The sequence below is a fragment of the Fringilla coelebs genome (genome assembly GCF_963513975.1).
Source record: "Fringilla coelebs genome assembly, chromosome: 8".
NCBI classification, from domain to species: Eukaryota; Metazoa; Chordata; class Aves; order Passeriformes; family Fringillidae; genus Fringilla; species Fringilla coelebs.
The window spans coordinates 4,905,678-5,022,056 of NC_140066.1; the positions used below are offsets into that span (position 1 = coordinate 4,905,678).

Consider the following 116,379-nt stretch of genomic DNA (forward strand, 5'->3'; position numbering starts at 1 on the left):
ACAAAATTTGAGCCTCTTTCTACCTGGAGATGGTGACACCCAGGGGTTGCCCCTTAGCTAAATTGTCCTGTGAGTTTATTTTAACTGCGATTTTATTAGTAACAGCTGACTTCTCACATCTCCTGAGCTGATAAGAACTGAAGCCCAATAGCCAGCAGAGCTCCTGCAGAGTGGCATAAAAGCAGGTAGCAGAGTTTGCTCCAACACCCTGCACTCTGCTTTTGGGGATACTGGGACAGGACGTGTTCATCCCAATCCAGGATCACGAGGGAATTCTCCCCAACATCCCATCTAACCCTGCCCTCTGGCAGTGGGAAGCCATTCCCCCTTGTCCTGGCACTACATGCTCTTCTAAAAAAGTCCCTCTCTGTCTTTCTTGTAGGTTTCCTTTAGGTACTGGAAAGCTGCCAGATGGATTTAGGAGGAGAACTCACACCCTGCTACACCTCAGCTGCTCCGAGCAAGCTACACTGGTGGCAGACCTTAATATTTTGGGGGCACCCTCAGAAGGGTTCAGGGTGGCTTCTTTGAGGCCACCCCAAGGGCTGTGCCCAGTTCTGGGTCCCTAATCCGGAAAGGACCTGGAGGGGCTGGAGCGTGTCCAGAGCAGGGAACGGAGCTGGGAAGGGGCTCAGCCTGGAGCAAAGGAGGCTCAGGGGGGACCTTGTGGCTCTGCACAGCTCCTGCCAGGAGGGGACAGCCAGGGGGGGTCGGGCTGTGCTGCCAGGGAACAGGGACAGGACAAGGGGAAAGGGGCTCCAGCTGGGCCAGGGGAGGCTCAGCTTGGACAGCAGCAGGAATTTCTGCATGGAAAGGGTGCTCAGGCCTTGGCAGGGGCTGCCCAGGGAGCTTTGCAGTGCCCATCCCTGCAGGTGTCCCAGGAAGGGCTGGAGGTGGCACTCAGTGCTCTGGGCTGGGGACAAGGTGGGCACTGGGCACAGCTGGGACTCCCTGGGCTGGCAGGGATTCTCCAGCCTCAGGGACCGTGGGGTTCTGTAAAACACAGCGAGCAGCGGGCTGGTCCTGTGCATCCCAAGCTGTGCTGGGCAGAGAGTGCTGTGGATCCCTCTGGGAATGGGAACGGGGATGGGAATGGGGATGTTGAGGCGCAGCGCTCCCCGGCAGGGAGGGACAGGCACAAGATGGCGGCCGGGATGACACGGCGGTCACGTGTCGCGCGGTGCCCCCGCCCCGCCCGCGGCCGCCGCACGGGACACGGGAACGGGGTACTGGAAACGGGACACGGGGAGCGGGCTGGAGCCGCCGCACCGCCCGGGGACCCGCCCGGCGGCCGCACCCACCCGGCCCGCAGCGAGCCGCGGCTCCGCACGGTGAGTGAGCGGCGAACCAGCGGCCTCCGGCTCGGCGCAGGCCCGGGGGTGGCGGCGGGACGGGACACCGGCGGTGACAGCGGGGACGCGGCCGCCGCCGCCCCAGCGGGGACGTGCCGCGACGGGTTCCGGCTCCTCGTCCCGGCGGCGGCCCCCGCAGCCCCGGGGGATGCGAGGAGAGCTCCGGCCCCCGCAGGCTCCGGGGGGGTCTCGGGCTGCTCAGCTCGGGGGTGTGACAGAGCTCCGGCCCCGCAGCACGGGCGGATCTGGGCCCCTCGGGCCGCGGGCGCACCGCGAAGGTGCGGTCTGCTCAGCCCTGGGGAGGCTGGGAGCCCAGCCCGGGCTGCGGCCGCGGGAGCCCACGGCGGCTCTGGGTGCCCAGCTCGGGGCTGCGGCCACGGCAGCCCACGGCAGCTCGGTGCCGTGCCCGGGGGAGCTCCGCATCCCCGGTTCGGGGGGCCGCAGCCCTTCGGGGGGAGCTGCGGGTCCCCGAGCTCGTGGGGCTGCAGCGGGTCCCGGGGGAGCTCTGGGCGCCCGAGCCCGGGCGGTTGCAGGTGGTTCTGGGGGAGCTCCGGAGCCACAGCTCGAAGGGCTGCAGCTCCTCAGCCCCAGGACAGGCTCCGTTCCCTTCAGCCTGGTCAGGTCTGTCCCTCCTCCCCAGGGTGTTGGAGCGGCGGGTCTGGTGCTCCCTGCCCCGGAGGCTCTGCGGGGATATCTGGTCCCCTTAGCTCAGGGGGCAGCGTGGGGGTGAGCCCGGTCCCCTCAGCTCCGGTCCCTCTGCTTGCTGGGATGCAAAGGCAGGATGCTCCCTGCTCCAGAGGGAGCTGGAGGCATCTGCTGTGAGTGAGAGCAGCCCCATCCCATCCCATCCCATCCCATCCCATCCCATCCCATCCCATCCCATCCCATCCCATCCCATCGCGGTGACATTGGGGCTGTGCTGCCTCGCTGGGGTGGTAAGGGGGTGATGGCTTTGTCCCCCTCTTGGGGACGAACAGGCTGGGGGTGAAAAGGAGAGATCTCTCCATCACAGGCAACCTGGCAGGAGGGTGTGCTCCCTGTTTGCTCGTGGAATGGTTTGCTGACTGTCTGGCTGCAGTATTTGGATTTTTCACGGTGTATAAGGCATGGGGCTGTCTTTGTACTGTGTTCCTGCTGGAGGCCCTGTTTTGATCAAGGTTTCTAATTTATTCTGTCTTGTGTGAAAACCTTATTAAAGAGTGCCTCGGTGCCTTCAAGGCACCATAAATACACGGAGTGAGGATGGGAAGAGCGAGAAAAAGATGATTATTTGTAAAAAATGGGAGCTCTGCCATATTGACATGGTGCTGCTGAAGCTTGCTGATGCAGGCAGGCTCTCCTAGCAGAGCAGCACCGGGATGTCGATGAACGTCCTCGTGTCACTTTGGCTGATGGTGCAGCCTGGTGTGACAGCAGGATTTGTAGTGATGCCTTCAGACTCCCTTCTCCCCCAGGTCCACATGGCTGAAAGTGCATTTTTTTTTTGACTTCTGTGAAGCAGTGCAAAACACAGAACCAGTGCAAACCACCTGGCTGAAGTCAGTGGAGGTGATGCTGTGGGTCTTGGTGGGTTTGGGCTTGGCTGTGTTTTTTTGGGCAGTGGATGCTGTATTGGGGTTGCATTCTGCTTTGTTTGGTGTAGCGTTTTGTGGGTGTTAAAATTGCTCCAGCTTTGGGAAGTTGTGTGGAGTTTGGAAAGAGAGGGCAATCGCCCTGGTTGGTGGCAGACAAAAAGGTAAAGGCTGCTTTTACAATATGGGTAATAAACCCCCTCTAAATCCAGAGAGATTGCTGTGATTTTTCTGAGTTTTTGGGCATGTGGAGCAGAACTCAATTCAGCTCAGATGCCTTTAGACTGTGTTTGTGATCTGTGCAACAAATGGTGATTCCCAAATTATTACGCTTCTTTCTCCTTCCACATTATCAACCTGGGAACAGCGTCTCTCATGTTAATTAGCTTTTAATGTGACACAAATTTAATAAATCCAAGTAGGTGGATGATTTTCAGGACTTGGAGGTGTTATGGATGTTATTTGACTGCTCAGAGTTAATGGTTAAAAGGCAGTGATTTGTGGTTTTCCATGGATCTCATTGCTTGTCTCAACACTCATCAAGCTTGAATAGGTGCTACTTTTAATTAGATAATTCTTGAGTTCCCTTGAACTGGACTCATGCACTGTGGGTGATGGTGACTTAAAAGTTCTTCCTCCTTCTGGTTGCTGCCTCTGTGCATCACTCAACGTTGGTTAATTGGTGCACTAAATATGGGTGGCCTGGGACTTGCTCAGATTTAAAAGCAATTTCAGCCTGGCCGTAAGGAATGCTTGTGGAATTAAAGGCTTTTTAATTGGGGCAGCAGGACATCCTGTGAGGGGAAAAAAAAAAATTGCTCAGAAATAATCCAGACCCTTGAATAATAGATATAATAAATAGAATAAATCCATCTAGCATCATCAAAAAGTGAAGGAGTGTTGCACACAGGCCTGAAGGCTGCTTTTGTTGGCCATGGCACAAGGTCCCCGTTTCCTGGGGTGGTTTGCAGGGACTCCTGGAGGGCAGGAGGGATTTCTAAGGTTGCCCAGCCAGGTAGGTCCAGGCTGTTCTTTGCTGAAGTGGAGCAGAGCACCTGATGCTATTTCAGTCGTGATTCAAGTTCAGCACATCAAACCCAACTGTTCAGCTCTGAAGTGGAGCTGAGCTTAAAAGGAGCTCAAAACCCTTATTATTTTAGAGGTTTCCTGGATCTGGTGGTCACGAATTGAGCTCCCAGGTACTTGCAGTGCTATCCAAAGAATTTTTGGTGTCATTGGAGGCTTTTTGGGCCCAGGGCACCAGCACACAGAGAGGGGCAGGAGCCCTCTGGAATGGCTGGTGTTCTGCATGGAATCTTCAGCTTTTAATACAGCTTGAATTCCCCAAGTGTGTGGTATGACATCATTAAGTTAATTATTAAATCCTGTCCCCCTCCTTCCCCAAAATGCTGGGGGAAATGCAGAAGACTGAGGATTGTGTGAAACTTTCGAGCTTTTTGGGATGATTTCATCATCATATTTTATTATTTGATTATTACGATGATTTCATCACCATATTTTGTTATTTTGAAAATCTGCTGAGCAAGAGGCAGTGTTTGGTGCAGGTTGCCTTGCCTTTTCATGGATTGAAAGAACATCCATCCTAATAAGCTGCCAGGTGTAACTGTGTAGTGGGGCTTGGTGGAAGGTGTCCCTGCCCGTGGCAGTGGGGTGGAAAGAGAGGGTCTTTGAGGTGCCTTCCAGCCCAAACCATTCTGGGATTTAAACATCTCTAAAATATTTGTCTGTATCGTTTCTGGTCTTATCAAATATGGTGTTGTAGTTGAGGGGAGGAAAAAACCCCAAATTCTTGAAAGTAACCCATGAGCTTTGTTCTGATAGTCCTTGATCAAGAGCTGGAAAGAGAAAACCTAATTTTGGAGACTGTAACATGTTTCTTAAAGAAATGCAGCTACTGCTGTTGCTGGGCTTTACAGTTGACTCATCCAAATCAGGGGAGCAAATCTGGAGTGGGACAGTTGGAATCTCGGGTCCTGTTGTTGTTTCCTTCGTGGGCTGCTGCTGTGCAATTACACATCCATAATCAATGAAAACCACTAATAAATCCTCATTGGGAAAGCATCTTCCCTAGGTTTTGCCTGATTTGCTAATTTGCTTAGATTTAAATGCACAGCAAAATACATCTCCCTCTGCTTAGAGCCATGACTCCAACACTTTTTTTCTCTCTGACTTCCCAGCCTGGTCTGCCTTGTGTCTCCCTGATTTTGATACTGCTTGAAGGTAGCTTTTTCTGTTTAAATGGGACTAAAGCAAAGCATATTGCCAGTTGGGAAACACAAAAAAAAGGAATCTCTGAAGGGTTTTATTAGTGCAGGAAAACTGGCAGCTTCCTTAGCAAGCTGGGTGAGGCACAGGTGTGGTAGCAGAATTCCTCAGGTGGCTTTGCTGGCCTGGCTCTTTGGGGTGCTGTGGGCACTGTCACATCCTTCTCAGCTGTGTGGGACAAGGCTTGGGAAATTTATCCCTGCTCTCTGTGGCTGGGGAACAAGACACAGTGGGGCTGTGTTGTCTAAGCCTTCATCAATAAGAGTAGGAAGAAACAGAAGTAAAACCAGGTAAATCCTTTCTGAAGGACTGAAAGAGCATTAAAATTGCCCCTTTTGAGCAGGTGGATCTGGAGAAGAGAGCTTTTGCAGCCTTGGCTTAAGAAGGATTTTTCAGAGCTGCCATCTCCTCCTGTCCACTGCAGCCTACTCCTTTAATTTCCTTTACTAAAAAAGAGCATTGCAATTGGGAGTGTTTTACAATTTCCCTTGCTGGTCCATTAGTGTATTAGCTTAGCTCCGTGTGTGTTGAATGCCACTAAATGTCACTTGCAAATTTAATGTTGGGAGCACTGAGATTTGTGCTAATTGAATTTAAAGTCTTATACTTGAATTTGTTAAAATGGCAGAGGCAGACAATTGAAATGCTTTAATGGGAGAGTGGAGGAGCACTTGCAAATCTGCTCTTAAGAGTGAGTGAATCCAGCAGTGCATTTGTGCAGATGAAAGGGGAGACCCTGAGCAGACAGATCAGGGTTTGATGGGGTTTTAGTGTCCCTTTGTACATCACAGCCTGGTGACAGCTGGCAAAATCCACTATGTTGAAAGTCTTAATGCTTGATGTTTGCTCAGGGTCGTTGTTGACACCAACTTAACCTTAAATACTTCTGTAAAAATGGTAAAGATTATAGAGCCTTTCAGGGCAATTTCAATTTCTGCTTCTCCAGCCATAGTTTTAGGCACTGCTGGAGAAAGGTTAATTGTTTGGGCTGTTGGTCTTTAAACTCAGTTGTCTTTGTCTGTCTTCTGGGGTTTTTATTCAGGATATTAGCAACTTCTGCACCTGAGAGTTTGTGAAGTGGCTGGGGTGGTTTTTGTTCGGTTGATGTTTTCTGTCGTTTGTTTTTTTGTTGTTGTTGTAATTTTTTTTTTCCTCTAAAACAAAAACTGTGGCATTAAACACTTCTTTATTCTTAACTTCAGCCAAATACCCAAGGATTGGATAGGCACAGAAAAGGAGACCCTACTGCTGTGCTTTTTGTGAGGTAGAGTGTTAAAGGAATAACCCTGGATTGGAAAAGAGTCATAAAGATTGGTCCTTGCCTTTCCAAGTGTGTAAATCTGTGCCTCCCTAGATAGCACGGTGCTTTTAAGAAGTTTGTCTGGAAACACTTCCATTAAATCTCCTGATACCAGGCTTTGACCTTCTGCCATTGAGCTGGCATTTCATACAGGCTCCTGGCATGAGCTCCCCTGCCACTTTCAAGTAAAATCTTATCAGGCATTGAAAAGTTTGACTCTGCAGTTGAGCACTGTGCCAAATCTGTAAAAGCCCTATTTGTATACAAAATGGATTTTTGCTTGCTAGGAGGGCTGGGGTAGTGCTTCAGTAACTGCAGGAATGGCTTTGAATCTACATAGTAATGAAACAGCTCCATCAAAATCGAGTGTCTCCTCCTCTCTCAGCTCTGCTCTTTGTCTTCTGTGTGTCCCTGCCTGGAGTTTTACATAGCCAGGTTATATTGCTCTGGAAAAGTTTCTCAGGGCAAGTTAATTTAAAGCTATTTGAAAGGCTTAAAAATGGCTCTGCTGTTAGGATGATGAAAAAGACCTTGAAAGTGCCTTGAGAGTGATTGCTGCTGGAATACCTGCTTGGCCATGTGAGTGCTGAGCTGCTCCCAGAGGGAGCATTCCAGGGTGTCCTCCTTCAGTGCTGGCAGCCCCAAAGCCATGGCTGCCCATCCTTGGAAGTGTCCCAGGCCAGGTTGGACAGGGCTTGGAGCAGCCTGGCACAGTGGAAGGTGTCCCTGCCATGGCAGGGGTGGCACTGGGTGGGCTTTAAGGTCCCTTCCAACCCAAACCATCCTGGGATTCTGTGCTGCACTAGGGCTCCAAACCCACTTGGTTTAACTGGGAGGGAAAATCCAGCACTTGTGGGTGAGCTTTGCCCCTTGCAGGGGATGCCTGTGGGATGTTGAGTGTCTGAGGAATACATTTTTATGGAATAAGAAAGTAAACCAGACTTAAGAGGGAGAGGAACACCCATGTTCCAAAGTGCTGAACTTTGGGGTGCTCAGCAGAGGCAGTGGGGGGGAGGTGATGCCCAAAGGAGAGCTGTGTGCAAGCACATGAAGATCCCTGCTAAATGACTCGACAGAACACGTTGTTCCCTTTCCCTGGGTGCTTTTGGGATGTCAGGATCCCTGTTTAATGGAATTGTGGTTTTATGGAGGCTCTCCACCCTGGGAGATGCTGGCCTTTGCCAAAAGCAATACTCAGTAATGGGCTGGGGGTTCTTATCTACTCTCCATGAAACACTGCAAAAACCTTATTTTGCAGTAATGAGCAATTACCCACAAATTAACAAAACTCTTTGTCAGATATTGCCTTTGTTTTTGTGCCTGTGCAATCTCCTAATTCATTTTTTCTCCCTTTCAAAACATAAATAGATGGGTTATCAAAGGCCATTTTAAAAACAAAACCAGGGCCCTAAACACATTTGTCAGAAGGGGATTATTTGAGTTCTGATGGTTTGTTCAGAATTCCTTTGCTTGCAAGAAATTGAGTGTCTGTGCTGAGAAGACACAGATCCATCCAGCCACGTGTCTTGTACCCAAGAATTAAAATGTTTTTGTTCAGAATTCAGCCATGTGTTCAGGAAGTGTCAGTGGCTGGGAGGATACTTGTGGAGGTGAGAATCACAAACCACAGGCAAGTCTATATTACTTCCTCCTCTGAGCAGGCCTAACCCCAAAGAAATGTCAGGTTTTTCAGGGTCCCACTGGGGTTTAAAAATGCCCAGACAAGGAGATGGGCTGCTTTGGGGAGAGGGATTCCCAGCTGGTGTGGGGAGATACCCTGCAAGCTTGATGCAGTGCCAGGGGAGGAGAGGGAACCTGAGACCCAGCTGATATTGGATCCAGGTGCACCAGATTGATGCACTAAAGGCCATTAGCTGTTTCCTCCTCTGTGCCTGCCCAGCTGAGTTGATGTTCTTAATGAACTACTCCTTAGCTATCTTAATTTCTGACTGCTGCTCCTTAACTCATGGTCCATCAGGGCACAAGTGAATTGAGCAGCATCATTTATAACTGTCTGCAGGGAACTTTCCTTGGCCACTTTATTGAGTGGCTGCCAGTCTAAAATCCTTTTATGATTCTTCCTGTTAGACTTCTTGTACTTAATGCAAACAATCTCCTTTAACCTCATAACTTTGTAATCAACCTCACACTGTAATTGTGCTTTAATGCTGCCCATTTGTAGCTGGATATGAGCAAATATTTAAAATAATTGTCCACTCTAGAAAACGTTGTTTGACTTTATAGATTGTTTTGACTTCTGTTTATTAACTCCCTGGGGATCTTGTTTCCATGTTCAGGACATCCATTTAAGTGTAAGGTAAAAGGTTGGAAAGCAGATTAGAAATCCTAGGGAATGCTATATTCCTTCACGTGGTTCCACTGTTATGGCTGTGTGTTGAAATTCAGCCTGCAGGATGTGATGTCATGCTAATAAATTAATGACTTGTGTTTATTTGAAGATTGGATAATAACCCAGGCATGGGATAATAACCCAGGGAGAGCTTGGCCCTTCTGCTCTGAGCTTCCCAGAAATTGTGACGTGGATAAAGCTTTGCCTGCCTCTGTCTTGCTGCACTTTTCACCGTGAGTATTATGGGGTGGGAGCCTTGCATTCATGCACAGACACCCTGACACCTTGCAGAGGGGGTTTGGATGTGTGTTCCTGACACAGGCAGCTCTGGGGATGTGGAGCTCCCAACCTCTGCAAGGTGCAGGTTCCAAACTCTGGGCTCACTGTGCATGCTGAACTCTGATCAGAGGTGAGCTTGAAGTCCCTTCCAAGCCAGGATGGAGCCATTCCACGGTTCTGTGCTTGCTGGAGAGGAGCCTGCTGAATTTCCCAGCCTGGAACACTGGTGTGTGCCTCTGTGAGGGAGTGGTTGTGGTGGCAGGGTGGCTTGTGGCAGGCAGAGGCTTCCCACCCTGGCACCCAGGTGAGAAGGGCACACCTCAGAGCTGTAACCTCTGATCCCTATCACTGAACCTCTGCTTTCAGATTCAGCTTTCATTCTCAGAGAAACCCAAGGCTGGGCTACATCTGTTCCAAGTGAGCTTTCTGGGCTGAGTTCATTCATGGCTGTTAAAGAGCAGCCTTTTCTCCTCTCTCCTTGTCTTCATGTTCATTTCCAGTGGTAAAGGGTCTTCCATAAGGTTTTGGAGACAGGCTCTGTGGTTTGCCTTATCAGGAGGGAAATAACAGCACAGGGAATATCAGTAATGGGCTTCTTTTGGGTCTGGCTCATGCAAAGCTTTAATGACATTTTCTGCACCCCTAAACTGGAGTAACTTCTGCAGTGACTGTCAGCTGTGTCAACAAACTTTGTGTTTGGGACTGAGGTATTGTTGAGTTTTATTTTTATTTAAAAACAAGAGGCAGCTGAGGGTCTGCAGTAGACTGAGCTGAAGTGGGTCTTGCTTTTGGAAATAACTGGAGGACACTTGCAGGGGGTGAATAGCCAGTGCAGTGACAGGATGTGTGCAGACAGCTGGAAATGCTCAGACTTGCCTGCTTCCCAAATTTGGATAGCTGGGATAGAGCCCAGTGCAGCTTGTGGGGTATGTTCCAGTGTTACATTTGCACACCAGGCTGTTCCCTGTTCAGTCAGTGCTACTCACTGTTGGGAAGAAGAACTCAGGTGTTGTGGAGTCTCCTTGCCTGGGATTGCTGGATTTGGGGGGGCTGGAGAAATGTTTGAGTGCAGAATGGTGGTGCAGAGTTCTTGCACCCTTTTGTCTTTGTGGTGTTGATGGTCCTGAAAGAGGCCCCACAGACTTCAGCTGGAGGGGAGGAAGAGTCCATTTATTTCCACAGACACTGCAAAGTGACAGGAGAAGAATTTGGAGAGCTGAACATGCTGATGCTGCTGTCTTTATAGCCTTAAAAGTGGGCTGAGAATTAAAATAAATAAAAAGAGGAATGGTTTCTGTAGTGGCTTCTCTGGAGGCAATATTATCTTCTGGTTCTGAGGATTTGTTTCCTTTCCTGGTCTACTTTAAAAACATTTCCTTTTTCATAAAAGCAATGAATTACTCCATGGACATTTATGTGATGGAACTGCTGAGTGCTTAATAACCTACTTATTTTATTTGGGCTGGACTTTTTAAAAATGAAGTGTTCAAGTCAGGCCCTTAGAAGACAGATTGTCCTGCCTGATTGTATTGAGCAAAGTACCTTTTTGGTTTTAATTGGGGTTTTTATTGCTATGATTTACAGTGGCAGGGTGAGGGCAGCACCGTTCCTGCAGTGCCTCAGACAAGTGGGAAGAGAAGGAGAAGGAGCAGAGCTATTCCTTATCTGGACACTTTCTTAGGTGCTTACAGAGCTGTGTACTTAAATAATTCCTCCATGGAAGTATTGGTGTGCAGCAAAGCCACATGGTTTTAAGCACAACCTTTAATACAAGTATTCTCAGTGTGACTTTGCAAATATTCCCAGGTTTGGATAAACACCTCTGGTGCTGCCTGTTGGCATCGGAGTGAGGAGGGTTTGTGCAAGGTCCAGAAATGCAGATAAAATCACACACTTGGAAATCACCTCTGGGTGCAGTCCTTGGTGTCCATTCCCACCTCCACAGACCCTCTCCTTTCCTGTGATCCCCAAGTCCTGCCTTGCTTTGGGACCCCTGTGCTGCATTTGGGGTTTTTGGGGAGAGGGGAGGGGAATTTGGCATTTCAGCACCAGCTGCCTTCTCCAGCTCAGCCCCTCTGTTAGTGTGTGCTGTTCCCCGTGCTCAGAATGCAGGAATGTTGTTCAAACTTGGGTTCTCCTGTCATGTGCAGATGCAATGAATTTCCTAAAAACTTCAGGGAGGGGATGAAAGTGATGTAGGTAGTTTGTAGCAACTGGTGATTCAGTCATTGAAGCATAAACTGGATTTTTCATGTGATGAAGAAGGAAACAAAGCCTGGCTTGGTAAGGTCAGCATCAGAAATTTAGGGGCTGTGTTGATTTTTCTTTTGTATTACAATTTATGGAGGATATTTTATTTTTTCCTTAATTGAAGTGCTTTTGCAAGGTGGCTGTATTTGATGAGGGCAGAACTTTCTGCTGCTTTTGGGACTTCACCTCCCATTTTTGAGGGCTGCTTTTCCCAGCACAGTGCCTGAAGCTGGAGTCAGGAATCAGCATCCCCCCAAGGGCAGGGCAGGGAGGGAGAGCTGGCTGCAATTCCAGCTAGGGGTGGTCCCATTCCAGCAATTAGGAGGAATTAATTGCTTGGCCAGAGCCCCAAGATATTGCAGATGGCTCTTAGAGGGATGGAACAGATTCCTGATGCTGAGGTGTGTCCAGTTTTGGAGAGGTGGATCCAGAAACTGCATTTTTGCCAGATATGAGGCCAGCTGGCTCGTCACATCTGCAATAGAAAAGTTTCTTTAGCTGAGAAATGGGATATCTTGTTCTGCTGATATTTCTGAGGATGAGGGAGCTTAAATTTCTTGCTTGCATTGGGAACTGAGAGCAATCAATCCCTGGTTTGGGCTGTTCCACAGAAATGGGGACAAACAACAATTTTCAAATGGGTTTGTTTATTGTGTTGACTTTGTGGTTTTATGCAGTGCTCCTCTTGCTGTTTTGTTCCTGTTTTCCCTTTTGAACAAGGCATCTCTGCATTCCAGGGAAGGTCTTTTCTACTGATAGTGACTCCTTGCTTCTGAGCACAGATTTGTCTGCAGCCCCAGCAGCACTTTCCCATTTTATGGAAGATTTAGCTCAATTTTTCACCCTATTTTCTCTTAATTTTTAGCAAAAATATGTTACTTTGTTCAGTTCAAATTTGTGGAGCTCAGTTTTTGTCTTTCCTGCCAATGTAGTGCTTTTGCACCTTTCATAAATCATCTGATGAACTGCTGAAGCTGGAAGAGACTGTTTGGCATTTACAGAGCTAATGGAAAACTTGAGTAAAGGATGCTTTGCAGGAAATGGCCTCTCAAAAAGGGAAGTAGTGCAAAAGCCAGTTATATTTTCCTTGTTCACAAACTTGTTTGGAAGATATTATTAATCCCTCACATCTGTGCAGGTGCAGCCTTCAGACTCCCAGCTGGGTATTTTAACAGGAGCAAACCACAGCAGGGAATTCCCTCCCCCCTGTTCCAATCCAGTATTTTGGTTTCATCAGGGAACTTGTGTGTCTTTCAAAAGCCACAGTTTGGTAACTGGGTGTCAAAATTTACCACAGAAACTTTCAGGAGAAAAAGGGGAAGGGAGCTCCTGCTGAAATACCAAAACCACTGCAAAACCAAGTGTGAAAACTTTGGGGTGGGACGGTGGGAATGGGGGGATGCTGAAGGGGTCACAGTTAAATCACAGCCTGGTTCTGCTCAAAGTGAAAGTGTGTGTTCCCTAATTGCAGTAATCAGGACTGAGCTGTTGCTGATAGGGGGTGGGAGGGGGGGGAATTCCAGGAAAGCTTGGGAATTTCAGGAAAGCTGTAGAATTCCAGGAAAAGCTGTGGAATTCCAGCCAAACGCCCCTGCAGAATAGCCAGTAGGACTTTGCCAGGTGCCAGATCTCATGCTGAGAGTGCATGGCCAGGTCTGTCTGCCCCAAACAAAGGGCTTTTTCCGTGAGGAAGGCAGAGCCTCATGGAATTTCTACCTGTACACCCATCAAAGCCTGGGACATGACCATCCCTTACCACTTGTTTACCTGCACAGGAGGATAGTTGCAGCAATGCCTGAAAGAAGCAAGATTAAAAAGCAATTACTGTAGCCTGGCAGGGGTGTGTTGTCCAGAAAATACCTTTTCCAAGTTAAATTCCTTCTCCAAATTGATGACTTTGAGGCCAAGACAGAGGGTAAAAAACTTTGAGCACGTGAAACAATCTCTGCTGCAAACTATGGGAACCTCTGAAAGTTGACATAACTTCTGTAGCTGGAAGTTTCAATTTGTTTAATTTATTTTGCTTCCTTAGGGCTCAGCTGTACTTGTTTTGTTGAGTTAGTTTATTTATGGACACATTGTGCTGTTCTTCCTCAGGGATGACCTCTCAACTCCAGCAACTTGTTAATGTTGGTGTTAAGCCTGTTTAAAATCTCTTCCTGAGGTTTAGAGGTCTTTTCCATCAGTCTGGGGATGTTTGGATGGTTAGCACAGAGCAATTGCTACTCTTACAGCTGCTTTCTAGGCTAATGAAACACACAGCTGAATGTCACAGGTGTCATCTTGTAACTTTACCTGCAGCAAATGAATCAAGTGCAAACCCAGCTTGGATTCCTTGTGTGCAGGTGGCTCATTTATTCTTTTTTTGCAGTGGCCAGAAGAGTCTCTTTTCCCAGGAGACTTGAATCAGTGTCAGGAGAGAAATGTTCCTGCAGAATTTGATGTGTGGGGCAGCTGAGGGCAAACCCTTGCTGGGAATTTGAGGTTTGTCATCCCTCCCTGGGCATGATGCCCTGGCAGCAGCTTTGCTGCTCACCTGCCACAAGGGAATAAAGCACTCCCAGCACCTGGAGAGCACATCCCCTGCCTCTGGACAGGCAGGGAACAGGCTCTGTTTGTGGGATTTGGGAGAATAAAGCACTCTTAGTACATGGAGAGCACATCCCCTGCCTCTGGACAGCCAGGGAACAGGCTCTGTTTGTGGGATTTGGGAGAATAAAGCACTCTTAGTACATGGAGAGCACATCCCCTGCTTCTGGACAGACAGGGAACAGGCTCTGTTAGTGGGATTTGGGGGAATAAAACCCTCCCAGCACCTGGAGAGCACATCCCCTGCCTCTGGACAGGCAGGGAACAGGCTCTGTTTGTGGGATTTGGGAGAATAAAGCACTCCTAGAACATGGAGAGCACATCCCCTGCCTCTGGACAGGCAGGGAACAGGCTCTGTTTGTAGGATTTGGGAGAATAAAGCCCTCCCAATATGTGGAGAGCACATCCCCTGCCTCTGGAGACTCAGGGAACAGGCTCTGTTTGTGGGATTTGGGGGAATAAAGCCCTCCCAATATGTGGAGAGCACATCCCTTGCCTCTGGACAGACAGGGAACAGGCTCTGTTAGTGGGATTTGGGGGAATAAATCCCTCCCAGCACCTGGAGAGCACATCCCCTGCCTCTGGAGACTCAGGGAGCAGGCTCTGTTTGTGGGATTTAGGAGAATAAAGCCTTCCCAATATGTGGAGAGCACATCCCCTGCCTCTGGACAGCCACGGAACAGGCTCTGTTAGTGGAATTTGGGGGAATAAAGCCCTCCCAGCACCTGGAGAGCACATCCCCTGCCTCTGGACAGGCAGGGAACAGGCTCTGTTTGTGGGATTTGGGGGAATAAAGCCCTCCCAGCACCTGGAGAGCACATCCCCTGCCTCTGGACAGGCAGGGAACAGGCTCTGTTTGTGGGATTTGGGAGCAGGCTGCACCCCAGGTTGTGCAGAACCACCCTGCAGTTGGGTTCCTGTGCCTGTACCTGCTTCCAGCTCCCTCCTGCTTCCCTCTGATGCCTGTGGCACCAAGAGAAAAAGCAACATGTGAGACAATTTTAGTGTAACAGGAGAAATGCTGCCTCACTTGAGCTGCACTTAACCCCTGGCTTTAAGTGGCTGTGAGAGGGTTGTGAGACGTGCTTGATACGTTTAAGAAATAAAAAGCCTCACTGTGAGAGGGGGAAGGAAGGAGCTGCAGCAGAGCTTCAGGCTGCTGAAGGCACTTCTAGGTGTGCATCCCTTCCTTGCTGGCTGGCTGAGGTGAAAATAGGCTCTCCAGCAAGAGAGCTGCTTCAGGAGGAGGTGTGCTTGCTAATGGCCAGTTTGCTGATTTTTCCTTAGCTCTGCTTTTCCTGCTCTGTGCAGGACTTGCTGCCCAGGTCTCCCTGTGGAACTCTACTCTGATGTGGTGTGTTGGCTTTGGTTGCTGCCTTTGGTTCAGGTGTCTTGGAAAGGAGTTTCACTGACTTCTGGCTCCTCATAGCAGACATCTCCTTGCTCAGCCACCACTCAGGACTCACCTGCTCAATATTCCTCCCCCACACCTGACCCAGCTTGTTCAGTCCTGTTTTTTTCCCTGTGAAGCAAGAGACAAAAAAGCAGCATTTGCTGTAGCTCACAAGGCTCCCAGATGCATTCAGGCTGGAAAACACCTCCCAGACCATGGAGGTAAAGCTGTGCCCCATCCCCACCTTGTCACCAGCCCAGAGCACTGAGTGACCTCCCTGCCCACCCTTTCCAGGAAGAAATTCCTCCTGATGTCCAACCTGACCTTCCCCTGGCACAGCTTTTAGGATAGTGACAGGCTCTGTGCCTGCTGGGAAGTCACATGAGAAGGTGACATCCATGTGCCAGTACAAATCTTGGCTCCAGAAATACTCAGTGTGAGGTGAAGGTGTGGCTGTTTTAACAAAGCATCAAGTGGAAATGTTTTATTTTTGGTGTTTCCAAGTTTGCTGGCTGCTGTTGTGCCTGTTCCCATCCTTCCTTTCCGTCCTGCATGAAGAGTGATGACCTAAAAATACATTGTGTTGTGCAGAGGAGTGGGAAATGAGACAGCATCACTGATTTCAGGTTTTATTGCTGTGTGTGTGCCCTGTGCTGAGAGACTTTGTGCTGGTCAGGGAGCTCCAGCTGGGGCTGAGCACTGCAGGCTGTCTCCACCCAGCTCTGCTGCCTGACACCAAATTGAAAAAAACAGGATTTGGAGAAGGCAAAAAGGTTGTTAGAGTTTCCCTGAGGTGAGGATAACCCTTGTAGACCTCTGAAAGGGAAGGGGACAGATTTATTTGCCGTGCTGCCATGCTCTGCAGTGGCTTGGAAAGGTCTCAGGTGAGGTGGCCATGGACTGCTCTGTCACCACTGAAAGAAAGGGCACTGTGGTGGGGTTTGCTCTGCCTGTGCCAGACTGATCACTTCCTTGGACTGACTGGGCCAGTTGTGTCATTTCACTGGTGTTTGGAGAAGAAATGGAGTGGACAGTGAGGCCTGAAGGTCACTTTTGTATTCCAACCTCTTTGTCTGCTTTAGTGTTGACATTACATTCATGTGTCCAGGGCAGCTTTGCCTGTTGCTGTTTGTGCTTTGGCAGCAAGGACTGAAATCTCTGTTTGAGCTGGCAGCTGGCCCCAGCTCTGGTGCCTGTTGCATGATGACTTCTGTGTGCTTCAGAATTACTTTCCACAGCTTTGGAAAGTGTCTTTGGACAAAGAGGGAGGGAAATCTCCTTTATAAAGGTGATGGTGGTGCTGTGTGAGCCTTTTGGTGTGTGACAAGCCTGCCTTTCTGCCTCTCCAGTGCTCTCAGAGGTGTAAAACAGTTCTTTCCCCTCCTTTTTTCTCTTCAATTAAGCGTTGAGGATCTTGTGTGACTTGCTGATTGTGTAGTCTGTACCTCAGGAAGTGCTGCAGCTGGGTTGATGTGTTGCATTTAGGCAAACCAGCTAATTTTGGCATTTAGCATGCCTGGTGTAACTACTTTTCTCCCAGGTGTAAGGGAAAAAAAGGGAAATAAAGTCTGGTTTAAAATCACACCAGGCAAATTCCAGCTTGGAATTTGTGATGGTCTGGGTGTTTTGTTTTTTTTTTTTTTTTTCAGTTTATACTTGCTTAATTCTACTGTTGCAGCAGGAAGAGATAAGTCCATTGGGTAATTAGGCAGTTTATGGATGTAAGGAACTGGGGCAGAACCAGCTGCTGGTTGGGAATTCCCTGGCAGGAGGAAAACAACCAAACCATATCCCAAGAAAAACATGGATCTGGAGCTCTGGGATGGTGAGCCTGTAGAGATAGATAAGGATTCAGCCCAGGAAAATGCACTAATTGATAACTGCTCCAGAACCAGTGGGGGGTGGGAGATAACTGATAACTGTCCCCTGCCCTCTCCCAAAGAATTCCCCAGCCTCAGTAGCCTGGCCTTGGCAACAGCACATTTTATTTCCTCTGCTGAAACAGGGATTGTGTCTCCAGCAGCCTTCAAATGAGAAGAGCTTTGAGCTGGAAAATGAGCTGCTTTTAGGCAATAACATTCTAAATATTCCTGTCCTGCAGTCCTGCTCCCCTGGGGTAACTGGGATCAGCTCAATTTGTTGTTTGACTGTTGTGCTTTTGCCTCTGGTGACCACTGTGGTTGGTTCCTCTTGTTTTAAACAGCAGCCTTGCTGAGTGCTTGGGGCAAAGCTGTGTTTTAAGGTGGGTATGAGTGTTTGAGGGGATCTGCAGGCTGGCTGGATTTCACCCCTGTAAGGGAAATTGTGGGCCAGGCTGCAGGGAAATTCCCTTTATTTTGATAGTGGCTTTCTAGAGCTGCTTACTGGGCAAGCCCCCATAAGTTTTGGGTTTCACTGCTGCACCCTCAGATTTTCCCTACTGTTTGATCAAATATCTGCTCTGAAAAAGTGAGCAAGACAGAAATTACAGCCTTGCTTCATCCTCAACCTTGCTGTTGCAGCCCATTACTAAGGGATGACACTTTTTGTTTGTAGCTTTGCTTTAGCAAAATAGTCCTTCATAGCTGGAAAGCCTTAAGGAAAAAAAGTTTCTGGCAATATCTGTAGGAGTTGCAGTTCTTTGCTGTGCAAATGCTGAAATTTACATCTTGCTTTAATGTTTCTCAGAGCTAAAATATTTTTGGATAAACAAAGCTTTTCACATACTGTTCAAAGTGCTTACAGGCAGGCAACCTTTACCCCTGGAGTGGAATGCAGCCATGGGGAAAAGTGCAGTGGGAACAAGGACCTCTAACAGAGTTGATGGCCACGAGTGGGATGGAGTGGGGCAACATGTCATATTTAAATGTTAATTTTGATTGGCAAATCACATTCCAAGCCATTTATTGTATGAAGAATTACTGGCCTCCGTAGCCAGATTATTTTTTGTTTATGGAACAGTCTGCAGTCAGCTTTTCTCCCCTAAATTTCCACTGGATATTGCTGGGTAAGTAATTAGGAGCAGCTAGAAATGTGCTGGAAAATCCTAGTGTGGCATGGAGGAACCTATTGAGATAAAATCTGCTTTGCTTCCAGAGGAGAAGCACATTTCTGATATTTGCTGTTTTACAGTAAAGAAATTCCAAAGTCTCTCCTACATGTTATTGCAGAGGGGGGAAGAGTTTTTCCCAGCCTGGTGTCTGTGAGAGAGCAAACCCTCCCAGCTTGTTAGGCAGTAATTGAAACATAGCTGCATGGCCTGGCAGCCAGGAAAAAGGATTTCTTTGCACTCTTGTGACTGGGAAGGGTGGGATGAGGCAGGGATGGGCATCCCAAGGAGTGGCAGTGGCACCCAGACTCCTCTCTTAGGGACATGTCAGACTCCTTGCCCCAGAGAGTGTTGTGGATCCAAAGTTTCAGTGGGAGTGGAGGGAAGCTGAGCAGCTCTGGGGATGAGAAATTCCCCAAAAAGTTGCTAAATCCATGCTCAGGAAGCTCCTGGAGCTGAAAGTAGCCAAAGCCTCAAGCAGAGCCTTGTCTGGTTGGGGCAGTTCAGCTGCTCTTAAATGTTGATTTAGCTGCTATGGCTGAGCAGCTTTGAGGGTTAGGGTTTGGGTCATGGGGCTTTTTTATTTTTGCTTCTTCTCTGTGCTTTTGCTTGTTTGTGGTTTTTCTGTTGCATGAGGCAATAAAGGAAATAAAAACCCCTAAAGCTTGGGGTGACTGACTTTGAGAGTTGTAGCAGGGGAGGCAAAACCCCGACTTTGCATTGAGTCTTTGCAGCACCAAAGGGAATCTGCAAAAAGTCATCCCTGGTCTTGGGTGTGCTGACTCTTTCCTAGAGGTGCCATGGGGGCCATACTTTCCCTTTTCCCATTTTTCAGCCTTTTTTTGATGGAATTTTTCTGGGCAGGAAGGTGAATTGCAAAAGTTCACAAGGGCTAGCTGCATGCCTGGACGTTTGCTGGGCTGATATCAATACAATTATAGTGCAAATCCTCACTTTAGATGAGACCCACATATGGAATGATATTTTAAGTGCTCAAAGAAGCCTCCTTTATAAATTTTAAGTGCCAGCAGCACATTTTTTATACTCAGATCTTTTAATTGCTGCAGTAATTTGGGGAAAGTTCATTGTGAGGTATTTGCTACTTGAGCAGAATGTGTTTAAGTGTGTTTTTTCCCCACTTCAGTGGAGCTCTCAGGGTTCTTCATGGAACAGGTTGTTTTTAGCTGTCCTGAGAAGTATCCCCTGGCCTCCCTGCCCAGGAGAGCCACAGCATCCTTGTGGAATTGTGGAGTTGGCCGTGCTCCACGTGTCCTTGGAGCGAGTTGTGTGCCTGGGGAGGCTCACAAAGGAGACATTCAGGCAGTCACCAGCTCAGGATCCTGTCCCCCTGAGTCTGCACTAATGCTCTTAACCCTGCTGGGGCTGGAAGAACAGCCAGCAGGGCTGGGCTGCTGCCCTGCTCCTTTCATATTGCTCTGTTACCATATTTATGTGTCTATCTAATTATTATTATTAATATTATATATTATTATATTAATGTTATATATTATTATATTTATATTATTGTAATTTTTATATTATGCTATTTATTATATTCAGCTATAAACCTTTGTATTTACACTTTTTATTTGTACCAAAATTCAAATTTAAAGGGACTTCCTGTGAAACAAAGCACCTCACTGTAGCTGGGGCTTTCACAGACATTCTGCCCTTGCTAGGGAACAATTCCTATAAAGAGATTTTTCAGTATGAATTGCAGGAACAGGCTGGACTATGTTGTGTGAGGGAAACATAAATTCTCTAATTAGATGTGGTCTCTGCAGGCTGTAAATGTGACTCTGTCTCTCTGCCCTGCCCATCCTCCCTTTGGGATCTGCAGGGATCCTTTGGGATCTGCAGGGAAGCACCAGCAGCCATCCTGGTCTCTCTCCTCCTTCCCAGGCCATCACACCACTGCTCTGCAGGAGTCATGTTCCACTTAGTGAAGTCTCATCCTCCTAGGAATTGTTCTGGTGTTAAAATCTTGGAAATCTGATCCTTGAGGACCTCTTTTTCTGAAGGAATTACTGTGATTCCTGTCTTTGCAAGGCTGAATCTCAGCTCTTACCTGTTAAAAGGTGGGAAATGTCTGAGGTGGGGTTGTTTCAAGGCACTTGCAGAATGGCAAGAGCTAAATCCAAACTGCTGTGGCTTGTTTCTGAATCAGTGGATAACCTGACAGGCTTTTGGCTGTGAAGTCATGGGTTTAAGTACACTGGGAATTCTGATTTTATCTACAGGTCAAGGTGAACCATTTCTGTCTCCATCTCTTCAGCAAGATCACATAGACCAAGCCTCTCATGGAGTCCTCAGCTTTCATCCCATCCTCTTGCAAAGCCAGAATAGGTACCAGTCACTGGAAGATGGTTCATGAGATGGCAAACACCAGTTTGGTTGGTGAAATAAAGCTGTATAATAAGCAATGTGCAGTGGTTGCTGTTGGTGGTGGACAACAGGAAACTTCTCTGATGTTATTGCAGTGCATAACTCTGGTCATTCCCTGAATTCCTCATCCCTAACATGTCTAAATGATCAGACCCTGGATTTTTATCTTGATGGGTCTGGCTGTGAACACCCTGACAAAGCCTCAGCAGTAAGCAGCTGCAGTGTGTTTCATGTTATTAATGTTTTCTGACCTAGCCATAACTTGCTTTCTTAGAATTAACCAATCTTTGCTTTTTCACTTCAAACTATTTTTGGGTGAATCTGGGGAATTTTGAGCATCTCACCCTTTGGGGACAGTTGAAAATATCAGTGTGTAGCAAGTCACTTCTCAGTGAACAGGCATCCATGTAGGGCTGAGATTTCCATGGGGCACTTGGCTTCCTAAGGGGTGAGAAGGGTCATAGCAACACTGGGGCTAGGTTTGTGGAGAGGAATGTGCCCTGGAAGGTGTTTTTTGGAAGGATGAGCAACAATAAGTTGGGGGAGGAGGTCTGGGAACAGCAATGATTATTTTGGAAACAGGGAAAGAGTCTCCTGCTGCAGAGGTTGGGTGTATTCAGGTCACTATGATACTGCAAGAACTAAAAAAAAAAAAAATAATCCCATGAAAAAATCCTACTAATTCACATAATTATGTTATTGTTGATTGCAGTAATAATTTTTTTTTTCACTTTTTGGGACAGTAGGAATGAGTTTGCATTGTGCTGGCAGGTCTCCTAGCAGCTTTCCATGCCCAAAAGATGGAAGAGATGTTTCTGGTCTGCCTCCCTGAGTTCATCACTGCACTATTTAGTGGTTCCCTAGTGCAGATCTGTCTACTTAAACCAAATGAGGATCATTCCTTCCCTTTCACATTGCTATTAGCTGGATGATTTTATTGTCTCTGCAGGAAGAGAGCAGAGACAAGCAACTGTAGATTAGGAACAATTTGCAAAATAGTTCCCTGATTAGCACGCCTGTGGAGATGTTTTTCTGTGTAAGGGCTGCACCATCAATTTTACTGGCTCCCTACACTCAAAGAATTAACTGTGAGGAGGATTAAAATGACATCTTAGACATCAGCTAAACGTCCTCTCAAAATCCCTTACGTTGTCTCTAAATCAATTAATTTGATTTCTTCAATCCACAAGCAAACTGGCTTGGTGAACTCATGTCAGTGATCTATTTAGGCTGAATTTCTCCAGAGTATTTTAAAGAGTACTTCAGTACTGGTGAAATGGTGCAGTGAAATATGGAAATACCCTGTGCCAGGCTGCTCTAGTCATGGGGGTGCCTTCTCCAAGCAGCATTCTTCAGCCCTCACTGACATTCCTGATCCCTACTGATTAAATGGAATAAGAAAATAAGACAAGAGCCTGCTCTTGCTCTTTTTGTCATGGTGCTGCTTGTGTGGATGTGGGAAGGAGAAGGCACAGGAGAATCCTCAACTCCAAAGCTTTGCTGATGAACAGAACAAGGAATTCTGTAAAGTCTACAAAAGTGGCTCTCAGCACTCAGATGTGGCCACTTAACTCTCCCAAATCCTGGTTTGCTTGTAATTCCACATGGATAACAAGGATGGTAGCATTCACCTGGGAAAGATTTGACTATTGAGAGGAATCACATGCTCTCCTTGGGACTCCTGCAGCTCTCTCCTGGCTGTGACATTTCCAGATGCATCAGTCAGAGATGGAGCTGCCACTCTGAGCCTGCTGCAGGCTGTGCTGGGGACACTGCGCTGGAAAGTGGGGAATCTTTTGGGAATAAGGCAGCAGAGCTCTGCAGGTGTTTGGGTCCTGCTGCCTGCTGGTTCTGAGCTGTGCTGTGACACAGAGAATGAGGCTGGTGCTAACTTCACTCATTGATCTTCACAGCATCAAAACCTCCTGAATTTCTTCTCAGCTGGTGCTCCTGCATGAAGGAAATGCTGTGGCTGTCAGAGTAAGGGGTGGCACAGCCAGAGCTGAGCATGGTCATGTTAGATGCTGAAAAATTCACAGAATTCACACAATCACTGGGTTGGGAGAGACCTCCAAAATCATTGAGTCCAGCCCAGCCCCAACACCTGAACTAAACCCTGGCACCCAGTGCCACATCCAGTCTGTTTTTAAACACACCCAGGGATGGTGACTCCACCACCTCCCCTGGCAGACAATTCCAGAACTTCATCTCCCTTTCTGTAAATAGTATTGGGCAGAATGCTTTTCCAGCCTAAATAATTCTGTGATTCTGTGGCACAGCTTGTCATTTATGTGCAGATATTCCCCAGCTCAGCATCACTTAGCAACTCCAGGAGCTGCACCGTTTCCACAGGGATATTGAGTTTAGGGAAACAGGGCCCTGAACCAGCAGCATGTCCCCCAGCAGAGCAGCAGCCAGCTCTGGGTGTCCCTCAGGGGAGGGAGGAGTTTGGCATGCAGGCTCATTGATTTGGGGAAAGCAGACCTTGTGTTTTCTGGAAAGTGTGTTAGCAATGTTAGAGTTGGGCAGTGCTGTGTGTGCTGCAGAACAGACAGCACAGGGCTCTAATCAAACCTTGCCACGCAGTGCTGCTGCCAGCATAGCTGCTAGTACCCAAACTGTCACTGTCAATTGCTCCTCCTGGCCTTTCCCCAGCCCAGAAATAATTCTGGATGTGGCAGGGAACGTGTCCTTGCAGGCTCCATGGAGAGGAGAGGGAGAGGCTGCAGCTGCGAGGGAGCAGCTCGGGATTCTCCCAGCAAATGCTGCTGATTCACAGCTTGCTCATCAAAAACTTGTGTGTGTGTGTGTCTGAGCACCACTCTGGGCTCTGGGATCCATCACAGCTATCATGGCTGGGAGAGGGGCAGGCAGGGTGTGGAGCTTCCCCCTGGGGTGGCTTCTGGAGGCTCAGCAAACTCTGCTGATAAGTGAGTGTGATGAGTCTGGGAGGGCTGCTCTGGTGAGATAATGGCCAGTTACTCATGGAAACAGGGCTTTCCTGGCATGGGTGACACCTCTCATGATCCTGCAGCAGGCAGGGCAGGAGGCTGGAAAGGATTTCCCTGGACAGAGCCTCTTCCAGCCTGTGGCACAGAAGAATCTTTTGGCCTGCAGGTAGAGGTGCCTGGTGCTCCCCTCCCCGCAGCACTCACTGAAGGTGGGGCAGTGTAAAAACTCAAAAGCAAATTTCCAAGCAATCCTAAATGTAGCTAAAAAGTTGTCTCAAGAAATTAGAATTACCAGGCTTCCATCTGCTTGTTTCCTGGCAGACAGCTCCTTGGGTTTGGTGCTGCTTCAACAAGCAGAATTGGATTTATTTATCCCCCCTTCCTCCCCAACTTGTATTTGAGTGGAAATGTATGAATTGCACTAACTAATGTGAATGGAGCAGGGAGACCTCTGCTTTTCCTTTATCTAAGAGGGAAAGCTGAATTGGGAGAGCCCTGTGCAGCACAGGGCTGGTTCTGTTCCAAATCTCCACCCTGGTTTTGCCTCCCCTGGAGGCTGGAGGGATGGAATGAAGAGTGAGTTTGCTTCCCAGGATGGGATGAGTGGTTTGTGTGCTGCTGCTGGCAGGGGTGGGCCCAGGGATGGGGAGAAGCCTGGTCCCTGGGTGCTGCCACCTGAGGATTTTGGCCGTGAGCATTTTGGGTTTGCTTCTCTTTGCTTCTTCCTCTCTCTCCTAAATGATCCTGGTTATCTTGGAAACTCTCAGGAAAGGCTTCCAGCCTTCCTCCTTTGCTCCCCCTCTGAACTCTGCAGAGTTCAGAGTCAGTGTCACTTCAGCAGCTCCCTTCAGAGCAAGCATTGAGGTTAATTTCTTTACTTGGGGCTCCACGTGGCAGTGTGTACCCCATGAGTACTCTGGATTGCTCTTGGAGCTAAGAAAAGATGCTCTGGGTGTAGCAGGGTGCTCAGCAGCCTGTTTGTGGCAGTGGGAAACCCACATTGTTCTGGGGGTGGTGGTCTCCTCCTGTAGTAATTTCATATCCTCTGTGTAGAAGCTGTGGGAAACTTAGAGGAAAGAATTCAAACAATTATTATCTCTCTTTCTGGAACCATTGGTTATGGATATGGTTCTGCAGAGTGTGCTGTTCATAGTTGACCAACAATGTGAGAGAAGATTCCTTAAGGCCAATCAGGTTTTAGGTCCACCATTGTTTCTATAAGAACTATAGATTTTTAATAATGAAGTGTCTTTTCATGCCTTCTGAGGATGGAGTCTCTGTATCACTTCTGGCTGTTCCTGACCCCCCTTTGGTGATATCCTCCAAACCTCATCTAGGCTGTTTGGACACATTCACATAGGCTGTGTCCTATGGGAAATGCTGTTTTTAAAATGCAGCTTCTCTATCCCTGGCAGTGTCCAAAGCCAGGCTGGATGGAGTTTGGAGCCACCTGGGATAGTGAAATGTGTCCCTGCCATGGCAGGGGTGTGATGAGATGAGCTTTGAGGTCCCTCCCAACCCAAACCATGATTCTCTGTTAGCATGGCCTTCCCTGTATATCCCAACTCCTGTTAGACCTTGAGCTCATCTTCCCACTGTAACACCTCCTGATGCTTTAATGAAGGCTTGCTGTTAGTTCCACCTCTTAAGTGTCCTTATTTTGATTTGTTTGCTGTTTTGTTAACAGTGACTCTCATGACTACGTGAGAAGCTGCCAGCAGCAGGGCTGAGCTTCCCCTCTCCTGTTCCAAATGAGTTTCTAACCTGATGCATCGAGTGCTCTGGCTAGAAAAGCGGTTTCAGGTAGGTCAGGGCATCTTGCATTTTGCATTTTCAAGTGTGTTTTGGAGTGATGTGTTCATTCAATACCTTGTTTACTGTGACCTGAATTGGGGCAAGTTCTTATTATGGACATTTTGGATATTTCACAAACTGTGTAACTCCAGTATTATTAAATTGTAAAATCTGAGGGAAAGACAGCTGAAAGATCCCCTAGATCAGTTCCTTCTGCCTGCTTCCAGGGAAGGATGACTAAGAGCAGAACTTGAAGATGTAGATTGTGGATAAATGCTCCCAAAACTCTGCTTGTAAGGCAATTTTTGCCCTTCTGGCAATATATTGTGTAGACAGCCAGAATGGGGGCTGGAATACCTGTGCTGTGTTCCCAGCTCTGGCTTTGGCATAGATAAATGACCTGCAAAGAGAGAATAAACAGGGTGTATGCCCTTTATTGCTGCTTGTAGTTGTGTTTTTGTCTTTCAGTAATCCTTTGAAGCTGTGTGAGGATTTGCTGAAAGGCATCTCATAAGATTTGTCATGGTTTTGTTGGGTTTCATCCGTGCTGGAAAGCTCCATGACTGATTGAAGAGGTAGAGGGGAGGTGTAGAGAGAATCAGAAATTGAAAGTGGAGTTTTGGGTGTAAAGATTCTGTGTTCTAAAAGCTGTGATTTGTTTGTGTGCAGCCCCAGTGTCCAGCACCTTGAGTGAGCCAAGTCTCTCATGCCTCCCATTCCTAGTTGGGAAACCTTTTGTCTTTTTCCTGAAAATGTTCTGGAATATTAGTGAGCCTTAACTGGCTGATTGTGAGAGGCTGTGGTGGGAGACAGAGCAGAAAAGCACATTTCAGTTGTGATTCTTCCTAATCCAGCTGAATTCTCCCTGCAGAGAGAATTCAGGGAGCTGAGCACGTTTGGGTTTTTTTTTTGAAAATTTGGGTTTAGCCCCTCTCCTGTGGCTGTCCCAATTCTGCATCTCTCTGGATCTCAAAGACTGTATAATTCAGATGATCAGTGGCTTTTCCACAGCATCTTTAAGAAATACCACCAGAAATCTTGAGAAAAATGCTGTGACTAAACACCAAGGCTGCTGAAATAGAGGGAAATTATATTTTTGCATGTCACAGGTCAGGTGAATGATGAGCAGGTTTTTTGCAGTTGTTGCTCTCTGAAAGCTGCCTCTGTGTCACTGTTCTGGGCAAACTGTAATAACACCAAGGCTTGTTTACAGCACTTGTGAAAAATTCCTACTTTCCCCACCCTTCTTCAAGTTCATCAGTGCTGGGAGCAGGAGACACTTTGAGCAGACACCTGAAGCTCCTGTGACTGCATTGATTTGGTTTCTGTTTGCTCTGCATCCAATACACAGCAGTGATGAATAATGCAGGCATCTATTACTTAAAGTTTAATGCAGCTTTAATCGGGCTTGGACATCAAGAGGTGCAGGGGAGGCTGCTCTGCTCTGTGCTGGAGGGAAAAGATTCAAAGCAGGCCTGGCTGGGTCAGTGTTGTTGGGTTGGAGCTGGGGAAGGGGCTGGAGCCCCAGGAGGGGCTGAGGGAGCTGGGCAGGGGCTCAGCCTGGAGCAAAGGAGGCTCAGGGGGGACCTTGTGGCTCTGCACAGCTCCTGCCAGGAGGGGACAGCCAGGGGGGGTCGGGCTGTGCTGCCAGGGAACAGGGACAGGACAAGGGGAAAGGGGCTCCAGCTGGGCCAGGGGAGGCTCAGCTTGGACAGCAGCAGGAATTTCTGCATGGAAAGGGTGAATTTTCTATATTACAGTCTCACAAACCCTAAGTTCTACAGCACTTCACTCTAACAAACTAAAAATGGAGCTCCATCTCTCTCTCTTTACAAGGCCTTTTAAGGATAAACTGTCCAATTAAGAAATGACACCTAAATTATTTTTACTTTTAACTCAGTAACCAACCACCTGTGGCCTGCAATGCAGACTTTCTTATCCAGTTACACAAAACCACCCAAACCCATGGAGAAGAAGGTGAAGAAGAAGGACCAGCCTCTGCCCTAAAACCTCCATCTTGTTTATATATATTACTGTGTCCTAACACCTTAAACTCTTAAGTTTCCCACCCTGTGATATCACACCCTTCTATTCAAATCCCAGTTCTATCATTCCATTTTGGAATTCAATTCCAGGCCTTGGCAGGGGCTGCCCAGGGAGCTTTGCAGTGCCCATCCCTGCAGGTGTCCCAGGAAGGGCTGGAGGTGGCACTCAGTGACAAGGTGGGCACTGGGCACAGCTGGGACTCCATGGGCTGGCAGGGATTTTCCAGCCTAAAATAATTCTGTGATTCTGTGGCACAGCTCATCATTTATGTGGAGGTATTCATTTGCAGCTGCCTTGGTGTCTGTGACCTCTGGTTTTTGCTGTATTTATCTCAATCTGTGACAACACAGGTTCTGTATTCAGGGGGTCAGAGAGCTCGTGGATGACTCTGCTGTGATCCAGGGATCTCACAGTGGAATATCAAGGCACTGCTGTCTCTTCAATGGCTTTTTTTTTTCCTTCTTGGTATAAGTATTATTTTTTTAAACAAAGGAAAAACATCCCTTTCATCAATTGTTCCCTTTGCAGAAGTTGAGCCTTAAAATAATCCAGGAAGCCTTTTGTTATATAAATATACTCATCCTCCAGCTTGGCACTGAATGTGCTTGACAGAGCTGCTCGCTGAATTCTGTTTTAAACTTGAATTTCAGTGGCTATGAAGGAAAAACCCTGGGCTCAGAGAGCAAAGCTTGCTGTGTAATCACAGTGTAACAGGGACTATTTAGAGCAGTGGAAAGCAGGGGTTTGTGCCTGGAACTCAGTTTCTGTGTCTCAGTGATTTTTGTTTCAGCTTGTTACAGCCAGGTATGTTCATACCTACCAAATTTAGCTCCATGGGAAGAGAGCATATGTGCAGTCTTTTGAAAATATTCCTGCTGAAGTTGTTTGCTCAGGAATAGAATTGTGTGTGAATACAGCAAGGGCTTGGCATGGTTAACAGCAAGTTCCAGTGCAGAGCACTCAGTGGTGAGATCTCCCAGTGAAGTGGGCAACAGGTGGCTAGAGCAGATGTTTCAATAGAAAATGAACAAAACATCACCACCAAAAAAATTCCCACAAACTCAAAAATCCACCAACCGCAAAAACTCACCACTCTGTGAATTTCAAATAATCTTTGTTAGAAGTGGTGCCTGTTTCCTGGGTGTTGTCCTGTGCACATAAAAGCAACTTGGGGGGAATTTATGAATCATGTGGAGTTTTTCTGTGTCCTCTGTAGGCCACACTTTGATTGTGACATTGGCTTTTAAAGTGACACCTTTGGTTTGTTTCGCTGCAAGCCTGAGCTTGAAGCTGCTGCTGACTGAGGAGGTTGGACTCAGTGCTCTTGGAGGTCTTTTCCAACCTAAAGGCTTTGATGATTCCTGCCAACTTTTCACAGAATCACAGAATCACTGGGTTGGGAGAGACCTCCAAGATCATTGAGTCCAACCCAGCCCCAACACCTCAACTAAACTCTGGCACCCAGTGGCACATCCAGGCTTTGTTTAAACACACCCAGGGATGGTGACTCCACCACCTCCCCTGGCAGGCCATCCCAATATTTCATCACTCTTTCTGTGAAAAACTTCTTCCTAATATCCAACCTATATTTTCCCTGACACAGCTTGAGATGCATTCATCAAAACTATCCCAGAGAAGTGGGAATGTTCAGAGGATGCTGCAGGATGTGCCTGGGTGGTTTTGGTACAAACAGGGACAGCTTCCACCATCCCAGGTTGCTCCAGGTCCCATCCAGCCTGGCCTTGGACACTTCAAGGGTCACCCACAGCCTCTCCAGGCAGTTACATCTTTGCAGAACTGAAGGTTTAATGGAATTTTGGAGCAGAGATTTTATATAGCCTGTGTTCAATTTGTTGGATCAATCAAGTTGGGTTTTGGTAGATTTTTTAGCTGCTTTATTCAGTGGCTTGGCTTGATCTTGGTGCTGTGGATAATTTCCTTCTTGTCTCCTAATTTATTTGCTTTCAGACATGTAGCTGCTCCCATGTTTCCAGGAAAATGGAAAGGATGTGCCAGCAGGAAATGGCTGCAGTTAATGAAAAGAGGTTGTACTTGCTGATGATTAATCCTTCATCCAAAGAGGGAATGTTCCCTCTCCAGCTTTGTGGCCTGAATTAGCATCTGACTATTCCTTTGTCCTGGGGCTGGCTCTGAATGACTCTGGGACTGATTCATGGCTTAGAGCCCCCAGTAATAGGATTTCCTGTGAGGGTGTGTCACCAGTCCTAGCACAGGTTCAAAGGGAAAATGGGTTTTCCCTCCTGTCTTGCATCCCCTGGACTTGTGCCCCTTGGCTTTGGCTCCCTTTCCTCCCTGACTCTGGAACCCAGGAGGTTTCAGCTGGGATTTGATGCCTGCTGCCATCCCAGCTCCTTTCTAGTGTCTCATCACCCACCCAAGGCATGTGGGGACAGGGCTGTGTTCTCCTTGGGTTCAAGAGTGAGCACAAATACATTTAGTGCTTTCTGAAAGGCTTTCAAGTGCAGCACTGCTCTTTTTGCTTCCTTTGAAGGCTGAGCAGCCACCACTGAACTCGGGGCTGCAGTGCGTGACTGCTCCCTTAGCAAGCAGTTAAAACATCAGCTATTACACTGATGTGCAAATGTTATTTTGTGCTGAAGTCATGCTGGAAGTAGTTCAAAATGTCTTGTTTATTTGGATTCACGAGGGGCACGCTGCCTCGCTGAGCTCTAATCTTGTTTTGCTCTCTGCTTTCTTTGCAATCAGCAGAGCTGTATTCAAACCACGCTGAGAGATTGAAGGTGCCTCTTGCTCTGCACCCCAGGAGCCACAGGCTGGGTTTGTGCCTTTTGGGAAAGCTGGGTGTTCATCACTTGTGTTCCCTCAGTCCTTGGATGGGTGGAACAGGCTCTGCTCCTGTGCTGGATTAAACCCTCTGCCCCTGTGCTCAGGTGAGACCCCACCTGCAGAGCTGCCCCAGCACAGGAGGGACCTGGAGCTGCTGGGGAGAGCCCAGGGGAGGCACCAGGATGGGCAGAGGGATGGAGCAGCTCTGCTGGGAGAGCTGGGATTGTTCACCTGGAGAGGAGAAGCTCTGGGGTGAACAAACTGTGGCCTTCCAGTGCCTGAAGGAGCTACAGGAGAGATGGAGAGAGACTCTGTACAAGGGATGGAGGGACAAGGGGGAATGGCTTCCCAGTGCCAGAGGGCAGGGCTGGATGGGATATTGGGAATGAGGAATTGTTCCCTGGCAGGGTGGGCAGGCCCTGGCACAGGGTGCCCAGAGCAGCTGTGGCTGCCCCTGGATCCCTGGCAGTGCCCAAGGCCAGGTTGGACTTTGGGGCTTGGAGCAGCCTGGGACAGTGGAAGGTGTCCCTGCCCATAGCAGGAGTGGAATGAGATGAGCTTTAAGGTCCTTTCCAAGCCAAACCTTTCTGTGATTCTTTTAAATATCTCTTACTGGAGAAGCACTGACTCACTTGGTCATTATCTTAATGACAGATGCACTTGTTTGAAATGACTCCTCAGTGTTGCAGTTTTATTGTTCAGCAGATAATACAGTTATTGGGATTCTTGCACAAGATGCTTTGTTTCAGTTCACTCCTTAAATGTGTCTCTCTGTGTTTGCAAGATGCATGAAAATGGAAGGGTTTTTGCCTGGCCTGTGCTGTCCCCATTGCCAGGGAGCAGTTGCAAGGCTGTCAGCAGCTCTTTTGACAGATTTTTGTGTACTGCTTAAGAAGACAAAAAGTTACATCTCACATATTTTGCTGTGCTGGGATAAATACACAGCAAGGGGTGGGTGAAATATTTGATATGAACATACTGAGGGATTTTGTAGTGCCAGCACAGGATGTCTGCTCTGTCACCAGAGTCCTGTGTGACTGTCCCAGCTGTTCAAATCATGTGTGCATCCCTGCTACACCCAGACAGCTTTAAATATCCTCCTGTCCAGAGCATGCTCCCATCTCCAGGTTTTTGCACTGTGGAGCATCCCCACAGCCATCTCCAGACACTGACACATCCCTGAATTCCCCAAGCTTTGCTGGAGTTTCCTGGAAAGCTGGGGAGCTCCCTGAGCTGTGTGTGGCACATCCAGAAGGGCAGCAAGGCGAGGGACAGGCTTTGCACACAGGCTGTGTCATTATTAGGATGTGTTAACGGGGTGGCTCCAGGTGTTTTGTGGCTGCTGCTGCTGATCCAGGGAAGCTGAGGCAGCCCTGGTGCTCTGTGCCAGCAGGACTGCCCTGCCCTGCTGCTGCTCCCAAACTCAGGGACAGCCCCCACCCTGCCCTCCATGTTTTATTGGGATTTCCCCACCCGTGTTTTGGTCTCTGTGAAGCTTCTCAGGGAAGGCAGCCGAATACCAAGACAGTGTCTCCAGCTCTGCAGTTTTGCTGATGTGTTTGAAGTCCCCAGACAGTTGATCAGGCAAACTTGCTGCTAAATGGATGATCTAATTCCCGGTGAATGCTGTGATCACAAGCATTACCCTACATCACAGAAACAATTTGAAAACCAGTGCGTACTCCTCAAGCTGTCAGCTGTCTTTCAGCACCCTCCTTGTGCTCTTTCATCTTGAAATGCTTGTGCTGAAGCTCCAATAAACTTACCTGTCAGCAGCTGCAGGGATGTCTCTTCTGTCTCCAGCTCCTAGCTGTAGCTGGCAGTTTAAAAACTGTTTACAGAGGAGATAAAGCAAGGAGCTCTCTGGTAGCTGCTGTTTCTCTAAATGATTTTTTTTTCACACTTCAGTAATACCCAGCACAAGGTTGTGTTGATGCTTTGTGAGGATTGCTCAAAGCCAGCACATGAGTTCTGTGCTCAGATCCCCTGAGGACATGGGCAGGGCAGGAAGGTGTCCCTGCACAGAGGGAGATGGTCTGGAGAGAGGTGACATCCTGGAAACAGAATGGGACACAGCACCCAGCAACCTGACTGCCTTAAGAGTGACCCCAGCAGAGGAATGCTCTTTCACAGCCCACAGATACATGGTTTGAATTTTATAGGGGAGAACTCTTTTGAAATCTGAAATTTATAGACTCATAAAAATCATTAGGGTCAGAAAGACCTCTGGGATCATCCAGTCCCAGCTGTGCCCAGTGCCCACCTTGTCCCCAGCCCAGAGCACTGAGTGCCACCTCCAGCCCTTCCTGGGACACCTGCAGGGATGGGCACTGCAAAGCTCCCTGGGCAGCCCCTGCCAAGGCCTGAGCACCCTTTCCATGCAGAAATTCCTGCTGCTGAAATTCCATGTGGAATTGATGCCTTGGGAAGGCTGCCCTAGAACAGGCTGGACAGAGCTAAAGAATAGAGCAGGGATTTATTCAAAGGATCTCCTCCATGGATCCACCTTGGGCAGCACAAGAGCCCAGCCAGGGCTGCACCCAGGATGGACCAAAATGGGCACAAAATGCACACCCAGTCACTGTGGGGTCTGTCACTGGGATCAGTTCTGCTCCATTTGCGCCTTGCAGTTCACTGTCCAATTCCAGCTCCAGCCCCTGCAGTCCCATCCTTGTTTTTCTCTCTCCAGCCCACGGTGTTTGTGCTCTTGGGCTGAGATTTGGGTCATTTGTCCTTGGTGCCCAGCTGGAGCAGGAATTGTTTTGTCTCCCTGCTCTGTGCAGAGAGCTCAGCATCCCTTAGTGTGAAGCTCACTAAAACAGCAGAGAATCTGAAACATATAACAACTAAAACCTGAGACATCAGAATATCCAAGAGAGTCTGTATTTTGTGGACCTGTTTATTCTCTTTCTTCTCAAGGAGGTGTTCTAGATGGTCATTTCAGTGAAATCCCTGTTCTCATCCTTTCTTTCTGTTCCAGCATCCAAAACTGTGCAGTAGGAGTACCTGACAAATTGCCCCAAGGAGCAGCTTTATTTTTATACCACAGCCTTGCAAAAAGCAACTCTAAAAACTTAAATAAGTGAGCTTAATAAAACAGCAATTTTTTTTCCATCCTTGTAAAAGTCTTGCTAAATCTGAAACTCTTCTCTGTTTGTTTACAAAAACCCACCCATTGTTTCCATGTTGATGTGCTGGTTGTTAAGTTTTATCTGGAGAATTCTGATACTCAGCCAGGATCTGCTTCTCTGTGGTAATTTGAGGTGGGGTGAAAATGGACACTTCAAAGCAATCCTGTGTTGTCATCATGTCAGTTTGAGATGCTGAAAACAGGGGGAAAAAAAAATATTTAAAGATCTGTGTCCCAGCAGGAGTTTGAGGCTACAGCTCAGCCCCTGGGTGTACTGTGAATATTAATGCCACAGAACTGTGGGGACTGTGCACATGAAAAGAGGAAACCCAGGTGTGTTGAGCAGGAATCAGGTGTGTGCTGCAAGGTCAGTGAGGCTGGAGAGCAGCAATTGGTTACTAATAAAAATCCAGATCATTTTCTGTGCACCTCCTTAGGGGTCACTTTGCTGGTAATGCATGAGGAAATAATAAATGTAGGTGACCTAGGTATGTGTATGTGTATTTATTTGGTGTTTTATTACCAAAAACCATCCTCAGCTGAGGGGAGGAAGGCACATGCACAGCCAGGGATGTGGTTAATTCCTTGCTCTGCTGCTCTGGTTTAAGAAAAGTTTTGGAAGCCTCTGTTTCAAGATATTGAGAGGTTACTGCATTTTGCAAGCTCTTTCCTGTCTCTGAAGCCTAATGCATGTTTTCTGCAACACTGGCAGAAAGCAAAAGCATTATTAGTTTTGGGTTTTGTTCTGCCCTTGGGAGGCTTTTTTTCTGAATTGGGAGGTTTTTTTCACTGCAAATAGCTGCAAAGTCAAAGTAGTAAATACATAAATATTGTTAGGGAAGGAGTAGATAACAGAACAAGTGCCTGTAAAAATAATACTGTCCCCTTGGCCTCCTTGGGCCCAGGACACTCTGCTGGCCTGGGGACAGCTCAGTGTCCCCCAGGTCCTTCCCCACAGAGCAAATAACTTCTTTATTTTCCAGGACAGCCCACAGGGACAAATGGACAAACTCAGTAGTTTTCAGAATAAACCAGCATGAAAACCAGCTGCTCATGCTATAACATGGAATATGTTTGTTATGACTTTGTGCTGTTCCTGTAGGTTTTCATTGCATTTCTCCAGCAGCTCCTCCCCAGCCTGTGCTGGTGCCCAGGGTTGTTCCTGCCCAGGTGCAGGACCTGCATTCCCCTTGTTGTAAAAGGTATCACTGTCTGTGTTAAACTTTTTGTAGAAACCTGAAACTTCCTTTTGTAAGCAGGTCAGAAATAACACCCAGCTGTTGTGTAGCTGTGTAACACAGGGGCTACAACCTGGAGTAGCAGATGAAATGTGGGATTTCTTGGCTTCCAGACTATTTCCTACTTTTGGTGGGTAATGGGAAACAGGCAAGCAGGAATAGCAAGTGATTCAGGTGACAGAAAGCTGGTGTTCAGGAGCAGATGATAGCAGCAGCTGCCTGGGTTGATTGGGCTGTGCTCCTTTCCCAAAATCCTGCAGTCTGGAGCCTGCTGGGAGAGGGTGGGTTGTGGTGGCAGCGTGCCAGCTGGTGTGGGGTGATGCTCAGGTCACCCTGGTGCACTGGAGGCAGATGGGCCCCAGCAGCTCCCTGCACACCCCATTCCCAGCCTGCTGCAATGTTTGGGTAGAGCTGGAAGGCTGGGATTGCTCCTTCACCCCGGGAGGGCCAAGGTTCCTCATGCTGCACAGAGCTTTTCCCACCACCCAGGGGGCTGCTTGGTGCCATCTGTAGGGACTGAATTTCCCTGGAGATGTTGACGTTCAGCAGCGTGTGGGTGTTAGGAGGCTTTGGGAGGTGGAGGAGGATGGAGTTGGAATAATGTCCTTTGAATCAGAGCTGTTTTGATCTGCTAGAAAGAAACTGGCTGCTGTGAAAGGAGGGGAGAAATCCTCAACCGTTGGACTACTCCAGGATTTTGTGCAGAGAAGAAAGAGTTGGAGCAGGAGCTGTTTGAGAATTGATCCTGGTCTGGTTGGGGTAGAAACCCAAGTGTGAGTGAGCATGTGTGGGGTCGCTGACATGCTGCACACACATGGTCAACAGCCATGCCTTGAAAATGGAAAGAAACTCTTGGTTCAGTGGGCTCCAGCCCAAGGCATGAGCTTGATGACCTCTGTGATAACTTGGATTGTAAATTCCAAGTGATTCATCCCTTTTCTGATCTCTCTTGAACTCTGACTGCTCGTGTCTGTTGCTGTCAAGTGGCTGCTTCTGTATTTATGAGCGAGGTGGAAACTACTGACCTGCTTTGCCTCCTCTGAAAAGCAAGTGATAGTTCTCTCTGAGATGGCAGGGGTGGTATTTCTGCATGTGCCTGGACTAAATTTACTGGAGGCAACTGAGAAGTGTAGATGGTGACGACTGCTGGAAGGGAAAGCGTGTATTTACTGCTCCGTGGCAATAGATTTATAGACAGATAGTTTGGTTTATAGATAAATATTGTTGCCTCTATTTCTGTAGCCATAAGCAGTAGATTTTAAAGCCTAAACTTTGCTATAATCCAGGGACCTTTTTATATTTTTTTTCCCCTATCCCATCTGCCGAGTTCTTCACTGGCGGCTGAGGCGTCACGTGGCGCCAGGAGAGCCAAGAGAAGTGACGCATCCTGGTATCCCATGGTAACTCTCCTTTTCCTCTGCTTTTAGCTCCTTTGCTTTGCTCCCAGATAGAATAACCTGCCTGTGGGATTTACACTGCCTCTGCTCACTCACAGGTGAAGCTGAGGTTGCAGGCTTTTCACTCCCTGCAAACGGTTTGCCCTCGGTAACCCAAATCGAAAGGGGAACAAAGAGCACCACAAAACACAAGGCTCCAAACCAACAGCAGCCCCCACCAAGCCCAGAAATCTCCCACTTCCCCACCCAAACTTCTCAGCATGCAGGAAGCATCGGTGGGAGTTTGCTCTTTGTTTGCCATTCAGGATACTGAAGCTTGTCTGAGAAGTTTCTGCAAACCACAGGTTGATAGCCTGTGAGTGAGGTACAGTTCTCACCAAAGCTAAATTTGCAGTCTGGGTCTTGCAGTTCACACAGGTTTTGCTGCTGGAAACTTGTTAGGTGAGGCTTCCTTTTTTTTTTTTTCCCTCTTTCTTCACCACCCTCATCAGCTGTTTTTAACCTCTGGTTGCTGTATGCAGTTACTGCCTGCATTTTTGTTAGAAATATCCTATATATCCCCCAAGAAAAGCTCGTGGTTTTGCATCCAGATATGCTGATATTTTTTAGGCTTCTGATTTCTTTTGAAAAGTGGATCATTTAATTACAGAATCCCAGAATGGTTTGGGTTGGAAGGGACCTTAAAGCTCATCTTATCCACTCCTGCCATGGGCAGGGACACCTTCCACTGTCCCAGGCTGCTCCAAGCCCCAAAGTGCAGCCTGGCCTTGGGCACTGCCAGGGATCCAGGGGCAGCCACAGCTGTGCCAGGGCCTGCCCACCCTGCCAGGGATGAATTAACTGAAAGCCATTTTCTCCTCTCTGTCTCTATATCCATTGTATTAAACCAGCCATGGTGTGACTCACTGAGGCTGCAAATGGAGTAGCTCCTCACCAGGTGTAAACAGTGAGTAGAGCCCTTGCAGTGAGAGACCTCAAACCTGGTTTTGTACCCTGTTTCCAGACTCTTCTGTGCCTGTTTTCTGTGTGCACTGAAGCACAGCTAAAGCAATGTGTGTCTGGTTTAACTCTGCCCTGCTGATTGGATTTTTGCTTTAGGGCACAGCTTTCACAAACCAAATTTATCCTCAGGGAGGAAGAAGAAAAAACTGATTTTGCTCACACATAGTCCCCGTGTAGTGGAGGAGTCGGTGGTGAAGTTTTTCAGTGTGGCAGCATTTGCATTTCTGTTGCCACAGCTACAAGTGAGCTCACAGCATTTCAGTGCTCCGCCAGGGACGAGCAGGAGTTTTCAGAGTGAAGGCACCAGTGCACCCAGATGAGTCATCCTGGTGTGTCCAAGGGCTGGGGAATCACTTCTTGAATGGGAGAGGATGCCGTGGTGTGTGGGGGAGGAGGCAGAGATGTAGTCTGAGCAGTTTGGGGCTGCCTGGATTTGGGGCACGAGCTGGGAGATGCTTGCTGGGAAGAGGCTGCTGAGTTGTCACCTGATGCACAACATCCCTGTGGGCACCTGGATGTTGGGAAGTATCCCAGGACTTCTTTGATGGGCTTCCTCTGGCTTTGCTCCAAGCAGGTATTTAGTACAAATCTCTTTTCTCATCCTCACGGGACTGAATTCCCTTCTGTTCTGTTTCAGTTCCAGGCAGTCCATCCTGCTGCCCTGGGTTTGCATGGGGACTGCTGCTGCCTGGCTAAATCCAAACAATAGCCTGCTTGTGGCAGCTGAAAGTGGTGCTGGAAAAAAAATCCCTCCTCTGTAATTGCAGGAAAAAAACAAGCCTGTGTGCAGCAGGAAGCAGCAAGACCCTATTAACTCTTGCTTTTAATTTTTTCCCCTGTGTCTTCTGCACAGTCTGTGATGATTTAAGCATAAATTGCTTAGGAAAAGTCCTTGGCCTGTTATTTAGTTACTGACTGCTTGTGTGGCAGGGGGTTAGGAGGTTAAGGTCTTCTCCAACCGAAACCATTCCATGATTCTGCAGTTTGGGTGCATGTCAGAGGATGGTTACCCTGAATCCAGAGATTTGCCATTGTAACCATTGTAAGTAAGTAAGTGTGGAATATTTAATAAAGAGATAATTACCTTCATCTAGGTAAGATGTAAAAACTTTGAGCTGTCTTGATGTCAGGTTTCTTCCATTTTCCCAACAAAAGCCTGGCTGGCTGGTGCCTTTCACCTCCAGGATCCTGCTCCTCTTGTAATCAGTGTTTCATAAGCTGCCTGCAATGGCCTTTTCCTGCTGATTCTTACCCTTGGAATGGCCTACAAGAAGCTATTTCCTCTATGTTATCACATGCCAAGTACTGCTGTGGCACTGCTAAAAAGTCTTAGAGCTGTGGTGTGAGACAGAGCTTGCAGGGACAGAAAAGCTGGAGATGGGAGAGAGCTGTGCTGTGTGGCCAGCTCAGTTAATGCAGGGATCTGGAACTAAAGGGAGGAGCTGAATCAGAAGTGTTGAGAGCACTTGTGTGACACTTTTCCCCCCAACAAACAGCTGTAGCTTGTCACACAGGTCACTTCCCTGGCATTCTGTCTGGGCTCATTTAAAGATTTCATTATTGCTCTTGCTTGATGCTGTTGAGGTTTTGAATTTCTATGTTTGAAAGTGCTTTTGTATTGAAGATGTGCTTAAGTTTTGGTTTTTTTGGTTTTTTTTTTTTTTGTGTGTGTGTGTGTGTGTGTTGGAGGGCTTTTTCTGCTGTGACTTCTTATTTTTGGAGCTATGGGTGTGTAGGTTTATGGATTAAAATAAACAAGGAGGGGGAGAACCCTCCAAACAAATCCCAACTGGGAGCTCAGGAATCAAACTGCAGCTGTGACACAGAGGGAGGACAAGGGTTTAGGGCAGCACAGAGACAAAGTGAGGTCTCCAGGGGATGTCTCTGGACAGGCAGGAGGGATGATACCCCCAGAGAGCAGTGCCTTTTCTCATCTATAGGTCAAGGGCCATCTCCACTTTGCCTTCATGTGCACTCTGGAATAAATTTGGAATAGGGGAATTTTTGTGTTTAACCAGGAAATGCCAGGTCCCCCAGCAGGTGGAACAAAACAAGCAGCAGATCAAACTGAGGGGCCCCCAAAGCTATAGGAAGATGCATTTTTCAGCTTATGGGAGTCCCATCAGTGCGTGGTGAGTTTGTGGGGTGGACAGGGAAGCAAAAAAGCTAAATTATGGATTTGTAACTTGGATTGACGCTAAAATGGAAGAAGACTGAAGGCTATAATACAGCCAGGAGGGCCAGGATTGTGAGACACAGGAATGGTGCTGCTCACTGCTTTTTTTGGACGAGGCTGGCCAAGGAGCAAAGGTCACAATGACTGGGGAAAGCCTTTTGGCACCAGCACGGTGCTGTCTGCAAGTGAAGTTTATCCCTGCAGGCAGCTGCTCACTCCAGCAGCCCAATTTTGGCTTTTGTTGTTTGGTTGTTTGTTTTTTCTCCTCTTAGTAACTCTCCAAAACACACTGCAGGGTGTCTGCTTGCACCTAAGGGATTACCTTTGTGGGCAGGAGAATAAAGAAGAACAGAGATGCTGTCCTGGAGATCTGCATCTTTGCTTCTGCCTGGAGATTTTGGGTTAGCTGTGGTCCCTGTGCCACTGTGATGAGGCTCTGCAGGTGACACCAGCTGCACAGTGTCTGGCTGCTCTCACTCTTGTCCAAAATCTCACTCTTGGTCCAAAATCCACAAGGATTTTGTGGTCTGTTCCCCTGGTATAATCCAAAGGAGTGGATCTGGGCACGAAAATTATTGTGGAACCATGACAGTGGATTTGGTTTGGATGCATAAAGATGCAATTAAGGCTTGAGAGAAATGTTTTGAACACTTCTGGAGAGTTTGGATGGATGAAAGAGCTCTGCAGGATCCAGCAGAGCTTGGGGAAGTGCTTACCCAGAGTGTACTGGCACAAGGTAGCCCTGTGTTCCTTGAGTTCCTTTCACCTTGAAAAGACAAATTCAAAAGGAGTTTCTGCTGCCCAGTGGGTTCTGTGGGGTATTTAAATTGGACAGTGTCCTTTCCCATGGGAATCCTTCTCCCTTCCTTTCTAAGAGACTTGTTTTGATCTGACATTGTGGTGGGATTTAATGCTTCCAGTACCAGAAATTAAACAGAGGTTTAAAAATAAAAATATCTCCCAAATCTCAGAATGACTTTTGAACCAGCACGGGCAGGAGAGAATCCCTGTGTGGATTATTTGCTCTCTTGGGTTTTGATCTTGTTTTTTTATTGGTCCTAAAAATGTCCAGGGGTTAAAATTAGATTAATAAACATTTACAAGGGGATTTTCTACGGTCAGCTTTCATTTAGCACTGAAAGCCCTGAAAAGCCTGGTCCATTTTGGGATGCTGAAGACAAAGTGAGTTTTTTCCTGTTTTATTTTAGACCTGCATGATGGATGTGGAAACTTGAATTTTCCTTTATTTAGTAGTGTACCAAAACCAGCCTTTTGCTGTATAAACAAAGGGTCACATTCATGACAGCAAGAGCAACTAAGCAAGGGCAGTGACTTAGAGGGGGAATATCTTGGTATTGCAAGTGTTTAATGGATAATGGATGTCTTTTGTGCCAAAATCTTCCTGAATTTGTAACATATTGACCACACAAAGTCCTGCAGCATTTCCTAGGCAGGAGGGAGAGCTGCTGTGTCCATCTCTGTCACACTGCCCTGTTACAGGGTGTATTTGGGGGAGGAGCAGTAGTCCTTTTGTCACCAGATGAATGATCCTAAACTCTGTTTGGGTTCCTGTTGGGTGAGTCTGTGATGGAAACCTGGCTGTGCTGTGTTGGTTTTATGATTGGTCCCCATCCATGCCCTCATTGTGGGTGTAGGGATGTTCCCTGTGCTTCAGTTCCTGCTTTTTTGATTCAGGACCACTCCAAAAATACATCTTGGCTGTGGAGCTGTCTCAGGTGATACCCAGCCTCCAGATCTGCTTCTTTGGGGCAGGAGGGAGTCCTGCCTCTGGATTGATGTAAAATTTCCATATATAATTATTTCTCTTCATGTGCCTGTGTTTTTATTCCTCTGGTTCCCTGGAACTTTGGCCAGTTGTTCCTTTCTCTGCTAGCAGCATGTCATGATCCTTGGGGTGGATCTCAGCAATGTGCTGGATGTGCAGCATCCCTGATTCTCCCTTGGTTTGCTTTGTTCTGGGTTTCAGTGCCAGCTACAACCTCCTGGTACCTTCCAGCTGGGACTCTTGTAGAGGAGCCACTCTCCTCCAGCAGGGTAACACAGAGACAGGGCTGGTGATGCTTTGCTGGCAGTGAGGAGCTGAGCTGGGCTGTAACTAGCAGCTTCTCTTTTCCCTTGCAAGTCCAGAGTAGTTCTTTCTGTGTTTAGTTGGTTCTGCTTTATGGGGTTTAATTCAGTATGGAAGAGTGACTCGTGCTGCCCAAGAGAAAAGTCCTGTATAAATGGGAATTGTTTTGTGCTCTGAGTGCCACAAGTGTAAGGCAACTCCTCAGCCTCCCCAGGAGGAGCTGCTGTGATGGATGGAGGTGCTGGTTGAGTCTTTGTGTTCACAGCTGCAGGAGTTGTAAGGATGAAACTGTGAGCTGGGAATCTGAGCCCCTGTGCAGATCTTTGCAGGGAGTGTCTGTTCTTTTGGGGCTGCCTCTTGGTGCACCTACTCAAGGAATCCCAGAAGAGTTGGAAGGAACCTTAAAGCTCAGCTCAGCCATGGGCAGGGACACCTTCCACTGTCCCAGGCTGCTCCAAGCCCCAAAGTCCAGCCTGGCCTTGGGCACTGCCGGGGATCCAGGGGCAGCCCCAGCTGCTCTGGGCACCCTGTGCCAGGGCCTGCCCACCCTGCCAGGGAACAATTCCTCATTCCCAATATCCCACCCATCCCTGCCCTGTGGCACTGGGAAGCCATTCCCCCTTGTCCCTCCATCCCTTGTCCAAAATCTCTCTCCATGTTTCTTGCAGCTCCTTCAGGCCACAATTTGGTCACCCCAGAGCTTCTCCTCTCCAGGTGAACAGTGCCAGCTCTCCCAGCAGAGCTGCTCCATCCCTCTGCCCATCCTGGAGCCTCCCCTGGGCTCTCCCCAGCAGCTCCAGGTCCCTCCTGTGCTGGGGCAGCTCTGCAGGTGAGGTCTCACCTGAGCACAGGGGCAGAATCCCCCCCTCCCCTGCTGCCCAGGCTGGGGCTCAGCCCAGGGCACGGGGGGGTTCTGGGTCCTGGCTCTCAGCCCCAGCACCCCCAGCTCCTTCTCCAGGGCTGCTCTCAGACACTTCCCAGCCCATTCTTTCATCTTACCCTAGAATCCAGCTTGGTAGCCACAAGTGGAACAATCCATAGAAACCTTCTCAAGCTCCTGGATGGAACCATGGTATGGCTTAGGGCCACAGACTCTGCCAGAAAAAACACCTGCTTGGGGCAGGGACTGGGCCAGCTGACCCCAGCAGTCCCTTGTATCATGGGGCATCTGGGTTTGGGGACACCAGGCTAACACTGGGACAACACCCATGGCAAGAAGCCAGAACCCTGGATGGCCTTAAATCTCTGTCAGCCAATGCTTGCAGGGAGTCAGTTGAAAACTGCACTGGTGCCTTTTTTTTGTTTGCTGTGTGAAGAGACCCTGAGTGCCCCGGCCCCAGCTGTGCCAGCTGCCACCACAGCAGAGCCCAGCTGGGCTCTCCCTGTCCCTGCTCAGCCCCCAGTGTATTTGCAAAGAGAGGAGAAGGAGGAGGAGGAGGTGTGCTAAACTGAGAAGCAGGCAAGGCAAATGCACTGACAGTTAGAGAGAAACATGTTTTATTGGGAGCTTTTGGACAAAAACCTGGATATTGCATGGATTCTTCCCTATCCCTTCCTTTTAGGGTGAAATATTGACAGCTGAGATCAATTTTGTACTTCCCTCCATTGCTGATGGTTCTCACTTGGCCTCTTTTTGCCAGACCACCTCCAGCTGTGGGAACAGGGAATGTTGGAGATTTAAAGAAATTACAACTTTAATTTATCTCTTGGCCAGTATTTCTGTTGTTTTACACCAGCAAGAAGTAGTTACCTCCTAAGTTAATGAAGATTTTGGCTTGTAAACCTAAATGATATCCATGTCTGACTCTTCTTGCTTTGCTCTAATAGAGGATAATCATTCTCTGGTTTTTAGAGGTGTAACAGAGTATTTGTGGGGCTGAGGGCTTTTTTAGACCATTCATCCCAGTGGTGATGTTTGAGGGGAAAAAAAAAAGGCAAAAGGGAAGGAAAACTCAAGGGAGATGGAGACTGTAAGGGACCTTTATGGAATGGGAGTGATGAAACACCTCCTGCCTGGTCTGTTCACTTGTCTCTGACCCTTGTGTCACATTGAGAAAGCAGAAGTGGAGTCAAACCATGGTCAAGGTGAGTGAGCAAGGGTTGGGAACAGAGTCTCCTCCTCAGGAGTGAGACAGGGCACATGTCAGGTGTTCCTGCTGGGCTGGGCTGTGCCCTGTCAGCGCTGTGACATTGTGGCACTGTGCCTTACACAGGCCTGAGGTGCTGCTCCTGAATTCCTGGGGGTGTCACAGATGATATCCAGGCTGGGAGAGTGGACTGGCTGAAGGCTCCCAGGATCCCAGCCTGGCTGAGCTTGGCATGGACCTCTGGAAGGTCACCTTGGCAAGCAGGGTCACCCAGAGCTGCTTGTCCAGGGCCATTTGCCACACTCTCTCCATGTCTCTGCCACTGAGGAGTGCAGAGCTGGGCCCAGCACTTCAGGAATGCTGTCACCAGTGCTGAGTAGAGGGGAAGGGTCACTCTTGTCATGCAGCTGGTGGCTTTTTGTGCTGGGAGGGTGTTTTGCTGGCTCTTGGGAGCTTGTTGTCATCCAGATCCACAGGTCCTGCTTCCCAGCCTGTGCTGGCTCTGGGGGTCACCACCCGCCCTGGGTGATGAAAGGACACTGCCTTTCCTTTGTTTGAACACTTTGAGGCTCTTGCCTGCCCTTTGCTCCAGCCTTTTAGAGTTGATCCAAGTGGCAGCCTGACCCTCTGGTGTACTGGCCGCTCACCCCAGTTATTGTGTCACCAGCAAAGTGCTGAGGACACACTCTGTGCATCCTCCAGGTCATTAAAAGAGGTTAAATGATTTTGGCTCTCATATCAGCCTGTGGGAGTGTCTGTTCTCCACCTGGACTTTGTGACACTGACCTCTCCCTGCTGGGCCTGCCCATTTGGCCACTTTTCCACCCACCTCCTGCCCTCTTGGCTGCTCCATACTTTGCCAGCTCATCTGAGGGTGTGAGAAGAGCCAGTGTTGAAAGTCTTGCCAAAGCCAAGTCAGACAGCATCCTCTGCACTGCCTTCATCCACCGAGGTTGTTTCATCCTAGGAGGAGGTCAGGCTGGTGAAGCAGGATTTTTTGCCTTCATCTGTCCATGCTGACTACTCCTGATCACCCTCTTGTCCTTCAGGAAACTGGAGATGGTTTCCAAAGTTCATCAATTGTGGCCTCACAGTGACAGCAGCCAGCTCCCTCAGCACTTGTGGATCCATCCCATCAGGTCCCATGGGATGGATATGTGCAGCCTGCTGTCCCCTAACCTGATCCTCTTCCACTAAGGATAAGTCTTCCTTGTCTGGATTTCCCCTTTGGCCTCTGGGGTCTGCAGTACCTGAAGGTTGGTCTCACTGGCACCCTTCACATCCCTTGCCAGATTCAATTCCAGATGTGTTTTGGCTCTCTTGCCCCATCAGTGTTCCCAGATTCCTCCTGCATCACCTGCAGGATCAGTGTTCCCAGATTCATCCTGGATCACCTGCAGGATCAGTGTTCCCAGATTCCTTCTGGATCTGCCCTGCTCTTTGCACTTGGCTCTGATCAGGAGCTCTGTGCTCCTCCATGGGCACCTCCTGCCCACTCACCTGGGTCGGCTGCTTGTTGGGATGGTCTGTCCTTCAGCCTGGAGGAGGTGACCAACCAGCTCTCTGGGGTCCCTTTTTCTTTTTGCCAACCAGCTCTTTTGGGTTCCTTTCCAAGCCCCTGGAGTTCTCCAGGCACAGCCCTGAAGATGATGCCTGTTTTCTTTAAGTCCAGGGCTGTGGTGCAGCTCTGTCCCTCAGCTCCTTCCTTTGAGGGCTCTGAGCTTCGTGGTCAGTGCAGCCAGAGGTGCCCAGACCCTGACATCCCTGACCAGTTCTTGTCTCTGTGGAAGGATGAGATCCACTCTCAGGGGCAGGGGAGAGATATGAGATGAGATGGATGAGATCCAGTATCCCAGGGTGCTCCAAGCCCCATCCAGCCTGGCCATGGACACTTCCAGGGACCTTGGGGCAGCCCCAGCTTCTCTGAGCAATGGTCCCTGGAGCCCTGCAGGCTCTCCTGCGTGCCCACCTCGGTGGGTGGGTGCAGGTGGCTTTGCTGGTGTTTATTTGGACGTGCAGCCGTGTGTGTGAGCTCCGGGGTGGCAGCAGAAATAGCACAGCTCCTGGCAAAGCCCGGGATATGTGAGAACCTCCCTCTCTGGCTGCATGCGTGCAATATTTCTCTTGGCTCGTTCAGCCCGGCTGTGGTGTCCGAGTCGAGGCTGTGTGTGTAGCTTTAGGAAAAGCAAAGCTTTATTTCTGTGTGATATTCTCCCCTCCTTGCGTGTTTCCAGTCTCTCCAGAAGGGCTGTGTTTCTCCCTCCTTCTCCTCTGCCTATTTATATCCGCGGTGACGTTGCAGGAGTGTTTGCTTTGGAAGAAATCTCTCCGTCTGTCTGAGCCAAACTGAAAGCAAAGCTGCAGGAGAAAGCATTCCGAGCTGCAGGAGAAAGCAAAGCATTCCTTTCTTCTCCTGCTGGGGAGAAGGGAGGCCTGGGGAGTCAGAGGAAATGATCACCTGGCAAGGACAGGAAGCCTGGCAAGGTAAAGCCTTTTTCTGTTTGACTAATGCAGTGACATCCACCCCCAAAACGGGTGAACTTCTCATTCCGGGGGGCGGAGGTGTGAAACTCTGGGGTGGTTTTTAGAGAGGAGCTGTGAAATGAGTTGCTGAAAGCCTCCAGGCTCAGGACAGTGGCTCTTTAATAATCCAGCAAGACTTGTCTCATCAGCTGCTTGCATGCACAGCATCACAGCTCAGGGATTGCTGTGCCCCTTGTTCGGGTGATGCACAGGGCTTTTCCTTCTCCCCCCTGCTCCCCAATATTGGGATTGCACTGTGGAAGTGATTTTCTTACAGTAAAACTGAATTTTGCCTCATCTGTAGCTTTCTAAGCCCTTCAGAGCCCTGGCTCTGAAACTTACCAAGCCTTTCTATTATTGTTGTGCTCGGTCTGAATCTAAAATAAGGAATTTGCTTGATAGTTTTATAAACTGAATTGTCTGTATTGTGTTTATAGGGTAGTTTGCAAAATAAGAGCATTTACTTTTGGTTAAGGCCAGGTTTTCTGACATCTGAAGCTGCATTTGCTACTTTTTGCTGCTTGTGAGCTGTAGAAGACACAGAAAGTAACACTCGAAGGTTTTGAAGTGCTCAGTATGAAGCTGAGCATGTTTGAGCCCTGGTTTTTTGCAGAAGTGCCAATCCCTCAGCAAATATAACAGTCCAGCATAAATAAACAGCCAAGAGAACGAGTCTGCCTCTCTAGAAAGTTGAAGTATTTGCCTTCACCGTTTTACTCCCTATTAGATATTTTTAACTCTTAACCAAACTGCATTTTTGTGACCTGTAATTGCAGGGGTAAAACCTCTGGCAGTGATTTTTAGGAAACACAACAGACAGTGGAAGTTCTGTGGAGATGTTCTGGATTGGAGCTCTTTGGTGTGGATGGAGGAGAAATGGAGCTATTCTTGCTCTAGGAAATCGTGGGTGCAGCACAACAGTACCCAAGGGAGGTCAGCCTTTGGGAGTAGCTGCAGGTCCTTAAAAAACACCAGGGGTTTCTTTGACTGAGAGCATGGCAGGGATGGTGGTGTCCCCAGTTTGAGATACACATCCACCCCCCTTAATTCCTGTGGAATCAGCCCTGTGGTAACCTTGGGAATCCACTGGGAATAGCCAGGAGGCAGCAGGGCATCACAGAAACACTGAATCATGGAATGGTTTGGGTTGGAAGGGACCTTAAAGTTCATCCTGCCCTGGGCAGGGACACCTTCCACTGTCCCAGGCTGCTCCAAGCCCCATCCAGCCTGGCCTTGGGCACTGCCAGGGATCCAGGGGCAGCCACAGCTGTTCCCCACCCTCCCAGGGAACACAATTCCTGCCCAATATCCCATCCATCCCTGCCCTCTGGCACTGGGAAGCCATTCCCTGTGTCCTGTCTCTTCATCCCCAGTCCCTCTCCAGCTCTCCTGGAGCCCCTTTAGGCTCTGGCAGGGGCTCTGAGCTCTCCCTGGAGCCTTCTCCTCCCCAGCTCTCCCAGCCTGGCTCCAGAGCAGAGGGGCTTCAGCCCTTGGAGCATCTCCAAGGCCTCCTCTGGACTCACTCCAGCAGCTCCAGGTCCTTCTGCTGTTGGTATCAAGCCTTGTGTGGATACATCCCTTATGTGTGCTCCTGGAGAGGGGTTTTTGGTGTTCTGGGGTTTGAAAACAGGAACATAATCTGTGTGTTGTGACTGGTGTCAAGAAGAGAAATGCAAGTGCCAGCACAGTAAATGCCAGCCAAAATAGGCATGATGAATGCCAGGGGAAAGGTATTTGGCCATGGCTTAATTTAGCTGCTCTATGTATGCTGCAGCATAATATGTTTATTTAAGTTTATTTAAGGTTAGTTTAATTAGTGTGTGATTATGGGGATTTTTGAAGGAGTTTTGAATGAGTTAGAGATGGGACTTTTGAGTTGGTTTTGATGATGTGGTTTATTTTTTTATCTTTTTTATAGGTAGGAAGGGTGAGTTTGGTTCATATTGAGTATGGTTTAGAAGGTCACAAGACTTTTAGTTCCAAGACTTTTTAAGGAGTTATTTACTAATAAAACACTGCTAATAAAGATACTTATGTTTTTACCTTAATTCTAAAATATTTTTTCTTACAGATTTATGTTATAGTGTAAGCTTTTTTAGTTAATTATGTTATAATACACAAACTTACAGCACTGTCTTTTAATCTCTTTATTTACTTCTGTAACTACTTTATTTTTTTTTTATATTTTAAATTCTAAACCACTAATTTTTTAAAAATGAATTTAACATGTTTCTACTTCAAACTTTAAACATACATTTCCAATACTTAAGTTCAAAAGCCTTTCCCAAGATCTCAAATCAAATCCTATATTTAATTCTAAACTTGAACTTACAAACCCAAAGTTCTAAAAGTTCCTTACATTTCAAATTCCAACACATGATGAAGCCCAGACAGAGCAGCTTGCCCAAAGCAGCTGTGGCTGCCCCTGGATCCCTGGCAGTGCCCAAGGCCAGGTTGAACTTTGGGGCTTGGAGCAGCCTGGCACAGTGAAAGTGTCCCTGACATGGCAGGGGTGGAATGGGATGAACTTTAAGGTCCCTTCCAATCCAAGCTATTCCATGATTTTATGCCTTTTGTGGTCAAAGCTGCTGAGATTTGGCTTTGGTGGGAGCAGGATGGAGTTCCTTCAGGTCCCTGTTCAAGTTCCTGTTTGGAATTGTAGTGAGAGACAATAATTCAGGTGCTTGTAGAAAAGTGTCCCTGTAAGAAATATCAGCTGGGATTTCATTGAATGCTGATTTTTTTAGGACACATATCCCAGAAAGCAGAATTTTAATGGTCCTGGTAGAAGGACCAGGCTGTTATTTTTCATGCTTACACAGAGCTTGAACATCTTTTAAGAATAAATTGGACTGAAGGTCAAGGTCATAAAAATAAGGTCCAGCAGACCAAATTTTTATTGCATTTTGATCATTGGTGGAGATAAAAGTACAGTTAGATTTTATCTGAGTGACACCAAAAGCAGCCTTTGCTTGTGGTGGCATTGCTGCCTGTTCCCTTTTTTGTAGGATGAGATAAGGGGACATATAAACACACTTCCCCTGAAAACCTTTTAAGCCTTTGAGATTAATGACTCTGGCTTCCTGAGCATAATCTGTTCTTTCCAGCTCTTAATTAAGGTCATCCTGAGAACCCAGGTGAACTCGTGGCCAGGGAAGTCACAAGCAGGAGGATGAGAGCTGGAATGATGGAATTGCACGGCTCAGCCCTGTGTAGAGCCCTGACACAGGATACTGGGAATACAACCCTCCCAAACAGCTCCTTATCGCTCCTGATGACTCGTTCCCTTTGCCCTTGGGGCACAGGAAGTGTGTGTTTGAGTATTGATCCCCATCATGCTTATTAATGACAAAGGTATTGGATAGGTAGGGGTGTCAGGGCAGTTTAACCTTTGGATATTGACTGCCAGCTCTGTAGGGAGAAGGGAGCTTGAGGCTGGGACAAATTGGTAAAGGGTGTTTTATCTTCACACTCTTGGAGTGGAGTGTCCCAGTCCTGGCTCTGCTGCCTGGCTGGGAGGGAGATGCTGCTGGCAGGAGCAGCAGGTGGAAGTCAGGTGTTTGGGGTAACAAACATCTTACTGAAGAGCCCCAAGGAGTGGATTTCTCACTGCTTGGTGCTCAGTGTGGCTGTGGCGTGCAAGCAAACGCTCAGGATGTGGAGACAGGGTTGATTTATCTTTAACAGGAAAAAGCCCCCTCCACACCCATGGGCCTTGCTGTTGAACTTTAGCACCAAGCATCATCCTGTATTAACTCTTGCTTTGTTTTTGGGGTTGTGGCTGGGTTTATTTTTGGTTGCTTAGGGTTTGTTGTTTTGAAATTTTCATTTTGCTTGATGTGTCTATGGCCTTAAAGAAGCCAGAGCATCTGACAGTTCCAAACTGCTGTTACACAAACCAGCAGCCTTGTCCCAAGGGGTGGGGCAAACAGCAAACTCTTTAGATGGAAAAATCAGTGGGACACCAGTCTGTGTCCCATTACACTGTTTGGTGAGGAAACTCTCTGTAACAGAGGCCTTTGGGTTGAAGTTTTGGGTTTGGAAGAGACAGAAGCAAATTGGAATTTTGAGGCAGTGACTTTTTAACCAGAGGTTTTTAACACACCTGGGTGATGAGACTTCTGGGAGGGCAGAATAAGTGGATCAGGGAATAGGAGTGGCACTTCCCAAGCTGCAGTTGCTGGATGTGGGATGCAGTCATGTGGGAATGATACCCTGCCCTATGAAAAATGTCTTTATTGTTAAGTGGGGGGTTTGAAAAAGGCATCTCATTTCTATTTTTCTCTTTTATGGAAAGCTTCACTCTTCCAGGCTCAAAAAGGACCTCAGTGGTATTAAATTCTTGCTTTGACCTGGGTTTGTGATTGCACGTGCCCTGGATGGAACTGCCATTCCAGAGTGTTTTCCCTGGAGAGGCGCTGGGTGTTCAGCTGTGCAGAGCCACCCCTGGGAAGGTCCATGTGTTTCTCCAAGGACCTAAAGGTCAGCCACAGCCTTGAATCAAAGAGAGCAGAAGGCTGGGGAAGCACACATGATGAGCAGAGTGAGGATTTTATCCATTTAGATTAGATGAGAACTCCAGGAGCTGCTTGGATGATGGAAGGCACAGAGGGAAGACACTTCACCGTGATCCTGCATCCTGGTGACCTCAGGGGTTTGGGATCCCACTGCTGCTCCTGCCATCCCTTTTAGAGTGACAGTGCCTGCACAGGGAGGGTGTGTGATCCCTCAGAGCTGTCCCAGTGAGTGCAGCCCCGTGTCTGGGGGTTTGTAGGGTTGGAGTGGACTGGGAGTGCCTGGGATCAGCTCAACCAGGCAGAGCATCCCGTGTTGCAAAACTGCTTTGAGGGCAAAGGACAACCACGTGTCCAAACACAGCAGCACGAGGTGTTTCTTCACTCCCTGCTGAACCAGGAGCAGGAGGAGCTTCCAGCTGATTTTCCAGACGATTCTGGTTTGCTGCCAGGGTTTAAAATACACCTTCCCTCTTGCATACGTGCTGGAGCACATGATGCTGAAATTGGAGGAATTCTGCTCAGGGAACTCAGTTCAACTTCCAGGCAAGGCTGAGCTTTTTTTAGGGAGAGAGAGAGAAGAGTGGTTTCCTGCGGACGTTGCTCTGTGAGTCACACGTTACATGACACAGCATTCCTCCCGGGAAACTTCATTGCTGGAACTGATGAGCACATCAGCGCTCTGGAATCTCCCTTTGTGTTAGCAAACACACCTGAGCACTTCATCTGCTGCTTCTGGAAGTTGTTCTGATAGTACTTTAGAGATTTTAAACTCAGCTGGTTCATAGTTTTTAGTTTTTCTCAGAACCCCATTAACGTCAATATTTTTAGTTTCAAAAGCAACTGTCCATTAACAGCTTTCCACATAAGAAGTTGTAATGGCTTTTAATGCTGTAACACAGCCGACATAATAATTATTATTTAATTACATGTGTGAAAATAAAGTTTCACATTACTTCTCTAAGTGTTTTAATGCAAACACTTTTAAGGTCAGAGCAGTTTTATAATTCTCCTGGAGCACATTTTTTCTGATGTGTCAGTGACCAGGACAAGTTACTTGAATGGACAGACAAAAAAAAATGCTTTGAAAGATTTTTGGGCTATGTGAAGTGGATGTATAGATTTATATTGCTGGTGTGAAGCCCTGTGAACACATCACACAGTCACAGTGCTGGGCTGGCCCTGCTTAGGGACCTCCAGGGCTGTGTCCAGTTCTGGGTCCCCAATCCAGGAAGGACCTGGAGGGGCTGGAGCCCAGGAGGGGCTGAGGGAGCTGGGAAGGGGCTCAGCCTGGAGCAAAGGAGGCTCAGGGGGGACCTTGTGGCTCTGCACAGCTCCTGCCAGGAGGGGACAGCCAGGGGGGGTCGGGCTGTGCTGCCAGGGAACAGGGACAGGACAAGGGGAAAGGGGCTCCAGCTGGGCCAGGGGAGGCTCAGCTTGGACAGCAGCAGGAATTTCTGCATGGAAAGGGTGCTCAGGCCTTGGCAGGGGCTGCCCAGGGAGCTTTGCAGTGCCCATCCCTGCAGGTGTCCCAGGAAGGGCTGGAGGTGGCACTCAGTGCTCTGGGCTGGGGACAAGGTGGGCACTGGGCTGGCAGGGATTTTCCAGCCTCAGGGACCCTGGGGTTCTGAGCAGTTTTTTCTCAGTTGCCCAAGACTTTTGTTGCCACCCTCAGCGCTGGATTTCACCTGCTAATACACTGTTCTTTTCTGATGGGTAGGGAACAAGGGGCTCAACATAATCTGTTTTTGATGTTTGGGCAGATTGAAGCTGTCAAGGCAAGGAAGGCGTTTCCCCAGGCCTTTGGAAGGGTTTCCAAATGCATGTGGTGCCTCAATGATCAAGACACATTAGCACTGGAGCTTGGTAGCAGCCCTTTCTCCTCAGTGCCAGCAGTCAACCTCAGGTCTGTTTTTTGTCACATTGCTCATGTTCTGGTGGGAAAGAAACAACATCTCCGTGGCCATCTCTGTTCTTCAGGCATTTTTGGGGTGATTGTCGCTCTCCTGTTGAAGCAGGATGGGGGAAGGTAGAGGTGAAACAGCAACAGCCACTGAACTGAGGGCAGTAGTCCCAGATATCCAGTCCTATAGAAAGAAAATTATGTCATCAGCTCAGGCTGTCCTCTCTTTCAGCCCTTAGGCTAAATATGTCCTGGCTGCACTGTAGGAGAAAAAAACCCCTCCTTTGCACATCCAGTGGAAGAGTTCATTGTGTTTCTTTTTATTTGTTTAGGGCTTTGCAGGGTGTTATGTTGTATCTGTCTGGACACATGCAGAATTTAAATATACCGTGGTTGAAAAGGTGTTCTCAAAGCTCTCTTTTAATTACCTGTAATACTCATCCAACTGTCTTCTGTTCTTCCTTCTGGCCCCACCTGACTCGTAGGAACACAGGGCTGCCTTTGTTATGTGCCTTGAGGTCACTGAACTCACACAGGCCTGGATCATGGGGGGAAAAAAATATCACCACGATAAGATCTACTGGAGGAACACAAGAGCATTTCTGTCAGATATGAATGCATTTATTGTCTGGAGGGAGTTACTGAGTTGGCCTCTGGCCTTACCAGGTGACTTGTGCTGTCCTGAGAGGTGTGTGAGGACCCAGAATAGACACGAGTGTCCTCGGCATAACAAGGAGTCCTTGGCCTGTGGCATCTTCTAATTAAGCTGTAGATTCCTCATGTATATGTGGGAGGGATTTACAGGATTGGTACTGACTGAATTACATCTAAGGTATCTTTAGGTGATGAGCAATTACTGTTTTCACTCCAGAATCCCTCCTGGAAAGGGGGGCCAGGTTGGGCAGATGATATCTGTTGAGTGTTACAGAGCCCAGTTACTAAAAGACTGCTGAAAAAAAAACCCAGAGCTCACTGGTGCCTCATTCCATGTTTCCTCAGATTTTAAATAAAATGGGCTGAGTTGGACTTGACCATGGGCCATTTTTAGGTGTCTTAACTTTGTGGAGGAGCTGATGGTGAGCACATTGTTCCACTGGATACTTGGCTGTCTCCATGTGTTAGGAAAAAGCACTGCTGGGCCATGCTCAGGGGTGTGGATCTATTAAAAACCCCCAAAGCAGCTACTCCTCCTTTAAAATACTTGTTTTCTGTGTGAGTGGAAGGATTTCTGTGTGCAGCTTCTGAAAATTCTCTTTCCACCCTGTGCTTCTTCGATGTGGCTCTGCAGATTCCTCGGTATTCCTGGCAACAGGCTCCCTCTCTCTCGGGATGGAGCTCAGAAAACTTGATGCTGCTATTTGTCACTGCCGTTGCCTATTTTTCAGTTTCCACATTATTTCATCTGTGGAGTGGAAGCAGGCTGCTTCCTACGCCTCTGACTTCACTCCTGGACAGTGTCTCTGTTGGATCCAGCAGGCTCGGGAGAGTCCGTGCTCTGCTGGAATGCACTGCCAGCGCTGCTCATCCCATCAGTCTTCCCAACATGACTCAGCCTGCTTTGTGTTGTGGTTTTGTACGGAATTACAGCAACTCCCCGCTGTCCCGAGGCAGCGGCCAGCAGGCATCCTCTGCTCCCTCTCACCTGGGGTGCTTTCACCGGCCTTTCCCGCTGCATCCACGGGCAGGAGATCCTGTGTGCTTCCAGTCCTTGCTGTGCCCTTTGGGATAGAGGCTGGATGCCAGCCCTCGGGGGGTGGTGATGCTGCCTGGCCAGGGACTCTGCTGCTGGTGGCAGCAGTGGAATGGAGCCAAAAAATTCATGGAAAGCTTGGGGAATTGCTTCGTGTTAGTTTGTTGGAACACGACTTTTCTTTTTGGTGGAGGGTTTTTTTTAATTTGTAGGGTTGGACTTAACATCTGGTACTCATATATACTGGAAAAAGGAATCCTTCCTCCCTGCAGTGACTTTTAAGTGACACTTAAAGCGCTCCGCGCGTCCGGTAGGAATCACCAGACAGAACTCCGGTGATGTACCCATTTCCTCGTGTTTTAGGTGCTGTTTGCCGGTAGAGCAGCACTGCCGGGATCTGTTGCACCACCCGCGGCCGGGCTGGCACTCCCGCCCGCCTCCTCCTCCTCCTCTCGCCGTTCCTCCCGTGGCGGGCGCTCCGTCCCCTCCTCTCCCGGTGCTGACGCACTGGCGCGCCCGCGGGAGGAGCGGCGGGAGCGCTCTCGCTCCATCCCCTCTGGATCTCCGCTCACCTCTCCCCGTTTCCCTCCGCAGGCGCTTCCCGCGGGGCTGGCGAGCAGCTGGGAGAGGAGCACTGAGGAAGCCCAGCCCGGGGGAAGTTGAAAAGCAACTTTGAAGGCGAAGGAAGTCGGGGCTGGCGAAGGAGGCGCGGGCGCGCTCCGCGCTCCGGGAGTGGCCGCGCCGCCGCCGTGTCCCCGTCCTGCTGCCGGGAGCGGCTGCGGCTGGAAGAGGAAAAGCCGCGTTGTCTGCTGCTCTCTGCCGCCTCATTTCCAGCAGTGAGTAGCTTTCCTCTCCGCATGGTCCCGTTTGAGTGTAAAGGGGTGTTTGGCTGCTGCTGGACGGCCGGGGGCTGCGTTTGGGGAGCCGCAGAGGGGCTTGGATACAGTCCGGTCTACAGCCCAGCTATGGGGAGTTGGTTGTCTTTTTGCTCGGGTGACTTTTTTGAAAGTGGCGCTTAAACTTGTGGTTACTTTGTCGTTCGCTGCTTGGTTTTAATCTTAGTTTTTAGTTTAGCTCGGGGTCTTTTTTACTAGAAACCAGCCAAGCTGCCCGCATGTGGGACAGCAGTGACCTGCCGGTGGCTTGTCCCCCAGGGTTGTGTTTCTGTCAGGCAGCTTCACCTCCTGCCGGGGCACGGAATCTCCCCCTGGTTTCTGGGTTTGTAGGTTTGTTTGCAGCACACATGTGGGAGAGAACCGGAGTTACACAGCGTGGCAACGGCGTTGCCTGCACAAACTAAAAGCCAGGGACAATCTGCTGTCCTCTTTGGCACCTCGGGCAGCTCTCCCCACGCCTGACCTCCCCCTTGACTGCTGCCAGATATCCTCAGGGCAGTTGTGTGCGGTGTTTGTAGGAAGGAGCAGGAGCACGAAGGTGTTTTAGACTTTCTGTGATGTCGTAGAGCGGCTGTGCCTGTGCCTGTGCTGCGTGTGTCACAGTGTCACCCCACAGCAGGAACCCAGCTGCGGGTGAACAGCAGGGTGGCCCCGGGTGTGAACAGCCCGTGAGTCACAGGGAGAACACAGAAACCCTCTCGGAGGGCACAGGGGAACAGAACTTTATCCCTGAATCCGCTGCGGAGTCTTTCCAGGGGCTGTGATCCTATTTGTGCCGGGGGCTGTGATCCTATTTGTGCGTTTTGGGCACGGCCGCCTCTTCTGCTCATCCTAAACCTCTTTGGAACTCAATGTTTAAGCTGGAAGCTTTAGAATAGATTTAGAGCGATGAGTCAAGGAGGGTTTTTTTTTTTGCTTGACTCCTGGGGAAGAAACTAAACCAAACTGCCTGCAGTGGCTTATCTGTGTGTATTTTTGAGACATTTATTTGTGTATATGAACACACAAGTGTACACACAGAGAGGAGCTACTCCAGGCGTTGGTTTTTAGGCTGTGTGTGTATAGATGGGCATGTGTATCTGTATAAAAAATGTGTTTTTATAGCAGGATGGTGTGAGTAAGCTGAGAGGAGCATTAATTTCTTCCTGCTCTGTCAAGTAATACCCTGACTTCTTCATTTGCCAGTTGATTTGGTTAGGCAGACAAAGGCAGGAAAACAGACCATAACAAAACCACTCTTATCTAATCTGCTTAACAGCGCTGTCAGGTAAATCATTAACCCACGGGCCTGGTGCCTGTAAAAGATGCTAAAGAGGTTTCCTGCCCCTGAAATTCCCCTTTCCCAGAAGGTAAGAAATGAAATTAGTTGCAGATCTTGGTTTCACACGTGGGTGTTTGCTGCTGCCGTGGTTTCTGTGCCTGTTAACAAAGTGCTGTAGTCCAGTGGGTTAATGATGGGAGAGGACCTGCTCACCCTGTGGTCTTTTTCCTAAGAGAGCAGCTCCAGCTAAGGCAGAGGGGAAACACAGCATTTACTTACTTGTAAACACTGTCATTCATTAATGAAATGTAATTTCACGTGGGTTTATGGCTGATGGAGTGTTTTGCTCAGCAGCTTCGTTTCCTGGCATCCTGTGATTCAAATGCCTTTGAGCTGGGAAGGTTTGCTGTGGGTCTTGCTGTGCTTAATTCCACACCAGATTTCTGTTTTGGTTGACTTTTGTTTCTGTAGGCATGTAAGTGATGGGTTTCTCTGAAGCATTTAATACTTAGAGTCTGTACAGTCCTGTCTGCAGTTGCTTTACATTTTGATTGATCGTGTTGGCAGTGAGTTTGTTTTGTATGAGTAACTTACAGCATGGAAAATCTGTAGCACATGGACAACAGCAGAAGTAGCTCCATTTGAGATGTTTGCAGCCGTGTCCTGCACAAAAGAAAAAGGGTTCAAGAAGGGCTTAAGCTGTTCTAGCTGCCCATGTCCAAGAGCATGACTCAAAACTTCCAGCTAAACTCCTCTAAGCTCCCTGAGTCGGTGTTGGAGTTGTGCCTTCCCCCCCCCCCCTTAAGCTGGGTCTGTTTTCAAGTGCCAAACTCTCAGCCTGGCTGTCACATTCTGCCAAAAGGTCTGCCTGGTCCTACCAGGGCATCTCCAGGGAGAAAATGAGTCCAGTTGGAGGGCACAGCTCAGAAAGCTGGACCTCACTGTCAGTGCTAGCCCGTGGCCCAAGTGCTGTGTGCCCAAGTTTGGCACAGCTCAGTGCCCTGCACAGCCTGTGCTCTGCGTGCCCGGCTTTCCAGCTGCCTGGGAAAGCTCCAAACTGCTCCTGCTGCTCAGGAAAGTGCCCTTTTTGCTTGGTTAACTTTACAGCCTGGCTGCACATTAGCTTTTTAAAGCTGAGCTTTTTAAAGCTACTCTCCCATGTGAGCGGAGAATTCAGGGGTTGCTGCGTGTCTGACACCTGACACCGAGTGCCTGGGGGAGGAGATATCCTAACCTGGAGGAGAAGGTGACTCCAGACCTTTCCCCAGGAGGTGTGAGCTTGTGGAAGGAGGTCTCTGTGCTGGGGACACGCCAGCAAGTGTTCCCAAGTGCTGTGTCAGGTGGGGATGCTGCCTCACAGAGGCTGGGTGGTCCCTCCTCTCTGTCCTGGGACAGCCCATACAGGAGCAGATCCATGCTCTGGATCCTTGCTGGTGCCTTTCTCCTTGGGGTTTTTAGGGCCAAGAGGTGCTGATTGGGATCTCAGCCACTTCAGGTGAGCCAAGGTCCTTTGGGTAACCTGGTTGCCACACTCTGTGGCAGTCAGAGCTGTTGTGGCCACAAAGGAGAAGGAGCACACACCTTGTGCACTCTCCTCTGGCCTGAGGATGGTTTTTTTGCCCTGATGGAGCACTCTGTTGTCTCCAGCTGCTTTCTGCAGCTGTCTGCATGGCAGAGGAGGTGGGGGAAATGACTCTGGTTAAAAATAGAAAGGCAGATTAGGAAATGTGAGGTATGGTTTCAGCATCCAGCAGGGCTGCTCTCGCAACTCGCTGCTGCCACCGAAAGGGGAAGGACTTGCTCGTGCTCCTTGCCTGCAGAAAACCAGGAGAAGAGCAGGTTTTCCTGCAGATAAAGAGCAGGTTTTCCACCGTGGAATCACCCAGGCACAGGAGAGGAGGAGGGGGATGCCTCTGAGAAAAGCTCGTTGAGCTCTGCTGGCACAGGTGACACAGTCCCAGGTGTGCAGGGACTGGAATTCAGGTGAAGGCTCCCATTGGAAAGGTTGGGTTTAAGCTCATCTGGGTTTGTCTGCCCAAGTTAAGGACAAAGATTTAAGGAGGTTTACTCTGCTCTTTGAATTGTTCTTATTCTGCTGTTTTATGAGGAGAGTTCTACTTGGGGGGAAAAAAAAGCAAAACCAAAAAATAGTGAGGGTGTGATTTCCCTGAATGTGAATGTGTAATATGACACTCTCAGAAGAGACTTTATTTTGCAATAAGTGTGTGAAGTGTCAACAGACAAGCCAAGGGGAAATAACTTGTGCTTTGGAAACCGTGGACTTTTAAAGTTGCTTTTGGGAAGTGTTCACTGTACAGTGCTTTGTCACCAGCCTTCAGTGTTTATCACTCTTCCTTGTGGTTATCACTGGTCCTTCTGGTATATTTTCTGTTGCCTTTCCTAAAACAACTGAATTCCTAAAATTCAGTTAGGAAAACCATTATTTTCTTTGGGAAAAGTTTGTTTCCTGCTTTTTTTTTTTTTCCCCTTGGATTTTGGGGGTTTGAGTTTATATTTATTTGCTTTCTTTATTTTTTTTTTAAACTCTTTATCAGCCTTTAGAACAATTTGAGTTCTCCTTGCTTCAGCTGCTGTTGTAGCACTCCCAGCTACACACTGATAAACAGTGACCCAACCTGTACAGTGTTGAGAAAGAAATATCCAGGGACATTTCAGATATCCTAGATAGATCCTAAAACCCAGAATGCATCCTGTACCAAGCATTCCCTGCAAAGGATGTGGTGAAGGGACTGCAGCAGTTATTTATCATAGCTAAAGAATGTTTATCTAATACTTAGTTTAGAAAACCTGTCACGTTTCCTGGGCAAATACTTTGAGGACAAACAGCATTTATTGTTTTTGAGAAGCTGTGAATACAAGGTGGAATTCAGTATCGGTTTACCTTTACCTGGAATTGTTCTACTTTTTAAAAGTGAATTTAAGAATTGAAGTTACACTTCAACCTCTGAAAGAGAATCTTGAAGACAAGCAAGTATTTTTACTCAGTTGAGTTTCACAACACTTCAGCATGATTTCTCACTAATTACTGGGCTGCTTTTCGTAACTAGGAGTAAAAATTCATTGGTCTCAGTGATAGATATAAGACTTTTCTTGTGAATTTAAAAGATGACTTCAGCAGTCAAGCAGGTTTTTCACCACTAAGAATATGATGCTGTAATACTTGATTTATTTTTTAAACAAGGAAGTTGAAAACATTTGACTTCAGTTTATTTGTATTGGAGAAGCTGATGCTTTGGGATTGTTGGGTATTAAGCATCAAGGGTGAAAAAGATTTAGTTGAAAGACCACCAGCAAGTGAGTTTTGGTGTAACTTTGATTTCAGTTTCTTCATCTTCCCACCTTTCTGGGTTGTTTCCATATTATTTCTAACTCCTTTGGTGTTTTGCAATTTTCCCTTTTCATCTCAGCCACCTGCTTTGCTCTGGGGACATTGGTTTGTCTGTTCTAAACCAGTCACACCCCACCTAAATCCTGGCATTGTTCAGCTCTCTCAGCGTGTTTGGATGTTGTACTGAGCTTAAAGCAACAAAGAACAACACAGGCTGGGGGGAGCTGCTGGAGCAGCTCTGTGGGGAAGGACTGGGGGACACCAAGCTGTGCCCTGCCAGGCAGAGTGTCCTGGGGACACCGAGCTGTGCCCTGCCAGGCAGAGTGTCCTGGGGACACCGAGCTGTGCCCTGCCAGGCAGAGTGTCCTGGGGACACCGAGCTGTGCCCTGCCAGGCAGAGTGTCCTGGGGACACCGAGCTGTGCCCTGGGCTGGCAGAGTGTCCTGGGGACACCGAGCTGTGCCTGGGCTGGCAGAGTGTCCTGGGGACACCGAGCTGTGCCCTGCCAGGCAGAGTGTCCCGGGGACACCGAGCTGTGCCCTGCCGGGCAGAGTGTCCCGGGCACACCGAGCTGTGCCTGGGCTGGCAGAGTGTCCTGGGGACACCGAGCTGTGCCCTGCCGGGCAGAGTGTCCCGGGGACACCGAGCTGTGCCTGGGCTGGCAGAGTGTCCTGGGCACACCGAGCTGTGCCTGGGCTGGCAGAGTGTCCTGGGCACACCGAGCTGTGCCCGGGCTGGCAGAGTGTCCTGGGGACACCGAGCTGTGCCCTGCCGGGCAGAGTGTCCCGGGGACACCGAGCTGTGCCCTGCCGGGCAGAGTGTCCTGGGGACACCGAGCTGTGCCCTGCCGGGCAGAGTGTCCTGGGCACACCGAGCTGTGCCCTGCCAGGCAGAGTGTCCTGGGGACACCGAGCTGTGCCCTGCCAGCAGAGTGTCCCGGGGACACCGAGCTGTGCCCTGCCAGAGTGTCCCGGGGACACCGAGCTGTGCCCTGCCAGAGTGTCCTGGGGACACCGAGCTGTGCCCTGCCGGGCAGAGTGTCCCGGGGACACCGAGCTGTGCCCTGCCAGAGTGTCCCGGGGACACCGAGCTGTGCCCTGCCAGAGTGTCCTGGGGACACCGAGCTGTGCCCTGCCGGGCAGAGTGTCCCGGGGACACCGAGCTGTGCCCTGCCGGGCAGAGTGTCCTGGGGACACCGAGCTGTGCCCTGCCAGAGTGTCCTGGGGACACCGAGCTGTGCCCTGCCGGGCAGAGTGTCCTGGGGACACCGAGCTGTGCCTGGGCTGGCAGAGTGTCCTGGGGACACTGAGCTGTGCCTGGGCTGGCAGAGTGTCCTGGGGACACCGAGCTGTGCCTGGGCTGGCAGAGTGTCCTGGGGACACTGAGCTGTGCCCTGCCAGAGTGTCCTGGGGACACCGAGCTGTGCCCTGCCAGAGTGTCCTGGGGACACCGAGCTGTGCCCTGCCGGGCAGAGTGTCCTGGGCACACCGAGCTGTGCCCGGGCTGGCAGAGTGTCCTGGGGACACCGAGCTGTGCCCTGCCGGGCAGAGTGTCCTGGGGACACCGAGCTGTGCCCTGCCAGCAGAGTGTCCTGGGCACACCGAGCTGTGCCCGGGCTGGCAGAGTGTCCTGGGGACACCGAGCTGTGCCCTGCCGGGCAGAGTGTCCTGGGGACACCGAGCTGTGCCCTGCCAGCAGAGTGTCCTGGGCACACCGAGCTGTGCCCTGCCAGCAGAGTGTCCCGGGGACACCGAGCTGTGCCCTGCCAGCAGAGTGTCCCGGGGACACCGAGCTGTGCCTGGGCTGGCAGAGTGTCCTGGGGACACCGAGCTGTGCCCTGCCAGCAGAGTGTCCTGGGCACACCGAGCTGTGCCCTGCCAGCAGAGTGTCCCGGGGACACCGAGCTGTGCCCTGCCAGCAGAGTGTCCCGGGGACACCGAGCTGTGCCTGGGCTGGCAGAGTGTCCTGGGGACACCGAGCTGTGCCCTGCCGGGCAGAGTGTCCTGGGGACACCGAGCTGTGCCCTGCCAGCAGAGTGTCCCGGCCCAAGGAGGCCAAGGGGAGCCCGGGGCAGCAGCAGAGCATTGGCAGCGGGGCAGGGAGGGATCCTGGCCCCGGGGCAGCCCCGGAGGCACCTCTGGAGCGCTGTGTCCAGCTCTGGGGGCTGAGCACGGCAGGGCCAGGAGCTGCTGGAGCCCAGCCAGGGCCTGGAGCATCTGGGTGCCCGGGGCAGGCTGAGGGAGCTGGGGCTGCTCAGCCTGGAGAGGAGCCCCGGCCGAGAGGGGCCCTCAGGCCCGGCCGTCCCTGGGTGCAGGAGGGGCAGAGCAGGGCCCAGGCTCTGCTCCAGGCCCGGCCATGGCCCCAGAGCCACGGGCAGGGCCCCAGCCCAGCACTTGCCCTGCACAGGAGGCACAACTTCTGCCCTGGGCAGTGCCGGCCCTGAGCAGATTGCCCACAGAGCCTGGGGGCTCTCTCTGCTCCCTGGGGCTGTGGCAGAGCTGGGTGCACACAATGCTGTGCCCTGGGCTCTGGGATGGCCCTGCTGCAGCAGGGAGGGGACACCAGGGGCCACTGAGCTCCCTCAGCCTCAGACACCCTGGGATCCTGTGATCTGTTGGGCAAACCTTGAGAAGCTTTAGTTTGTATTAATATAGTTGCACAGAGAGGACAGATGTTTCAGGTGGTGGAACTGTTTGCTGGGAACAGGATTTTAGAGGAGGGAAGAAATCCTTCTGGGGAGCTGAGAGTGAAGCCTCATAGCCCAGAACAGTTTGCCCCCGGTTTAATTTCTGAGCTACTAAATTTACATCAGCACCTCTCTCCCAAACCACATGTATTTTAAATGATAACAATATAACTGTGTAGCACTGGGACTGTTTGCAAACATTTTTCTCTCTGTGTGGTGGCCTGGCTTTTATCAGATGTGCAGGGAAAGGTGGGAAAAGAATTGATCTGGTAATTCTGGGTTACTTAAGCTAAGAGCACTGGGTTACTGATTTGGATTTATCTGGGAGAAAAGTGAACCAGGCTCAGACTTTTGTTAATGTTTAATGTTGTGTAACGTTCTGCCCAGGCATAATTGAGCCATCAGTGCAGGAGTGATCCTGTTGGAGGGGTTTATTGTGAGTGATTACAGAGCCTGCTGTGGCTTTCATTTCACTGCAGCCTGAGCTCATTGATGAACAGAGTCATCATTTATTTACAGTTCTTGGGATCCTTTCACACTGATTCTCCTTTTGGGCGGGGAGGAGGATGAGGAGACACAACAAAGTTATCTAAAATACTCTGCCCTCTCTTTCTGGTGGTGGTTTGACATTTCCCTGGTTCTAGCAGCCTCTCCACTTTCTCCTAATCCTGGTGATTTTTCATCTGGATTGTGCCATTGGGCTGGAAAGGGTCTGACCTGAGGTTGGGAGGAGTCTCAAAGGATGGAGGAAAGGAGAAACTGAAGAACAGACCCTACCAAGATGGAAGGGAAAATAAGGAAGAAAAAAGCTAAAGAGCACAAACACTCCTGCTGGTTTTTGTCTAGGTCTCAGTTTGAGATGAATGCTCCTGATTTTTCTTCGTGATTTCCCTGATTTTGTAAGATTCCTGCATAATACAGTTTGCCTCCATGCTCTGCCATGCAGTGCTTTGAAGCAGAGAGGGAGTCCTGCCTAGAAAGTACCTTTGAAAACAGGTGAGGAGAAGCTGCAAAGAGAAGCTGTGGCTGCCCCTGGATCCCTGGAAGTGCCCCAGGCCAGGCTGGAGCAGCCTGGGATAGTGAGAGGTGTCCCTGCCCATGGCAGGGGATGGAACTGTGTGGGCTTCAAGGTCCCTCCCAACCCAAACTGTTCTGGATTCTGTGAAGTGTTTTTATACTCAGAAATAACTTTGGGCTGAAGATTACTTTCAATTCTGTTGAACCTCTGAATAGTCAAAGGAGGAGGCATCCACAAGCTGAGTGTTAGGGCAGACTTGGCAATTTCTGGATCTTCAGTGGGTACCTGTTGAGCTTTGTGCTCCTGTAAGGTAGGAAAGAGCAGTGTGAAGTCCCTGAAAGACCTGAGCACCACTGGCTTGGAGCTTTGCATGTCCTGGTCTAGAGAATTCACTGACACAGCTGAGCACAGTCTTCATCCTGAGCTCATCCATCTGCCTGCAAGGTCACCTCAAGCCCACTTTGTAAATACAGAGTAGTGAAAAGGTAATCCAAAAATTCTTGGGGTCACATTTTTACAGTGGAAAGTGGTTTTCAGCTACCTACAGGGTTGTTGTGGCTGAACTTGGAGGTTGTTGTCTGCCACCAGCTGTCTGAAAGCTGCTGTGCCTTTTCAATCAAATTGTACAAACACAAAAAAGGCAAGATGTTGTGCATTGTAAGCAGCAGTGTTATTTGTCAGTCAGCTGCCTGAAATAAAAAATCTCAAGAAAAAGGAGATGGCAGTGACCAGGGGCAAGTTTTCCATAAAGTAGCTATTACTCCTCCCTTGAGAAATTTGCCAGAGCAATGCTTGGAACTGCAAACACTTGAAATTGTAAAGATGTTGTGTTTGTGTGTCAAAGCTCTGGAAAACAGAGCAGTGAGTTTCAGCAGTGCAGTTCATAACTCCTGTCGTGGCCCCAGGCAGGGAAATCAGACAGAAAGGACCATTTTGGTTATTCTGGCTGAATTCCCAAGGAGACTCCCTGTGGGTGGGCAGGCCCAGAGCAGCTGTGGGTGCCCCCGGATCCCTGGAAGTGTCCAAGGCCAGGTTGGACATTTGGAGCAGGCTGGGACAGTGGAAGGTGTCCCTTCCCGTGGCAGGATGGGTTTTATGAATTCCAGACCATTCTGGGTTTCTGTGCTGTTCCATCCCATTCCCAGTGCTGTGTTTGGTGGAGGCCCACACCAAAATCATCTGATGTTTGTCTTGAGGCTTTGATTCTGCCTTTCACCCATCTGGCCTGACTAAATAATCCATGAACTAAAGTGGTTTCTGCTATTTTTAGGCAGTGCACATCACAAAGGAGAACATAGATGCAACATTTCTTAATGTCAAGCTCCCTTGTCTGCTGACTGACCCCAAATTCTGTGCCCTCCCTTAGGGGACACAAGTCCCCTTGTCCTCAATGATTTATGCAGCATCTACAATAACAGGGCCTGTTGCTTTCGGACGTGGGTGCATTCATATTTTATGTCTCTGCCTGCCCTTCATGTTTTATTTACTGGAGAGTGTAAGGAAATTGGTTACTTGGCAAAAAGTGGCTTTTAGTGGGCTAAGGAGCTCCAGGTTTCCTGAATTTTAGGCTGGCGCTGTGTCTGCTCTGCTCCCCAAGGGGCTGTTCCACTGCTTCTCAAGAGCTTTCTGAGTATTGATCTTTCCTCCTTGCTCCTCCAGAAAGGAAGGAGTGCCTGCAGCCATGCTGCTGGCAACCAGCAGATCGTGTTTGGGGAGGGCAAGAAATCCCCAAAACCAGCTGGGAACGTGGTCTCCTTGTGCTGTCCAGGAGCTGCTGGCTTTTCTGGGCTGAGCTTAACTGTGCCCCCATTAAATCTGAATTTGCATCGTGCCATATGTGGCATGTCTTACATTTCAGGCTGATCCAGACCAGCACAAGTTTGTCTCAGGATCAGGTAAATTCCAGACCCCTCATTGTTTCACTGCTGATGTGAAATCAAACCTAGAATCAGACCCTTCCTGTCAGTGCTGTTGTGGTGCCACACAGGATGAGCTGCATATTTCAGCAGGATCTCTGCCACTGCACTTCCATCCCCTCACCCACATGAAATAGTTGTGGATTTAGGTTATTTTCAGACCCAGTGAAAAGCTTTTGCAATGCTCAAGGACAGATAATAATATATTTACTTTTAAAAGAGAACCTCATGTGTATTTATATCCTGTGCTATATCTAGTAGCCCCACCCTTACCTCTAAAAACCACACAAACAAAACAAAAAGACCTGAACAACCCCCAAACTCCAACTTCTGTGACTGTTTAACATCTTTTGGTGTGTACTTTAGTACTTTATCTTGTTTCCAGAATACCACTTGTATTTTTCCCACCAGTAGTCACTTCAACAGCTCTCGTGTGGTTTGCAGGAAGATTTTTTTTTCCTTTTTAATAACCTCTTATTGAAATGTCATATTTTATCAGGTTTAGAAGGTGTGGGAGATTTCTCTAGAAGTTGCATGTCAGAGCACAGCTGGAGGACAGTCCTGTCGAGCAGGTCTGGTTGTGGGCTGGCTGGGTAAAGCAGCAGCTGTGGCAGGGTGCCCTTGATTTGTTTTGTACTCCTAAGATATTCTGGAGGCCCATATGCATTTCCCGGGCCTGGAGGGGATGCTGGGGAGTCACAGAGCCTGTCATGAGATGCCTCCATGGGCTTTTCCTGCTCCCAAGGGCTCCTTGTCAGATCACACAGTCCCAGCATGGTTTTGCTTGAAGATCCTCTCATCCCAAGCCCTGCCATGGGCAAGGACACCTTTCACTATCCCAGCTTGCTGCACCCTGGGCCTCCCCCCCCTCACAGGGAGCAATCCCATCCCAGCATCCAGATGAATTCCTGCAGTACCAGAAGATCCTTCCTACTCAGAGGAACCCCTGCACATCAGAACAGCAGAATTGTCATTCCCTGTTTTTGTTTGCTTGCTCACATGCAGCAGGGATATTGGATCCTGTCTCCTGAGTATTTACCTGTGGGAAGGGCTTATTCCCAGCCAGCTCTTGTGTGGCTGTGCTGCAGGGAGATGGAAAGCAGCATCACACTCACTGTCCTGCATCTCCTGATTTTTCTAGAGCAGCTATGCAACAAGAGCCTTCCTCTCCTTCCTGTACATGCATGTCTTGAAGAGACTTGTTTGATTTTTGGTGCAACTCTGAGCAGGTATTGCTGGAAAGAGAGGGCTCTCTGTTCAAAAATTCAGACTGCTGCTTCATTATAACCCTTTTATCTTCAGCCTCACCAGCTTTTTCCAATACTCTTGCAATTTCCCATCCTTCCCCAGCAGTCACAGAGCCCTGGCTCTGTGGCCATGGATCTCCTGATCCATCTGGGAGAGCAGATAGGACAGAGTGGGGCTATTTTCAGGCAGCACCTCATTGGCATTGCTCTCCTTAATACCTTGCTAATCTGAGCTTCACCCACCTGCAGATTGAAATCTTTCCTCCGCTCCCTCCCTCTCATCTGTTCACACTTAACAACAACAAATAATTAAAGATCCTTAAGCCAGATGCCTCCGGAGCTGCTTGGTCATGCGATACTTTGCCTCAGAAGGGATGGAGGTTGATTTGTTTGGGTTCCTCTTTCTGGAAGAAGAGCAGAGCCGCTGAGTTCCTGCAGTTCTGGCTGTGGTAAGATGCAGGGCTGGTCCTTGTTGCATTTAACTGTTTGTGTAACAGCAGCTGTGAAAGCCAGGCTTGGTTTTGCAGTGATCCTCCCAAAGCGATGGGCGTCCCTTCATTAATTAAATAGTTAATTCCCATGTCCGCTTCCCAGGATAGAATGCTGGCTTTTATTCATTGTTTTTCCAAGGGTGGATGTGGCTTTGGAATGCCTGAACCAACTGAGATTATCTAAGCAATGGGCTGTGCTTGCTGTGTTTGCTGGGAGCAGCGTGTGGCGGGTGCCCTGCAGGGAGCTGCACTGATGCACAGCCTCGTGAGGGTGTGAGAAACACAGCTCACTATTGAACATTTTTATAAAAGTTTATTAAGGGATAAAAGAGATAAATCCAAGTGCTGGGATGCTTGGCTATTTGCACACAGTTAACTTAAACCATGTTCTCTGTAAAACCATTCTTAAACCATGTGTTCTCTATATGCTGTTACATTATAGGGGGTACATGTATATTCATAAGGCTTTATACATATTCAAACATTCTTTTGAGTTTTACCCTTTGACTTGTCTTCATGCCATCTTGCAGATGAAACCAATATATTTTATTTTTTATTCTGGTTCCATCTTGTTGTATTTTCATTCCCTGATAATGGGGGTCAGTAAATTCTTCTCTTTTTTTTTTTTTTTTTGGTGCTCTGATTTCTGTTTCTGTTATCTTGTTTTTCAGATAAGACAGTCCCTGAATGTAGGAAATCACTTTTTCTGAGTTAGTTACATGAAAAACTAATTTCACCATTATCCTACAGTCTAAGATAGTATATATGACACTACTACTTATAAAATCTATATGGTGCATACATAAACTGACAGATTATACTATATCAAAAGCAGTAATTACAAATCGTACTATATCAAGATTTTTGTGACCAATAATAACTCTCAAAACAAAAATTAATACATATAAAAGAGACAGCCAATAACTATTTGTTATTTATTACAAGAGGAACCACATGCAGGAGTGCATCTTCGAGTCTGTAGTGTAAGTTTTGGCTTGCCTTCTTTTAGTTAAAAGAAAATATTTAGAGTGGTAAGGAAAGTTTGCTCAAGGCTGTGCTGGCAGCTGGACATCCCTTCATCCCTTCTGTGGCAGGAGGAGAGGGATCACATGCCCACCCATTCAGGAGGCATCTGCTGGAAGTGTTTTTAGTTATTTCTGGCTGTGAAGGGTGGACAAAGTGCTGGCTGAGCTTTGCACTCTCTTTTGGGTTGCTTTGCAGCTGTTTTATGGGTTGTGGGTGCGTGGTGGATGACAGCATTCCCCAGGTGGGGGACTCTGGAGGGTGAAATACTGTTCAATTTCAAACTGACAGAGAGCAGGGTTAGATTGGGTATCAGGAAAAAATTCTTCCCTGGCAGGGTGGGCAGGCCCTGGCACAGGGTGCCCAGAGCAGCTGGGGCTGTCCCTGGATCCCTGGCAGTGCCCAAGGCCAGGCTGGACAGGGCTTGGAGCAGCCTGGGACAGTGGAAGGTGTCCCTGGCCATGGCAGGGGTGGCACTGGGTGGGCTTTAAGGTCCCTTCAAACCCAACTGCTCTGGGATTCTATTTTTAAACACAGCTTAATTTCCATGGTGGGAGCACAAGCTGCTCACACTTACCCAGTACCTCCAGCTGAGATTCCCTTGTTTGGCTGGAATTACAGGTTACCTTTGGAACTGATTTAATTGATGTCTTCAAATCCTACCAGTTCAGCCTGTGGATGTGTTACCCAGCCATCCAGACTTTCCTGTTCAGTGTGCCAGGTCGTGGAGTGACTGCCTGCAGAAGAAAGGATGGCTGAGAGCCACAGTTCCAGAGATGTTCCCTGGGATTGTCCATAGCCAGGTGGCTGATGGACATCTCCATAAAGGTGTTAGGACAGCATGACACAGGCACATCCCTGTGCCTCAACTGTGCCACTAGAAAAGGAATTTAGAAGCAATTGGATGTGTCTGCAGGAGGAATTAACATCTGAGGCTTTTAGGTGCTTATGGGAATATTCATAATTTCCAGAACAGTTAGATGGTGAGATCTGAGTTTTTTATCTTCCTTTATTTCTCCTTTGTGAACCTAATTGATCATAACTTTTGAGCTGAGGGGAATATGTAAAACATATTTTGCAGCCTTTGGACACACTGTAATGACTTCAAGTGACTCTGCTTGTGATCTGGGCAGTTGTTTGACATGTGCCTGGTGGTACTGTCACCATTGCTGTCAGTGTGGAAGGAAGTGTGTGTGTGTGTTTTGTGATTTTCAATCATCTATCAGTTCAAATTGTAAGGAATGCTTCATGTTTCAGGGAAGAAGTTTGTGTATTCCTGTTCTTTGGGTTCAGTGCCCACTTCTTGTCAGAAGCAAGATTTGAGCAGGATTTGCTGGTGTCACAGATCATTGATGAGAGTGTCATATCTGACATGGATTGGGAGCAGCTGAGTAGGAACAGTGGATGGAATGAGTAGGAATAGCCTGACACACAGATAAAGCTGTGGGCAAGGCCCTGGGCAAGGAATTGCTTGGGTTTCTGGAGAGCAAATTCTGAAATTTGGAGCTTGTTGAATCATCAAAGTGTGGCATTCAGTGCCCAAAACACTGAGCAGCAGTGATGAAATTGCCTGGAAAAGGCAGAAGCCAGAGACCCCTGGAGCAGGGACCAGAGCTGCTCTGAGTTGTTTGGCACCCTCCTTGTGGCTGTTGAAGGAGGTGCTGGATGGCTGGGCTGGGAAGGGGAGGATTTGTGTCCCCAGCCACACTGGGTTTGCTGTCAAGGCCAAGTGGAAGATCTGCACTGCAAACAGAGAGATTTGGCTTCCTGTGATGGAGAGTAGAGAAAGGTTCTGGGATTTGGCAAATAAACAGAGAGGGGTTTTCCTGCTTGTAGCATAACTACGAAAAGGAACATGCCAGGACAGTTTATCTGCAATGTCAGGAGATGTGGCTCTAAGACACATCCCCACCATGCAGGCTGTACACCCATAATTTGTTGGCAATCCTTTTTCTTCCCTTTCCTGTGTTTATTATTTTTCTAGACCAGCTATGCAATAAGAGCCTTTCTCTCCTTCCTGCAGATACATGTCTGGAAGAGAAAAATTTGAATTTTGGTGCAACTCTGAGCAGGTATTGCTGGAAAGAGGAGGACTCTGTGTTCAAAAATTCAGACTGTTTATACCAGGAGTAATCTTGGATACGTGTGGTGTTTTGTCTTTCAGACCAAGGAACACTCAGTGTTACATGAAACTAAATTAATAAAGGCAAACTCAGGGATTGTTTTGTTTTCCAAGAGGAATGGCATTGAAAATGAATCATGTTGATGGTGTGCCTTTTTGGGTGGGTTTATGAAAAGTAACAGCTGAAGTGCAGAGAACAGCATTGTGCATGAAGATATTCACATTTCAACTCTGGAGGCTTGGAGTCTTTGATGTGGGTTTGATGTGTTGGGACTTCAAAAGTAGGATGTTTGAAATAAAATATTTATATTGCTAATGAAATATGGAAATATTATTCTAGGCTGGGAATTGTAGCATGTAAATTTAGTTTTCTTTTGCTTTAGTTACAACCTGGCAAAGGCAGTTGGGAGGGAGCAACTGTTGTGGTCTGGCTACTGTCTCATACATGGCCAGTAACAAACCCTAATATTAAAAAAATATGTCAAGTAACTGATTTAAGTCTTCAGTGAGGATCTGTTTTCTCTGTGATTTCTGCCAGGTTTCCTAATCTGCATGGCTGGTTTGGCAAATTATGCTGGAGTCTGCATTTCAGAGCCACGTTACCATCAGTCACAAGACTGCTCTCAGTTTCCTTGGGCACAACTTCCCTTTCTTTTCCCATGATTTTTTAATTTTTAAATTCATGCTGCCACTTAGATTCCCAGAGGTTTCCAACAAATCTGACTTTCTAATAATAAATGGCTTTTAGGTAGTCACTGGAGGTAAAAAAACCTCACAAACCCCTCAAAACACCTGCACTAATTGAGTTAAAATATGGAGCATGTCACAAACGTTTAGTCTCTCCTTATTTTCCTGCTTCCATCTTTTTGCCCTGCCTTTTAGGGCAAAAAACCCCACTTTTTCTGCCTTTTCAGTGTTTCATCTGTTTTCCTTTGAGGCTGTTTTGTAGTTTGTGTATCAGTGTGGGGAGGTTGGGTACTCTCAGGGGCATCGCTGCTGCTCTCAGTGCCCGATTGTCTGCGGGGTTGCACGAGGACGTGGGGCTCTATTTCCAGCCCTGCCCTGGCTCTGCCTGACCCAGATCCTGAGGCAGCACAGGGATGTGTGCTCAGCTCTGCTCTGCTGGGGACAGCAGCCAGAGCCTGCTGCTGCCTGAGCACAGAGCTCACAGCACTCAGGGCTGCTCTATCCAGATCCCACGTGGGCAAGGTTTGAGCGTGCTGCAGTGCCCAAGGGGTGGGGGTTGGTTTATGGGGTTGGTTCTGCTGTAGGAAGCTGCTGAAGCATTCTTGGTGTCTGAGCAGATTATTCATAAAATCACTGAGTGGTTTGGGTTGGAAAGGTCTTAAAGCTCATCTTGTTTCACCTCCTGCCATGGGCTGGGACCTTCTGCAGGTGCTCCCAGTCCAGCCTGGCTTTGGACACTTCAAGGGATCCAGGGGCAGCCACAGCTTCTCTGGGCACCCTGTGCCAGGTCCTCACCACCCTCACTGGGGAGAATTTTTTCCTAATATCCAGTCTAAACTCATTTTTAAAGATTTGTGATGTTCTGTTAATATTTTCACACCCCCCTTTGCATTTGGGGTGGGGAGCGTGGATTTCCTATTGCAGCTGTTCAAAAATAAGCCACTGTTGATCCCACTTCATTGCAGATGTTGAATTTTTTTAGGATTGAGACATTAGGATTGTGGAATGGAGTACAAAATGGGATGGGTGCTTGGGTTGCACCTGGAATGGGCAGAAAGGCTCTGCCTCCCTGACTTGGGGCAGCATCCCAGCCTGAAATAATTGCAACTTAAACCTGCCCTGCCCTCCTCCCTGCTCCATCCTTTCCATTCCAGGATTTCTGTCCTAGGAAAATAAAAGTCCTGCTTAGCAGCTGCTCCTGGGGTGGGACTGCTGGTCAGGTGAGGCCTCCTCCTGAGTGTTTGCTGGTTTTCATAACTACTGCCATCACCAGCAGGATGGGAGAGGAAGAAAGCTGAGCTGTAGGGCTATAAATCACAGAATTAGGGAATTGTTTGGGTTGGAAGGGGCCTTAAAGACCACCCAGTTTCAGTTTCTGCCATGGGCAGGGACACCTTCCACTAAGACCAAGCTGCTCCAAGCTCTGGTGGAGTCTCATGGAAGAAAATACTCCCTGGTGGTGTTCCCATCTGGAGGTGGGACCTGTTTGGTTATCCAGATGTGCTGCAAGTACTTTGAGTTTTAAATCCTCCATGCTCAACTCTGGGCTTGTGTTCTGAGCTGTTACACCCAGGAGTGGATTTTCATTTCTGGGTGGTTTTAAAAAAAATTCAATTAGGATAGAAAAAATATGGTGAGGGTTTCTTTTTCTTCTTGGTATCAAGTAATTTAGCAAAAAGCAGGTTGCTCAGGGATTGATGGGGTATTCAGGCAGGGCTTTTCTCTCTCTGAAGCTGTGTAAGTAGCTGTGTTCAGGGGATGTGGGCATTGCTTTGCATTTTCATTCCAGCCTCTCTTTTCATAGTAGTAGCTCCTCTTGCTCTGACTTCCTGTCCACAGGCCAATGTTTTCCATCTGAGGCTGACCTTGGAAACCTATCTTAGAGCTCTGTGCAACTTGTGAGCCCACCTTTGCCTCAGTGTTATACTTACAGCTATTTTATATTTGCATGTATTTGCATTTCCAACACAAACCCAGCTTTACTGGCCTGTTTTACACTGCCAGCAGTTTCTTGCTTGTTAGTGGTGCAGAAGGGGTGATGCTGGTTTGGAGGCAAGCCTGTCCTGGAGGGAGGGAAACACTGCTTGAGAGCTTGTTAGGGCTATCCAGCACATAATTTGTGGCAGGCAGCTCCCTTCCCTTTGCAAATTGGTGTGCAGAGGTGCTTGTCAAGTACAGGGTGTCCAGTTATTGAGGTGTCAAGAGTGCTATTGTTGGCCATGATGAAATGCCTGGAGAGGAGGTGACTGTAGCAGTGACTCAGGCCCTGCTGCTGTGAACAGTTTGTTTTGTGCTCTAAAAACACAGGACGAGAGCTCCCAGCTTTTATTCGGGGCACTCGGTCTCCGTGTGACTCCTGCTCATCATTCATGGGGAATTCACTGGTGGGCTGGGTTATAAAGCATTAAATCTTCAGTCCTTACAGCAGCTGCTTTCTCTGCTTATTTGTGTGCACTCATTATCAGTGTGAACCTCAGAGTTAGGTTTCCAAGGGCCAAAACACCATTACTGTACCTTCCAGCTGTGCTTATGAACCTCTCTCATTTATATTCTTATTTTTTCACCGGGGGTTGAATCTTCTCAACTTTCCTGGGCTGTCTGGGAAGGATGCTGAGGGTTGCAAGTGGAGCACACCACTGCCTCTGAAAGGATTTCCTGGCTCCTGGTGACGAGTTGCTGAAATAGCTAATTATTTGACTGATTTCTATAGTGACTGTTGCCCTGGCAGCAAAGCTTAGAGAGTAGAAGCACAAACACGAGCAGGGCACAATTTCATTTCAGAAGGCTTAGGTTTGCTTTGCTTTGGTTGAATTTCAAAGTGCTTTAGGAGGAGTTTCAAGATGAACAAACAGATAAGGGAGGTGGTTTTTTACTGGTTTAAGTGGATGTGGTTTTGTCTCACCGGTGTTAATTGTAAGAATTAACTGTTTCTGCTTGCAAGGAGACCCCAGACATGGGCCATGTCCTCAGCACAGGAAGGATGTGGAGCTGTTGGAGCAGGTCCAGAGGAGGCCTTGGAGATGCTCCAGGGCTGGAGCCCCCTCTGCTCTGGAGGAGAGGAGAGCTGGGGGTGCTCACCTGGAGAGGAGAAGGCTCCAGGGAGAGCTCAGAGCCCCTTCCAGGGCCTAAAGGGGCTCCAGGAGAGCTGGAGAGGGACTGGGGACAAGGGATGGAGGGACAGGACACAGGGAATGGCTTCCCAGTGCCAGAGGGCAGGGCTGGATGGGATATTGGGAATGAGGAATTGTTCCCTGGGAGGGTGGGCAGGGCCTGGCACAGGGTGCCCAGAGCAGCTGTGGCTGCCCCTGGATCCCTGGCAGTGCCCAAGGCCAGGCTGGACTTTGGGGCTTGGAGCAGCCTGGGACAGTGGAAGGTGTCCCTGGCCATGGCAGGGGTGGCCCTGGATGAGCTCTAAGGTCCCTCCCAAGCCTGATCATTCCATGATTCTAAGTGTGGAGGAGTAATCAGCTGATGAATTCATGGCTGATTATTTTGTTCTTTAACCAAAAAGGTTGATGCTCCCACCTTTGCTCCTTGTGCCCAGCTGATCTGAGAAGAGCAGGTCTTGATGGGCAGGGCTGTAGCAGTGAACCCCAAATACTTGTTTAACCCTCTGGCATGGCCCTGGCCAAGGTATAGCTAGAAGTGGTGGTGGGAATTACTCCCCATGTTTTGAGTTTGCACTTCAGTATTTGCTGGCAACAGGGAAAAAAGGTCCTGTAAACACGAGGAGGTGCCACCTGGAGCCCCTGATGAGGTTGTTTCATCCTTCATCCTTGTGTGGGTATTTTGAGGTACTGGTTTTCCACAGCATCATTATCATGGTGCAGTTGGTATTGTTATGATAATCACACTGTTATTTATAATTCCTTCTTGGGTTCAGGCTCCTTAATGAGGCAGCTCTGCTGCAGATGGAGGGAATTTTTAGTCACCCAGGCTAAAGAACCTGTTAGTGGTTTGTGTGTGCCTCATCCTCGTGGGACCACGCTGAGCCTGGGCATGTGGCCTGGCTGCAGCTGACACTGGTCCCCACCTTCTGTCTTCAGGAGAGGAGAAAACCTTTTGTGGAAGGGAAGGGGTCAGGGAGAGCTGTGAGTCCCCCATAGTTTCTGCAAACCACACCCCATCGTGGACACACCATAAGGAATAAGGAGTTTTTAATGTGACAAGCTGGAAGGTGTGAGTAAAGAAGCTTTTTTGCCTTTTCCTCCCCCATTGGACAGGCTGTGAAAACAGGCTTGAATAAGAAGTGGTGTTAAAAATTTTAGTTGGTTTTCCTCATTTTAACTCTCAGTGAAAACAACTCATCTCCATGTCTTGTGTCCTTGGCAGAGGATTACCTTTCCTCCTGGGTCATTTACTCTGCTTTTACAGAAGGTGCTTGATAGTGATTTACACTGGTGGTGTGAGAGCACATTTTGGAGCTGAAGGTAGTTTCCAGCAATATTGCCCAAACCTGCAGTTTTACTGCAAGGCACACATTTGTTGGTTTTTTTCAAGCTGCCAGGCCAGGTATCCTGGGGTCACACCAGCATTTTGGGACTCTTGTGCCAGTATCCAAGTGCTATTTGCAGCTGGCACCAGATTTTTCCATCTGGAGCTCATCTTAGAACCTGCTGGAAGCTTTCATGGAATGGTTTAGGTTGGAAAAGCCCTCCAAGCTCACCAAGTCCAACCATTCCCCCAAGCACTCCCAAGGCCACCACTAACCCATGTCCCCAAGTGCCATATCTACAAATCCCTCCAGGCAGGGATGGTGACTCTGCCACTGCCCTGGGCAGCCTATTCCAGGGCTGGACAACCTTTTCCATGGAGAAATTTTTCCCAGTGTCCAATCTAGACCTTCCCTGGCAGTGGAGATGTAGTTTGGAGGTTGGATACAGGTTTCTGAACTGTGTCTTTGGGATTCTGAATCCTTAAAAACGTTGTTGGGATAGACAGGAGGCTGCTCTGTCAGGTTCAGGGATTTGGGAAACTGGGATTTAGGCACTCCAGTGTTGAAAACTGAAAATATTTAGTTAATACTGGCCCACCTTGTGCACCCACAGAGTGCTTGGACAGCCCCAAAGCCAGGCTGGATGGCTGCTGCAGGCCCAGAGCTCAGGTGGGGGAACAGCATGAAAAAGAAATAACTTTGGCTGTATCATTGTGAGGCACCATCCTGGGAGGCAACAAGAAGTCTGTTAGGATTGTCTGTTGGGAATTTGTGCTGCCAGAGCTGGGATTTGAAATGAGCACATGGAGATGGGCAGGTGGAGCTGAGCTGCTGCTCAGTGCTGGCCTTGGAAGAGCTTCTAATGTGGGTTTCCATGCATAATTCAGGCCATCCTTTTTCCATGTTCAGAGCTCTGTAACTAAATACTGATTTGCTAAACACAACTTGAATAATGAAGCAATCTGTGGCTTGAAAGCCTTCCTCAGGATTGAAAGAAAAGGAAGCAAATAGAGCTGTATCCTCACTTCTGCTCTAAAACAACACAGATATGCACAAAGTGGAAGAGTCATCTTCATCCCTTGCTCTGTGGATTTAAATGTGTGCACATTCCTGGTGTCTAGAATTGAGAGGTGGCCTGTCCAAAGTACTGCCAGTCCTTCCATCCAAGGCTTTTTATTTTCTCTACCATCACAGTTCTTTCCATGGAAAACCAAAATTAAAACTGCACCTTGTGTTTCTTGCTGAGCTTGGAGGTAACAGGTCAAAAAATGAATTGTGTGCAGTGTGCTCATAGGAGTAAAGCTCTGTGTCTGTTCTGAGCCACTTCAGTTCAAATCATGCCAGTAGGGTAAATTATTTTGGTTTTCCTCAGTCACAACTTTGCTCCCTTTGATGAAACACAAACACTTGGGAGCCTGTAAGAGGCTAAAAATATTCTTACAGCTGATAAAGGCTTGGTTTGACTTCTGAAAATATGAAGTGGTTTTTTCCCTGTGCTGTTACCTTCTCACTTCATGTTTATGAGCTGCAGCAGAGCACGTGGTTTGTGGGATGGTGGGGCTTCCACTGCTTTGCTCTCCTTGCTCTGGGGAGGAGCAGTTTTGGTTTTTGGTTGAATAAACACTTCAGACCTGACGATTTCCTGGTGGTGGTCATTGCCATCACCACCTTGTTTGCTGCCTGTGTCTCAAAAATTCAGGAGGAGATTCCAAGCAAGTAACTTGTGCGTGCTTGTTGTAACTTTTGCACTGGAAGCAATCAGCTTTTCTAAGCTATTTCTGCAATTCATTGAGTATAGGAGTTTCTTACCTGGTTCCTCTTTAAAAAAAACAACTTTTTCTTGGTTCCTTTTTTTAATCTGGTAGACAACATATCTTTGAATTGGAGCAGTATACCCTGGTAACAGTCAAATTTACCTCACATGGCTGCTTAATACTTGCAAACCTAAATGCTTCAGTTTATTTTCAGGCTAATCTGCTTGATTATTGATTTTCCTGCTGCTCTTTTGGCCCAGAGAGTAGATCCTTGCTTACCTACATCAATTTGTTAGTGTTGATGACTGTATGTGGCACCTGGAGGAGTTCTAGGGTGGGTTGGACGGGGCTTGGAGCAGGCTGGTCTAATGGAAGGTGTCCCTACCCATGGCAGGGGTTGGAATGGGATGAACTTTAAGTTCCCTTCCAACCCAAACCAGTCTGGGATTTTGTGATTTTATGATTTTTGCCTTGCAGAATGAAAAACAGGTTTTGTATTCAATTCCTGGTGCCACACATTCCATTAAGGTACCAGTCTGTAAGGGGTAGGAGAGATTTCTATCACAAATAATACCAAACATTTGCTCTGTAGCTCCTTAAATCCATGAGTATGGTGATTGTTAGAGGAATTTGGGTGCTGCTCCTGGACTAGAGCATTGAAATGGAATATGTAACAAACACAGAGCAGGAGGGAAGCTTCCCACAGCTGCCAAGTGGTGTTCAATCTTTAAAAAAACCAACAGCGAGCTCCGGAAGGACAGTGCTGTGTGTACAAGGCTGGAGCTCAGATCTGCTGCTCTTTCCCTCCAGAGTCTGTTGTCCATCCCGAGCACAGCAGGGATTTTGGCTTTGACCATGACCCGCTAAATGCCATGCTGATGCCTGGTTCTGTGTTTTTCTCCCCCTCCTCAGGAAGAAGAATGCCAACACGAAGATGAAGTAGAGCGTTTCCTACGCTGGCCGCACGCCGGTGTCGGCTGGGTAGGGACGGGCTCTGCCTCCGGCCAAACCCATTCCAGGGACAAAATGAAGCCGAGGAGGAGCTTCCCAGCCCGCTGGAGCCGCAGTGACTGCTGCCCGCTTTAAAGCCCATGTGCCAGCGTCCCCGGCGAGATGAAAGAAGTGGTGCTGTGGTCACCCGAGGAGGTGACCAGCTGGCTGACGGACAATGCCGTGCCGGAGTACTGTGAGCCCCTGAAGAACTTCACCGGGCGGGACCTCATCAACCTGACGGAGGAGGATTTCAAGAAATCCCCTCTGTCCCGGGTGTCTTCCGACAGCGGGCAGCGGCTGTTGAACATGATCGAGGGGCTGAAGATGGCTCACCACATGGAGGCTCACAAGAACGGCCACGCCAACGGGCACGTGCGCGCCGGCGACGCCGCGCGCCAGAACGGCTTCGGCGCCGCGCTCAAGCTCAATGGGGTCCCCAACGGGTTCAAGAAGGAGATGATCAAGATCCCCATGCCCGAGCTGGAGCGCTCGCAGTATCCCATGGAGTGGGGCAAGACTTTCCTGGCTTTTATTTATGCACTTTTTTGTTTCGTCTTCACCACGGTGACTATCTCGGTGGTTCATGAACGAGTGCCTCCCAAGGAGGTGCAGCCTCCCCTCCCAGATGCATTTTTTGATCGCTTTGATCGGGTGCAATGGGCTTTTTCTATTTGTGAAATCAACGGCATGATCCTTGTAGGACTGTGGTTTGTTCAGTGGCTGCTCTTAAAATACAAGTAAGTAAAACCTTTTCAAAACTTGAGTGCTTCTGGCAGCTTTTGGAGGGCACATGCTGGTTTGCACCCAAACAAAATGAAGCTTCTCGTGATCTTCTTGTCTCGGTTTTCAAAGGTGAAGGAGCATGCGGTGTGAGCTGCTTGTGCAGAAGGCAGAGGTCCAAATGTTCCCTACTCGTGTTTTCCTGAGTGGTTAACTCAAACCTTTGTCATGGGTGAAAAGCCATGGATTGGATCAAATGATGTTCTGAAGTCACTGTTTGTTCAGGGGGAACACAACTCATGCTCTTGTGAGGGCAGCTGTGAACCAGGATCCAAGGGAATGGCTGGAGCTATGCCAGAGGAGGTTTAGTTTGGATTTTAGGGAAAGGTTCTTCCCCCACAGGGAATGGTCACGGCCCCGAGGCTGCCAGAGCTCCAGGAGGGTTTGTGCAACACTCCCAAGGATGTATGGAGTGGGATTGTTGGGGTGTCTCTGAAGGAACAGGAGCTGGGTCAGTGATCCTTGTGGGTCCCTTCCAGCTCAGGATATTCCATGATTTTAAACCCAAGGGAAACAGCTGGAGGAAGGGATGTGGGATTGCCCCCAAGAAGGAGGTTTGGGGTCAATAGGGCCATACCAGGGATCAAACACCCTGTGGTGGAGCTGAGCAGAGCCTGTAGGTGAGGAACAGCAGAATCCTGGGAGATTTTGAAGCGGTGAGATGTGGGTTGAGTTGATGGGGACACACATATATTGGTGTCAGTGGCAGATGTGAACGTCCCCCCCCTACCATGTCCAGGTTGGACACTGGGCTTGGAGCAGCCTGGGATAGTGCAAGGTGTCCCTGCCCATGGCACTGGAAGGGCTTGAAGGTCCTTTCCAAGGCAAACATTCTGTGATTCCATGATTCTAATGCATGGGATTGGGCTGGTGTCTCTCCAGAAGGCAGGAGCAGGTCTGGCTGGGCACTCTGGAGTTTCCACAGGGAGCTCAAGGCAGCTGCTGAGGCAGATGAACTTCCCTGGGAAGCATTCCCAGATGCTGTGGGAGAAGCACAGTGCCAGCACTGGCCATGTGTTTGGCTCCTGGGGCTGAAGGAGCAGCCTGCTCCCTGCTGAGCTCTGCAGAGCTGGGATGGAGTTCTCTGGGCCAGGAATACGTGTGGAGGTTGTACTTGCTGCCTGGCTCTGAGTCTCACACTCACACAAATCATCCTGGGGAAAAGGGAAATATGAAGCTTTTTACATTTATTTTTACTTTATATTACAGTGCAGAGCTCTCTCAGATTTACCCAAGTTAAAATATGCCAAATCCAGCAAAATCAACTGGTAGTTTTAATTCATTAAAAAAAAAAAAAAAATCAGTGCTTGGAGAAATGCTTCTTTGGTCTCTCAGAATATACTCAGCCTTTAATCCCCAGCCCCCCTGTTTGCCTCAGTGTTAAAAAGAAAAAAGCAGGTTCATGTCTGGTTCTAAAAGCCGCAAAGGTGAGATATGAGAGGAAAAATTCTGCAGAGGAGAACTCCTGCTCTACTGGAATGGTGCCCTCCACACTTAAATTTCAGTTTGTGGAGCAAGATTAATAATTATCATCCTTAACTCACAGCTTTGCACATGTTTACACCAGGAGAGGAAAGAAAAAAGCCTGGAATAGTGTGTTACAGCAGGGAGTACTCCAGTGCAAAGTGTGTTTAGCCTGCAAGAGTTGAATTCTTCCTGATAAATCAAGGGACTCAAGGTGTTACTGATCTGGCACTGCAAACTCATACTCCTCCAAGAGTGGGGCACTCCAGTTTAATAACCATGCCAAAAGCACTGAAAAATGTAAAAGGTGGCCAATTTTGAATTTTGAAAGAGCTCAGTTTGATAGGAATATTTTTTTTTTAAGTGAGCAAAATAGCAACAACTGAATTCCAGTGCCTGAAGGGAACCTCCAAGAAAGAAGGAGAGAGACTCTTTGGAAGGGCTTGGCACAGGGAGTGGGTTCCCAGTGCCAGAGGGCAGGGCTGCATGGGATATTGGGAATGAGGAATTGTTTCCTGGCAGGGTGGGCAGGCCCTGGCACAGGGTGCCCAGAGCAGCTGTGGCTGCCCCTGGATCCCTGGCAGTGCCCAAGGCCAGGCTGGATGGAACTTGGAGCAGCCTGGGACAGTGGAAGGTGGAATGAGATCAGCTTGAAGGTTTCTCCCAATCCAGACTGTTCTTGGATTCTGTGAATGCCAGAACCTGCAGCTTGAAATGGCCATGAGTGCAAAGAGCAGTGATGTAAAATGAGCCAAACTCACAGGGTTTGCAGCCAGTGGCACTTGAAGGGTGATTGCTGTAATTGGATTCACCCCCAATTTCTGTAACCCTGGCAGTGATCTCTCCTTAGGATCTCTCCAGAGGTTGCTCCTGTCCTGGTGGATGTGCCAGGAGGGGTTTAATTGTCTTTCTCTGAGGTGTTTTTAGGTGTTACCCCAGTGGGGCAGTTCTGGGGCTGGCTGTCCCTCCTGAGCCCATCCTTTACCCCAGGTGCTCGTGCTGATTTTGCAGAAGCACCTCACAGTACCCCAGATCTGCATCTGCCCTCACTAATAAATGTCTCTGCAGCTGTGGCTGCTGAGTGGCTGCCCTGCAAACACCCTGTCCTGCAGCCAGGGCAGCTCTGCATTTTTATTTGGGAGCTTTCCTTGCTGATGTGAACTGCTTCCTTTATAATGCTGCTCAGGAAAGATGTGTTCTCTCACTCCTCTGGGTTATACAGGAGACTCTTTGTAATCACTAAATTGTGTGTCAGCTGAAATAAACTTACTCCTTTTCATCTCACAGTGAAAATCCTGTAACTTTATCCCCTGCCTCAAATAGGAAATCAGTGAGTGGCCCCAGCTAGTGGAGGGGTGTGGGGCATGAAATCCCCTTTAATGTCTTCAGCAGCCAATCTGCACAGGCTTTTGCATCCTAATCCTTAGATTTCCTGTAATCACCTTCAAAGGCAGTGTGAGCTGTGCTGCTCCTGTGTTCCTGGCCTGGAGAAGGCGTGGGAATATTTGTGGAGTAGTTCAGCATTCCCAGGTGTAAGCTGATAGTGTCACGAGTTTCCAAAGCATCAGGAGAAACCAGCTGCTGCTTTGTTTTATTTCCCTTTGTGGATTTTGTTTGCCTCCTCATTGGTGCCTGTTTTTTCTCCCTGCCAGGTCTATAATTAGCAGAAGATTTTTCTGTATCGTTGGCACACTATACCTGTACCGGTGTATTACCATGTATGTGACTACACTCCCAGTACCTGGAATGCATTTCAAGTGTTCTCCAAAGGTAAATTCCTCCTGCCTGCCCTCATCTGTCTCTTTCCCCTTCATCCTGCTCTTCCCAAAACTGCTTTCTCAAGAAGTGTTTCCAAGGGAGGGGATTCTGCCCCCCTGCCCTGCTCTCGTGAGAGCCCACCTGGAATTCTGTGCACAGATCTGGTGGCCCCAACATCAGGAGGGATGGAACTGTTGGAGCAGGTCCAGAGGAGGTTATGGAGATGCTGAGGGGTCTGGATCACCTTCCCTCTGGAGCCAAGCTGGGAGAGCTGGGAATGCTCAGCCTGGAGAGGGGAAGGGTGTGTGGAGACCTCACAGCTCCTTCCAGAGCCTGAAGGGACACAGGGGAGCTGGAGAGGGACCCTGCAGCAGGAACTGCAGTGACAGGACACAGGGAATGGGTTCAGATTGACAGAGGGCAGGGCTGGATGGGATATTGGGAATGGGGAATTGTTCCCTGGCAGGGTGGGCAGGCCCTGGCACAGGGTGCCCAGAGCAGCTGTGGCTGCCCCTGGATCCCTGGCAGTGCCCAAGGCCAGGCTGGACATTGGGGCTTGGAGCAGCCTGGGACAGTGGGAGGTGTCCCTGCCCATGGAATGGATGAACTTTAAGCCCAAACCAGCCCAAACCATTTTATAATTTTAATTTGAGAGTGCTGGTTTGGTGTGACAGGGACACCCTTCTGCAGGTCCCTGGCTGCCCTCTCAGTGGAGGTGCTGCAGGGCAGTGCAGGGATTCCCCCCCTTTTCAAAGCACTGAGCTACCGAAATTCGGTGGCATTTTCAACTAATTTGCATGATCAGCATGTTCCTGTCCCCAGTGAAGCTGTTGAAGGTGTGCAACCTTTGCCATGTGTGAGTCACTGATTTCTAAATAAATACACACCTCAGTGTGCCAAATCCAAATAGGATTAGGGGTTGAAAATGGCCCAGAGAGACTTTCCTAAGGCTGTCTCCTGCACATATTTTTGCAATTCTGCTAGCACAAGGGCTTCTCACCTCCTCCCCAGTCCAGCCCTGACTCCCAGAGGGATAAATTGTGAAAGCTGTGGCTGAAACCAGGCTACTGGGACAGAGCTGTTGACCCTTGTGGTCATCCTGGGAGATGAAATCACATGCTGAGGGTGGAGATGGGACAGAGCTGGTGGTGTTGCATCCACCCCTGGTCACTCCAGCATTGCTGGAATCCTGCTCCTTGCTGCAGTTCCTGGGGCTGGCTGTGCTGTGACGCAGCTGAAGCAGGAGAAAGGGCACAAGCACAGCCATAAATCAGCTGGCAGGTTGTAAAATCACTGAGGTACAAGTAGTAAAAGCCTGATTGGACTTGATCCACGTGCTGAGGTACAGGTAGTAAAATCCTGATTGGACTTGATCCGTGCGCTGTCGTTGTTTTGGTGAGGGTTGGCACATCCAAACAAAGCTTTGGTTCCTCAGGGAAGTCCAGCCAGTGTTTGCCAAGGCTGAACTTTTGTGGTTTTTTGAAAGATTTTGGAAAGAGAAATGAGTAGGAGAGGGTTCAGCATTGTGCTTGAACATCCTGCTGCTAGGAAATTAAAAAAGAGAGAGCACAGGTATTTATGGGCTGAAGTGAATAAATCTGCCTGTTTGGGGAATTTGGGGAATTTATGGCCTTGGCAAATCCTTCTCATTACTCAAGTGGAGACAAGCTGAGGGCCCTGATAAGATTAAGGAGTTTTCTTGAAAGCCCTAAATGTACTGGTGGGAAAAGAATAACCTCTCAACACCTTATTGAGTTGTATGTGATTGTGAAAAGTGGGCTTTGGGGAGCAGTTTAGTGTTTGTGAGCAACTGTTAGCAGGAAATGTTTAATTCCTACAAAGAACATGCTCCAGTCTGTCAGAAATTATTAATTTCCACTTCTTAAAGCAAGGCCAAGCTTTAAAATAAAAACTTAATGGCCAGCCTGGGGAAGGTCTGAAGGAAAGAAGGTCTTCCTTCTGACAGTTCAGTGGATTTTCAAACACCATAAAATGAGGTGAGGATGCAGCACAGGTGTGCATTGATCCATTAGTCCCTGCTTTCTGGTGGGTCCCAGAGGTTCCCCATGCATCCTGGTTGTCCCATGGCACACATTTTTTGTGGATTTGTTTAATATTTGGCCTTGGCAAAGAGCTGAGAGCAGCAAAAGTGTTGGGCAGTGCCAGCTGCCCTCGGGAGGGGGAGCAGAGTGTCCTCTGGGAAGGTCTTGGTCTGCTTGGATTTGGCTTTCCTTGGGCAAACTGAAGTTTTTCCAGGAGTGCTCTGTGAGCCAGTGCCGTGGTTGGGGTGGGTCAGAGCAAATGTGGGTGTGCAGGGAGATCCCTGTTTGGGCTGCTGTGGATTCAAAGCACAAGTCAGACAGCACAGATGTTTCTGTTGGAGTGGGAAGCAGAAGGAAATCATCTAGCAGACTTTTCCAAGGCTTTGGGGTTTGGAGTGAGATGCTCCTCTGTTCATCAGATCCTGGCTTTGGCAGCTGGCTGTTCAGTCTGGGCAGTTCCTCCTGCTTTCTGTTGGATGATCACCAGCAGGGCTTGCACTGCTACCAGCAACATGAACTAAGTTAAACCTCATTTATTTTGGAGTGTGCTGCCTCTTGAACAGAAGGAAAATCTCACCTGGGCACCAGCTACAAGAGCTGCAAAGCATCAAAACACTTGTGTCTCAGTCCCAGTCTTTTGGGGTAGGCTGAGGATTTATTTATCTGCTGATTGATCTTGTGGATCAAAGCAGAAGGGGAGAAGAACTGTGGCATTCTCTGAAAAATCTCTTTGCCCAGGATTTTTCTCCTGGGAAGCTGAGAAGCCTCAGAGAAAAAGGAAAACAATTCTTATCTCATTTGCTCCTCCTGTGTTGTGCTCACATGTGGAATGTGTTTGGAGATTGTTTACCCACAGGAGATTGTTCCATTGGATTCTGCTGTGAGTTGTTTTGACTTATTGGTCAATCAGGGCCAAGCTGTGTCTGGCCTCTGGAAAGTCACAAGTTTTCATTATTAGCTTTTGAGCATTTAGTAGGGATCCTTTCTGTATTCTTTGGTATAGTTAGTATAGCATTCTTTAATATAATATAGTATTACAAAGTAATAAATTATCCTTCTGAGAACATGGAGTCAGATTCATCCTTCCTGCCTGCCACGGGGGTCCCTGCAAATACAATAGAGAACTGAAAGGCCAAACTGCTGCTTAAAACCATTGCTTTGAGCTGTGATATTTTACTGTGCTTTTGTGTTTTGCTGTCCCACCAGCTCTTTGGAGACTGGGAATCTCACCTGAGAAGGATAATGAAGTTGATTGCTGGCGGAGGCTTGTCCATCACGGGCTCCCACAACATGTGTGGGGACTACCTGTACAGCGGCCACACCGTCATCCTCACCCTCACCTACCTGTTCATCAAAGAGTGTGAGTGCCCTGCTGCCCTCCTCTGCTGGGCTTGCTTCCTCACTCAGGGGTTTCTGTTGTGCTCATGAACCCAATTCCAGTTCAAATACCTGAGAGGAAATAGCCTCACCCTGGGTAATGGGGGAAGGTTCTTCACCAGAGGGATTGTGAGGGTTTGGGTTTGGAGGGACCTAAAAGCCATCTCATCCCACCCCCTGTCATGGCAGGGACACCCTCTACTGTCCCAGGCTGCTCCAAGCCCCATCCAGCCTGGCCTTGGACAGCTCCAGGGATGGAGCAGCCACAGCTGCTCTGGGAATCTGACCCAGGGCCTGCCCACCCTGCCAGGGAACAATTCCTCCCCAATATCCCAACTAAACACAAGCAGGTTGATTTGACTGGCCAGGGTATATTATATTATATCTTTCCAAAAGATTTCATAACCTCTCTCATTTCCAAGGATCTCATTACCCCTGAGTACAATTTTAAGTTACACCTTAAAAGAGTGATAGTTATTTTGTGATCTCAGCATTCCTGCTCTTAATCTCAGCTCAGGCATCTCTGTGTCAGCCAGGACTGCAGTCCATGACCTCTGCTAATCACTGCAGCAGTCCTGATAAGCTTCCCCTTGGGAGTAACCCCTCCTTGTTCTTCTTTGCAGATTCCCCACGGCGACTCTGGTGGTACCACTGGCTCTGCTGGGCTCTCAGCATGGTGGGGATGTTCTGCATCCTCCTTGCTCATGACCACTACACTGTGGACGTGGTGGTGGCTTACTACATCACTACAAGGCTATTCTGGTGGTACCACACAATGGCCAACCAGCAAGTGAGTTCCTCCCACTCCTTGGATGCTCCTGCTCTAGCCTGGAGGGGGTGAGAATATCCAGGCTCACCCATGTCCTTTGGAGAGTCCCTCTCTTCCTCCCAACTATTGGGTTTGCAGGGGAGAAAGAGGCATCATTCATTGAGTTCTGGACCGCAAAAATATGGGAAGGGCTTCCCAAAGGCAGGCAGGGCTCTCCCACCCCTGGGTAACCTGAGTTTTTTGAAGTCTTCTGAATTTGGACCAGGTGGCCACATTTGTGAGAGAACTACAAACCATTTAGATTTTTTTGCCTTGCTTTTGTTTAGTTTGGCTGTTGAGGCCAGCTGGGGTTCTCCTGTGCTCTGTGGCTTGTGCCACAGGTCCTTAGAGGTACAGGAGGAGGCCTCAGCTAAAAAGGAACTGGTTTTTGAAAGTGTTTCCAGGGGGTGGAGAGTTCTCCTGGCTGGTGAACTGGAGCAATCAGGGAGGAGCTGACAGTGCTGAGGAAGGTGAAACCTCCTCTGCTGGGCAGGGCAGGGTCAGGCTGGAGATCAGGAAAGGCTCTTCCCCCAGAGGGTGCTGGGCACTGCCCCAGGGAATGGGCACAGCCCTGAGGCTGCCAGAGCTCCAGCAGAGCTTGGACACTGCTCCAGGGATGCCCAGGGTGGGATTACTGGGGGGTCTGGGCAGGGACAGAGGCTGGATCAGTGATCCCTGTGGGTCCCTTCCAGCTCTGCAGGTTCCATGATTCTCTGAGAGGAAATGCACAAGAGTTTCCTATGGATAGTGGACAAGGCAGTTAAGAGACATTTTTAAGTCTGTAGCAGCACATTGGTGTTCAAATATTTCCTGTGCTCATGGTCAAAGATCTTTTGCTTATCTGTGGCATATGCTGTTAATTATGTGTAATAAAGACCTCCTGCAATGGTAGAAGATGAATTTATGTTGTGACAGCACAGATTTTTAGATCTTATCACAGAATCATCATGGGCTGGAAGGGGCCCTAAAGGTCATCTAGGTCCCACCTCCTTATTCCACTGGTTTGGTGCTGCCTGGAGCAATACACCCCAGCCAAGCCTTGTGGTGGGCAATTAGCCAAGTGCCTAATTACCAATTAGCTGCTTTTTGATGTTCAGTCAGCTTGGGAGCCACTGCCTTCTGTGGCCACGCTCTGCAGCTCTCCTCACATGAGAGCTGAGGATTCCACACACAGTCCAGAGGATTCCACACTTTCACTCTGCTCCTGGGCTCTCAGAGCAGTGCTGCTTCCCAGCTGGAAGTGCTGGAGTCTGAAGGACAGCTAATTGGAATAAGGAGATGGGACCTACAGGGGAGGAGGGAAGGGGTTGGGAGCCACCAAGCAGGTACAGGAGAGGAGGTCTCAAGGGACAAAGGACACCTGGATGGCTCAATGCCCCCCCAGGGGTAGAGGGCATCCTTTGAATCTGCCAGTCACTTGACACCTTTCTGGAATTCCAGGACTGACAGTGCTGGGAGGGGAAAGGAGAGGTGGCTGACACACCTGGGAGGGAATGATGGGCTCTGAGGTGAACCCTGAAATGGCACGGTACCAGAAGGAACGGTGGTGCGAATCAAGGACCTGCCCTCCAGCAATCCTCTTGTTGTCCTCCTCCCCCTGCAGGTGCTAAAAGAAGCTTCCCAAACGAACCTCCTTGCAAGGGTCTGGTGGTACAAGCCCTTCCAGTACTTTGAGAAGAATGTGCAAGGCATTGTACCTCGCTCCTACCACTGGCCCCTGCGGTGTCCGGCGCTGGCGCGGGGCCGGCAGGTCAAGTACAGCCGCCTGGTGAGTGACACGTAACGGTGTCACCAGAGCCCCTGAAGGACCTGTCCCAAGTGCTCACAGCTCCGAGAGAAGATGCCATAAACAAAAACCCACCGCTCCCTAACCCCTTTCTTTAGCAGCTCCCTGGACCTGACCTGTTCAGTTACCTGGTAAGCACTGTGATCTTTTTTTCTCTCCAAAGGATCTGCGTTGGACAACAATAAAGAGAATTTAACTGATCATGCACTGTTATACATTTCTTGTCGATAGAGTTGGGATTTGCATTTGCCCATCACCGTGTTCCTTTGTATATGATGCGACAACATAGATGAAAAAGCTTTTATATCATGAGTTCTGGTCTTTCCAGTCACGTCTGGGAACAAAGCATATTATTTTCTTGGGAAAACATACTTTTCATATCTCTTGCCCCAAAGATTGGGCTGTAAGCCATTTTCTAGCAAATGACTATATGAAGGTTTCTAAATATCTGCCTTGGGTGAAATCAAGAAATCTTTCTACCTGTTGCACCGTGCTACGAATAAGATGATAGACACAGAAAGGTTTGGTAAATCCTGATTTTGTAGATTCTGCAGTGACTGACTGTGTCAAAAAAGTGCAAAAAAAAAAAAAAAAAAAAGAAAAAAAAAACCAAAAAAAAAAAAGAAAGAGAGAAAAAATGTAAAGTGATTTTCTAAGTATTTCCTAACTTTATTTTTCAAAATGTGTATGAAAAAAAAATTAAATTTAAAAAGATTTTTACATGTCAGAGAATAGAGAGTTAAAAAAATTTAAAGAAAATGCTTCTTGGGAGAGAGAGAGATTTGTCTATGTTTCTAGTGCCTTTCTTGTCTTGATTGTATGGTCAGTAGGCAGTCTTAAATGTTTTTATTTAAAATAAAGTATTCCATGAAAGCAGAATTATATATACTGTATAATTACTAATTTTTGCATTTATAGCTAAATTAAACTGGAAATTTGCTTATAATGTTGAAATTGCCACGTGTAGGGAAAAACCTCCCACCCCACCAAATAAAAAAGGGTCCGACCTTGCTCACACATTGTGGGCAGGTCAAGCTAAAAAAGTATCACTTTATTGTCTACTTGGTAGCTGGGTTTTAAAAAGCAAAACAGCCATGAATTCCTGTTTTTTAAGAATTTTACAAATGATCACTGAGTGAACTATGAATGGTTTCTCCATCCCCTTACTGGAGTGTTGTTGAAAAACAACAAAGATAATCTATTTCTTTAAAATATTTGTGCAGAAACTGCATGTAATTCTAAGTTTCCACTCCTACCATACATACTGTATGTTTGGGGAAGTCTCCTATCCTAAACTTGCCAATGTGCAGAACAAAAATAGTTTTTATATAAAAAAAAAAAAAAAAGAATGAAGAAGAGAAAAATATATATATAAATATATATATATATATATATCCATTCTGTATTTTACGTGAAGCAGAGTTATCTTCTGTAGGTTTTTTGTGTATTCACAAGGTGATATTTGTATTGTAAAACAACAATGGTGAAGGAAAATAAAAAAGGCTTTTGAAAAATGTAGTTTCCTTTATCTTCTTAATAATTCAGTTGAAATTTAAAGCTGGGTTTATTCTTCCAAACCTTGCCTTTAAGTTGATGTTATTGCACTGTAGGCCATCCGATGTGGACTGTATGGAAACTGCATTGATGTGGAATTGCTGTTGGGCAAAACAGTGCCTTATCTGAAATAAATGCTATGCAATCGGGAGGAGCCTTCCTGGGAGCCATCTCCAGGCCTTGAAAAATCTACCCTGCAACTGCTGGGATGCAGCACAGGGCAGGGTGGGCATCCCTTCCCCCAGGAGCTGCCAGTCCTGGCCCCTGGGCACCAGAAAAAGAGAACAGAAGCCAATTTCTGTGCGTCCGTGGTGGTGAAAGTGTCATTTTTCCCCCCCTTATTTTCTTTGTTTTCCTTTCTTTTTTTTGGGGATGTTTTATCTCTGCCCTGTTCCTCAGCCCTGGCCAAAACCCTGGAGAGCTGGTGGGGTGCTGCTTCTGCTGCTCTGCCTGGGGATGTTCCTTATCAGTTCTGTCTCCCTGGGAGGGAGGGAAGGAAGGAAGGAGGGAGGGGTTCCTCGGCCAAACCCTTTGCAACAGCATTTGCAGAGCTGGGTGGGAATTTAGGGCTCAGCTCTGCCTGCTCTGCCTTCAATTCACAGCTTTTTGGGGCTAAAAGTCGCTTTTTCAACAGCCCAAGCCCAGCCCAGCTGATTGGTGAGGTGATTTTTGAGAGATTTGGTGCTCCCAGATGTAACCCAAGGAGTAGATTTTTCAAGACCTGGCATCACGCACACCCGAACCATTGACATAAGTAAATGTATGGATATATATGCACATGACATTAAATGGAATCTGCTCAAGCCTGCCTTGTGGTGTCTGACTTTCTGCATGGCTCTGCCTCCTCAGGGTCCCATCTGTGCTCAGGCAGGGTGTGCTGCCTGGGAGTGGGGGCTGCTGGCTCTGGAGGAGGGATGGATTTGGGACAGCAGTGCTGTGCATTGCCTCACTCCGGGCTGTGGAGCTTGTGCTGCCTTGGCTGGCTGGGATGGGATGTGGCTCGGGGTCAGGGCGTGGTGCTGATGGTCAGAAGCCCAGATTTCCCTCTGTGCTCCCCCCAAAGCTCAGGTAAGATTCACCTGCAGCCATCCCTCAGCCTCTGCTGCCTGGGGAATGCAGCCAGGGGCTCCTCTGCCATCATCACCTGTGAGCTTTGTGTTCCTGGGCTGGCATCCTTGGGTGACTCCAGGGACAATCTTGTCCCACTCAGAGGCTGAGCCACCACCTCAGTGATTCCCTTGGTGCTGCTCCTCCTTGCTTGGTGCCCCTCAGAGGGGTGAGCACAGCAAACCACCCGGCTGTAAAAGCTGGAATCTGGCGTGGTGCTGCCCCAATCCCACAGAACTCGTGGATCTCCCAGTGGAACCATTCTCTGTGGCCAGGTTTGGGTGTGGAGGGGCAAAGCTGGACAGGCCAGTGCAGGTGCCAGGAGGCTGAAAGTGGGAAGAGGGGTCTGCACCAGAAGAGGCTGGAAAAGGAAGGTTCGGGGTGGGGAAAGAGCTGGGCACACCAGGATCTCTGCCAGGAGGGTGGGCACTGATGTTACCAAGATCCATCTGGATCCAGGAACGTGGGGAAGCTCTGACACCCATAAAGAGAGGGATGGGAGGTGTTGGAGGAGCAGGAGAGCAAGGGCAGGGATCCATCCCTTTGCTTTCCTGTGCTCTGGAAAGAGCAATCCCATCAACTTCCCCCTCCTGCTTTTCCTCAGGACACAGCTGGGTGCTCATTCTCTTCCTGGTGCCAGCAGATCAGAGCACTGCCCAAAGAGAAGCCACAAATTCCTGTTTTGGCAACTTCTCCCACCCAGCTCATCAGCTATTGGCCACAAAAGTTTGCCAGAAGCTTCTGTGGTTTCTTTTTGCATCCTCTCAATGCCTCTCCTGCCCCTGGCTGTCCACGTGTGCTGCAGGTTGGGCAGGGAATGCCAGTGAGAACCAGGATTTGGGGACAGCACCCTTTGTTTAAATCAATAAATGTTTGGCCACCACTCTCAGGCACTCTGCAGCACCAGGAGCTGGATTTTGATGGTCCCTGGGGGTCTCAAGGTTTGGGAGCAGACAGGGCTCCCATAGAAGCTTTCACCCCTGGATAGATTTAAGGCACATCACCTGGGGAATTTTGGGGTGTTCACATGTCTGGCCATAAATTATCAGCAGCAAAAAGTCACCATGAGTTGATTTTCCAGGAGGGCAGGAGAGTTTTTGCTCTTGAGGAAAGGCAAGGCACCCCAGGCCAACATTTTAATTAAATTTGCCAGGTATCCCTTCAGCTCAGCTGTTCACTCAGTGACCTGTACAGGATTTTGAGTTCAGAAACTGCAATTTTGCTACCTTTCCATTCAACCTGCCCTTCCCAAACTCTCCATGTCTGTGTTTTCCAGCAGGAAAGTCACCTTTTGCCACCACCAAAAAGTGCTCCACTTCCAGCTGCTGCTTGGAGCAGGGGTGTGTGTTTTGAGCAGGGAAGAAAATCCACATGGTGTTGGATTTTCAGGTAGAGCAGCCCTGGTGTGTCCTTGCAGGGTTCTTGCTGTCAGCTCTGTGCAAACACTTTTATCTCCTGCCACCCTGAGCCCCAGCAGAAAGGACTTTGGCCATTTTCTGTTAAATAAACAGCATTATGTAAGAGGCCTCCTCATTGCTGTGGCAGCTCTGAGAGCCCTCACAGGCAGGATCATTACAGGGGATCCATAGTGCCTTCTCAGGAAAAAAGGGATTTTTTTTTTTCCCCTAGAACAAGTGGGACAAAAATTATGCAGCCAGTTTCAGGAATCATTCCAGGCCTTCTAATTTTTTTTTTTAAGTAATTTTTTCAAGTAATTTTTAGTCTCTTCATTGCCCATCAGAAAGGTTTTTGTTTCAGAAGGTTTACAGAGAAGATCCTGGCCTGAGCATGCTTAAGAGAAGAATTTAGTTTTACCCAGTTAGTTCTAGTTTTACCCAGTCCCAGCTTGGATGGGTTACATGAAGGGAGATCTCCAAGCCCAGGAAATGCTGGTTTTAAAGTGAAATTGGGGTGTGGAGGAAAGGGCCACTTCTCTGAAATGATCTGGTCTGGCTCAGGAGGGATGAGGAACTGAAAAATGAGGAAAGGGAAGTAAATCCTTCATGGGTTCATATTTCAAAGCCAATTTTCTTCATTCATTTTATTTTTCTTTATAGAAGTAGTTTGAATCCTCTTTCTTAACGATGTGGAAGATTCACTGAGGGCAGAAATGCACATTTGGCCATCTGTGTTGAGTGGTTTCCCCTGTGCCAGCTGTGCCTGACTCCATTCATCCCAGCTGGGTTGGAACACTTCTCCTGCTGAGGATGGAACCCCTGGGCTGTAGAGCAGTCCTGTGCTAGCAGTGATGGGGAGAAACCTTTTTTCAACAGGATGAAGATTATTTAAAAAAAAAAAAAGCAACAAAGAAGCTGGAGAGGGGAAGGAGGATGGTCTGTGGGAACTTAGAGATCACCTGCAGGAAGAGCTCTTGCTCTTGCCCAGCCTGTTCCTGTGCTGCTCCATGGTTCTGTCTGTCCCCTCCAGTTCCCCCCAAGGCTTTGGGACCCACTTTGGGACTTGAGCATTCCCAGGAGCACAGCGGTGTCCAGCCAGCCCACAGGGCTGTCTCCAGGCCCTGCAGGTTCCTTGGGGATTACAGCCAGGAGATAAGCTATCAGGAAATCTTGTTTCTCCCCAGCAGCCAGTCCAAAAAGCACTGGAGCCAAAGGGCAGAGCTGAACGTGACCTTGAGGCGCTGACGCAGCCGTTCCTGGGGTGTTAACCCTTGGATCAGGGATGCACCCAGGGAAAGGGGATGATGGAAACTCTTTCCCCTTCCCTGAGAGGGGAGGCAAATCCCAGAGGTGCTCCCAGCTTTTAATTCCCACCAAATACAGGAGGGAGAAAGGGCTGGGGCTGGTTGGATCTTCCCTCCCTGCTGCAGCAACATCAGAGGGTGTGATGGGTCCTGTCCCTTTGGGGAGGAGCAAAGTGCCAAAAGCCTTTGGATAAAGCTGTTTGAGCAGCTGGAGAATTTATCCAGGCCTAGCTGGGACTTGAAACAGGTGGGGAAAAAAAAAAACCAAAACTGGGTTATAACAAATAAAGCTTTTGTTAGATAGAAAAAAGTATTTTGCACTTAAAATACAATGGTGTTTCCAAGCTCTTCTAGTACTGAACTTCCATGGGAATCAGGAATCACATCCAGCCACCATTCCACAGGCTGGACCAAGCTGTGATAGGGCAGAGGAAACAAAAACATCCCCTTCCCAAATTCCTTGAACAGCAGAGCAGTCCTGGAAAGGTTGTTTTGGGAGAGGGAGATGCTGTCTGCAGCATAACAGGAACACACCAGGGAAAAACCTTCCATCACCTCCTCGTGGGATTCCAATTATTGATTGGTTTCTCCTTATCTTGGTTCACAGGGTTACTCAGCAAGAATTTTCCACCTGAGCTTTCCAGCCTGGAGCTGGGAGCTGCTGGGGCAGGCGAGGGAACTCAGGTAAGGAGATTGCCCTGGGATCCCCTAGGATTGGGGTTTGCACCTTCCAGTGGTTTTGGGGCAGTTTGATCAGTGGGGTGGTGAGGAGGGTGATTGTGTGTGTGATGCTGATGGGTTCCAGGCTGGTGCTGGGATAGTTCTGGAAGCTCAGGGAACAAAGAGGGCAGGAAGGAAACCTGAGATTGTTGTCACTAAAATATTTGCTCTGTGAAATTCATGCCTGGCTGTAGCAGAAGAAGCCCAGCTGATAAGAGAGGTCACCTGGAGCAAGTCTAAGTGACCACTTGGCTCTCTGCTGATGTCATTTCTCACTGCTACCTTTCCAGGAGCAGCAGTGCTCATTCCAGCAGTTGTTTCCTGAGGGTTTATTGTTTCCAGGGCACATTCCCTGTGAGGAATAGCCTGCAGGCAGGAGCTTCACCAGAGCTGGCAAATGTTACAGCCAGGAAAATCAGATTCTCTGCCTCATCCTTCACTCTCTAATCACAGAATAATCACAGACTGGTGTGGGCTGGGGGGGGGACCTTGAAGATGAGATTCCTAAATTGATGTTTATTATGGTGACAGTGCTATCTTCTGCTGTGCTCTGAGCTCCAGCATCTCCTGCAGCCACTCAGAGAACGCAGGACCTGCTGGAATATTGGGGGGTTTGCTCCCAGATCCCCTCAGAAGGGTGAGCAAGGTGTCCTGGGAGACACAGGGCTGGGAATTTGTCCTGTCAGACCTGGTGTCAGGGAGGGATTGCTGCCAGCAGGGGACACATTTTTGTCATAAGCTGAAACATAAATCTCCACTTTCCATCCTTCTCTGTGCTGGGGGACACAAACTGTCACTGTCATATTTTCTGATAAATCCCTTCACCAGGATTTTTCTCCTGAGAAGTCTCAGAAAAGAAATATAAACAATAATTATCTGATTGCTGGGAATGTGGTTTGGAGGTTGCTTACCAACAGGTGCACCCTTGATTGGTTCCATGTGAATTGTTTTTACTTAATGACCAATCCCAGCCAGCTGTGTCAGGATTCTGGTCAGTCATGAGTTTTTATTATCATTCCTTTCAAGCCTTCTGATGTCTCCTTTCTCTTTCTTTAGTATAGTTTTAGTACATAATTTATTTTAATATAACAAAATATCATAAAATAATGAATCAGCTTTCTGAGAACATGGAGTCAGATTCTCTCACCTCGTCCTGGGGACCCTCACACACCACAACAACAAGCAGCTCTCTGAGGGTGGGATGTGAGCTCTGGCTGGGATGTGCCCCTCCCTGGGATGTCCCTTTCTGCTCCCACAGTGGCCCCACCATGGCTGCAAAGAGGTCCAGGTGCTCCTACTCCCGGCTGGAGGTGATCCTCATCGTGTGCCTGGTGCTGATGATCTCGCTCACCGTGGCGCTCCTGGTCCTGCACTTCCTCACCAAAAACACCCATGGCAAGTGGAGCTACCCCAGCCCCTCCAAGCCCTCTGCTCCTGGGCAGGATTGAAATGAGAGGGGTGCAGGTGGAGGTCTCCAGGTCACTGCTGAGCTGTCAGCACCACCTCTGCACGTGGTCCTTCCCCCCAAGCACAGCAGCAGCTCTCTGGGCATGGATGCACAGCCCCAGGGCTGGGCTGAGCTTGGCTGCAGGGATCCATCCCTCCCTTCCATCTTCCCTTCCCTCTCTGTGCCTGCTGAGAGCCCTTTGCTCCCAGGATTTGACCAACCCCATCACAGCCCACTGATGCTTTCAAGCCCATCCCCAGGCACAGGTGTCAGGAGCTGGACTCAACATCTCACCAGTGGCACCTTCCAGCTTCTAGATTTTTGTCTCAGATTGGATGTAGCTCACATCTGGGACCCAAAACTTGGTGGTGTTAGGCTATAACATGTCAGAGTTTTGCACAAGTGGTTCTCCTCTGTGTCAGAGCTCTTGGAGGAGGAGGAGGAGGAAGGGTATTTCCAAAGGGGTGGCTCAGGTGGCACTTTAAATGACAGAAATGGCATCAGTCTGTGGCCAGTGTGTTTCCCTTGTCCTGTGTTTCAAGTGACAGCCCAGGAAAGGCCAGGCTGGGAAGATGGAGCATCCCCCGATCCCAAAGCAGCTGCCTGGGGAGGGCTGTGGGAACAGGGCAAGCACACAGAAATATTTCATGTTTTCCCACAGTGTTATCTCAGCCTGCAGTGATTTGTGGTGCTGGGATTTCCTGAGATGCAGATAACCCTTCTGATTGATTATGATTTGATAGCCATCCATGGCTTTTCCTCCACGGGTTTGCTCATCCTGGAAGGATTTCTGCACCTTCCTGTTGGCTGGGGTGACATGTGACCTCCTTTGGGAGAAATTTTCCTCACCATTTGCCTGGAAATCACTGCTCAAAACTGCTTTTCTCAACTCTGAGCTTCAGCTGGCTCTGCTGTGGTTTTTTTGGGGAAGACCAGGGCACCAGCCCTGGACACAGGATGTGTTGGATGTGCCCTTCTCTCTGCCCTAGTCCTTTCCCAAAAGCTCCTGACACGCCATCCCTTTTTTCTTACCACAGCTGAGCTGACTTGGCTGTGTCAAACAGCACTTGGACCTGGTTCCTGTGTGGTACTGGTGGGCTTGGAGTGTTTAACTGGGAATGCTGGGCTGGTTCCCCTCTCTGTGCACCACCACCCATCTCTGACACTGCCCAGGGACCCTCTGGAGAGCTCCCTGGCTGGTTCTGCTTTGCCACCCCAGAGGCCTCCACAGCCTCTGCACCTGGAGAGCTCACTGGAAATCCCCTCAGAGCGCTCAGCCAGAGCCCTTTGGCCTCTTTTGCCCCTGACCCTGCTCGTGTGTGTGTCCACTGATCTGCCACTTGTTCTTCCAGATTGCACCGACAGCATAGCAGAGGAGGCAAAGTACTTGGTGGGTGTTGGCAGAGCTGACTGCACGGGGCCTGTGGCACAGGTGCCTCTGGTGAGTTGAGGGAATTCCTCGTGGGGTGGCTGAAATACTGATTTTTTTTCATCCTTTGTGAGTGGTTTTTTTGGCAGGATTTCCAGTTTGGAGCCTCTGCCTTGCCAAATGCGCGTTGCCTTCGAACATAAGTGGAAATTTCCTCGAGGCTGGGGGCGACGTGGGCTGGTGGGAGGTTGGAAGGGCTTTAAGGCTCCTTCCAAGCCCAACCATTCCATGGAATGCAGGGCAAGACAGAGCTGCAGCTCGGAGTTGTTGAATGATCCCTGGGCAAATCTACCCGGGAAAAGCAGAGGAATAAATGGCTCAATATTCATGATGGAGCTCTGTCAGAACCCAGGGCATCCCTCTGGCTGTCCCTGATGGCTCCAGCCCCTGCCAGGGGGCTCAGAGACCTTGGCACAGAGCCCAGGACACCTGTGACTTTGATTGTGACCCATGGAGCAAATGACCAGCTTTGTATGAAGAATTACAAGTCAGGAGAGTTTAAGTAGAATAACAGTTAGTTTGTCACGGGGTGAAAAATAGATTTTTGGGGTTTTTAGAATGGAGCTTTGGGGTCCCAAGATGGAGGGATTTGGGTGTGCCTTGTCCTTATTCTTTCTGGCCTCCATCTTCTGGGTGATGGTGGCACTTTTGGATTGGTTTAAGGTAGGAACTCACTGTCTAACACAGGTGATAGGTAGTGGGTAGTTATGGTAAATAATGCACACATGTAGTTTTTAGTATAAAAAGATAACAGAGTGCCTCTGTCTGACCTGCTAGATAGACCTCAGCAGGCCAGAGAAAGAATTTGATAGATAAGAAACAATGAACAACCTTGAGACCACGACCAGGAGAGCTCTGACTCCTTCTTCGACCGCCGGGCTGGGGAAAGAGACTTGTACGTATCTCAAAGTCACTGTGACCAACAGAAATCCCAAGAGAGCTCCTCTCTTGCAGATGGGATATGCCAACCCCAACCAGGTGGGTGGGGGGCTCCTCTCCCGCCTCTACAGCCGAGCCTTCATCGTGGCAGAGCCCCAGGGCTCCCGACGCGTGGTCTTCGTCAGCGCCGACATCGGCATGGTGTCCCAGAGAGTCAGGCTGGAGGTACCAAGGGGCTGCCAGAGAGGGCTGGGGGCAATCCTCTGGGATCCCCTTGGGCTGGGGCTGTGTCTCTGCTGGGGAAGAGCTTTGGGCCCCTCAGCAAAGGAGGCTGGACTTTGCTCGCTCTTCTGTTAATTGCCGGGAGTTCATTGGAATCACAACTGAATTATCATGGTGCCTCTAATGCAGCAGAGAGATGTGAATCAGGAAACCAGAAACTTCCACAGGCACTGAAGGGTTTGATCTGCAGCCTTGGGAGAAGCTTGGATTGATGTAAAAATAAAACACACAAAGCAGAAAAACCATAAACTTGTGTTTCTATGGTTGTAAGAATATGCCTTCAGTAAGTGAGAAACTGCATTGATAGGATGGTGAAGGGTTTATAATGTAGAAAACTGCATTGATAGGATGGTGAAGGATTTATGTAGAAAACTGCATTGATAAGATGGTGAAGGGTTTATAAGGTAGAAAACTGCATTGATAGGATGGTGAAGGGTTTATGATGTAGAAGACTGCATTGATAGGATGGTGAAGGGTTTATGATGTAGGGGTGGGGTTGTATAGAATGAGTTTAGAGTTTAGAAGTTATAATAGAAGCATATAAGTATGGCAGAAGCCCATTAGATAAAAGTATCCACAGTGAAGTAAAGGTGGCAGGTTAGAAAAGCAGAATAAACCTTGTGGCATCTATCCATTGGTTTATAAAGTTCTGTATTGCCTTGTAACGAAGAACTTGTGACTACTCTGAGCTATGGCCGAGTGCTTGCTCCTCTAAAACCTCACAGCCTCTGGGACTGATGTTTATCTGAGCAATAAATGGGTCTTAGCCCCAAAATACTCCCATCCCTTCATTACAAAGCAGTGACAATGATAGGGAGGTGCTGGAGGACTGTGGATCCTCCTGGGACGATCTGGGATGCACTGCAGGTTGGATAAAAGGTCTTTCACCAGATATTCCTATTTTGAGCCTCCTGCCAAGCCAACAGCTACAACCTCGTTGTTGTGCCAGGCAGAAGGAGAAGGGTGAGGAGGGGGAAGGATGGATGGTTGGGGTTTTTTGAGAACAAGAAGGGGTTTTTAGGAGCATGTCCTCCCGCTCAGGTGCTGAAGCAGCTGCGGAGCAAGTACGGCGAGCTGTACCGGCAGGACAACGTCATCCTGAGCGGGACCCACACCCACTCCGGGCCTGGAGGGTACTTCCAGTACACCCTGTTCTGGATCACCAGCAAGGGGCTCGTCCAGCCAACCCTCAGATCCATCGTGAATGGCATCGTGAAGGTCGGTGTCGCCCAGTTCAGAGCGCTGAGCAGCTCTGGCTGGGGTGTTTGGGGTGGCACAGCCTGCTTTGAGGTGGGCTTGCTTGTTTGCAGCTCAAAGAGCAGGAGCTTTGGACCCTTTCTTCAGAGACAGCTGTTGGTAGTTTAAAAGTACTGCCGTAATTTTGGAGAATTTTAGATGAGCTTTGGAAAAAATCCCAAACAAGCACCCCCAGACTCCAAGAAAGGGCTGGGGATGGACAGGGAGGGAAAGAAAGAGTTTTTCCAGATAACCTCCCTTACAGGCTGATAGTCCCTGTCTTGCTGCTTTGCAGAGCATAGATATTGCCCACGAGAACATGAAGAAAGGAAGGCTCTTTATAAACAGAGGCACAGTAGAAAACAGCCAGATCAACCGGAGCCCTTTCTCCTACCTCGCCAACCCAGAGTCCGAGCGGAGCAGGTAAGATCTCCTGGGCAGGAGAAAAGAAATAACTGCTGGAAAAGGGCTTGAAAGCTGTAGTGGCCCTCTCCAAGCATGAGGAATTGGTCAAGGATGCGACCTTGTGCTTTATTTAACAAATAAAGAGTCAGAGGGTGTTAAAGTGCTGTCCTTGGTGCATGAATTTGTGTTATCGCCATTCCCTGGGGGAGCAGTGCCTGAGGACAGCGACAGCCACAGCTCTTCCCTCACCTTCCCAGCTGGTTCCAGGTGCTTCTCCAAGGCCTGGCTGTGTGCTGGTGGTACCTGGAAAGACCTTTTCACATCCTTGTTCAGCCTGGTGGGGATTTCACCTGCCAGAGCATCAGAGCACCGCCTTGGCTCTGATGGGATTTCCCTGCTTTGTCCATCCAGGTATTCATCCAACACGGATAAAGAAATGGTGCTGCTGAAGATGGTAGATGAAGATGGACACGAGCTAGGCCTCATCAGGTACTGAGCAGCAGGTTTTTCTCCATACCCTCATTATTTTTTGTAGGAATGAAGGTGTTCTGTTTTCCCCTCCTTTTTTACATCACTGACTCCTCCTGGTTCCTTTGAATATAAAAATCCCTGCAAAATATAATTCATGGGTTGCTGCAAGAATCATTTCAGGTCTGAGGGATCTTTTGGTGGCCTTGATAATGACAGGGACAAATTCTTCTCAGGCTTCAAAGCCTGGATTGTTACAGCCACGAGCCCTCCTGGTTAGGAAGGGACAGGATGGGAATCCTATTAGGATCCCTGAGCACCACGAGTCTCTGTGTGTATTCCCCCAAAGAAAATCCCCCCAAACTGGGAAGAGGAAAATGCAATAGGATTGAAATGCAATAGGATTGAACAGGTCAGTTGCTGCTGCATGGGGCGAACAGAGCATCTTCACTTTTTAAATTTCACTTTCATTTCAATTTTGGCCCCTCCTCAGCTGGTTTGCCGTGCACCCAGTGAGCATGAACAACTCCAACCACCTGGTGAACAGCGACAACGTGGGCTATGCCTCCTACCTGTTTGAGCAGGAGAAGAACAAGGGAATGCTCCCTGGAGAGGTGGGAGCACCCAAAGGGGTCAGGGTGGGACAGCAGGGCAAGCACAGGAACAGAAGGACTGTGCTGAATGCTTTGATTTATTTCCTTTTACAGAAGGGAAATTGGAAGGTGTGTTCTTGACTTTCCAAGCTAGTAATCAGTGGCAGTTATTCAGCCTTGAGGAATAATTCACTTTTATTTTGATTAAAATCTGGGGAGGTTGTGGTTGCCCCATCCCTGGAAGTGTTCAAGCCTTGAACGACCTGGGAAGTGTCCCTGCAGTCAGCTCCAATAGTTCTCGCCCCATAAATCAGTCATGGTGAACGCCTGTGAGGAAAATACTCCTGTGCAAGGATGCTCTGATGACCCATAAACATCTGATCAGCAACATGAGGAGCTGGGAAAGAAGAGCTGAGGTGGAAGAGGGGGAGGAGGGAACACTGTCTGCCCACCAAGGTGGTGTGAAGCTCCCCCTGAAATGCCACCATGTGCATCCAATCCTCCTCTGCTCCTACCCCTGGGATGTGCCTAAACCCCATCCCAGATCTCCCAGCGACCTTGGGGATAATCCAGAATCCTGCTTGGCGGGCACAGCAGCTGCGGGGAGGGCTGGGCTTTGCAGCTTTCCCTGCAGGGCACTGTAACGCTCCTCTGGCCTTTGGCAGGGCTCCTTTGTGGCCGCCTTCGCCTCGTCCAACCTGGGGGACGTGTCCCCCAACACGCGGGGCCCCTTCTGCGCCAACACGGGCGAGTCGTGTGACAACCCCCAGAGCACCTGTCCCGTCGGAGGGGTGAGTGAGTGTGTCCCACTGCCCCACCCTCTGCTCCACCACCAGGCACGGGGAGGGCACCCAAAAGTTAAAAAATCACCTCTTATAAAAGAATCACCCGGATGCCACTTCCAGGAGTTGACCGCGCTTCGTCCCTCGCGCGCCCGGTTCTCTGGTCGTTCATCCCAAATTTTTGAGGGTAGTCACCCTGTGGCTGATTTTGATGTGGCCTGCAAGAAACCCTCAGTTCCCACTCAGTTCCCTCAGTCTGGCAGGGCCAGGTGCTCTCCACAATCCCTGATCACCACACGAATTTCCCAACAGGCAGCCATGTGCATGGCCAAGGGGCCCGGGAGCGATATGTTTGAGAGCACCAGGATTATAGGGCAAAATATCTACCTGAAAGCAAAGGTAAGGGATTGTTCTGCTTTCTCAGTGTGTGGGAGTGCTGCTGTGACAGGAATTCATGCTCATTTAAGCAACTTGATGAGCCTTGTGGATCCCTTCCCTCTGGATATCTATCTCCTATATTCCATATTCTATCTATCTTGTACTTGTTTTGGTGTTTGTAGATTCAAATGACTCTAAAGTTCCTTGATTCTGTTTTTTATTGGGAAATGAGCTCTGCAACCAGCTGGTGATGTCTCTGTCTGCTGGAATCAAGAGGACCTCAGAACATGGAATTTGTTAGGCTTAGGACAGTGTAGGAAATACCTTCAGCTGTCAGGAGTGCAGGGCTTTGAGGCAGTGAGTAAAGCAAAACTTCTTCTTTCTCGCAGCAAACATTTTTCCTGCTTGGTCCAAGATGTGAGAAATGCCACCAGGGGAAGGGAGCCGCCATCCTGCTGAAACAGGGGCATGTTTCAGCTGTAAAAGAGAAGTGTCCTCCCTCTCTGAGGCAGGGAGAGCTGGCAGGGCTCGGGGGTGACAGAAACAAAGGGACTTGGGAATTCGAGATTTGCAGTAATATAGAATTTGCAGGCAACCCCCGATGGGAGGGGGGAGAGAATGATGCATCTGACTGCATCTTATCAGAAAGCTAATTAATTACTGTATTATACTATATTATTCTATATTATATCACACTATATTGCATCTCAACTGAACCTGCCAAGCACTCAACTCTGCACAGAACTCGTGACTGTCAGCCAACAGTCCTGACACACACACACACACCTGACAGGCCAAGGAGACAAAACACCATCAATTTGGGTAAACAATCTCCACATTGCCTTCTACTTTGGCACAAACACGGGCACAGCAAATGGGATAAGAATTGTTTTTCCTTTCTCTGAGGTTCAGAGAATGTGAATCCCAGAAATATTCTTGGGCAGATGTGCCTTGCTTTTCTCTGTGAAGAGAAACGTGGCGACACATTACCATGGAGGAAATGTCCATATGGCTGTTCCTGACTGCTCGTCCCACAGGGATTTTTTTCCACCTCATGTGTCCCTTAGGAGCTGTATGAAAAGGCCTCCCAGGAGGTGACAGGACCCCTGAGCTCAGCCCACCAGTGGGTGAACATGAGCAACGTGTCCGTGGAGCTCAACGCCACGCACACGGTGAGAGCAGCCCCTGTTCCCCCAGCAGTGCCTGCCACCAGGAGGGAAAATGGGATTTGTCCCATTTCTTCCTGCCACTGTGAAGGGAAAATGGGATTTGTCTCTTTTCCCTTTTCTTCTCCCCTTCTGCTCTAGGTGCAAACCTGCAAACCAGCCCTGGGGCACAGCTTTGCTGCGGGGACTATTGACGGAGTGGGGGCTTTCAACTTCACCCAAGGTAATTTGGGGGGCAGATCCCAGTGGGGCATCCCCCAGATGGACTGACAGCCCTGGAGTCACTTCACAGCATCCAAAGGGAGGGATTTTGGGAAGGTGGAGGAAATCCCCTCACAGGTTTGTCTGTGGCCATTGGGGAAAAGGATATGGCCGTGCCCTGGAGGAAGGAGAGCAAGGGGATGGGGAATGGGGAGAAGAAAGAGCTGGTTGGGGACTGTCCTGCTCATTTGTCCTCCTTACCTGGGAGCAGGGAGTGTCTGAGAGCTGCTGAGGAACAGGGTTTAAAGGTGTTTCCCCCTCCAGGCTCAGTGGAAGGGGACCCGTTTTGGGATCAAATCCGGGACCAGCTGCTGGGAGAGCCCTCGAACGAAACCAAAGCCTGCCACAAACCCAAGCCCATCCTCTTCAACACAGGAGAGGTAAGGACACACCTGTGTGTGCCCTGGGGGGGCAGGGATCACTGGGCTGGGATCAGAGATCCCAGTCCCTGGTGGGTTTAGCTCCAGGCAGTGCCTGTGGTGCCTGCTGAAGAACAAGGAGGGAGCACAGGGTACGTGGGCTCTGCAGAGCTGCTGCTCCACCGATCCCATCCCCACGCTCAGGGCATGGCTTGGTGTTTTCTGAGCTCTCCCCAAACCCTGCCTTGTGCCTCTAAATGGAAATTGCTGCCCCTTTTCCCACCTGATGCTCCCTTGGCACCGGGGCAGACGTGGCTGCTGTGCAGAGGGATCATGTCCAAGGTTTTCAGAGCACTTAAACGAGGCCATCTGGGTAAGGAAATTCATTGTTACTCCTTTCACCAGCCTCGTTAAAAGCTTCCCTGCTGTCACTTCGTGTTCAATCAGCTCCTCACCTCAGCTCTCCCCAAAAGAGGCCCCAGCTCCTCCCAGCCTCCTCCTCCAGGCAGGATGGTGTTGCTGAGAGTAAATTACACTTTATTCTTAGGGCTTTAGCACATTTTAGGGATGCTCTGGCAGCCCTCCTGCTTCTGATGTGCTTCACAAGCTTTTGTCATTCACATTTTGCCCCCAGCAAATTGCTCCTCAGAAACAAATCCTTTTCTGGCTCACTGGAGTGGGATTTTTTTCTCAATCAATCCCAATTCTATCCTTTTTCCATGCAGGTGAGGGGTTTCTAGGTACTACCCTGACCTTGAGCCACTTTGCCTAAAGCTGCCCCTCTGGCAACACCTTGTTTAGGGTTTTTTAACCTTACCCATAGTATTTTCTTGTGCTTTAGCTGACTCTTATGGTCAGACATCACATGAAGGCAAAACACCTTCTCACGTGTTTCACAAATAAAATTAATTTACAAATAAATTCACAAAACAAATTCGCCTGCCTGGATGGTGACTGTAGGATGGAAAACACCTCAGATTTTTTTTTTCCCTACTAAACCAGGTTATTGATATGCACTTTTTCCTCTCCCTCAGATGACCCGGCCCCACCCCTGGCACCCAGACATCGTGGATGTGCAGATTGTTGCCATCGGGTCCCTGGCAATCCTCGCTGTGCCCGGGGAGTTCACGTGGGTATTCCTTGGCTCCTGCTGCTTTTACTGCAGCCAGATTTCACTCAAACCTCCTAGAACAGTCCTGCCTGCAGGTGGAAAGGGGAGTAGGCTCAAAATTGTCCCCAGACTCACCCTGAGAACGACTGAGATGCACTCAAGTGTCCTGAATCCTTTTGGTTGTAACAAAACGCAGTTGCAAGGAAACCAAAGGGATTTGTGAACTTTGATTCTGTTTTTGGCACCACAAACGCCACAAGGATGAATTCCACTGACTCTTGGTGGTGCAGAGATGCAAATTTGACTAGGATCATGATTTATCTCTTGTACCTTTATTTCTACTCCAGCCCCTCTCTGGCTGTGGTGATGGGTGTGAAATGTTTCGAAGTGTTTTGGTTGAACTTGAGCACAGAGGATTTTAAGGGATGTTGGGCAGGGCTGGAGCTGCTGTGGGAATTTCTGGTGGGTGCTGCAAGTCCAGCCAGCAATTCCTGCTTTAGATCCCTGCTGCCCACAATGCCAGGGGGGTCGGGCTGTGCTGCCAGGGAACAGGGACAGGACAAGGGGAAAGGGGCTCCAGCTGGGCCAGGGCAGGCTCAGCTTGGACAGCAGCAGGAATTTCTGCATGGAAAGGGTGCTCAGGCCTTGGCAGGGGCTGCCCAGGGAGCTTTGCAGTACCCATCCCTGCAGGTGTCCCAGGAAGGGCTGGAGGTGGCACTCAGTGCTCTGGGCTGGGGACAAGGTGGGCACTGGGCACAGCTGGGACTCCGTGGGCTGGCAGGGATTTTCCAGCCTCAGGGATCCTGGGATTCTGTGATTCTGGAGCCTGACTTTGTTCCCTCCATGCCCAGGACCATGTCTGGACGCAGGCTGCGGGAGGCTGTTCAAAGAGTGAGTGGCTGAGGTTCCCCTGAGCGCAGCACATCTGGAACTTCCCTTCTCTTGAGCCTCCTGGCTTTTCCCTCCTCTCCTCCCAGCTGGGCTCATGGGGCTCGTGTCCCACAGATGTTTCCTTCTCCCATTTTCCTCAGACAGATTTTCCATCTGCTTCCTGACAGGCAGGAGAAATGAATATCCTCCCCAAAACACCAACTGATCGGGTTTCAGTCCATTAAGGCAATTCCACAGGGATCCAGGCACAACTGATGCCAGCAGGATTTTGGCTCTGGGATGGAGGAGTTCAGCTCCTTAATCCCTACCAGAATTCAGCAACATGAGAACAACTGCAGGGAAAAAATTTTTAAAAAGGCAAAAGTATTTTTTCCATTGGATTGACACATCCTGGCTGTAAGCTAAATAAAATCCCAATCCCAGATGCTGTCTCCACAATTCACTGGGCCTTTCTCATACTTATATCCCTAATTTTTTTAGGAGTATACAGACATGGGCTTCCAAAAAAATCCCAAAACCCTAGATTTACTGGGATGTGAAGTCATTTGTCCTTTTTTAATCCGGGGAGTGAATGGGTGACCTTAAAAAAGGGAAATTGCACTTGTAGGTTTGCATTCCTGGGCATCCAGCCCCCTTCCCACCATAACTGTGTATTCTGTCCTGGAAAAAAAAAAACCAAAAAACCCCCAAAACCCAATAATTTAAAAACCCAGTAGAGTTGTGCATTAAGAAGTTGTTTCAAGGTAAAGGTTTTATTTCCTTCCTTAGGAATTTGACTCCCATGGGGCACCAGGGATGAATGTTGTGATTGCAGGTCTGTGCAATGTCTACACCCACTACATCACCACCTATGAGGAATACCAGGTAAATGTTAAAACTGGGGATTGGGTCTGTCTAACTGAGTTCACCTTTTGGCTCCAGGGACTAATCATTCATGTGGAATGATGTGTGCTTAGAGTTCCTCTCCTTTGCCACAAAAACGGGCAGGGAAGGTTGGAAGAACTGGGGTTGGAAGAATCCCACCCCAAAAAGTTGGAGGGGGAGGCAAGTTGCATCATAAGCCTTTAAAAGAGGGTAAAAACTCTGCTTATTGGAAGAGCAAAGAGGGTAAAGACTGTGCTAATTGAAAGAGCAAAGAGGGTAAAAATTGGAAGAGCAAAGAGGGTAAAGACTGGAAGAGCAAACAGGCCCTCTCTGCTTGCAACAGGTTGGAGAATGAGGAGTAACCTGAAATTGCAGCAGAAATGCTTTGGCAAGTTGTTGGGGCTGTCTCCTTGTCAGAAAGGGAATAAATAACCCACTGCTGATCCTGAGCTGGCTGGGATGGGATGTGCAAACCACTCAGAGCCCTCCCAGCTCTCCTCTCCTGAATTTGTCCTTTCCAGGTTCAACGGTACGAGGCTGCCTCGACTATTTATGGGCCACACACCCTTTCTGCTTACATCCAGCTGTACAGGGGCCTGGCCAAGGCTATTGCTCTGGTAAGCAGCATTTCCTACATGCCACAGGCTGCTGGGGACATCTTAAATCAGTGGTGGTGGCTGCTCCTCACCGAGGCCACCTGACTGCTGTGCTCTCTCTTCACAGTCCACCTTGAGAAATGGTATGAAAATAATTCCTGGAATGAGGCTCTGGCATCACTTGAGAAATTCTGGGGGTTTTGCAGCTCAAAGTGTAGGAAATCAGTACTTCTAAACTTGCAGTATGGCCTGAAGTTGCTGCTTTTCTACCAAAAGGAAAATAAATCTGCTGCGTTTTTTGTGTACCTGGCGGTGCCCACCAGCACTGTGACCATGTGAACAGGCAGGAGCAGCGGGCAGGAGCATCCTGGGATGTTCTGGGGCTGGGTTTAGGAGACCCCAGCCACAGGGCAGCAGGTGTCCTGCAGGGATTGCTCCTGCAGGCAGAGCACAGCTGGAGATGCTCTGCTTTGCTTTCACGCTCACTTTATCATTCCCACCATCTGTGCTGGCAGGGGCTGGGAGGCAGAGCTGTGGCTCCTCAGGGAATCCTGGCTGTCCATGTGGATGTTTAACAAGCACATCTTCCCCCTCCCAGAATGGCACTCAGGAGCTGTCCCCTGGTCCAGAGCCCCCATTTTTCAACGTAACCAGCCTGACCCTGCTGCCTTCTCTGAGCGCCGAGAACGCTCCGGCCAATAAAACCTTTGGGGATGTGCTGGAAGAAGTGAGACAGGAGTATCGAGAGGTGAGAGCTGCAGGGAAGCCCTAAAACCTGCTGGAGAAATTGCCTTTAAATTCTTCCCCCTCAGCCCACGAGCCTGTGTGTTGTGGTGCCCTCAGAGCAAACAGGTCTTGTTTCTCTGGTGGGCATGGCTGAGGAGGCAGGGACAGAGCATTTCCGTGCCACTGTGCTGAATGGGAATAAAATGGGTGGATAAAGGGGGAAATAAAAGCCCCTCATTCAGCACAAAGCAGATTTTCCCTTCTGCTTCAAAAAACCAAAATAGCAGTCGATTAAGTAGGCAAATATTTTACAGGGATTTTTTACAAGCGGCAATCAGGTCACCTTTGATGCCTCTGCTGGAATGTAAATGAAATGAAATCAAAACGTCAGAAATGGTTCTGTTTTCGATGCTCAGCGTTTAGATAAGATGTTCAGAGCAAGAGCTTTCACCTCATTGCCATCTCCTTACTCCCTGCAGTAAGGCATTCTGAAAAATCTCCCTTATTTCCTCCTTTTTTTATGTGCAGTGGTGGAGTTTATCCAGCAAGCAGGACGAGTGGAATGGCAAGGCCCAGAGCAGCAGTTCAAAGCACAAATTGTCCACTGCTGCTGCAACAAGTCAAATTATAAATGATTTAAAACAGCAGCAGCAACAAACTAAGCACAATAAAACACCACAAAACCAACCCACCCTTAAATACATCAAATGGCCTCTTCAAAGGATGCTCTTAATGTGCTGCTCAGCCTTTAACACAAATCTCAATTCCCCCCCAGAGAGAAGTTGCTGCAGTGACTTTTGTGGGTGCAAACCCCAGGAACTCTGCAGAGAACGCGGTAAATGTGATGGAATCATGCTGGAACTGGGATGTTTGGGATTGAGGGAGTGATCCTGGAATTGGGGTGTTTGGGATTGAGGGAACGATGCTGGAACTGGGGTGTTTGGGATTGAGGGAATGATGCTGGAACTGGGGTGTTTGGGATTGATGGAATGATGCTGGAACTGGGGTGTTTGGGGTTCATGGATATTTGGGTAGGATTTTTTTCTTTGCTGGGAGACCAGGGGAAGATGGGAATGCTGTGCTTTGGGAATTCACACCACCAGAAAGCTTTTGGGGCAGTGAAGTGAATTTGGGCTGTTTATAATCTCTTTATATTGTTGAAGTTGTGTGTGTTAGGCCAGGCTGGTATCCAGGGCAAACCTGGTCCCTAATTTCCATCCTACCACCCTGCTGCTTTATTTTAACAAAACAAAGGAAATCAGAAAAGCCCTTAATTCATCCCATCACTCACCTTGCATGGACATTGTGGCTGCCCATTCTCTGCCCACAGATAAGTCCTTTGCATCGTTTATCAGCTTAAATTTGTGCTCTGGCAGTAAAATATAGCAGTAATTCCCAATTTGCCAGTGAAGCATGAGGAAGCAGAGTCCCTATCCAGTTTAAAGTGCCACAGAAGGTGGGGACCTGCCTGTCCCTTCAGTGTCTGCCTAACTCTGGTGGTTTCATTCCAGACTGAGCATAACTTCCTGACAGTGGAGAGATACTCCAGCATTTCCAGCAGCTGGAGTGTGGTGCTGAATGATGCCTCCTGGGACACCAGGTGGGTGCCCTGAGCAATTTCCCTGTCCCACAGAATCCAGGGAGTCATTCCAGTCTAACCTGAAGGGCTTCATTCCTGAGCTCCCAGCCCCAGGTTAGTCTTGGCCCCGCAGGTGATGCTCTCCAGATGATATTTGGGGGGGTTAATTTGGCAAAACTGGTGTTCCCCTTGGCTCCAGGGTCTGGAATGGAGGCTTGCAAATTTGGGAAAGGGCAGGAATTACAGAAGGTTTGTGGTCCAGCTTGCTCCTAGCTTATATCCATCCCTCTGGCACACTGTAGGGATGAGTAAGATGCCAAGGAGAAAACAGGAGAGACTCACAGGGAAAACTGGCCAGATGCACTGTGCAGAATAAACAGACAAAATAATTTAAAAGTTTGGAAGAAAGAAAAGTGAAGGCTGGAGATGTCAGCTTTCTGGAGAAATACCCACAAAGCAGCAAGGCTGGTGACACCTTTCAGAGCTGTAGGTGAATCTTCATCAGCTTCCCAAGATTTTTCAGCTGGCTTCCTCAAAGCCAGCTGCAAAATCCCTCGTGTCCAGATGATGTGTGGGGTTTCGAGGCTGAGCATTGTCTGTAGAGTTTTGGGGGTTGAACAGAAAGGCTTTTGCACAAGGAGTGTGTAAAAGACAACGAGGTTTTGATGTGGAAATGGGCACCAAAAGTTCTGAGCTCAGTAATGACAGATTTTGTGATTTAAGTGAATATTCACCCTCTGAGTTTAGCTCTGCCCCTGCACAGTGAGGACTTGAAGACGCTCCAGGGAAGTATATTTTATCTCATGGCACACAGTGAGCTCCAATGAAAGGTGGATTTCCTTGCTGACTGCAGTTTTGGGCCTGTTTTCCAGGTTTTACTGGAGCAAAGGCTCCCGTGGCCAGAGCAACGTGACCATTGAGTGGCACATCCCGGCTGGCACCGAGCCCGGCGTCTACCGGCTCCGCTATTTCGGGCACTACAAGAAGAGGTTGTCCCTCTTTCGTGTCATCACTGTCCCCTTTGAGGGCTCATCCTCAGCATTTCAAATCACAGCTCCATAGGTGACCCCCTTCCCTAAAGGAATGGGCAGGAGATTTGGTGTCTGGGCTGCGCAGGGGTTGGATTTGGATGGTTCTTGTGGGTGGTCTCCAATTTCCAGGTGATTCCATGATGTTTTAGGAGGGTTTTTTCGTCACTGCTGCCCCTTGGGTGCTGCTGGATGTCATGTGATGTGCAAAAGTCGAGTTTCTGGGAAGTTTTGGCTTTTCCCTGGAGCTGAGTCTCCTCATGTGTTTCAGCTGATTCTTATTGTAATGATAATGTAAATTCTTCTTTAGTCATTAAACCTGTGCCTGTTGATGGTGAATAGGCTCTCCTGGAGGGAATTAGATGAAAATCAGTAAGAACTGAATTTTATGAGTTAAAGCTGTGGGTGAGGCTGCTCTGAACAGACCCCAGCCTGCTTTGCTGGAGCATCAGGAAGGACCCAAAGCCAGCAGACCACTCAGAGTCACCTACAGGTGGGTGGGTCACCAGAAGGGTTTGTGGTTCCTCTCCTACCCACACAAGAGTTCATCCAAGCACAGAATGAAAATACCACTGCAGGGTACAAGGACAATGCCCAAACCTGTTGGCTAAAAGGGTTTCACCACAAAAAATTCACCACAGGAATGTAGAGGATCTTCCTAGGAGGGTTTCAGAGCTGCCTGGACAAAGCCATGACCACCCTGACCCAGTGCTGGTGTCAGGTCCCTCCTGAGCTGCCTCCTACCAGCATTGTCATGGACTGCCATAAGTGGGGACAGCTCCACAGTCCCTAAATCTCCTCTGCCCTCTGTAAGTGGTAGAATCAGGGGCCACAGGGAGAAGAAAACATATTTCAGGTCTGGGTTTAGGATTCTTGTAGGGCCTGACAGCAAAACAACTGTAAATGTTTAATAAGCTCCAATAATGTGTACCAATTTTGTATGCAATCTCCTTAATTCTTCAGAGAATCATCAATCAGATAATTTTGCCTCTCTTTAAAATCAGTAGGAGAGGATGAATTATTCATTTCCAAGCAGCTGCAACCAGTCTCAGAGATCCCCATCCGGAGGAGCTCAAAGCAGTTGCAATACTGAGTCAGGAAAAAGAGAGAGCTTTGAAAGAACATCACTGGGAATCAAATCCCTGGAGATGCTCCTGATGTCCTGTCCTAAGAACTCCCCCAGCCACCCCACTAACCAGCAGGGGTTTTTTTCAGTATTTTTTTTTTCCACATGTTTAGGACATGTTTAAGCAAGCCAAGCTGAGTTGCACATTCAAATATCTACCCTCTAAACCATGAACATCTGGCCCCAAAAGAGTTTTGAGGAAGCAGGGGAGAGGGAGTGCTGAAAGCCAGAATTAGGATATCTGGAGAGCCCCTCATGCCCCAGAGCAGGTCCACTTGTGAAGCACCTCGTGTTTATTTGGCTGTTACCAGTGGGCAGAATTTAAGGGAGCATTTTTGGGGGGATTTTCATCATATTTTGTGCATAGAAAACTCTCGGGGAGAGAAGCCCTTGCTTTTATTTGCTCTGTACAGCATCGTGGCTGTTGGCAGGCAATGACCAGCAGCCCTTCTCTGCTTCCCTACACGCTTTTTTGGGATGCTGTGCCTGGATCCAGCAGCCACTAGGTGCCAGTGCTGTTTTACACGAGGACAAGCTCGAGCCAAAGCTTTAAAAAAAAAAAAAAAAAAAAAAAGAAGAATTTTCCAGGAATTTGGGCACCTCGCCAGCTGTTAAATATAGCACTCAGTACTCCTCACAGTTGCTCGTCCCTCTCCCCGGGCTGCTGTCCCTCGACGTGGAGCCATTTGTGCCCTGCTACGTGCTGGGGAGAAGGGCAGAATTCCACCTTTGTTTTATTTTGGTTGGCGTGGGATATAAACTACCAGGAACTCGGGAAGCTCCTGTCGGCAGCCCGAGCTGCCGTGCACGACTCGAGCGCTCCCTCCTGCACATCGTGTCCCTTCCCCATCCACCAGCAGGATTAGGAGATGCTAATTTGGGATCTGACCCCAGGCCCTGGGGGAGAATCCTCTGCAGGCTTTGATGCAGAATTTGGGATTTGTTGGATCCTCTGGTTGTCTGGGTTTTTTTCCAGCATCCCACAGAGGGTATTTGTGTGCAGCCTATCTGCAGCTCTCTGGTTTTTAACATCTCTACAACCAGGGTTGGATATACATGAGGTATCCTGGGGATCAAGGAATGTCACTTTTCCAATGTTTATATCTTAAGCAATCCCAAATCTGGATGGGCACAATCCTGTGGATAGCTGGAGCCAGGCCAGGACAAGTCTCTGGGCATGGAGAGGAGTTTGAGGTGTCCAGGGAGAGAGCAGCCCACCCCAAGCATCCCCAAAGGGCAGGGCCTGGTGGGCAGGGGCTGTCTAAGCCCCCACCAGCACTTAAAAAAGGACAGCTGAGAAATGGAATTTTATCCAAGACTGAGATTTTGGGGCCACAACAAAGAAGAAAGGAACATCCATCCCATCAGAGTAGCACCAGGGCCAGGCTGAACCCCAGTCAGTGACCAGCAGGGACTGGTGACCCCTCACTGGGATGTCACCTTCAAAGGTTGTTTGGTTTGGGGTTTTTTCCCCCCAGAATGGAAAATCCAGGTAGGTGTGTGATGAACAATGAGATGAGAGGTCCCTGGGAGATCAAGGTGGGAAAAGGGAGTCATGCAAGCTCCAAGGTCAAGCAGATCCCTTTGAAAGTCACATTATCCCATGGACTGAGGGGGTTTCAATGGGAGTTTCCCTGTGGGATGTTCCAGGGTCTGGCTAGATCCAAACACAGAGTTGTGGCACCCTCAGGGATGTTTTATTCTCACTCTGCACCTCAGATGAGAGGCCCTGTGTTGTACAGACCTCCAGGAAGGCGCTGGCTGGAAGAAGGGAGATGGAAAATGCAGATTTTGTCCCCCAGCAGGCAAAGATGAGGCCATCTGCTGATTTTTCTGGGCGTTGATCTCATCACTTACACCTCAAACTTGTCTTAGAATTGGTGGTGGAGGGTGGATATGGTTTTTGGCTTTGTCTTGCTCTCCACTGGGAACCCATATCTTTACAAATGGGAAATAATGTTTTCTTTAAAACTTTAGGCTGTAGGGTTTGAGATTCCTTGGAAAATCATCCTTGTTCTCCCAAACTGACCAGCCAGCTGCTGCTGAGCAAAGAGGGAATCTCAGTTGTGCCAGGGGGGAAATGTTACAGCACAACACCAAATTCTCCATTGCCCTGGTTTTGGAGGAAATGAAAGCAGGACATCAGGAAAAGCTGATGAGGGAAATAATAGAGCTGGCAGAGCTGCTGGAGCCTGGAGTACAGCTGACCTCTTTGGAAGAGCAATGTCAAATTATTTTGGCAAAATCTCTTTTGGAGTGGCAGGGAGGCCTTGGCTTGTGTCATCAGTAGTGAGGTACCAGAGCTTCCCACATCTTTTGGGCCCTGGATGTCTCTGGAAAGGTGCAAACCCAGAACCCCTCATCCCAGGAACTGCTGTTTCTCAGTCATTTAGCTATGATGGTCTTCCAAGCAGCAGGGCCCCATCTTAAAAAAGATTTACCCATCACTGACCTGGCAACAGGCTCTTCTCAAGGTGGGGCCAATCCCTCACTGCCCTAAATCACAGATTTCCACATTTACCCCTTTTTTTTGCTCGGTGTTTTCTCACTATCAGTACAACCCCCAGAAAATCTCTATAGGGATCAGGTAAAGAACAATTACCACTGTAATAAATTCACAGCAAACCAAATTGCTGTAGCACTGACAGGTAAATAATTACTGACCAAAGAAGTGCTGGGAAAAGAGACCAAGAACCCCTTGATTTTCCACTTGGAAGTGCAGAAGTACAAAAGCTGCCAATTTTCTGCTGTGTGTGTTTGGTGAGGGTCACCAAAGTACATGTGGAAAACACTCCTGAACAGCTTGTGACCCTGCCAGTGTGACCTGGGATCGATCCCTCTGGAGCAAAGTGTGCTCCTGTTTACCACAGATGTATACAAGGACTGAGGCTTGTGTTTAAAAAGTTTTAATGATATTTCAAAGTCCAGTGAATGTCCTCGGATTACTCTAAAATCACAGAGTTGCTTCACAGAATTTAGTCCTGGTTCTAATTTGTAATGGATGATTGAGATGCCATTTTCCCCTTCATTCCCTTCAAACATACATGATTGTCCTCCAGTAAATGGAAATTGTGATTTTTCGCTACACTTCACAGTGTTAAAACTCTATACAAACCTTGTACTACTCGTACAAAAATAAGTGCTTCATGCACACATTTTTAATACTGCTTCTTGCCCTTTGCTTTGACATCTTTCTGAACTTATATAAATAGCTGAAAAAGCAGACTAGACTTACTGAACATGGAAAGTGAGAAACACTTCCTGCCAACGGTTTGAGAGACTCTCCTGGCTATATTCCTCGTTGGCAAACACCACTTAAAGACGTATACAGAAGAGAAAAAAAAGAAAATCCACGAAATCCATAACACTCTTGGTTATTTGGCCCTCTCTGACCAGGTTTGTCCTTTGCTGCAAAGCCAAGCATGGCCAGCAGCAGCCACAGAGGGCTTGTAATACCTTTAGGGTCACCCTAACCAGCTACTTTATAAATAGGAGGGGTCTAACGGGATCTCAGACTGTACAGCTGATGGGCTTTGTTCCATTCCGGGGGAAACTGAGTCAGAAGAGGAAAGAAACACTTGGTTGCTGCAGTCACCAGCTTGGGGGATGCACAGGAGAAGCTCCCTTTGGAGTGGCTTCCACTCTGCCACATCACAGCATCTAAAGCAGCTGGAAAATCTGGGGCCAGATCTGCTGGGTGTCATCAACCCAGTTAGAAATTCTTCCTCCCCAAAGGGCTCTTTTGGTCCTACACTGAACAAATTCAAGTTTTCTTAGTGTGCACCACCATGTAGGATTTATGATATAGAATTAATGTGTCTGCTGTAGTTATCCAGCACTGGATTCCTCCTGTATCTCCACAGTATCAATGTTCCTGCCTCGATCCCATGGCAAAAATAAATGGATAATGCCCCTGCTGTACACCAAAGGATGCTCCCAGCATCCCCAAAGGGGCCAAACACAACTCCAACTCTGGGGCTCCCCAAATTAAGAGGTGCCTTTACTGTTGGCATGATCCCTCTTCCACTAAATTAATTTTTGCTGGAATCAGAGCAGGCAGCAACCCTGATTTGATGTGTAAAGCCAGGCAGGGCTCTGTCCAAGCTGGGAAAATGTTCTTTGGATATAATTTTATTCCTGCTGAGGTGCCTGCTATTACTGGGCCATGGCTGTGAGCTCTCGTGCTCTAATTAAGCAGGGAATTGGCCTTAATGAATAGCACTTTTCTGCTCCTCAGGCTTAAAAGTTTCCCTATTTTTCGGTGAATGTGCCATTTGATGAGAAGCACACAAAAATACACCGGTATTTGCTGATTTTTGGATATGGCTGGGAGGGAGCAAAGTAAGAGGGAAAGCTCTGCTGAATTCTTGTGCCCTGCTTTAAAAATAAAATTAGCACAGAAGCCTGTTAAAAATTAGCCTCTTGGGCTGGGCAAAAATGTTAAGGATGAATGTTTTTTTGCCTTGGCAAAGGAGAATTTTGCCTTGAGATGCCCCATGCTGGTGGCACGGGGGGGATCAGGGGCAGGGAGAGGCAAACTCATGTGGCCAAGGGGCACCTCTGCTCTGCCTGGCCTGGGAAACTTTGGGGTGGATGCAGGAGAATTCCTGGTGCACGGAGGGGTTTGCTGGACCACCCCATCCTTCCCCAGTCCTGGTCACAACAGC

The 116,379-nt window shown here is 48.7% G+C and overlaps 2 protein-coding genes across 5 annotated transcripts; both read left to right on the forward strand.

Moving 5' to 3' along the window:
* Window positions 1–1,204: 1,204 nt before the first annotated feature.
* Window positions 1,205–90,372, forward strand: SGMS1 (sphingomyelin synthase 1). Of its 4 annotated transcripts, none has more exons than XM_084210767.1 (8): window positions 1,205–1,331; window positions 25,422–25,537; window positions 54,726–54,967; window positions 77,929–78,746; window positions 81,906–82,023; window positions 85,260–85,413; window positions 86,054–86,220; window positions 87,842–90,372. In XM_084210767.1, the coding sequence occupies exons 4-8, from the start codon at window positions 78,130–78,132 to the stop codon at window positions 88,019–88,021; spliced, it is 1,236 nt and encodes a 411-aa protein (XP_084066893.1). In that variant the 5' UTR covers window positions 1,205–1,331; window positions 25,422–25,537; window positions 54,726–54,967; window positions 77,929–78,129; the 3' UTR covers window positions 88,022–90,372. The 4 variants fall into 4 exon arrangements, with proteins under 4 accessions (XP_084066893.1, XP_084066895.1, XP_084066894.1 ...); XM_084210768.1 differs by lacking the exons at window positions 1,205–1,331; window positions 25,422–25,537 and adding exons at window positions 45,618–45,985; window positions 52,302–52,444; XM_084210769.1 differs by lacking the exon at window positions 25,422–25,537 and having other exon boundaries at window positions 1,224–1,331.
* A 5,002-nt stretch (window positions 90,373–95,374) lies between these two features.
* On the forward strand, window positions 95,375–110,620 carry LOC311156704 (putative neutral ceramidase C; the record flags this gene model as incomplete). Its single annotated transcript, XM_084210889.1, has 20 exons — window positions 95,375–95,501; window positions 96,906–96,994; window positions 97,937–98,086; window positions 99,185–99,361; window positions 99,675–99,802; window positions 100,196–100,273; window positions 100,746–100,866; window positions 101,511–101,636; window positions 101,940–102,026; window positions 103,073–103,177; window positions 103,313–103,394; window positions 103,697–103,812; window positions 104,826–104,920; window positions 105,754–105,793; window positions 106,562–106,657; window positions 107,179–107,274; window positions 107,852–108,001; window positions 108,755–108,814; window positions 109,491–109,579; window positions 110,431–110,620. 20 exons carry the CDS (start codon window positions 95,375–95,377, stop codon window positions 110,618–110,620), a joined length of 2,202 nt encoding a protein of 733 aa, XP_084067015.1.
* Between the last annotated feature and the right edge of the window lie 5,759 nt (window positions 110,621–116,379).

Coding starts and splice junctions, on each gene's coding strand:
- SGMS1 (XM_084210767.1), top strand. CDS start 78,130: ATGAAAGAAGTGGTGCTGTGGTCACCCGAGGAGGTGACCAGCTGGCTG. Junction 78,747..81,905: donor TGGCTGCTCTTAAAATACAA/GTAAGTAAAACC, acceptor TCTCCCTGCCAG/GTCTATAATTAGCAGAAGAT. Junction 86,221..87,841: donor ACACAATGGCCAACCAGCAA/GTGAGTTCCTCC, acceptor CTCCCCCTGCAG/GTGCTAAAAGAAGCTTCCCA.